Source organism: Magnolia sinica, chromosome 5, assembly GCF_029962835.1.
Source record: "Magnolia sinica isolate HGM2019 chromosome 5, MsV1, whole genome shotgun sequence".
Lineage (NCBI taxonomy): Eukaryota > Viridiplantae > Streptophyta > Magnoliopsida > Magnoliales > Magnoliaceae > Magnolia > Magnolia sinica.
This window is the reverse complement of record NC_080577.1, coordinates 84,494,762-84,638,940: the sequence shown is the minus strand read 5'-3', so window position 1 is coordinate 84,638,940 and position 144,179 is coordinate 84,494,762. Positions and strand designations below refer to the sequence as shown.

Genomic DNA, 144,179 nt, shown 5'->3' with positions numbered 1-144,179 from the left:
CATATGCCTGCATTACAGATAAAGGGGACCCGTCTAATATTTAGGAAGCTCTTGATGAGCTTTGTGCAGAAAAGTGGAAGGCGACAATAGACGATGAGATTGACTCTTTGTACAAGAATAACACATGGGAGCTGGTGGAACTTTCAGTAGGCCGAAAAGCAATCGGATGTAAGTGGATCTTTAAAAAGAAACAGGATAGCTACAAAGTAAGATTGGTAGCGAATGGTTACGCTCAGAGAGAAGGAATTAACTTCACAGAGATATTCGCATTAGTTGTAAAGCAAGTGTCTATCAAATTCGTGTTGGCACTAGTTGCTTAATACGATCTCGAGCTGAAACAGATAAACGTGAAGACTACATTCCTGCACGGAGAATTGGAAGAACAACTGTACATGAAGCAACTAGAGGGCTACAAAGTTAAAGGGGCTGAGAGCAATGTTTACAAGTTAATGAGGTCGTTGTATGGCTTAAAATAGTCACCTAAATGGTGGTATAAAAAGTTTAATTCTTTCATGTTGAGTCAAAAATTTAGTATGAGTGAATACAATCATTGTATCTATTACGAGACATTGAGTGATGACAAGTTCATCATCCTAGTATTGCTTGACATGTTGATCTCTAGTCATAACATGTCTGAAATCTATGTATTGAAGACTCAATTATCAGGGACATTCGAGATGAAATATTTGAGGGCTACAAAGAGGGTTCCTGACATAGATATTCATAGAGATATGAATAGGAGCAGGCTTTGGTTATCTCAAGCATAATACCTTAAGAAGGTATTGATGAAGTATAGGATGGACAATGCAAAGTCGATGAGCATTCTCCACGCAGCTTAATTTAAACTTTCCTCAGAATAATGTCCTAAATCAAATGAGGAAAAGCAAGATATGTCTCGTATGCCTTATTGGAATGTTGTGAGTAATTTAATGCACGTCATGGTCTGTACAAGACCAAAAATTTCACAAACAGTCAGTGTTATGAGCAGATACATGTCAAACCCTAGCAAGCAACATTGGGAAGCAGTGAAATGGCTACTTCAATACATTCGAGGTACACAGGACTATGTCTTAACTTTTAAAAAGACAGGAAAAAAGTTCATAGGGTATGTGGATTCAGACTACGCAGGTAGTGTAGATTACAGAAAGTCAACTTGATATTACTTATTTGTGCTAGCGGGCGGAGCAATCAGTTGGATGTTGAAGCTTCAGTCTGTAGTGACTCTTTCTACAACAGAAGCAAAGTATATGGCAGTGACATAAGCATTTAAGGAATGTGTTTGGCTGGGAGGCATGATAAATCAGTTGGGACTTCAGCAGGAGGCCGTGCTAGTTAATTGTGATAGTGAGAGCACTATCAATTTGGCTAAAAACTCTGTTTATCATTCCCGTACTAAACACATTGATGTTTGTCACTATTTTATCTGACAAGTGCTTGACGAAGGAGGCATAACTTTGGAGAAGAATCACACTAGCGTGAATCCGGTGGACGTGCTCACCAAGGTGGTTCCTATAGAGAAGTTCAAGTTTTGTGCAACTTCTCTGAGCTTGGAGAAGCCGTAAAAGGAGGACAAAGTGTGCACGAGAAGCGATACTGGAGCTATGGTGCACGGTAGAGATAAGAGAAAAGGACAGGAAGTTACATTTTGATGATTGAAGACATGGTCGAAATTGTTGTTTTTTGAAGTCTTAAATCATTCAGAAATAGGGACTGTCGATGTCATTGACAGAGCATTGGATGCCATCAAGCACCGTTTGATGCCATCAAACAGTGCTCGATCCCATTGAGAATTTTCAGATTTTCTCCAGTTGGTCGTTGGACTAACTAGATACTTTTTTGATGTCATCGAACCTGGATCAATGCAATCGAAGAAAATTGGATTTTCATGTCTTTTCTCTGGACTGATTGGGTATTATTTCGATGTCATCGAAGGATAAGTTTCGATGACATCAAAGTGTGTTCAATGACATCGAACGGATTCGTGCAGATTTTCACAGAATTGCGATTTTGCGGGGTTTTTTCCTATTTAAATTGCGAGTCTTCCAAAGGCTATATATTGGGGTGTAATCGGGATTGGGAGGTATTCAGAGCTTTTCTAATTTGTTATAGGGTTTCAAAGTAGCTTAGGTTGATTCGAGGTTGTTCAAATCGGGTAATCTCTTTACACTTGTAATTTTCTGCTTTCATAGTAATATTTGTCACTTTGTATCGTGGTTTTTTTCCTGCAAGGGTTTTTTCACGTTAAATTCGGAGTGTTTGCATTGTGCTTATTTGGTGTGATTGGATTACTTCACTCGGTTCATCTCTGTGTGCTTCCGCAATCCCCCAACAAAGCTTTTCACTCAAAAAGGGTCGGGGTTCTTTCCCCTCTCACATATCCAACATGCATAACCACTCCTTTGGTTTTCCTATGGCTTATTACCGCATTCATTTTTACCTTACATCACCTCTCTTCTCATACACTCCCTTACTTGGGTCTCTTTTTAATTAATCCTGCTTGGCATATGCTCCTTGTCTTGTCGTATTAATGAATCCTGGTATATTTAAAACTAAGGATCATTCTTGCCTTTTGGGCTTTTACTGTCAAGCAAAAAGCATCTCCTCGATCATAATCGATATCGAGCACATTGTCTCTACAATCATGATTGCAGTTGGGTAATAATCTTTAGAGCTCGATAATCCTAAAAAAATCCCTAAATCCCATAAAATAAAGACTGACGTCAATGCAAGCGGAGAAGGGTGCATAACCCCTTCCTTCATATATAGACCAACAACAGGAGTCATTCAAGTCAAGGAATCTTTAATTCCCTAATTCTCATTGATTCATGGTATCTTTCCCATCATAGATTATAAGTTTTTGAGCTAGTAGTGAATCCAAATCTTGAAAACAACTTGTATCTAATATGCACATAATAAGCCAACTGGCGGTGGCCCCGTAGGCATGTCAACAAATTTAGTGACATCATTGGGGAATGTGCTCAGCATTAGCTAGATGACTCAAAATATGGGATTTATGAATTATTTGAGATTTTTTATTTCAGTGCAGTAATGGCAACCTAATAGGACCATGCTCGCAACCTTACCAGCTCGGAGCCATTGGAGCTTGCGGCCGATGGTATCTCGACAATTCCTACGGTTGACATCGCCCAAAGTATCAAAAAATTGGAGGACCTAATGATATGATTCCTCCACGGTGAGGCCACATCCATAACCTAAAATGAGCAATTGTAATTGCCAAGTGCCCCATTTGATCAACCTCTACAGTCTCCCTCTTACCTTAACTCCAGTCTTGGACCTCCCTCTCAGCTCCATGCTAGGCATTCAATATCCTTTAGGGCCTGTTTGGCCAGCTGCATTAGGTGGGATTAAGGTGGATGGTATTGTAAAAGTTACAATAAATGCATGTGTAACGTATTGTCCCTAGATTTGGTGTATTCCATTTTTTCTAACACCATGTTTGGAATGTATACATTACAAGGTAAATCCCAGGATTTACTTTCAAATTACATTTGGATTGAGCCTCGATGAAGCAAAAATCCATCATCGATGGGATTAGTAATCCCATCTCACACTTTCCAACACAAGGCTCATTTTCCAAAGCCTGCAAAGTTAATTTTAATCCCATCTCACACTCCTTCCGAACATGCCACTCCAAATTTCAAGGTGGGATTAGTAATGCAATTCCATTTAATACAACTTAATACCATTGTCCAAACAGGCCCTTGACCAAGAGTCATGCAGTCATCCTTAACCCAAAATGAGCAAGTGTAATCGCAAGCACCCTAGTCAATCAACCTTTACAGTCTCTCTCCTACCTTAACTCCCATCTTTGACCTCTCTCCCATCCATGTGCCAAGCATTTAGCATCCCCTGACCAAGAGTCGGCCCATCTTTAACTTCCCTTCTATATCTACCATAAACATTTAGCAACCTCCCCTAACGGGAATTATAATCAGTTCTGACAACATCCCCTTAACAAGAGCCATAATTAGTTCCAACCTATCGCATTCGAGTGCCATGTCAAATAACCTCCCCCTAATGGGAATTACGATAAGTTCCAACAACCTCCCCCTAATAAGAGACATAACTTATTCCAACCTATCGTAGTTGGGTACCACGTCCAATAACCTCCACTTAACTAGAGTCACATCCAACTTCCCCCTAACAACAGTTATAAGGGTATGAACTTGGTCGACCATCAAGACAAAGAAATGACCCACATTACATCCCAAGGGGCAAGGCGTATTGGGTGCCCCACAAAACCAATGTGTGCCATGATCTACTACCCATGTTGATGTGATAGTGTCACGCTCGTAAAATTCAAAACCTGAGTTAGTGAGTACCATGATCCCGAGTTTTAGGGTATGAATTAAATTTATCACGCATTCATACATCCCAGTGACATTCAAATAATCATTCATCCACATTAGACCATAGTTAAACCATCCAAACCACAATGATCATGATTTAAACTTTAAAATGAACTTCATGAATTATGAAATCCTGGCCTATACTACTAAATTCCTCTCATCACTCTTTATACTTTAAGTTCGTTACAAGCTTTCAAATAGAATATAAATCATATATTTAAATCTAATGAAAGTAGCTATATAGGTATTCTTCATCTCCAAATCATCTCTCATTTGGAAAACCTATAAGAGCAATCAATTTGAGTGAGCTAGAATTCTAATGAAATCATATTTACCACAAATTTAAAACATACAATGGAAGCAAGTAAAACACGAGTTGGCGTAAATCAAGATGGAATACAAGGATGCCATGAATTCAAAAGAAATACAATACAGGTAAGAAAAATATATAATAAGATGCAATGTCATGATATAAGACTTATAGAATAAGTATGATATCATGATGCATTAGTCATCTAAGACATATAGTTAAGGGAACCCTGCTCAATAATCCCATCGATGTATGCAATGCAAGTGATCCTAAAGATAATCATTTAGGGAATCCCTACTCGATAATCCCATTAATGTATGAGATGCAAGTCATCCTAGAGATGTCCCTCTAGGGAACCCCCACTCAATAATCTCACCACAAATCATCCTTGTTATATAGGTCAAGGAAACCCCCACTTGATAATCTCACTGTAAATCATTCTTGGCATGTAGGTCAAAGGAACTCCCTCTCGATAATTCCACTATAAACCATCCTCGCCATATTGGTTAAGAGAATCCCTGCTCGAAAATTTCTCAACAAATCATCATTATCTTATAGGTAAAAGGAACCCCTGCTCAATAATCCCACCAAAACAAATCAATAAAATTAATTTAATGAATGCCATGATGAGGCAAGCAATTCAATCACCAAGCACTCCATGATTTCAATGCAAGTTAGTCAATCAGGTTCAAAGCACTCACAATCATGATGCATGTAGACTTAATTATGAGTTTCAGCACGAATCAATAATGTAACGAAGGATATTCATGATTTAAGAACAACACAAGATATAAGTGTGCAAGATAAATTAAAAAAATACATATAGCATCATAAATCAAGATTCAAGGAGATATACAAAAGGGCTAACATCAATGGACTATAAACATAAAACTATAACAAAACTTATAACTCTAAGGAGGCGAAGTCGAGGGGAAAGCCTTCGAGTAAAAGATGAAGAAAAGAGTTTATTCCCAACCCATAAAGAGTAAACCAAAAGAGCTACACCCAAAGCAAGTAACTTAAGACTTTGTAGTTTAAAACTAGGTAAACTACATAGAAGATGAATGATTTATTAAACTAGAGAATTTCCAATTGAAAGAATTGAAATGAAAGAATTCAAATTGAAGTGGGAGGATCACTCACTTGTCTAATGTTAGTGGTTTTCAACTCGTATCAGACATGAATTAGGCCCGAATCGAACTAACTCGATGAGTAGACTATGCTTGACCCGGTTGAAACTTGATTCTAACTGTTTCCTCTTGACTTGTTGAACTCTCAGCTTTTCCAATAAGGTTTTATGACTACTAGACTAGGATTGACACAACACTAGAACTAACTCAGCCTCATACTCAGGGAGTAAGTTGAGTCAACTCACAATGACTCACTTTCTCCTTCTCCTTCACTTTCTCTCTCTTTCTCTCTCAATCTCACATGGTATGTTGTGGTTTGTTTCTAGGGTTGGTAGGAGAATTTATAGAGCCTTCAACTCTTCTCTAATGTTTTCTAAAACTTTATTATGGATGCTAGATCCTAGGCAGATCGCACTCACACAGAGCTTGGATGTTGTTTAATCAGGTTAGAAAGGGTTATATTTGACTGACGTCACCACTAGCCAATTAATCTGATTCCATAGTCGCCTAAACCCTATAGAAACGTTAGGTAAAATGATCCCTTAATATACGACTGAAGATTCTAAGAGACCGTGGTTATAGATATGAAGGGGTTAGGCACCCACTTTTCCCATACAAATGTAGGATCTCTACTTCACAAGATCTCACGAACTATTAAGGATTAAGGTTAGTTCTTGCACACTAATGATGCACATGTGTGTGCAATTCTGTATTAGAAGCGGTGCCTATGATAAGTTGTAACCTTGGTTGGATTAATCCGCATCAACTCTCCTACTTGCCAAAGTGATAACCAACTAGTCCAAGTTTTTTTATGGACAAGATCCGATTAATTCGACAAGTCACTAAGCATATATTTGAATTGATTAGCTGTTGAATGTTATGTATTGTAAGTGCTTATATTTAAAGCACACTTATTGTTGTCAAATCTCATAGTTCCAGATGGATCACAAGTACACTCAAGTATTTTCTAACGACTCATTAAGATCACTTAAAGACAGGCTCAACATCTTAAGATCGGCTCAACATCTCAAGCGTTAAAAACTTTATATGGTTCAATACTAAAGCACTTTGTATATGTCAACCATCAGGTGGTATAACCTTAAAATGACTCTAGATTATGTGTTAAATCATGATCGTGAATATAATATACATAATGTAAAAACACTAAAGTTTGGCTAGCCTGACTCTGGGTTCGGCCATACTTGACCATTCGGCTAGGCCGAGTTTTGTTCAATCAAGTTTTCAGCAATGCAACTTTTCGAATTCCAGGCAAATTGGGCCAACCGAACCCTATATTTGGCCAGTCGAATTTTGGCTCGGGCCAATCAAAAATTTGATTTTCTTATCCCAAGGAATCTGAGAGTTGTTGGATCGTAATCTTTGAAATCCGGTTAGCCGAACCAAAAATTGGGTAGACCAAATTTCCAAATCCTTTAGCTATAAATAAAGGTCTTTTCTTATTCATTTCAACAATGAAAATTGGTGAATAACCTTCTCAAAATCAGAGAGAAATTTAGGGCCTCTTCAAAGCTAGTTGTGTGGTAACTCTAATTTTTGTTTACCATTTATATTCTCTTTCTTAAGTTAGTTTTTAAATAGTATTTAAGAGAGTTATTCACACTCTACTTGTGATTTAGAGAATTGAATTTGCAGCATTAGGGTTTTGTTTTATTAATAATACTTTAGATCCTTTTTTATTCTTTCGGGTTGAACATATACTGCTACATCAATTCTTTAAGAAAGAAGATTGTTGTATTCAAGCTTCGGTTCCATCTTCGAATTAGCATTTGAGATAAGTGTCATATATTTACTTTTATTTCATTTGGGTTTTTCTAAGATAGCCCAGAAATCTCAGCGGGTTGTTTTGTAGTGGGCTCGTGAAAATCACAAAGTGGGTTTTATTGTGATAGTCCATGAAAATCATAAGAACTGTATCAGGTTGTTAAGGTGATCCTGTGAAAACCTTAAAATAATGAAAGTCAAAATTATGAGGGTAGTAATTTTGGGAGTAGAGTAGGTGTAGGTTTAAGCATTGAACCACTATAACTCTATGTGCATTGGTTATGATTGATTGTCTCTTTATTGTGAATGCTTTATTTGTTTTGATTGTCTCTTGCAAGTTTGAAAGTGAAATAAGGTTATCCTGCCTAAATCTTTTAGGTGAAGGTTATCCTACGGACTATTTAGAATCAAGGTTTCAATACTCTGACCAATTGAGATTAATTGATCATTTATTCCGCATTATATCAAAATATTTGGTATTGTCCTATTCACCCCCTCTCTGGTACATCGATAGCTCGTCTTTTTAAGTGATATCAGTGCGAGGTTACTCTTTTTGGGATTTACCTCATAGAGCTAGATCCAAATCTATTAGGTGACAAATTTCGATAGTTTATCTATTTCTAGGCTACCTCCCTTTGATGGCTCAAACTATTCTTATTGGAAAGAAACAATGAAGATTTTCCTAAAATCTATTGATAAAACTGTGTGGCAACCACTGTAACACAATTGATATCTCTTATGATGGAAGTATTAGCCGAGAATGGAACCACGTCCATGAAAGAAACCGCTTCTAGCTTTTGGACAACCACTCAGAAAAATGAAAGTAGTCCAAATGTAAAAACCTTAAATGCAATAACATGTGCTCTATCACCAGATGGATTCAAAAGAATCATTTCTTGCGACATAGCTAAACAAGCATGAGATATTCTTGAAATGACACATGAACGAACTAATATCGTCAAAAAAATCTAAGATCCAAATCCTCACAACTAAATTTGAGAAAATTCGTTTAAAAGAAAGTGAGCCATTCATGGACTTGTTTCAAGAAGAAATGAAAGTATTTAATTTGAAGATTATCTTACTTAATAATAATAGAAAATAATAAAGAGAATAATCATCACAATAGATTTATTATTTTTAAATTCGTTTACATCCTCTTATCCCTTGATTCTAAGATAAAAATATAAAATACAAGTACAGCATGAGTTTGAATATCAATTTTGACAGCATTTCAGCTTGAAGTTTGTTTATCTCAGCAAGAGGAATATTGTGTGGATGAGAACATCTTGTATCTTCTTCATTAGTTCATCTAAAACATGATCTTGAATTGAAGAAACTTGATCATTTTGGCAGCGTTTGGACTCTTTTGAAATAATCCATGAACAACAGTATGTCGTTGCGCGGTCTCGCATAACAACATATTGTTGTGTAGTCTAGAGCAATGGGTAGAACCCTCTTTTTTTCATCTTCGAAGTACCTTCGTGGTCTTCGTCTTCTTCTCTAAGCTCTGATCTTTCTCGTTGTGTCCAAATTAGAGAGGGAGTGAGATATTTATAGGCTTCCACACATGCAAACACTTAATCTTCGTGCCATGGGGCCCACTTCACACAACATCTTAGACATCCAAGCTTTTGTGACCAAACTGATGTTACACACTCCCATGCAACCATCATTAGTGTTACGCGGCCCCGCGAAACTAACCTTCTTTGCGCGGGTACGCGCAACACAATATCTTCCAACATTTCTCCTGCATCTTGATTTTCCTTTTGATCATTATTTTTATATGTCAACAAATGCCCCCTTGATCCTTTGTTTATTCCCCTTCTTTGGAAAAAGAAATAGGATCAACCTCAAATTTTTCTACATGTTTTCCAGTTGTTGTGCAGAGCTGCGCAATAGGTCAACTGGTCCTAATTCTCTATAAATATTAGACTTTAATGTATATTCTTCTCATTTTCATTCTTCTACCCGAGTCTAGTTTGATAGAAGATTTCCCGCGTAATGGACTTTCATTGCGCGAAACCTCCGTGCAAACATTATTTGCCTGTGCAATACTTCTTCTCTCTGCATGTGCCCGGACAACAAACTTTCGTTGTGCACCTCCACACAACCAACCCTTTGTTCACATAATTTTTCTTTAAGTCTTGAGAGTTTCCTGACTTTTGGAATGTTGTAAGTCTTTTGAGACTTTTCTCCATTTCTTCAAGAACTCCTTTTCCCAAGTCTTTAATATCTATTCATTTTCTCAAAATGGCTTGCACCAAAAGGACATCGCTTGGTAGATCCTCCCACTTCCGAACCTTCTCATCCTGAATTACCGAATCCATCTTCTTTCCAAGTGCCTAAATCTTCTCCCTCTCCACAGCTGGAACAACCGAAGAAGTGATTCAAGACCACCAGTAAACATCCCGCCTATATCAAAGAACCGGTACTCCCAACTTTCAATTTTGCTGACTGCATCAATGCACTATCTTCTCCAATTCATAGAGCTATTGCAATGGGAGACATTGAAAGACCACCTCGCCATGGTCGGGACTTTGACTGGGAGGAGTGGTTAAAGTCGATGGCTCATCTCCAAATTGATAGCCAAAAACCACCTATAAGGGAAGATACTCCACCTCCTTTATTGTCGAAGAAAAGGCAACGCGGCAATAAAGCTGAGGAATTCCAAGAGAAGATAGGGGAGCACAGTAAGAAGAAACTCCAGAATTCCTAGGAGATGATCTGGCTTGAACAAGGCATCATGAAATTTAATAGTCCATTGAATCTTAACCGCCATCAATCCATCATCAACAGTGAACCCTCTGATCAGATGGACAGAGAGAGACTGAGGGTCACTACATATTGGGTGCTGAAAGAACCGGGCATCTTGGAAGCAACTTTGTCCAAGTTGACGTAAAGGATAGGTGATGTCCATCCAATGAAATTTCTCTTTCCCTCCCACAACCCTCGTATTTTATTTCTGACTCATTTTTATGAGACTGTTCAATAGTAATTCAAAGATCTCGAGTCTGTCTAAGGAAACGAAGAATTCAGGACCCGTGGCTTCCTCTCTCCTTGTGCTCACAATTCGAAATGGGCGAAAGCAATTCTGACGAAACATGTTACGACACTAATAAAGATCGGCTTATATAACGCAATAGAAGTCACATCAGAATATTTTTGCATGGACACCATGGTCCTCAAGGGTTTTCTTAACTATTGGTGTCCGGTCACTAATTCATTTCATCTTCTAGCTGACGAAGTACGTATCATGCTTTGGGACATTCATTAAATTGTCGGTCTTCCACTGACAAGAAAATTCTTTGACGAATATGTGCCTACGAATGAAGAGCTCGAATACTTTTCTTCTTTTGGTTAAGAGGCTTTTGTTTCAGAAAAAACCATCGAGCTTTTCAAAGAGATGTCTAAATTCCCAGATATTCACAAGATTTCCCCTCTTCGGTGGCTTTGTCATTTCTCGAGAGGACTTCGGTAATTTTAAACCTTAAATCAATCATTTCTTATTGTATATATACCTCTTACATTCTTATCATTTTCATCATATTTTCTGCAGATTTCGTAATTTTCAGTTCAAGGATTTAATAGGTTTGCATGAGAGAATGAGAGATCGCCCAGAATATAGTATTTACGATGAACTCGCAGCTTTCTTGGCCTACTGGCTGAGCATAGTTGTTCTCCCGAGTTCAAAGTGGGCCGACGCCAAACGACCAATAATATTTGTTGTTGTTGGAGCCATGACAGAGGGTGATAAGTATTCACTTGCTCCTCCTGTTCTGTGCTCCATTTACATGGCCCTTGGAGAAGTGGCGACCCACGTGAAGAGTCCTGCTATTGGGGCATCTTTCCACTTATGTCCCCTGGCACTATCTTACCGGATGGTTAGGTGTTTACTTCCCTTGGACCTTCGACGCACCAGAAAAAGTGTATGTTAATCCTCCCCGCCTTCCCCTATGGTTCTTTTAGAAGAGAGCGATGATCAAGAGGATGTATGACTAGGTAATTCATAAAATTTTGGCGACCACACCATCGACTTCTTCCAATTTTGTTTACCCAGACATATAAAAGATATTGATATGGTGGATACTAAGTCACTTACATCAGGAGAGTGGGCGTTCTATCTTTCAATTTGATCCTACAGTCTCTCACTCAAAGAGGGAACATAATTTTGGAGAGAACCCATTATCCGAGCCGATTTGCTCAACAATTTGGTTTCGATTAGACAATACTCGAAGATTATGGAGCTGTTACTAGAAGAATACGTAGCTATGGTGTAGGTCTATATAATTGGGCCATGGTATGGAAGCAACTATTGGGCGGTCGCGTCAAATCTACCTTCGTAATTCCTAGTTGCAATCATCTGGTTCATGCGTCATATGTTTGGACAAGATGGTGGACTCATCGGTTCCATTTAGTTTACCAATCTTTATCAATAGACCACCTGATATGGATCCCTCCTCTAAAACTCAAAGGATGAAAATTTGAATGAGGAGTCAGGTACATGGTTGAAAAGAATCGCGCTCCTTTCTCAGGTCAGCTTTGCAGAAAGATATCACTAGAAGAGTCAATCCGTGAAATAAAACCTACCAATACTTTAAATTGATGGATTGTTAATGAGACTACCATGGATTTTGAGAAAGTATCTCGAGAGTGCTCTGCTAGAGTTCCTGACGATGTTGCCAGAAAATCTTCTTCCCCTGCTCATAGAGTATAAGAGAATATAGAAGGTGATACTGTTCCCTTGACTTCATCACCTATTCCTCAGCCTGTTCGTCCAAGTCCATCTCCCCCAATGACTCAATCGCAGACATGTTCTCAAACTCCTCCACCTGGACGAAATGAAAAGACTACTTTTCTAGTTACCCTGGCTTCAGAAGTATAAAAGATAACTGATAATACAACTTCTCCTTGGAAATGAAAACAAATAATGGTTTATGAGTTGGAAGCACATATTTCTTCTTCAGAGGAAGAAGAGACAAAAGTAGGAGAAGAGATAGAGACATCATCGACTGACAGTAACTCCTCCATAGGAGATGATACTGAGGAGGGCGGAGCGAATATTAATGAAGGGGTTAATGAAGATAATGACATAGAGGAAGGTGAAGTTGATATTGGTGGGAATGATGACATTATTGTTGAGGGTATTTCAGTTGATAAGGAGCTTCAATCGACGATTCAATTAGATGTTCTGCCTGATGTTCAACCCAATATTCAATCTAATACCCAAGTCCCCTCGATAATTCCGGCAACAATTAAAGAAGAGGAAGAGCCTGTTGATTATGGAGAATACGGTTATTCATCAGGTGAGAAATTCTACATATCTTTTAGCTCCAATCGCTCTCCTCTCTTATAGGAAATATTTTTCGTTCCAGAAGTTAACACTTCTTTTACTTTAGGTATTCCTATCGTAACTTACAAATTAGATGAACTCTTAGGTGAGAATCTTCATGTGAAAACACAGCCCGATCTAGCGAGAACTTCTTTAACTCCTCCGGTTCATCTGAAGATCGTAGCTCATGAAATAAATTTTCCAACAGAACCGGCCAATGTGACCACTCCAGCCACTGTTGACTTGAGTACCGATGCAAGGGCTCCGTCTTTTGCTGACATGATGAAGACTATTCCTGGTCCTTCGTCTGCTGAAGAAGCACAACCTCTGGCTATACCTGTTCCTGCTACGGGTATACTTATTCTGGTGTATTTTTGTCTCATATGTATACATGTCTTTATAAATTTTATTTTGATCTGTATTTTCTTTCCTATCTACTTTTTAATTTTTTTAATTTTTATATAGTTGATCCTACTTTGAGTGGTTCTACAAGCTTAAATTCAATCGCCACTGTTTCAGATTTACTATCCTTGGAAAAGGTCCCCGCTTACACACTAGTCCTAATAAAAGGCGCCTTATCAGCGGCTGTGTGTATTTTCAAGGATTCTAATCAGTGGTCAGACTTAGACATTGTAGTAGAAGCTCTGGCTAATGTTGCGAGAATGGCAAAGATCAATATTACTCCGTTGCGTGATTCTTTGTTGCAGTTTTATAGTTCAGTAAATAATTTGAAATCTGTACAGAGTATATTCATTGCTCCAAAAATTTTAGATTGTGAGAAACAGTTAGCATCTTTCAAAGAAAAAATTTCTCACACTGTTATTGTTATTTCAGGCTATAGTAATTAACACCAATCTCTCCAAGAATGACTGAAGGCTTCAGGCGATAACAGGATAGCTATCCATGTTCAAATTGCTCTTTTGAAAGAATAAATTTCTCAACTTAAAGCCAGAGATCGGGAGGAGGAATTGAACATAAGTAAGATCAAGGAGGAAATGGAAGTTAATGCTCACTTTGTTGATCTTGAAAAATCTGAAATGATCAAGAATGAAGAAATCATTGCTTCTTTGGAGAAGGAATTAGCTAATGCCCCTGATCATGCTAAAATTATCCTTGAAGTTGAATCAACACATGCTGCAGCTCAAGTTCAATTAAAGGAAGATCTGCAGAGATATTTGATAGCATTGGGCATATAGGAAGATTCGTAGAATTTTATTCCTACTAAAATATGTAATCTTTTGACTTATAGAATTCAAAACACCATGAATGAATTTCACTACTTTTATTCAAAAATATGCTCTCTCTCTTTCTTTCTTTTATCGTAACATGACGAACATACTTTCATAAGCTTTAATTTATATTTAAGCACATGCTTGTATGATATTTGTTTTATCAATGTTCATAATAATACTTTGATAAAACATGCAATTTTCATCATATAGTAAAGCGATAACAATCTATTCTATTTGTTAGTATAGCTTACCTATATGATGTTCATTTTGATAGGCGGAACAAACTTTCAATTTCAGTTAGCTTCACATAGTTTAAGCTCTTAAGTAGTTGGAGCAAATCACAGTTTTTTAGACTCTTAAGTAGTTGGAGTCAGGGTCTTATGCAAATAGTCTCTGTAACTCTTTTAAATTCATTGAACCATTGCGGCCGAAGAGTAAAAACCGCGATCCATTAAAGGGGCCCAGTGAAGCTACCGGGGCAGTGAACTAAGTAGGTTTTATGCGCAGGGTTGGCTGCAGTAACTCTCTAGTGTTCACGAGGCTCATAAGGTTACTATGAGGCCTGTATCCTAAACCGTACTATTCCATAGGCTTCCCCGGTCCTCCTGGTCAAATTTTGACGACCCGCGATCTGTTACCGGTATTTGCACATGATCCTGAGTCATATCCTGCATTCCGGAGTTGGCTCGACCTAAGACTTGTATCCTTGCGATCGCACCGTCGCCGCGGTTCTGACGCCGCATCTCGTGCGCCGAGGCGATACCTAAGCCAAGAGATGTGGGCCTGCGTTCACTTTGAGAAAAATGCCGCGCATTTACAAAACTTAAGAGAACAGCACATCAATCCCATCAATCAAGTACACATCACCTCACATGTCAAGTACATGCCCCATCCCCAAGTAATCCCTAAAGTCAACTCTCTCTCTCTCTCTCTCTCTCCACCCATCACTCACTTCACCCATCACTCCACTCACCCAACCCCCCCCCCCCCTCTCTTTCTCAAACCCATCTCCCAAGCAAACAACCATCCAAGCTCTCCATGAGAAGAGCTTGGTGTGGCCCATCTTCCTACCCCCCCCCCCCCCCCCCCCCATCTCCCATCTCCACTATCCAATCTCCATCATCTTCCATCATAATGGTAGCCAAGGAGCTAAGGATCTCATGGAGCCAAGAAGAAGCAAGAACGGTGAGTGTTCATAGTACTTTTTCATTTGATTTAGGGCCCACATATGGTGGGACCCATCTTGATGTATGATTTGTATCAGAGAGGGGCCCATAGTGGCGGGATCCCTCTGCCACTCCCATCTCCGCCGTTCTCTTTTTCCTTCTCTCTTTCTCTCCTTTTTGATTATTTGATGGCCCACCTTGATGTATGATCCACGTTGTCCATTTTGTGGGCCACACTGCTGCCCAAGCGGGGCCCACCTGATTGCCATGGCTGGGGCCAATCCTAACTATCCATTCGGACTGGCCCGGACCTAAGGGAAACCATGAATATCAGTTGGATTCTAGTGGGGTGGCACACATGCGTGGGCCTCACCTATCCACGCTGTCCGTTCTCAGACAAACCTAGATGGAGGGATAATACAAACATCAGCTTGGTCTAGCTGATGGGCTACCCACGTGGGATCTGCACCATGATGTATGTTTTAGTCTGCACCGTCTAGCAGGCCTGAAAGGTGGGCCACCATGATGTATGTATTATATCAACACCGTCCATCAAAGACGGTGAGACCCACCTTGCTAATGTGCAGCACCCTCACCGTCCATCTGGACGTGGGGCCTACTTTGATGTGTGGTGTCCACACCGTCCAGCAAGGGCAGTGGGACCCACCAGGTATATTATTTCATTCAGTTGTCCATTGGCCAGGATGGTGGAACCCACCCTTATGCATTTGTTTTATACAACCGTCAACCCTTTTTGGTGCGTGTGGGGCCCACCCCACACGTGCTGCACGTGTGGGATGGGACCCACCTTTAAGTATTTGTTGCAGTTGTGCCACGACAGCAAGTTCTGTAGGTCTGATGACGAGGTATGTGGTATATCCCATACCGTCCATCCAATAGCAGGTCTGTGGGACCCACTCCACACGTGCTACACGTGTGGAGATGGGGCCCACATTGATGTATGCATTCTGTCATCCAAGCCATCCGTCCAGATTGGACGCTGGATGTTGAAGCCCCCCTCCCTCTTTCTCTCTCTCTCTATATATATATATATATTACAATATAATATTATACTATGGTGGGCCCCACGTGGGACCCACCTGATGGGAGCTGATTCGCTGGTGTACCTCACTCTAACTAGCTGTTGTATTGACGTCAGTGGGTCCCGGCTATCTATTGGAATGACGTCAGCAAGTTAGGTGGGCCTGATCATAGGCATGTGTTATATCCAACCGTTCATCTATGAGGGCCCCACGCGGCATGCAGCTGTTGCTGCTTTAACGTAAGCAAGTTTCATGGGTCCCGCATAATCTATGTACTTTATTTACGCCGTCTATCAGGTCGACCACACCACAAAAATCAGTGAAGATTGAACGTCCACCATTGAAATCCTTTTGGGTGTACAGAAGTTCTGGATCAATATGATATTTGTTTTTCTTCTTGACTCAGGTCTTTGTGACCTTATGATCTAATAGGATGGAAAATAAATGTGATGGTGGGCCCTGTGAAGTTTTAACTATAAAAATCATTATCTTCATTGCTAGTTGTGGTATGGTCCAGATGATCCTTCAATATGATGTATATGAGGCCCACCTTGATGTATTTGAGGCCCATGTGATGGGGCCCACCTATTGTGTATTTATGGCCCTTTTTGGCATAGCCCATTGAGTTGTATATCAGGCCTAATGTGATATTTTTGTAGCCCATATGATAAGGCCCATTGTGATATATTTCTGGCCCATTAATGCGGCCCACTTGATGTATATGAGGCACATTGGTGCGGCCCAATGTGAAGTATTAGCGGCCCGTGTATAAGGCCCATTGTGGTATATTTGAGGCCCAGATATGAGGCCCATTGTGATGTATATTCGGTCTGTATATTAAGCCCATTGGTGCGGCCCATGTAATGCGGCCCATTGAGATGTATTTGGGGCCCATGGATTCAGGCCCATTGAGATGTATTTGGGGCCCATGAGTTGTGGCCCATTGTGATGTACTCGAGGCCCATGGGTTGTGGCCCATTGTGATGTATTCGAGGCCCATGGGTTGTGGCCCATTGAGATGTACTTGGGGGCCCATGGGTTATGGCCCATTGTGATGTATTCGAGGCCCATGGGGTGTGGCCCGATGTGATGTATGAGAGGCCCATATGTGCGGCCCAATATGATATATTTTTGACCCATATGATAAGGCCCATTGTGATGTATTCCGACCCATATATCGTGGCCCATTGTGATATATTTAAGACCATGGGATTGGCCCATCGTGATGTATACGGCCTATGTAATGCGGCCCACTGTGATGTATATTAAGCCCATGTAATGTAGCCCAATTGATGTATATGTTGCCCGTGTATAAGGCCCATTGTGATGTATATGCAGCTCATAAGTGAGGCCCGATGTGATGTATTTATGGCTCATATGCTGAGGCCCATTGTGATGTATATGCGGCCCACGAGTGAGGCCCGATGTGATGTATTCATGGCCTATGTGTCGAGGCCCATTGTGATGTATATATAGTCCATGAGTGAGGCCTAGTGTGATGTATTTATGACCCATGTGCCGAGGCCCATTGTGATGTATATGCTTATAGTGATGTATATTAGGTCCTTGTGTGAGGCCATGGGCCCACGATACATTAGGCTCTATGTGGGCCACTCCTTGGGAGCAATGTTGGTTAAATGTCCACATTGATAAGCGATAATGGTTAAATATCCACATTGTGACCTTTCCTTAGGCCCTTTGTTAGGCCGATTATCGATTCTGATTTTCAAGGCCGATTGTATAGGCCGATTATCGAGGCCGATTATCGATGCCGATTATCAGGGGCCAGTTGTCGATATTGATTATGAGTATAGCATCATGATACATGCCCATACGCATCATCTGCATATTTGTTATGAGATGTGGTTGACTATTGCATATGTCATTGGGCAGGTTGTTTGAGACTCCCTGATAGGTGGAGATTGTCTCACAGAAGTGCATGATATGCGCAGGATTGATGCATGACTGGATTGTATGACTTATGCATCTTATATTGTGTGTTGTGACTACTGTACACCCTAACGACATCAGGGTCGTAGCCTCTACGGGCATATTGTGGATGGCCAGATGGGACACCGAAAATCTGTTACTAGCATTGGGGCACCATAGATGTCCCTGAGTGAAAATCTCTAAACTTCTGAGGCCAGGAGATGCCCCAACATTGAGACCGAGTAGATACATGAGTGCCCGAGTGCCGAATACCAGTAGGATGCGTCTTCCACTGTGTCGCGGTTGATTGGGAGTGGGTGTGCCCTTACCCGCCCGAGAGTAGTGGGCATAGCTAGGCTGACTTTAACCAACTCATGATTGGGTTTGCTATCGACGTGCCGGGTAGATATTGGCTGACTACTGGCCAGACGGATAGTGAGCTTTCTTGCACTTGCATGGTTGCGCGTTCAGTGGGTGACGATTGCATGTAGAGTGTACTAGACCCTGGTGATGATCCCAGAGAAGTACGGTACTGATATGTGGACTTATTGAGCAGGAGTTGGATATTCATTCATTCACTAGCCACTCGGGCTAGTAGTGCACAACTATTTGTTACGTATAGCTTCATAATGGCCAGGATTTCGGTTGGGGTGCGCTACCAATCTGAGATCAGGAGTTTACCACATTGAGTCTAATTATCCAAATTTAGGTATGGAACTAGTTTGGATAGAAGTCCCTTGTGGTGGACCCCGTAGCCTGCGGTACTATATACTATCATCCCAATTTTACACTCCAACTTGGTCATTTCATTTGCATCGCATATTACATTACATCCTCAACATATAGCATTTGGTTTATTGTGCTTCTGTATTGTGTAACTTGATTAAGGTTGACGGTATTTGTGGACTCAGTATCTGATATTTGGCTTCATATGTCTCCACATTGCATAGCTGATCTACATTGCTTCCTCAGTATATGATATTGACTTATTATGTTTTTTCATCACATAGCCTGGATAAGGCCGATGGTATTTATGGACTTACAAGCATGATTCCACATTACTCTGATATCGTATGATTCATGATCTTACCAGTATTTCGATATTGTATGATTATGGATTGTATTGAATACTTGGCACTTACCTTATGCTCACACTTACACCACCCTCTAAGCTTTCTATAAGTTTATGCATGATAGATGCGTGCAGGTGGTGTTAGGTTGCAGCAACGTTGAGCTTGGAGTATACAGCGGACTTCTGGATCTTTGATTTTCGATACATATGTATTTTCCTTTCAGCACTATATTCAAATGTTTACATTAGTGGATATATGATGATGATGTTACCTTTGTGATTTGGATAAATTTATGGTTATGCTTCTTATGAGATAAATATATGTTGAAAAATCCTCATTGTAGGATCCCAGGATCGGAATCTGGCGTATAGGCGCTGGAAGCCGAGAATGGGGTACTACGGAGGCTGTCGGCATTGGATTTGGCAATCGGGATCCCTGTGAGTCTAATTTTCGGGTTTGGGGTGTGACAGCTACCCTAAGGGTACCAAATCTAAGGCCGTCAGTCCATCGATGAGGGAGTAGCTCATTTAGAGGCCCATCCCCATGAGTTTCTACTGAAATCAAGCTAGGAATTTGGAGGGTTTTATGCATGGTTGGCCTATCTATGAACAAGCCAAAGATTGCACACTAAAGCTTGCTTTTTCTTCGTCTGCCACGTCGAAACCATTCACGGGAGGACATTTTCTCTCACCATCCCCCGTGGCACTGTCAGAAGCTGTACAGATGGCATTGGTCTCATGGGTGGTTGGCCGTATAGGCACACTCCGCTGCCCGCATGGATCTAAGTGTTCACAACCCCAAGTGTAAGGTCGCAATGTAGTAATAATCTCGGTAAGACTGAGGTTGAATCCATAGGGACTGAACTTGTACGTTTCTGAAATTAAGTATAACTAGAACTAGAAGAAGATGTGAATCTAAATCTGAATTAATTAAGAGAGTAATTGTGATTAAAGTGATTAAAACTAATAAATTTAAAGGTAGTAACTAGGATTTCCAAGGATCCACTTATAAAGATCAAGGAGCCCTCTTACTTGATTCAAATCACATGATTGGAATTGGAGTCCTATCCTATCCAATTGGAAGATATACAATTAAGATCAATCTGAACTTTCCTTGACCTAAATCTCAATGGAGGAGAATTGTGATAGTTAGAAGAGATTCCATCACCAAACCACGTCCATGGGACGATGGCTAACAACAGGATTTACCAATCCCACAATCTTAAAATCAAGAAAAGAAGATACTCCAGGCTATTGCAGATCCACTGTAATTTGAGTCACAATAAACCATTAAGAACTGAAAGTATTCCTTTAAAATCAAACTAGAATCAAAGAAGGTTCAATATAAATATAAATCAAAGTAAAAGAAACATCTCATCATGATACAAGCTTCACCTCTTAGCCCTATCTAAGAGGTTTAGCCAATCATAGACATGATTGAACTAAAATCTCTTAAGAAAAGCATAAAAACTACTAAGGAAAAGAAAGAAAAACTCTTGATGACGGTTTTATCAAAATGCTTCACTCCTTAAACCCTAGAAGATGCCTAGGAACATCCTAGGAACTCCTATTTATAGTTGAGCCACACCCTCTTGTGAACCGACCTTGAACATTCGCAAACCAACCTTGGAACTGCCTTAAATTTACGCAGTCTATGTGCTTTCTGCGTAACCTTAGACGAGTCGAGGAAAACCTTCGACTGGTCGAGGGTCTCCTTCGATTGGTCGAGGATGACGGGAATTTAGAGGATTTTGTTGCTGGAGTTCAAGTCGAGGATTCTTCAACTAGTCGAGCAGAAGCCTTAGACCGGCCGAAGGAGGGCTTAGACTAGTCAGGCAGATTTTTAGGGTTCCTTTTATTCACTTCAGGTCTTCAATTCTCTCCATTCCTCACTTGGTTTTCTTGAATATTTGGCATGTGAATTCTCTATTTTTTTATCTTTTAAAATTCAACCTTTGGCTTGGTAATTCTTGAGCGTTAAATCCATGCTTTGAGCATCCTTTTCAATCTAAGCTCTTAAATTCACCTTACAACACAAATGTGATTAAAATAGAACATTAAGCATTATCATGTTTATAAAACCAAGTAATAAATGGGGGATAATATGCAATATTTGACCCTCAATATAATCCCCAACCAGTATTTTGCTAGTCTCGAGCATAGTATGCAAAAAATGAACTTCAATACTCAATGTTCAAACCTTTTTCAAAAAACAAACTTTTGTGCAATCAAGGATGAATGAGTAGAATTAAGGTGAGAGAATGAGATTTTGAAAACCTAGAGCCGAATCATATAAGCAATCTATCAGATAGATTCTTTATCAATCAAATTAGAGTAAAAGTCTATATATCATGCTTTTTAATGGGCACAATGAAAATCAACTTACTTCTCATGAAAATACTATCTTTTCGTCATACTAGTCATGCTCATCACTTCAAAATTAGTTTGAACTCAAGTACTAATTCTGAACTTATCCCCTTCTCCTTCTTTTTCCAGGTTTTAATTTTATATCGATGGTCATTTGTATTCACTCAGTCTTTTTATCTTTTTAGATTTTTCTTCTTTTTCAAACTTTTTCAGTCTTTTCACCATACATAACCTTTTTGTCGATCTCCTGTTTTTTTAACTGATTTTTTTTCATCTTTTAAGGTAGATAAAATTCTCCAGACTTAATTCTTACCATTTATCAATGATTCATGTACTAACAATCAGAAATTCTAGCACAACTTATAGAAAGTAGAATGATCGTGTCTTGTGATTTAGATTAACATGATATTTGAACTTTCTCATAATCAATTACATGTGAGGACTTAGGTGATAGACTACTTAGTTGATCAAACTCCAACAATTCAAAATTCACTTTCTACCTTGTCATCATACTCAAAGCATTCTTAAGTACACAAACTTTCGTTTCCAAACAGATTTAACTTGAAACATTTAAAATTTTCAAAAAAATTTTCGTTCAAAACAAAGAAAACACTGATTAGTTTACTTAATCTCTCATTCCCAACCTAAAATCTACATTGTCTTCAATGTAAAAAAAATAAGTATGATTTGCAAAAGAGATAATGTAATTGAAGAAGAAGTGATGGAAAGATAGTACCTGATGATTGAATATTAAGGCTTTTTCCAAAGGATCTCAGCGTGAAGGTGGGTTAGCACAAGAATTAAACAACCAAAAAACAAACATCCTCAACCAACGGAAAGCAAACTATCCTAAAACAGCGGAAGCAAACTATTCTAATCGTAAATTCTATGAAAGCAATAAACCTAACTATACCTCCGTTAGACTATGAGGCCAATCCTGGTAAACAGGATCAGTTAGATGTATGGACATGTCCTCTGAATCGAATTTCTCAACAAATGGCTTTAACCGATGTCCATTCACTTTAAAAGCATTGTCATTGTTCGGATTCTCTATCTCAATGGCCCCATAAGGATAGACATTAGTAATAGTGAAAGGGCTAGTTCAATGAGATCGGAGCTTACCTGGAAAAAGATATAACCGAGAATTGTACAAAATGACTTTTTGACCATCCAAGAATGATTTCCAAAGGATGTCCTTATCATGGAATGCCTTCATTCTGTCCTTGTAAATTCTTGAGTTCTCGTATGCGTCATTCCGGATTTCTTCAAGTTCATTCAACTGTAGTTTGCGTAGCAAGCCAACGTCGTCCAAATCAAAGTTCAAATTCTTAATAGCCCAGTAGGATCTATGTTCTAACTCCACAGGTAAGTGGCAACCTTTCCCATAAATGAGTTTAAAGGGAGACATTCCAATAAGAGTTTTAAAGGCTGTACGATAAGCCCATAAAGCATCGGTCAAGCGAATTGACCAATCCCTACGGTTAAGGTTAACCTTTTTTTCCAAGATATGTTTAATTTCCCTATTGAAAATCTCAATTTGCCCACTTGTCTATGGGTAGTATGGAGTGCTCACCTTATGAGAGATGTCATATTTCTTTATTAAGTTTGCAAATGGCCTATTATAGAAATGCGAACCTCCATCACTAATGATGGCCCGAGGCATTCCGAATCAGGAAAGGATGTTCTCTTTTAAAAACTTAATGACCGTTTGATGGTCATTGTTCCGGCATAGGATCGCTTCAACCCACGTAGTGATAGTCTATTACTAGCAAAATGTATAAATTCTCAAAGGATTGGGGGAATGGTCCCATGAAGTTAATGCCCTAGCAATCAAATGCTTCAATGATCAGAATGGGGTTCATAGGCATCATATTTCAACGGGATAATGCTCCCAACTTTTGACAATGCTCATAAGTTTTGCAAAAATCATGAGTTTCCTTAAACATAGTGGACCAATAAAAGCCACACTGTAAAATTTTAGCCGTGGTCTTTTTAACAGAAAAGTGACCACCACAAGCCTGAGTGTGATTGAAGGAGATGACACTTTGGTGCTCATTGTCTGGCACACATCTCCTTAGAATCTAATCTGGGTAATATTTAAATAAATATATGGATCATCCCAGAAGAATTTGCATACCTTGGCAAAAATTTTTTTCTTATCTTGCAGTCCAATGTGTCGGCATGAAACCTGTGGCAAGATAATTGGCAATATCAGCAAATTAAAGTGAGTGAGAGACTTTAAACAATTGTTCGTCAAGGAACATATCGTTTATGGGTACCGTTTCAAGAGAATCAGGGAGGTCAAGTCTCGAAAGATGGTCAGCTACTACGTTTTCTACTCCCTTTTTATCTTTTATTTCCAAATCAAATTCCTGAAGTAGGAAGATCTATCTTATCAAGCGGGGCTTAGCATCATTCTTAGAAAGAAAGTACTTGAGTGTCACATAATCGGTATAAATGATGATCTTGGATCCAATCAAGTAAGATCTAAATTTGTCCAAAGTGAATACTATGGCCAAGAGTTCCTTTTCTGTAGTAGAGTAATTCACTTGGGCCATATTTAGAGTCTTACTTGCGTAATGAATAACGTATGGCTTCTTTTCTTTTCTCTAGCTTAACACTGCCCCAATAGCATAGTCAGACACATCACACATAAGTTCAAAAGGAATGCTCCAATCAAGTGGCTACATGATATGTGTGGTAGTCAACATGCTCTTGAGCTTAGGGAAAGCTTCTTGGCATTGCTCAGTCCACTCTTATAGAACTTCTTTTTGAAGTAGATTACACAAAGGACGAGAGAGGTGACTAAAGTCCTTTATGAATCTTCTGTAAAACCCAGTATGTCTTAAGAAGGATCACATGTCTTGTATACTTTTGGGTAGAGGTAGGGTAGAGATAAGATCAGTTTTAACTTTATCTACCTCAATTCTCTTGGAGGAGATGATGTCCAAGAACAATTCCCTTACGAACCATGAAATGACACTTCTCCCAATTTAGTACCAAATTCTTTTCCTCACATCGCTTCAACACACATTTTAGATTTTATAAACAAAATCTGAAGGATGGACCAAAGACAAAGAAGTCATCCATGAAGACCTCTAGATATTGCCCCACCATATCAGAAAAAATACTCATCATGGATCGCTAAAAAGTGGCGGAGGCATTACATAATCCGAATGGCATCCTTCGGTAAGAAAAGGTGCGAAAGGGACATGTGAATGTGGTCTTTTCCTGATCTTCAGGAGCTATCTCTATCTGGTTGTAGCCGAATACTCGTCAAGGAAGTAATAGTACGAGTGACCAACTAGCCTTTCTAAAATTTAATCAATGAAGGGCAAAGGAAAATGGTTTTTCCTTGTGATGGTATTCAATTTCCTATATTTAATGCACATTCTCCAACCAGTAGTAAGTCTAGTTGGCATGAGTTCATTGTTGGCATTGGCTACATGGTGATTCCGGACTTCTTAGGAACCACCTGAGTTGGACTCACTCATTGGCTATCCGATATAGAGTATATGATACCCATATATAATGGCTTAAGAACCTCGGCCTTAACTACTTCCTTCATGTTTGGATTTAATCTACATTGTGGTTGCCATGAGGTCTTAGCATTATCCTCTAGATAAATGCGGTGAGTACAAATTAAAGAGTCAATTCCCTTGAAGTCCGTAATCGACCATCAAGGGCCCCCTTATGCTCAATAAGAATAGAAATAAGCATACTCTCTTGTTCTTGCTCGAGGTGGGAAGAAATCACCACCAGGTATGTCTCGTCTTAACCTAAATTAACATATTTCAAATCGGAGGGTAAAGGTTTTAGGTCAAGCTTTGGTGCCTTAAGGTTAGACGATAGAGGCACTACATCAGTTTAGGATAATTCTTCAAATTGTGACCTTTACCGGTTGACTTCAAGTACCGGTATAGTATCCATCATGGTTCCCATCTCCCTAATCATATCATCTTCTAAATCATGGGAGTGGGTCAGGCACGTCTCTAGAGGGTCAGAGGATAAGGTCAAAAGTGTTCTATCTTCCATGAAAGAATCAATCAGGTTAATATCGTGGGAATCGTCATCATCCTCTAACTGTTTACCTGTATTGAAAAAGATATTTAACTCCAATGTCATATTTCAAAAAGACAAACTCATGACTCAATTCCTGCAATTAATGATTGCATTTGATGTGGCAAGGAATGGGTGACTAAGAATGACGAAAATTTGAGTGCTCATGTGTTACACCCCAAACTTGGAAACCGGGCTTACAAAATTCTCGATCACTGAATCCGGCACCGACATCCTCCGTAGTACCCCATTCTCGGCTCCCGACACTCATATACAAGGTTCCGATCCTGGAATCCTATAAGGAGGATTTTCAACATGAATTTAATTCGTAATAAGCATAAGAATAACCCTCAAACAATAACCAAGACACCATCACAAAATCCACTATAATAAAAAACTTTAAGGTACAATGCATATAAAGGAAAATACAATAACAAAATCGGAAGCTCCAGAAGCTCTGTAGCACGCTCTTGCTCCTGCTCAGCTATGGTCTAGCGTCACCTGTACACATCAATCGTGCATAAGCTTATAGAAAGCTTAGAGGGTGGTGAAAGTGTGTACGTAATATAAGTGTGCTCAAAATGCAATATCAGAGTAATGCAGAATATGCTGGCAGATCCATGAATACTATCAGTCATACCAAGGTTATGCGATGCAAGGCATGAATGCTATCCGCCATATTAAGGCCATGCGATGTAAGGCGTAATTGATGTCTGCCATACTAAGGTCATGCGATGCGAGATGCAACTCAAGCATACCAGTCCTCATTCGAATCCACATATCAATGCAGCTCATTACTAGAGCATCAAATGTCAGTACATTTTTTACTTTGAATAATCATCGGCGTTTAGTACACTTTAAATAACACTGCTCCTTTCCTAGGCGCGCAGTCCAAGTGAGCATAAGAAACCTCACTATCCCCCCGGTCAATAGCCTACCAATACCTATCTGGCACGTTGATAGCGGACCCATTAACGAGTTGGTCATACTTAGCCTAGCAATGCCCCATACCCTTGGGCAGGTAAGGTTTCCAACCCATCACGACATAGTGGGAGACGAGGCTTCCTTGTATTCGGCCCTCGTGCACTCATGTATCCACTCGGAATCGACGTTGGAGCATCTTTTGCTACCGTTAGGTTTAAAGATTTTCACCCAGGAACATCTATGGTGCCCCGATGCTAATAACAGTATTTTCGGTGTCTAATCCTGCTATCCACGATATGCCTGTGGAGGCTACGACCCTGATGTCGCTATGGCGTACAGTAATCACAACATACAATGCAAGATGCATGAGTCATACAATCCAATCATGCATCAATCCTGTGCATATTGTGCGCTCATGTGAGATAATCTCCGCCTATCAAGGAGTCTCATAGCAACCTGCCTAATGGCATATGCTATGATCAGTCACTCCTTATATCAAGTATACATATGATGCGTATGGGCATGAATCATCTTATTGAAGGCTTCGGCTAACCCATTTGCTGGGGAATAGTAGGGCGTTGAGAACGAATGCTCAATGCCAAATTTCTGGCACAATTTCTCCATACCCCTGTTCTTAATAGGAGTACCATTGTCAGTAATGATCATTTTTAGAATGTCATGATGATATATTATTACATGTCGGATGAAATTCATGACATCTCTTTCTTTGATATTTCGCAGTGCAATCACTTTGGTCCATTTGGAGAAATAATTTGTTACTGCTAGGATATATTATCGTCCTTTAGATGAAGGCAGATTTATAGGACCGATAACGTCTAGTCCCAGGTGGCGAATGGCCAGGAAGTTGCCGATTGATGCAGTTCTTCAGGGGTACATGTATGACATTGTCATGTACCTGACATTCATGACATCGTTTCGCATAATCGATCGCGTCTTTGAACATTGTAAGCCATTAATATCCCATTCGATGCACACGATGGAATAAATTCCGACCAGGCTAATGTGCCCCGCATTCTCGAAAATGGGCTTCTTGCAATACTTGATTCGCTTCTTCTATATTCAGACACCGTAATAGCATTTCATTATAGGATCTCTTGTATAGCACTTCACTGCATATGATGGATTTTTTCGATCTCTGTTTAATTTGTAGCTTCTTTGCTAGGTCTTCTAGAAGTATGTCATATTTGAGATAACTAACAGATGGCTGGCGCCAATCATCTATAGTGATCTCTAAACATGATATAGGAAGTGCTTCAGCAACTTCATCGATAACTTCAGACGATGGTAGGAACCTTCTTTCTTCAATCGTTACTTGAAGGGGACTTCGATCAGGACAGGAGAAAGCTGCGGCCAAGCTAGCTAAAGCGTTTACCCTTGCATTCTCGCATTGCGTTATATGCTTGATTTCAACATTATGGAATTGCTCCCACAATTGCTATGCTCGCCAACAGTATGGTAAGAGTTCTTGTTTCCTTATTTCGAACTCAGTCATTAGTTAATTTTTGACCAGCTTAGAGTCCCCGTATATCTGCAGCACTTTTATTTTCATCTCTTAAGCTATTTCCATCCCTATGATGAGAGCTTTATATTCGATTTCAATATTAGTATATGCAGTACCTAATGTGAAGGAGTATGACAGCATATCGCCCTGAGGACTGATGAATATCACTCCTGCACCTATTCCAGAAATTCAAGAGTCATTATTGAAGTACATTTGCCATGAGTTCGATGATTTAATCATCATTACCTGTTCATCTGAGAAATCATCATCAATTGTTTCGTTATCTACTATGGGATGAGCTGCCAAGAAGTCTGTTATTGCCTGTCCTTTCACTGCTTTTGCTGGCTCATAGGTGATTGTATATTCTGACAATAATAACATCTATTTAGCTAATCTTCCTGATAACATTGGCCTTCTTATTAGAAATTTTATGGGATCTGTGCGTGAAATCAGGATTATGTCATGAGAAAGACAGTAATATCTTAATTTTTGCACCACAAATATTAGCGCCAAGCATATTTTCTCAATCAACGAATAATTGCATTATGATCATATCAGGGTCCGACTCAGATAATAAAGCACAATTTCTTTTCCTTGTTTATTTATTTGTGCTAATAGAGCATGTCACACCGTAAACTCGAAAATCGGGCTCACAAAATTCCTGATTGCCGAATCCGACGCCGACAGCCTCCGTAGTGCCCCATTCTTGGCTCCTGGCACCCATATACCAAGTTCCAATCCTGGGATCCTACAAGGAAAAAATTTAACATGAATTTAATAAGCATAACCATAAGCATAACCCACAAACAACAACCAACAACATCATTATAAATCTACTAAGATAAAAAAAAACTTTGAGTACAATGCGTAAGGGAAATACAATATCGATATTCAAAAGCTCCATAAGTCGGCTGTACACTCCAAGCTCAATATTGTTGCGCTGTCCTAGCATCACCTGCACACATTAATCGTGCATAAGCAGATAGAAAGTTTAGAGGGTGATGAAAGTGTGTGCGCAATATAAGCGTACTCAGAATGCAATATCAGAGTAATGCAGAATATACCGGTAAGTCCATGAATGCAATCAGCCATACCAAGGTTATGTGATGCAAGACATGAATGTTATCGGCCACATCAAGGCCATGCAATATAAGGCATAAATACTATCGACCACATCAAGGCCATGCGATGCAAGGCATGAATAGTGTCGGCCATACCATGGCCATGCGATGCGAGATGCAACTCAAGCATACCAATCCTCATCTGAATCCACATATCAATGCAGTTCATCACTAGAGCATCAAATATTAGTATAGTTTTTACTTTAGATAATCACCGGGGTTTAGTATACTCCAAATGACACTGCCCCTTCCTCAGGAGCGTAGTCCAAGTGAGCGTAAGAAACCTCACTATCTGTTTGGCCAATAGCCTGCCAGTACCTATCCGGCACGTCGATAGCAGACCCATTTATGAGCTGGTCACAAATCTCTCATCTTAAGCTTCTATTTCATTGAGTTCTAAGCCATTTCCTTTAAGATTATAACTCTAATGAGAATTCCAACCTCAACATTAAGATGAGCTTGAACTCCTCCATTTTATAGAGATTGGACTTAAGTGTTCTTGGTAAATCCTTGTCCAACTCTTCTAGGAGACCCATCTAGTTGAATCCCCTAGGATAAACAACCAGCCATTGGTTGTAGGAGATTCAATTTAAGACCCGTATCTTAGCCCGTACTGTTTCGTAGGCTTCCGCGGTCCTCCCAGTCGAATTCTGGCGACCCGCGATCTGTTATCAACGTTTGTAAGCAAACATGAGTCATGTCCCATATATTAGGGTTGGCTCAACTCGAAACTTATACCCTTGCGACCGCACCGTCACCTCATATTACGCGCCAAGGCGATACCCGGGCCAGGAGATGTGGGCCCACGTTCAGTTCGAAGAAAAAATGTCGCGCGTTGCAAATTCCAAGGGAGCATCACATCAAATCCATCAATTAGATACACATCACACATTAATGTCAAGTACAACCACCTCTCCTCTAAGTCAACTCTTTCTTACAACAAGTACACACCCTTCACCCATCACCATCCCTCTCCCCATCACTCACATCACCTCCCTCTCTCTCTTACACCTCTCTCTCTCTCATCTCTCTCTCATTTTCAAAATCCACCTCTCCAAGTAACCCACGTCCATGGCTTCCAAGGGGAGAAGCTAGTGTGGCCTACCTTCCTAACTCTCATCTCCACCATCCATGATCCATCTCAACCGTTGAAGTTCGTCCATCGGGGTTTTAGAATGCATTGGCGGAAGAAGGAAGGGAAGATCTAACTGTGGGTGCTTCTTGCTCTCTCTTTCTCCTTCCTTTATTTTGTGGCCCACTCAATGAGTTATGTGATGTCCAACCGTCCATCAAAGGGACCCTATGGTCGTCCAAGCCATGTGGGCCCTACCTTCTGGGTGATGGGAAAACACAAATATCAAATTGACCTTAATCAAGTGGGCCACGTTTGCATGGACCCACCTTGATGAAATGGTTCATGCAAACCGTCCAGCGTCCTTGGACGCTAGACGTGTTTCCAGTGAAGTGAAGTGTGAACTAACGTTAGGGAGTACTAACCAGTTAAGCTTGGAGTGGGCTGCTCTTACAGGACCCACCTTGATGTATGTACTTAATCCAAGACGTCCATCCTTTTCCTCAGATCATTTCAGGCGTTGAGCCGAAAAATGAACTCAATCTAATTTCCTGGAGGGCTATAGCTTAGAAAGAGGGATTTCTACCGTTCAATTCACCTTGATGTTTCTACCCGCCAAAAATATATTGCATATTGGGCTCGTTTGGTCCGTTATGAGCCATAAAACCCAACCAATAGGTTAGATCTCCCGGATGCGGACCCCACCTATGAAAAACCACCCAAAAATAGAAAACAAAAAACAAAATAAAATTGCATCAGCAGACGCTGTTGTTGTCAATGCCTAGCAGCGTCCGCTGCTTGGCTTTGCACGGGCGCTGGTCAGTGGGCCCCACCTCAGGCCCCACCATAATGTGAGCTGAACATCAATACTGCGCATTTGATGGGCCTCCCTCCTAGCTATGGGCCACCCAAAAAATCAACCATATTTGGAACTCAGATGGCTCATATCACAAGAAATAGTAGGATTGAACGGCTACCATTGAAACTTCATTGGTCCATGAGTTTTGGATCATTATGAAATTTGTCTTTCCTCTTCATCCAGAGTCTGTGTGACCTTATCAACGTTGGATGGAAAATAAATGTTACGGTGGGCCACACGTGTGGGACCCACATGATTTATGCCAAAGATCAGCACCGTCTAGAAATTCCAACAGTCTAGACGGTGGCTTTTTTTAAGCTCCTGTATGATATATTATATTATATAAATATAATATAATATAATAATATATATATATATATTATATTAAATTATATGATATTATATTACATTATATAAATATAATATAATATTACATATATGCATATATATATACTATAAGATATATGGTGGTGGGCCCTACGTGGGACCCACCTGTACTCAAACCATCAGCAGCGGCTGATGCTGCATCTGCAGTGGGGCCCGTCTGCTATGGGGCCTACCACGATGTATGTATAAATCATGTCGTCCATCTATAGGACCCATCATGAGGTATGGGTTGCATCTAAGCCGTCCAACCATTTTGAAAGCTCATTTTAAGGCGAGAGAGAGAGAGAGAGAGAGAGAGAGAGAGAGAGAGAGAGAGAGAGAGAGACAAATCCAGTTGTCAGGTGGACCACACTACAGAAAACAGTGGAGTGAATGCCTACCATTGAAACCCCCTTTGGGTTACAAAAGCTTTGGGTCAATATGATATTTGTTTCTTCCCAGGCCCTTGTGACCATGGGAATAGTTTGGATGGAAATTAAATGTTGTGGTGGCTCTGTGTGGTTTAAACAAGTGCAAAGCATTACTCCACTGCCATTTATGGTATGGTCCAGATGATCTTTGGATATGATTCATTTTATTTATTTATTTATTCATTTATTTAATGCTCTGTAATGATCTTTATTGATGGATGATTGGCGCCGCCCATTCGATCGGCCAATTGATTCGGCCCATTCAAGTCCACCCATTTGATTCAACCCATTCGCCTAGGCCCATTCAACTCGGCCCATTCGACCTGGCCCAGTTGATTTAACCTATTGTTGTAGCCCATTTGATGTACATATGGCCCATGTGAATAGGCTCACCTTGATGCATTTTGTGGCCCATTTGTCAGGCCCACTTGATGTATTTTGTGGCCCATTTGTCAAGCCCACTTTGACGTATTTTGTGGCCCATTTGTTGGGCCCACTTTGATGTACTTTGTGACCCATCCGTCAAGCCCACTTTGATGTATGTTGTGGTCCATTCGAGGTGCCCACCTTGATATACTTATGACCCATCTGTGAGGCCTACCTTGATATATTTATGGGGCTCATTAGTACGGCCCAATGATGCGGCCCACTTGTTGTACATGAGGCCCATTGGTGCGGCCCATTAACACGGCCCAACTTGATATGATGAGGCCCATGTGTAGAGCCCACCTGCTTGAATATGAGGCCTATGGGCAAGGCCCATTGTGATATGTATTAGGCCCATTAGAGCGGCCCACTGATGCAGCCCAATCGAGTATATGAAGCCCATTAGTGCGGCCCATGGACACGGTCCACTTAATGTATATGAGGCCCACTGGTGCGGCCCATGTGATACGGCTAACTCGATATATATGAGGCCCATTGGTGCGGCCCGTGGATGCGATCCACTTGATGTATTTGATGGCCCATGGGTTGAGGCCCAATGTGATGTATATAGGGGCCATGAGTGAGGCCCAATGAGACATATGTGGGGCCTTTGTATAGGGCTAAATATGATATATATGAGGTCCATTGCGATGTGTGATTACTCCATAATGTATGTAATGATGATTATGGTGGGTCATGCCTTGGGAGCAGTGATGGTTTAATGTTCACATTGATGGGCAATGATGGTTAGATGTCCACATTGTGACCTTCCATTAGGCCTTGTTAGGCCCATTCTTACCGAATCTGATTGATGTGACCGATTTATCGATTCTGATTATCGATCGATCCTGATTGTCGTGGCCGACTGCCGATTCCAATTAACATGACCGATTTACCGATTCTGATTATCGACCGATCTGATTGTTGTGACCGATTTGCCGACTCTGATCATCGATTGATCCCGATTGTCGTGGCCGATTGCTGATTCCGATTGACGTGACCGATTTGTCGATTCTGATTATCGATCGATTCCGATTGTCGTGACTGATTACCAACTCCGATTGCCGTGACCGATTTGCCGATTCTAATTATCGATCTATCCGATTGTCGTGACCGATTTGTCGATTCTGATTATCGATCGATCCGATTGTCGTGACCGATTTATCGATTCTGATTATCGATCGATCTCAATTGTCATGGCCGATTGTCGTGGCCGATTGTCGATTTCGATTGACGTGACCGATTTGTCGACTCTGATTATCGATCAATCCCGATTGTTGTGGCCGATTGACGTGACCAATTTACCGATTCTGATTATCAATCGATCCCGATTGTCGAGGCCAAGTATGGAGGCCGACTCCGATTGTCGAGGCCGAGTCTGAGTGTCGTTTTCGATTGTTGAGGCCGATTTCAATTGTCGAGGCCGATTATCGAGACCTATATGGTATATATGCAACTCGTAGTTGAGGCCCATTGTGATGTATATTCAGCCCGTGTTTTAAGCCTAATGTGATGAATATGTGGTTTATGTGATGAGGCCTATTGTGATGCATTTGAGGGTCAGGCGATGGAGCCCATTGTGATGTATGTTAGACCTATGTGAAAGGTCCATCGTGATGTGTATTAAGCTCTTGAGCGAGGCCCATGGTGTTGTATATTTGGCCTTTGTGTGACGTCATAGGTCCACTGTATGTTAGGATCTATACAGGTCATTCTTCGGGGGCAATGTTGGTTAAATGTCCACATTGTCGAGGTCGGTTATTGATACCGATTATGAGTATGTGACAGCATAACATCATGATACATGCCCATACGCATCATCTGCATGTTTGTTATGAGATGTGGTTGATCATTGCATATGTCATTGAGCGCGTCGTTATGAGACTCCCTGATAGGCGGAGGTTATCTCACATGAGTGCACGGTATGCGCAGGATTGATGCATGACTGGATTGTATGACTCATGCATCTTGCATTATGATTACTGTACGCCCTAGCGACATCAGGGCCGTAGCCTCCACAGGCATATCGTGGATAGCCAGACGGGACATCGAAAATTTGTTCTAGCATCGGGCTGTCATAGATGGCCCTGGGTGAAAATCTCTAAACCCCTCTTGGTACCAGAGGATGCCCCAACGTCGAGACTGAGTGGATACATGAGCGCCCAAGTGCCGAATACTAGGAGGCTGTGTCTCCCACTGTGTTGTGGTCGGTTGAGAGGGGGTGTGGCTTTACCCGCCTGAGAGCAGGGGGCATTGCTAGGCTGAGTTTGACCAGCTCGTGAATAGGTCCGCTATTGACGTGTCAAATAGGTATTGGCAGACTATTGGTTAGGCGAATAGTAAGATTTCTTACGCTCACTTGAACTGTGCGGCTGAGAGAGCGGCAGTGCCATTTGGAGTGTACTAAACCCCGGTAATGATCCCAGAGATGAATTGTACTGATACATGAACTTATTGAGCAGGAGTTGCATACTCATTCATTCATTCATTCACTATCTACTCGGGCCGGTGGTGCGCGACTATTTGTAACGTGTACATTCGCAATGGCCAGGATTTCGGTTGAGGAGCGGACTAACTCGAGATCAGGAGTTTACCACGTTGAGACTGACTATCCAAATTAGGTATGAGACTAGTTTGGATAGAAGTCTCTTGTGATGAGCCCCATAGCCTGCGATACTACGTACTATCATCCCGATTTCACACTCTAGCATGGTCACTTCATTCGCACCGCATATTGCATTATATCTGCAGCATATGGCAATTTGGGTTATTGTGTTTCTGCATTTATATGGTGTAGGTACCGCTGACGCCATTTGTGTTACTCATCAGGAATGTATATTGCATTGCATCATCCGCATCTGATAGTTGGCGCTCTGAGTCCTCATTTGCATAGTTGATTCGTATTGCGTATTCTAATATTGTATGACTTATGAACTTGTCAGTATTTCCGCTTACTCTGTTATCTTATGATTTGTGATCTTGTCAGTATTTCTGTTTACTTTGATAATTCATGATCTTGTCAGTATTCCTGCTTACTCTGATAATCCATGATCTTGTCAGTATTTCTACTTATTCCGACATTGTACGATTTCTAGATTACCAGTATTTTCGGTATTGTATGACTATGGCATTGTATTGAATACTTGGCACTTACCTTGTGCACACACTTACACCACCCTCTAAGCTTTCTAAAAGCTTATGCACGATAGATGCGTGCAGGTGATGTTAGGTTGCAGCAGTGTTGAGCTTGGAGCGTACAGTGGTCTTCTGGAGCTTGATTTTCGATTTATGTATTTCCTTTTTAGCATTGTACTGAAATGATTATATTAGTGGATATGTGATGATGATGTTACCTTTGTGAATTGGGTAATCTTGTGGTTATGCTTATTATGAGTTAAATGTACAAAAAAAATCCTCCTTGTAGGATCCCAGAATCGGGATCTAGCATATGGACGCTAGGAATCGAGAATGGGGTACTACAGAGGATGTCGACATCGGATTCGGCGATCAGGATTCTTGTGAATCCAATTTTCGGGTCTGAGGTGTGACATTCAACCCACTCTTATCACCTTGGTCATCTTGAAGAACATCATATGCAAGGCGATTGATCATGGAGCAGAGGCCTTGACGAAGCATTGACAACATGATCGAGGGAGCATCGGGAAGCTGATTGAAGCACGGGAAAACAAAGATCAAGTGACCCAAGAGTAGCATCAAAAGTGACTCAATCCGATAAGTAAGTGTCAAGTGTAAGAGTCCGATTTGTATTCCTTCCTCATGTAAGTTAGAGTACAAGAGTTTGTGTCCTAAACTCACCCAGGTTCGGGATTATGACCTTGGCTTGTGTGACTTAAATTTAGGTTCGGGATTAGGACCTTGGCTTGTGTGGCTTAAATCTAGGTTCGGGATTAGGACCTTGGCTTGTGTGGCATAAATTTAGGTTTAAGATTATGACCTTGGCCTATGTGGCCCAAATTGTCAAGTTCGAGATTAGGACCTTTATCCTTTTATAGGATATAAACTTGGGTGCTTGTGTAGGACCCTTGCTCTTGTATAGGGCATAAATTTTAGAGTCTTTGTATAGGGCTGTAAAGGTTAGAGCCTAACTTGATTTAAAACCTCCGATAGTGAAATCTGGTACACTTATGAGTTGAGTGTGTCTGCTGGGAGTGGAGTAGGCACGTTGCTGAATCACTATATATGATCGTATTTTGGATTGCTATTTGGGCATTTATTTAATTATGCTTATGTGTCTTGAATGTTTAAATATGACGCATGATTAGATGAATATTTAGGATTTATAGGACTCACATCCCACACACTCATATACACTATCTTATATAGGCTAGTTACTTAACTTGTATATCTAGTATAACCTATGTGATTGGACCCTCTATTGGCTTGGAAGCCTTAGAGTTAGATTGTCTTGCGTAGTTTAATTGCAAATTAGTTTAAGTTAGATAATTAGGATTTTAAATTGGCATAATTTTTAATTGGTCCTAATCACCCCCCTCCCCTAGGACTTAGTTTACATTCTATAGCTTCGCCATATTCCACACTTAGATGCATTACGGCCCATCCGGCACAATTTCATTAATGTTTTCCTTGAACTTTGCCTTCATAATTTTAGGGCTCTACGGTAAGCCCAGGAGTGGCTTTATTTGAATATTGCATACTTGCTTATCCTAAAGACCTAGACGATTTGAGTACAGATATGGGTCGACAAGTCACTTTAATTGATCTGGCTTGTTAGATATCTCTGAAACCCATCGCAAGCTATAGTCTATCCGTTTTATACAGTTGTGTATGCAAGCGTTGGACTATAGGGTACTTTTGGTCGAAGCTAATACTAAAGTCGAAAGTAGTTCTATCCTGTTTAAGGTGGGGTACATATAGGGGTCCACCTTCAATGTTATTGTCCATCATGTAGTGCCATCTTTAACATCCACTGCCCCTCATGTGGATCACACCTTTGATATGAATCATTCATCTTGTGGGCTCGCTTTGGATGTAGGCTATTCATCATTAAGGGCCTACCTTTGATGTGGACAATCCATTATATGTGCTCACCTTGATGTGAGTCATCCATAATGTAGGGCCCACCTTTTATGTGGACCATCCATCATGTGAGCTCCACCTTTTATGTGGATTACAGACTCAAATTTTCAGTAGCCAGTGACTTCTAGATGGTGCTCGCGGCCCCCACCATGATGTATGTGTTTGATCTACGCCATCCATCCATTTTTTTTTTAGATCATTTAAGAGCATAAAGCCCAAAAACAAGGAAGATCCAAATCTCAAGTGGACCACACCATAAGAAATAGTGGTGATTGAACACACCATTAAAAACTTCTTAGGGACCACAAAAGTTTGGATGAGGGTGATATTTGTGTTTTCCCTTCATCTAGATCTTTTTTACCTAATCAATAGGTCGGATGGTAAATAAACTTTACAGTGGGTCCTAAGAAATTTTTAATGGTGGATGTTCAAGCACCACTATTTTCTTATGACGTACTAGGGGTGCACACGGGTCGGTTTGGTCCAGTTCTGGGGTGAAACTGGAACCGAACCGTTCCTAACAGTTCTTCAAATATTGGAACCGGAACCGGACCGTTAGCACTCTAGAACTGAACAGGAACTGGATCGTGAAAAACAGTTTGGTTCCACCGTTCTGGGCTTTTAAAAATCCAGCCCAATTAGATAATGTTCTGATTTTTTTTTTCCTTTTTGGGTTATTCAATTAGTTGGAGCTCTTGCCCTAATTTTCTTCACTGGGATGTGTTGAAAGCTGAATGAAAAACCTCCTAACAATTGTAGAACAAGGATCAAGCATTAGAAAGACAATGAGAAAAGGGAGCAGGTCATTGCCAGTGCAGTTGCTGCCAAACATGCATGATCCTAGAGACTCAATATGCAAGCCCCACCTGGTGGCCACAGATGCACAGGTCATGCATTGCAAGCTCTGGCACAAATATCAAGCTGGTTCACTCAATTCAGTGGTCCCCACGTTTGTGTTTAGTGACTATTGGTCAATTTTTCTAATCGTCCATTTGCTGTGTTAGATACCTAATGAGCAGATGGCTAGATTTCCCAGCCAAGGGATCTACATGGTGAGACACACCAGATGAGTGGCTTAGATTTCACACATATCAAACAACTATGGAGCTGTTTGCATTAGCCATGTAGGTAAGGTTGTAAGATTATAATTGCACAATCATCCTTGTCATTAAGTCAACATAGAAAGTTAATATTTTATTGCATATAGCAAAGCAAAACAAAGCACCATGTTTATCCTATTGATCAAACAATGAAAATCCTCACAACTATGATACTAGTAAAGAGGAGATCAATGACGCATTACAACTATCCAGCTCTATTTAATATTAGCATTGCTATGTAACTTATATTAGAAAGCAACTTGGCCTACCCATGACCAAATAAAAAGGATGGCATTAAAAGAAGAAGAATAAAGAATTCGATGCAATACAACGAAAATGAGCTGGAAGATCTATTTCAGGTAATAAAAGATGGCTCTCTACATGGCTGTCTCTGAGCTTCAATTTCAAAAGAAATAAGTTGATGCTATGGATTATCTTTCGACAGAAAGAAAGAAATGTTATGGATTATCTTTCTAATGTACCATAAAAAGAAGAAAAAAACTTTAAAGTAAAGGTTCGAATCGACGGTTCGGGTCACAGTTCGGATCAACGGTTCAGTTCGGTTCTACAGGGCCATAAATCGGAACTGATTTGTATCCAACGATTCTCAAACTTTTGGAACCGGAACCGGTCTTGTCTAGAACCGGACTAAACCGGACAGATCCAATGGTTCCGGTCCGGTTATACGGTTCTACCAGTTCGATGTGCACCCCTATGACGTATGCTACTTGAGATTTGGATTTATCTCATTTTTTGGATCATGCCCTGAAAAAATATAGAAAAATAGATGGACCATGTGGATAAAACACATACATCATGGTGGGCTTCATAGAGCACTATTTAGAAGCCAACTCACTACTGGGAGTAGGCAATCCACTTATGCGGACTGCACATTATGTAAGCCATCATTTGATACGGACCATTTATCACATGGAGAGAGGAATTAAAAACTTCTTTCTTATAACGTTTAGGTGTGCCCTGCTCATATCAAGGTGAGACGAGTCCTCACGGATGCAGGCACTCGCAAACCATGTACACCGGTAATTTCAGAAAAGCAGGAATTTAACTCATGTAGGTGCTTAGCCATTCGCCAAAACCCAAATCCTATGTGAGAGAAATAAAGAATTTACAAAGTAAATAAAGAAAATTAATGGGAATAAGTAACTTTCATCGCATAAGTTAGTTTAGCGGCTTACTAAACTAACCTAAGTAAAAAAAAATTAACTCATTTGCGCATGTGAGTTGAAAAAGTAACTTACCCGGTGGTATCCAAACGGGCCCTAAGTTCCGCGTATCATCCGTCCCAGTCTGCAGAGCATCAAAGTTTTCCTCTGAAGCTCGGGCGCCTTCTATCTTTCTCCGATTCGCCTGAGAGACATTTTATAGCAAGGGAAAGTGGAAATGCGGTTCGGCTGATAAGAGAGAGAGAGAGTTAACGGCGAGTCCTTCAACTAACAGCGTTAGAGAAGGTAATTAGCCGTTTCAGATGGGAAAGAGAAAGCTCGACAAAACCGCTTCTTCCGACCTCGTTTCTCCTAACCCAGGTTCTCTCTTCTTCTGCTTCTTCTTAGAGTATACTCTTATGTTAGTTTTGCACCATTTAAGAGAATGGTGGTGACTCATCTTCCTCACATGTGGCACTGATGTACAGCTATCCAGACCATCCACATTCTAGGTCGTAATGTGGATGGAACATGCATCGAAAATCACATTGATCAAGCAATCCTGACCATCCAATCAATGGCTGTCGAATGGATGGTTAAAAATAAAATAGTGACTGGTCCCAATTCGAATGGAAAATCTGAGATGGTTGATATTATCTTCCCCTTGCAATTTTTTGGTCATGCTCCATCCACAGTTGGGTCAGCGATTTGGACTGTCTGAATTGCTGCATGTTTGAAGAGTTACCCCCATTTTTTAAATGGTGAAAAACTACCGTTGGAGTCTAGCACCTTCTTCTATATGAGGTATGGCTAGACTTCATATTTCGCCATCACTTCTAAAATGGTCGTGAACTATCACATGGAGTTGAATCCACCAAAACGATGATGGATTCGAGTTCAATTGGGAAACTTGGACTATCCATCGATCGATCGAGACTGTCCACCTGAGAGAGAGAGAGAGAGAGAGAGAGAGAGAGAGAGAGAGAGAGAGAGAATCACCTGCTAATCTTCTTAGGTGAGAACTAGAGAGAATCACCTGCACATCTTCTTAGGTGAGAAATCTTGTGCGCCTTTGCACACGTGTCATGGGCACAAAATCCGAATGGTCCATGTGATGTGGCATCCAATGGAACCTCTAGGGCCAACTTTTAGCCTGATCCAAAACTCTGGTGGGCCATAGCAAAGGAAGAGGCAAATCAAGGGAGGAAAATGTTTCCCTTTGTTATGGCCCACCAGAGTTTTGGATCAGGCTAAAAGTTGGGCCTTAGGGGTTCCATTGGATGCCACATCACATGGACCATTCAGATTTTGTGCCCATGACATGTGTTCAAAGGTGCGCAAGTGATTATCTCTCTCTCTCTCTCTCTATATATATATATATATATATATTATTAAAGAGCTTTGAGTTTTAATGTAAGTTAAATAATGGTAAGAGTTGGTTTATATATGTTGTGGGTGTTAGTAGCAACCCATAGTAGGGTCCATGGGGCATGGCTGGCCACCCATATGTCCTTGCCTCTCTCTCATGTTATATGCACTGCGTCTTTGGCAATTGTGACTGTTGAGTGACAGGTTGGCTTTGCTTGAAGTAGTGGAATGGCCTTCATTAGCTGTTAGTAGGAAACCCGTATGGCTACGCTACTTTCGCACTATAATTCTTCAGTGCTTTTGTTGCGCGATTGGTGTGCTGCACCTGTGTGGCCAGGCGTTTGTCGTTCTTCATGTGGGCCACGTTTCTGTCATAGGACAGGCAAAACCATACCTTTGTCAATTGTGATTGTTGTGCTGTTCCTGTCGCTGGACAGGCGCATTGAGCCTTTATCAGTTGGATTGTTGAGCTGGTTCTCTTGCATGACAGACGGGCTTTGCCTGTGTGGCTTCTGCAATGTTGCATGACAATTTGACCGTGCTTCTGTCAAGCAACAGGTGGGATATGCATGTGTGGTTGTGCTTTTGTCCCATGATATGTGGGCCATGTTTCTGTTGTAGCACGGGTGGGTTGCACCTTCTGGATGCACCCTTGTCAATTGAGATTGTTGTGTTGGTTCTGTTGTAGGACACGTTTTCCTCTGTCAATCTCAACTGTTGAGCTGGTTCTATCGTGCAACAGGTTGGTTGTACCTGTATGGCTGCACTTTCAAATGACAAATCTATCGTAGTTTCATCCCACGGTAGGTGGGTTGCATCTGGGTGGCTGCATCTTTGTTGTCACTTGTGAAACATGTGGGTTGTGCCTCTATCAATGGCGACCATTGTTCTGTTTCTGTCACATGACAGGTGCCAAATGTGACTCTTGTGCTGCTCCTGTTGTGTGATAGGTGGTCTGTGCCTTTTTGGCTGCATCACTGTCACACTGATTCCACCATGCTTTTGTTACACTACTGGTGGACTGTGCCTGTGTCATTCGACTTGTGGGTCATGTTTCTGCCATAGGATTGATAGGCTGTGCATCTGTCAATTGCAACTGCTGTGTTATTCTGTTCTCATGATAGGATAGGTGGGTTGCGGTTCCTATGTCTCTGCCAATCATGACTGTTGAGCTGGTTCTGTCGTGCTATTGTCGCAAGACAATTCTGCTGTGCTTTTATCACGCAACAGGTCAGTTGTTGTGCCTATACGGCTACAGCTTTGTCAGCGACATTGCATGTGGGCCATGCTTATGTTGCAGGATAGGTGGGTAGCATATTCATGCTGTGCCTTTGTCAAATTGCGACAATTGCACCATTTCTATTGCAAGACATGGGCTGCCCTTCAGCCAATTACAACTGTTGAGCTGGTTCTATTGTGTGATTGGCAGGCTGCGGCTGTGTGGCTGCATCGCTGTTGCATAGCAATTTTGTCATTCTTTTTTTGCATGGTGGGTGGGATGTGCTTGTGTCGCTCTGCCTTTTGTTGCGCGGCAGGTGGGCAATATTTCTATGACAGGATCGGTGCCTGCACCTTTGTTAATTGCGACTATTGTGCTATTACTGTGGTAGCACAGGTGGTTATGCCTTCAGGCCATGTCTCTGTTAATCACCAACTGTTGAGTTGGCCTTGTTGTGGATAGGTGGGCTATGCCTCTGTCGCATGAAAATTCTGAGTGCTTTTGTTGCATGCCAGGTCAGTTATACCACTGCCCATGCCATTCTGCTATGCTTCTATCGTGCAAGAGGTGGGATGCGCCGCAGTTGTGTCACTGGTCATCTTCATCTTGGTTCTGATATTCTCACTTGCAGGGTTGTCAGAACTGTTTGTTGTACCCTGCGTTGTCTTCTAACAGCTGTTTATCGTGCCCCAATTGTCGCTCATAAGCTGTAATTGCATTATCAAAAAGTGAAGAATTCAATGGGAACGTTTTGATCATTGGAAGAGAATATTAGAATCTTATTGGACGAAGAGGATGTTTTATATGTTAGAGAGTGTTGAGAATGAGCCATATATGTGGAAAACTGTTGACATAGGAAAAATGTCCAAGTACCCTTCGTGCACTCCTTTTTCTAGCACACGCACCTCAAGAAAAGGGAACGATGAGACTAGCTTTACACAAGTGTAAAGTGGCCAGAATCCACCTAGCGCACCGACGTGGAGAGTGACTTTGCTGATAGATGGTGTGTGAAGGTCACCTCATGCAATCAGTCATTATCTAGTGCAAGTGCAGATTATGGGGTAGCATGAGAGGCATAGTTGTCTAGCGCTCTGCGTTCTGGTTTGATGGAAATCCACGACTCGTCCAATAAGCTTGTCACATGTGTCCAAAACCATCATTTGAGTGGCAAATATTTGCCTCTCTGCTCCTTTGGCAGTACATACCCGTTCTGGAGGGAATCCAAAACCCTGAAAGCTTATATTATTCCACTGGCATATGTGACCCATGGCAATGTTAATACCTAAAGTCCCAACTTTGACAATGTTGTTAGAAACTGTTCAACAAGGTAGTGTATGCCACAAGGCTACATGGCTGTCTGAAGCATGTGCCTTGCTAGATACATGATAGGCATCCTATGATAGTATCCCGACGCTCTGTTGGTTATGCAAGATCCCTAAATGCCAAAGGCTATTATGCTTGTGAAGCGCCAAAATATTCTGGGTTGATTGAGGATCCGGACATTCTGAAGACGAAAGACATAAATTAGGGTCTTCATGCATTATTTGCGTATGCTATTTTGTACCATGTAACGGGCTATTTTCCTACTTTTTGTTTTTTAATAAATGTGTTTACCTAGGGATTGTCATTAAGGGCTTCGGTTAGACCACGGCCTGGAATGCGTCTTGTTTCCAGAAGTAATAAAAACCTTTTGGCAAGGCATTTTTGGATGCGAACATTGTCTCATTGACATGATAATCCAAATGAATCGAAATTGCTACAAAAGAAAGCCATTTTTTGTAAACAACAACAACATCCCCATGACAGATCTTAACATTGCTAAAAATGTAGTATGATAATTGGAGGAAGCACAATTAAGGTGTTAAAAAATTGTTATATAACAACTGTTATGGAAAAAATGGGCTGTAACGGCTCCGTAACAGTCTATTACGAGACCAATACATGCTATAAAAAGGGCCGTAATGGCCTCTATCATAATGGTAATAGTGATTGTTCCGCCATCGTTACCGTTTTTGAATACCTTGAGCACAATAGAATAGCTTGGAACATCCTCCTTAGCAACATGCAAAAAATAATGATTACCATATTTGATGTGTATGGGATCGTGAAGGAGATGTAGGAGGCATTGATGGGAACATATGCCAAACTGTTGGACTTTGACATTAGAATTGTGCTGATGGAGTTTAATGTGTATAAGATGCTGGAGATCAAATTAGACAGATGGAGCAACTAATCAGGATTTTTTTTTTTTTTTTGTAATACCGGATGCATTTTGAAAGAAAACCAAATTTTGAAAGAAGGCCAAAGGATAATAGCCATGTTTAGATCTCTATTAGATTTTTGGTTTGGTTCTCAACAAAATCCTGTATAACATTGAATCTATCAGGAGACATGTAAGGATATGATGATCATTTAGAGAATGAGGTGGAGATGAATGCCATCGAGATTGGAGGTGGTATGACTATTGGCATAGAGAATTATTTGTAAATATTTCCTTTTGAAAAAAATTTAAGAGTCAAGTAGACCATATCCTCTGTGTAATCGACTGTGTTCCCATCCAAATTAGCTAGTCAGGCCTTGTCAAGCTACACAACTCACTTGATAAGATTGTTCCTGTTTTTTTGAGCAGCTAAGATGAGCGATTGGACCAAGAATTGCCCCGAGTGAAAATTAGGGCAACAAGGTATATAATGAAGGACATGAAAGGTTTTCCGGATTTTCGAACTATTCCGCTTAGGAGTCATAAGTTGTGCATAGGAAAAGATTGAATTATAAGACTACTGCGAGGTGGACTGCTAGGGTCACTAACCAGAATGGGCTTCCGACTTTTTGAGAGAACTGTCAAGAAAAGTGAGAACCATTCTCCAAGGCATCTTGATTGAGGTCGTGAGGAGAAGTCTTACAGATTTTTCATAGTGACATTAGTAAACTACTAATCATTCAAGCTCCTAGCAGGTTAGTTTTTTTTTCCTCCATACCCTTCATTGATGATTATTTGCAATGCAGCACCGCATAGGTATATCTCCCAAGATCTGGAGATCATTTTAAGAAGTTCATAACAGATGCGACGAGGATGGAGGTGATTTGTATTTTTGCATTGTGGTGGATGAAGGTATGTTGCCTTCTTAGCAAAAGGTATTGTTATCCTTGAAATTTCGTGGATTGGGCCATCACGATATATGAAGAGATCGGTTCAATGAAGAAAAATCATCTTGGAAATTAGTTCATCTGCCAATTGGTTGTAGAGCAATTGGTAACAAATGGGTATTCAAAATCAAATGAAAGGCAAGTGGATCAATTAATAAATACGGGATGTAGTTAATTAAAAGGGCTTCACCTAGGTGGAAGGTCCTTATCGTGAACATACCTTCTCACAATTGGTGAGATCTACATAATGGTTGCCTTCCTGGATGAGGACTTGGAGGAAGATATTTATATGGAGCAGCTCATGGGTATGTCAGGAATAATTGGATGAGCAAGGTTTGCAAGTTTTTAATGTAAATCAATGGGCTAAAGCAATCGTCAAGGTAGTGGTACATTAGTTTCCTCGGAGCCGTTACTTCTTTGGGCTTTTGCATATGTGAAGAAGACCACCATGTGTATATGAAGCGTTTTGGAGGATACTTTCCAATTCCATTGCTTTATCTTGATGACTTCTTATTGTGTGGGAATAATATGAAGATGTTGTCATTTTAGAAGAGATTAGTGTCAAATTTTCAGATGAAGAATCTTGGGGAGATAGATTCCATTTTGGAGGATAAGATCCTAAAACATCGTCTTAAAATGTTTTTGGGTTTGTGTCTGTCTCAGGTGTTGTGATGCCTGAGACAGATCCAAGAAGATCTTAGAGCATCTCATAATGCAAAATACTAAGCTAGTAGAAAGTCCCATATGTATCTCGCACTCTTTTATTGTCACTATTCACTGCACGCATGCTTGAGGCCATGTTCAGATTGGGAGTGAGGATTCTTGTCTTCCCAATGTTGTGGTTGGTTTGAGCGGGCATCGTGACTATGTTTTATGCCTCTTGATTCGGTTTGTTTTGGAGTTGCATTGCTCAATCTAAGTGTTAAAGTGCGTGTAATGTCTTATGTCTTGGTATCGCTCAGTGTTTTAAATAGCGGTAGCGTGTTGCGTAGCGTTCAACCCTCCGTAGCGTGTAGCGTAAGCTACACAATACTTCTATTTTTTAATTATATACACATATATATATTAAATAGTAAGAAAAAAACAAAATATATAAATGTCACATTCCTCAAAAACGCACACCCCAGTGGGCCCACCATAGAAAACAATGGAAATCCACCCCTTCACGCACCTCAGTGGGCCACACCATAGAAAACAATGCACATCCACCCCTTCACGCACCTCAGTGGGCCCCACGTGGGCCACACCATAGAAAACAATGCATATCCACCCCTTCCCGCACCTCAGTGGGCCCCACGTGGGCCACACCATAGAAAACAATGCACATTCACCCCTTCACGCACCTCAGTGGGCCCCACGTGCGCCACACCATAGAAAACAATACACATCCACCCCTTACACGCACCTCAGTGGGCCCCACGTGGGCCACACCATAGAAAATAATGCACATACACCCTTTTATGCACCTCAGTGGGCCCCACTTGGGCCATACAACGGAAAAAGAAATGAAAAAAATTATAAAGAACAAAAAAACGCACAGTAACCGGCATTTTAAAAGGGAAAAAATGAGAAAAAACTCAAAATACCAAGTTATTTTCATTGTACATCGAAAAAAATTCAAAAAAAAAGGAGCGTCCGTACCTATTTTTGTCTCAAGATGAGATTGAATTAATGAAATATGCAAAAGTTGAAGCTCCACAGCCAATCGCAACCGGAATAGGGGAAATCCGATTTCTTCGTCATTTGTTCTCTATTGTTGATGAAACTGCACCAAATGGAGCTTCTTGTAGTCTCCAACAATCGGCCAAAGAAGCCCCTTCGAAGGGCCTTTTGATCGCAAGATTGAAGAGGGGGGAGAGGAAGCAGCGTCGTTTGCGTCGGTTTAGGGCTGACAGTTGAATAGACAACTCGAAAAGGGCTTTTTTTAAAAACTTTCTACTGTGGTGTGAGTTCACCACCATTTTCGGCAGTGAAAAAAAAAAATAAATCACCATAGGTAGCGTGCGCTACCTGCGATACACGCTATGCGTCCGTAGCGTACGCTACGACCCCTGTAGCGTGCGCTACAGGGGATTTACGCTACTGTACACGCTACGTAGCGATTTTGGAGCGCTACGCTACGTAGCGTACGCTACCGCTACGCTACGCACGCTATTGAAAACACTGGTATCGCTACCTGTATCACGTCCTTGGGATACCGAAACATTTAAGCATTTCATGGGAAATAGTTGTCTAAGGGAAACATTAGGAAAATGATGGAAATTTTCGATGAAACTTCAATAGATGTTAAAAGAGAAATGATTACACATTTAGAACTCAAAACCTTGAGGATTTCCTCAAAGAGTTTACAACATGGGAGGCCTCCCTTTTATTAAGATCTTTTCAGGTGCTTATCTTGAACTTCTTGGGAGTACGAGTTTTGGAGGTTCCTCTTCTAACAAAGAAAAGAAGTTGGTTGGCTACTCAACACGATTGCTATATCAAAAGAAACAACTAAAGATGTCAAAAAATGAGCACGACAAAGGAATTGTTGTTAACCTCAAGCTCCAAAACTGACCGGGAAGACAATCACTCCCCTCATGATTGAACTCGACAAAGGAATTTGATCTGGTGGGGATTACGATTGGAACTATGCTTAGTAGGCTTGCCCAAAAAAGGGCGATTGTTCAAAAAACAATAAAAATAAAAGTTACCGAGCTTCAAAGAGGCTGTTGATTATGACTTGCTGGAGCACTTGACTTATATTCGAGCATGCATCTCCATTTATGATTTGTTTAGATTCTCTTCGGAAATTAGAAAAGCCGCCAAAGCGCTTATTTTTTTTTTTAAAATAAAAGCCTCACATTAACCAGGTGGAGGTAGAGTAAGAAAAATACAATGAATGTCTCACTATACGAGCGATAAAAGCCACCAATATCACTTTTTTCTAAGGAAGCCATGTTGCCTGGAGATTCAAAACACAAGTGGCTTCTTTAACTTATAGGTTACATCAAAGAGGCAAGATTTATCGGGGGTGTGAATTAACCTATGCTAGAAGAGAAATGTGATGCCATCACTAGCCTTGGCAGTCCTTGGGGTTCCTAAAAGTCGATTAAGCCCATTTTGAGGTAACTATTAAAGGTTATGATGCCAATTCCTAGAAAGCAGTTGTCAAAATTTTGATTAAAATGTCCAAGAAGGAACTTTACACACTGACTTTACCTGCTAAATAATCAATCTCGAGGCATCATACAACCTCTACCCTCTTGCTTGGAAGAGACTAGATTCACAACAACTTTCTGGTTCGTGGTCCCCTTGACACCACATCGGTGTTTCATGTATGTTGACGGAGCAAGGCAAGTACAACGGGTCTTTACAGATAAAACCATTTGGTCGGGGTTACCATACTAGTGCCCGATTGTGCAATGATGAACGGAAGAAGCTTTGTCAACTGTTAAGCAATGTTCGAAATATCGATATCGCATTATGTATCACACCCTTGGGATACGAACACATATCGGTTATCTCACGGGATATATCATTTGTATCAGGTAATTTATCACACATATTGGGAAACATGGGGAAAATGGTTGAATTTTTCAATGAAACTTCAGGGATTGTTAAAAGAGACCTTAATACACACTTTTAAATCATAACATCTCAAAAAAGAAGTGCGCATAATAGGCTTCCTTTGTATAGGGTCCTAAGCTATGCCTTGTTATGTGCCGTCTGATTGAACTAATGCAACTATATTCAGATTGAATGCATAACATTTGGAGTATATGTGATGATCATTTCATCAAACACTCCCAAATATTTCGAAATTAGTCTCAATTGACAACTAGTTGAAGGAAAATTTTGAAAAAAAAATATTTTAATATTTTTAATTAAAAATGATATTTATTTTCTGAAAATTGACAAGGACTTAACAAATCAGTAGATCATCCCTCATACATGCTTAATTTCATGTTTGAAGTGCAACATTGCAATCAATTTCGGAGAAATTGAGGAAATTTCAAAATTGCCCCAAAATTTCCCAAATCGGTCCACCTACACTCAAAATTTGAAATCAGAGTGTATGTGATAATCATTTCATCAAATACTCCTAAATGCTTCAAAATTAGTCTCAATTGGCAGCTAGTTGAAGGAAAATTTTGAAAAAAACATGGAGAACATGAAGAACCAATGGATATCAAAATCAAAGCTCCCAAATCTATGATTTTTCATACAAAACATGAAGAACCAATAGGTTTGTAACCTTTTGATACTGATTTAACATAATTTCAACAAAAAAAGGATCAGAAATTGAAAATGCTCACCAAATCGAACATGTATGATATATCAGCACTATCTGTGCATTTCGTATTGCATAGGTGGGATACAAGATATATCGTGAGATATATCGGCCAATATCGTCGATATTTACAACATTGCTGTCAAGTACCTAAGACCAAGTTGGGCTCGTAATAAAGTAAAGAAAAAAGTATGCTGTTATCACAAGACAAGATGAGCAGGCCATCCATATCAAGCCAAAGGCAAAAAGGAAGCAAAGCGTGGTCTCTAATAGCCGAATTCAAATATAAAAACAAAGGCGAAAAAGCACCATCAACGTCATTGCAAAGGGGCCTTCTCATGGAGATGAAATTGGCTACATGAGGAAGCCCACCCATTTAGTAAAACTATCATGCCAATGATCTTGCTTGTCCCTCAAAGCTCAAGCTAAATGTATGGGACCTTCATCGTACCTACCAAGGGAAGGAAGAGTTTGATTGTCTTCACTTGGGTTGCATAGACTAATCGGCCAACCCTCGAAGCCATAAGGAGTGAAGGAGACTGAACTTTGACAACTACGGGTTGACCTTCAAGAAACTGACATGTAAGAGATGGGTTATGATATTGAAAATCCTATTGGTCTAAAACTTGGTAAATGGGTTTTAATGCTTTTGGAGTCCTACATTGCTTCTTGCTAGAAACAAGCTTGGGGTGACACAAGATACCTAATCTCGTGCCCTTATTGCTTGGCTACCAACCAACTCCTCCCAAAATCGAACATCATCAGAAGACGAAGACTTGTTATCCTCAGATATTGCCAGCTAAAGCTTAAAAATCAGCCTTCCTGAATTCATGATGGTGTCAGTAAACTGTACTTTCATGCGAGGGGAGGAAACCAATGGTGATGGAAGTACAAAAGGCCATGAAGAAGTGTTTCTAGGGGTTACTCTGTTTCTAGGGGTTACTCTAGAAGTAGAAGTTGGCCCGACACTTCCCACAGAATGTAAGGGCAAGTACATGGATCAAGGTCATTCGGATGTAGGGAGTCCCATTCATTTATATGAGGATTCTTAAGCTTTTTGATTTATTCAATGTAAGACGACGAGATATAAACGGATTGAGGGAAATTTGCATATGATATTTCTAAGTGCAATGTTAACCTTAGAGGAAACCTAATAGTACATACTACTCCACGAGTTTTTTTTTTCTTTTCCTTAGGGGTTGTTTGGGAGCATGTAATTAGTGGTTATTGGTGTGAATCGGTGGTTATTGGTGTGAATCGGTGGTAATTGGTGCATTTGGGAGAGTGCATTTGATGTGAATTGGAATCCAATTTACATTAGGAGTCGTTGGGGAGCGTGCATTTGATATGCATTGGCAATTACCATGGAATCCATGTGAATTGGAATCATCAGTTGTGTTTGGCAGCTTGTAATCGGAATCCATTGGAATCTATGTGAATGTGTTTGACAGCCTGTATTTGGAATGCATTGGAGGAGGGAGTGAGAGAGAGAGAGGACTGTGACTTGCGAATTGGTAGTAATCGGAATCCATGTGAAATGGAATCACATGGTTTTGCTGTGATTTCAAAAAAGAGGCTTTTGGTATATTTGATGTGAATTGGATTCTAATTCACATCAAATACACTCTCCCAAATGTACCAATTACCACTGATTTATACCAATTACCATCGATTACATGCTCCCAAACGACCATTCAAATCACTAAAAGCTCCTTTTTTGAAATCATAACAAAACCATGTGATTTTATTTCACATGGATTTCAATTACCATCGATTTGCAAGTCACAATCTTCTCTATCACTTTCTCTCCACCAATGCATTCCAAATACAGGCTGTCAAACACATTTACATGGATTCCAGTGGATTCCGATTACAAGATGCCAAACACAACTAGTGATTCCAATTCACATGAATTCCATGGTAATTGCCAATGCATATGAAATACACGCTCCCAAACGAGGCCTTATGTTTTTCTCATGGAGCTATGAGGAAATGGTTGGGCTATATACCAAAATCTCCACTCACAAGTTAAACATCTATGAAGATGCTACATCAGTCAAGCAGAAGTTTCAACTGGTGGTGATGGATAAATTTTGGGTGAAGTCCAAAAGCTAAAGAAGGTAGGTTTCATTTGAGAAGAATAACATCAAGATTGGCTGGCCAATATCATCCTAGTCACGACGAAAAGTGGGCAAATTAGGGTTTACAGCGATTTCAGAAACTTCATCGATGCCTGCCCCAAAGTAGAATCCCCTATGCTGCTCTTTAAAATCATGATCGTCAACACCTTTGATATTAAAGATGCCTTTCATGGACGGATTCTCCCATGACTAAATCAGAACATATCTGAGAGACAAAAAGCATACATCTTTCTGCAACCCCCTTCGGCATTTATTGCTACTATGATGCCATTTGGGCTGAAATGCAGCAACAGCATATTAGAGGGCTACGCTCAGAATCTTTAAGGAAATGCTCAATAAGATGGTCAAATGTGAGGTCGATTACTTGGCTGTCAAAAACTGAAAAAGGGAGACCACCTGCAAGATCAACTTCAAGTATTCCTAAAGTTTCAAAAGTACAATATAAAGATGAAACCCTTTAAAGTGTTGCTCTGGTGTTTCATTCGGCAAGTTTCTCAACTTCTTTGTCTGAAAAGGTGAGATCGAATTGGATGCAAAAAAAACAAAAGCTATTAGTGAAATGAAGCCCCCAAGAAACCTAAGGCAATTGCACAGGCTAGAAGGATGCCTCACACATTGGATGATTAATCTTTAAACCCTCTGGGAAATCCCCACTGTTTACTTGGCTAATGTGAAAAGGAGTTGACTTCATGTGGGATCAAGCTTGTGAAGAGGCCTTCCAAAATATCAAAGCCTACCTCACAAAACTTGTCTGCCCTGACAATGCTCATTCACAATCCTTTATGCTCTATACTTGCACTCCGGAACACTCGGTGGAGGCATTGCTTGAAGAATGATGAATGAAAAGAGGTGGCTTTGTTTACTGAAGCTACACAAATGGGAGATTAACACCATTGCCCATTGTTCAAGAAAGAATATCCAACATTAATGTTCCCAGGGTAAACATTACGGCATTACTTTTTCTCCCATACTGTTTACCTGTCTCTTGGCATTGGGTAAACCCTTTGAAAATACCGGTGAACAAAGCAAGGTCCTTGAATGTTAGGCTAGCAAAATGGTTAATTCTGCTCACTCATTTTGACATTGTCTATGTTCCTCAGAAGCTAGTAAAACAACAAGCATTGGTAGAGTTCTTGCACATCACATGTTGCAACTAAATTCAGATTTAAGTGACTGCCCCTCATCGATGAACTAGTCTTCTATGGTGAATCTTTCCGGGAATGAAAGCAATGGTTCGATGGTGCTTCCTGAACTAGTAAGGGTGAAAAGGCCACCAGAGTTGGTCAAGGGCATATGATATCCCACTTGTTCACCTGAGCCATGTTCAGCCAATGTGTTCAAGTACCAAGCACTCATTATTGGCCTGAAATAGCCCACGAAGCAAGTATTTCATGCACTAAAGTGTCCATGGAGACTCAAAACATTTCGCCAACCAAATGAACTGCAGCTAAGAGTTGAAGAAGCCTGACCTTCTTCCATATCATGTAATGGCCCGATGACATATAAAGAGTTCTTAGCCATTAACATCAAGCATGTTCCTTGGAAGCAAAATTCTTGAGCTGGTGCTTTAGCAAGATTATTAGTGGTGATGATTCTCCCAGAAGGAGAAACCCAAAGGAAACAGTCAGCAGGAGCAGATGTGTGCCAAGGTTTCGTTATGACTCCAAGGACACTGCAGGAAATCATTTGACGAGATTCTGCTCTAATTTTTGTCAAAAGAAGAAGTAGATGAACGTCTTTGGGAGACCCATGAAGGTATATCTGGTGTGCGTCAACCTGCTCCAGAGTTACAAGACTGGATCCAGAGGATGGGATACTATTGGTCCACCATGATAACAGATGCCCTAGAGTGCCTGGCGCTGTAAAGCCTTCCAGTTCATGGTGATTTCATTTACCAAGCTCTTGAACCCTTCCATTTGAGGGTTGTTGTGGCTGTCCGAAACCTGGGGAATGGGCATTATCTGACCAATAAATCCCCCATTGTTTACTAGGAATAGGTTCATCATTACAACCACAAATTGCTTCTTGAGATGGTAAAAGCTATCTCCCTTGTGGAAGTCAAAGACCTTGGTTGTCCCCCACTTTCTAAAAGCAAATATCATATGTAGATTCGACATCCCTAAGAGGTTCATCCAAGAAAATGGACAGCAGTTCCGAGATCGCTGATTTTACAAATTCTAGTATGGGGTTTTAGATCCTTGTTTGAATATCCAAATTTTTTCTTCAGATTTAGGATGACAGACATGATCTAGCTAGGTCATCAAATGGGACGTGTCCTACTTGGATAATTCAAAGTAAGTTGAATGGACGTCTGGTTCTATCTTAGTTGGGGCCTTTTAAAATTTGATATAGTTTCTGATAAATTGTGTTTCATTAAGATAAGAAAGACCAAAGAGGTCACAAAAAATTGTCCAGTAGTTTTTACTCGACTCCTAAAGATGAATGAAGTCAACAAAAGTTGCTGAACTTACTACAATCCAAGAACCTAATTCTTTTAAAATTCCACAGATTTTCATGCAGCACATGCAGCCTTAATGCCGGAAACATCATATTGTTTGCCCAACTACAGACATGCAAGGTATTGTCCAGTACAGACTGATATCTTCCAATGCTGCCAATGCTAGCTAGTGAGCTGCTCATGTCCAGCCCATTACATGCTGTAGGGATTTGATATTGTTGATGATCATGTGTGGCCTGCTTACATTGGTGGACGATGATTAGGTGATGATGATGGGTCCACATATGTTCTCTCCTCTTCAATCTTTAGACTTTGTGTGTTATACTTACTATTGATATTAGTTGTGACATACCTTGGTTTGTATTCTCACTTAAGTGGAAGGGCGTATTTGTAATGTCCCATGTTATTAGCATAGCCCTAATATAATAAAGAGACAAGGTGGGGATGCCAGCTCTTTATGCTCACTGCCTCACTCCCTCTTTTCTTCCACATCTCTTTCTTCTCTTCCCTTGTTCCTTTCTTTCTACTGCATGAACATGATATCGGAGTGATAAGATCTTTTGTGGCATTGTTCTTCCTCATCTTTCATTCTCTTCTCCATATTTTCTCTCTTCCTGCTATGAGGTGAAACCCTAATCCATTTGGGGGCTGATTCACACAAATCCTTTCCTCACATTGTCAAACACCATATGGTGGGTTGCATATTTGTTCCTCGTGAATGTGTGTGAAGCCCACCTTTTCTTACACCAATCGAGATAGTTTAATGTGGGCTGTGGTACATCTATGGTAGGATTTGAAGATTAAGTTTTTTATGTGGAGATCTCATGTGCGAAGAGTTCATCATATTTAACATCGATGTGGATATTGGTGTATGTGCATGTTGGAAGTATCTGTCTAGTTTCGTATCCCTCTTATTTGTTGGTATTTCCAAGTTTTTTTTTTTCTTTTCCAATAGACAGGAGAAGTGATACTAAAAGCAATGTCTTGACTCCATTTGAGTCGTTTATGAATCCAAATCATCATAATCAAGCTTAATGGTGCAAACTATCTATGGTGGGCCACATCTGTGGGTCTTTTTCTTATAGAAGATGAAAGTTGAAGTAGTTGAGATCACTAAAACACCAAAACCTGATGAAAAGTCTGCCAATTATGAAGATTGGGTGCCGAGGATACCCAAGATCTTTGCTATGGAATAGTATGGATCCAACCATAAGTGCCAATGCTGTGTTCTTTAAAATGGCAAAAGAGGTTTGCTCAAGCGAGATATGTACATAGGTGAGAAAAACTTGACTAGGATATATGAGTTGTATAAGAGGATATTCGCTCTACAACAAGGAGAGAGAGTGTAGGAGAATATTATTCTACCTTACATGGTCTGTAGGAAGAATTGAACATATATCCAGTGTTTGAAATATCGGTATCGCGCAATGTATCGCACCCTTGGGATGCAAATACGTATCGGTTATCACACGGGATATATCGTTTGTATCACGTAATTTATCGCACTTTTTGGGAAACATGGAGAAACATTGGGAAAATGGTTGAATTTTTCAATGAAACTTCTCGGATTATTAAAAAAGACCTTAATACACACTTTTAAATCATAAAGTTTCAAAAAAGAAGTGTACATAATAGATTTCCTTTGTATAGGGTCCTAAGCTATGCGCTGTCCGATTGAACTAGGACAACTATATTCAGTATCAACCCCGTCCATCCGTTTTTCCATATCATTTCAGGACATTATCCAAAAAATAAAACAAATCCAATAATTAGGTAGACCATACCATAGGAAACAATGGTGATTGACCCTTAGTGCTCCACAAAAGTTTTGGATCGAGCTAATAATAGTTTTTTCTCTTCATTCAAACCATAAAATTATCTGGTAAAATGGATGGACGGAGTGGATAAAATACATGAATTATAGTGGGCCCACAAAGTTTACAAAGTACACTGCTCAGTAGGGGATCCACTTCCCACCACACTGGGGGTGGGGCGCTGATCGTACGCAGATTTCCTGCGAAGTTCCTTGGCTCGAAACCTAGGTGGGGCCCACTGTGATGTTTGTAAGAAATCCACCTCATCCATTCGTTTTTTGAGATCATTTTAGCACTCGAGAGCAAAAATGAGCAGGATCCAAGGCTAAAGTGGGCCGCACTAAAGGAAAAGGTGGGTAGGAAAATTCCGACCGTTGAAACCTCCCTGGGTCGACAGTGATGTTAACATGCCATCCATACCGTTCATAACGTTATTCCTACACGGATGAATTGAAAATACAAATATTAGTTTGATTCAAAACTTATGTGGCCCCACGAATATTTCAAGTGTGGATGTTCAATCCTCACATTTTTGGCATACTTGAGTATTAGATCCTACTCATTTTTTACTCCATGTCCTAAAATGATCTCACAAAACGGATGGACGGAGTGGATTCCTCACAAACATCATAGTAGGCCCCACTAAGGTTTCAAGCACAGGAACTTCCTACGGAAGGTTTTGGCAGGAAATACGTGTACGACGTTGAGTTGTACGAACATTTCAAAGTTACATGGCCCCATAATAATGTATTTATTATATCTACATTGTTCATGCATTTGGAGAGATCATTTTAGATCATGAACCCAAAAATGAGTCATATCCAAAGCTCAAGTAGACCACACCACAAATAGTAGTGGGGGACTGATTCTCACCATTAATACATTCGTAGGGCCCACCATAATGTTTATTTTCCATCCAATCTGTTAATTAGGTCACACAGACCTGGATGAAGAGGAAAAATAAATATCATATTGATCCAAAACTTCCATGACCCCCTTTGGTTTCAATGGTAGACGTTCAATCTACCACTGCTGTTTCCAGTGTGGTCCAGTTGATCTTTGGATCTGTCTTATTTTTCGGCTCAAGCCTTACGAAGAGCTCGCCAAATGGACGAATGGTATGGATATAACACATACCTCATGATGGGACCCACAGAACTTGGTGACGTCAACACAGTTTGCTCGGTGGTGTGCGGTACTCAATTTCTATAAAAAAGGCTTGAACGACCTTTATTTTTAAGCAGAGAGGGTTCCGGAAGTCGGAACTCTAAAATTTCTCCCAAATCTCATCGTATCGGCGAGGATGTCTCCGGATTTCTCTCCAAAATCGGAGATTTTATTTGCGGTAACCTAGGAACGACGCTTCAATTCGAATGGCCCACCAAATGGAAGCTTCCGATCATGGCGATCTCTTCTACAGGTACTGAAATCCACCCTCTAATTTTTTTTCCCGATTTTTTTAGATGATGACGTCAATGTCCGACAATAATGGAGAGGAAATCGCGCGATATCGTCGAAATATCGTGCGATATCGACGATATATTGGTCGATATCTGGATTTTGGGTTTTTTGGTATCTTCTGAGGGTTATCGCAAGTGTATCGTCTCGCAAGGGTGTGATAACGATAATATCGGCCGATAGTATCGATATTTCGAACACTGCATATATCAGCCATTGTCGGATGATTGTCAGGTTTATGATATAACAACGGGAGGAATTTCGTATCACCAAATTTCTCTTTGGTCTACGTCTTGAGTTTGAGCAGTACATTCTCAAATCCTTTGGGGTAGTCATACCATTGGTTATCGAGGCATTGCACACATTCATCATGCATCTAGTGTGGATACCATGAGTTTAGTTACGCACTTGTTTCTTCCTTTGGTAAAGAGATGGAGAACATGGATGATGTGGTTGCAGAGGTCAGTTTTGTAGTAGAGATTCAGATGTGACCGAGATACTTGAGGTGGTTGTGGTAGAAACTATGGTAGAGGTCGTCGAAATCGATAGTTTACTCATTGTGGGCTCCCTGGCCACACTGTTGCTAAATGTTAGGATCTTACTAGCAAACTGGTTTAGGTGAATTTATCTTGCATCTTGATGACAGTTTCAAGGGCCATGTACCTTGACCTATCTCTTCCATTCCGGGCTGAGTATAACAACGGGATATTTACATTGTTGAAGGGTGAGTATGCCAAACTATTAAAGATTGTGTGACCCCAACATCCTCCATTTCTAATCTTGTTAATTAGGTATGAGTATGACATGCCTTGTTCCAAACCTGTCCCTTGGCTTATTTACTCACAACTATTAGATCATATGACTGGTAAGTCTAGTATATCGTTTCAGTTACTTACATCCATCTCCACTTCATTTGTTAGCGAATGGTGCTTCAACCTGCATTTTTTTTAAAGGATGCAAGATATATTAATCAAACGGAAAATAGAACAAAATAGGGGCTTGAATGGGCAGAGCAGAAAATCAATAAAGGAAACAAAACTAAAACAAAGCAACAATAAGAGAAAAAACCTAAAAACTATGCAACTCCAGGCAAACAAAACAAAGCAACATAGACTCCAAGATGTGAGAAATGAGGGCTACTCCAGGAGGATGGAAATTAGCTGATTGCCTCCGAGTGAAAGACAGATGGACCAATCTCGAACATCCTTAACAGTGAGAGAAACACCTGCAGAAGGCGGGTTGGAGTTACGGAAGTAGCGCATGTTCCTTTCGTGCCAAATAGCCCAAAAAGTGGCCAGCCCAGCTAGCTTCCATAGGTTTGAAGAGTCTTTGTCGAGACTTGGGAAATGCCAGGCATGAAGGAAGGAGGGAATGCAGTTAGGAGCAACCCAGTTTACAGAGCACTTTGTGCAGATGATGTTCCAGATGGTCGATGAGAAGGGGCAGTGGATGAAGAGATGTGGAATAGTCCCTGCAGATTTGAGGCAAAGTGGACAGGCATTGGGAAGGATCAAACCACTCTTCTGAAGGTTGTCGGTAGTAAAGGTTCTTCCTCTAGCTAGTAACCAAGTGAAAGCCACCACTTTTGGAGGAGTCCTGTAGGTCCAAAAGAATGATGGGAAGGGCTGAGCATGCCGAATGGAGGAAGGAGAGATGGTTGTAGAAAGTCATGGAAGAGAAGTTCCCGGAAGAAGCGAGGGACCACGAGATGCTATCATCTTGAGTTGGTGAAGGTTAAATCCCTTGCAAGAGTTGGAAGAGAGAAAGTAAGTCTTCAGTTTCAGGATTAGATAGGTCTCTTCTCTGGACTCTAGAGATAGGAGCAGAGGCGAAGAAGCAATCAGCTCATGGATCAGAATATTGGTATCATCGGCTGATACGGCCGCATCATATCCATATCGGTTGGATACAATATGCGATACAGTACCATATCGGCTCGTTATGAAAAAATGGTATTGTATCAGGCTGTTTTGGGCCGTATCGGTACCGATATTTCATAAGCGTATCGATTTCAACCGATACAACTATTTTATTATTATTATTTTTTTGTTTTTTTTTGTTTTTGTTTGTCTCCTTTTAATTTCTTTGTGGAGAGGGATTGTTTTAAATGCATTTCTGACGAGATCATCTAAATCATATTTGAAGATCGAAACTTGTTTTTTGCATCAAATTGAAATATTGAAACTCTCGGGTTTGATTTTGCAAAAATTGAAAAAAACAATATATATATATATATATATATATATATATATATATATATATATATATATATATATTTGCTGTTTCGATCTACAATCGCATCGAAACAACAATATAAACTACTTCGATAAGATCTTGGTTGTTTTGATATGGAATTGGGGCGTTTTCTTTTTTACTTAAAAAAATAAAAATAAAATAAATTTATGCAAGGTTTTTTGGAAATTTTAGGAAAAAAATTTTCAAATAATTTTTTTTACCGATTTTTGTGATGATGCTTGAGGAGTATTATAAGACTATGAATCTACTGATTTGTTGAAGATTTGGGGGGTTTTTCTTATTATTATTATTATTATTTTGATTTATGCAGATATTTTAAAAAAATTTCAGAAATAATTTTAACTTAGTTATTTATTTATTCTTGTTATGATTCTTAAGGAGTATTAGAATATGGATCTACCGATTGTTGAAGATTTGGGGTTTTTTTTTTTTTTGTAATTTCTTTTTTATTTACACATGTATTTTCTAACAAATTCATAGAAAGTTATATATATATATATATATGGACTATGGATCTAATGATTTTACACATGCATTAATTAAAAAAAATATTTTCTACAATTTTCTATTTTCGAGTTAATTTTTAGACATTTTTAAAAAAATAATTTTAGAAAATTTATATTAATTGATAGATAATCATATCAACAATATATGATATCAGTTTCTGACATATATCAATATTTTATACAAAATAAATAAATAAATCAACACCACACCTTTTAGTAGGTTAACCTGTAAGGACAAACATTCTTACCAACGAATGGTCCAATACAACATTGAATACATGGTTAAAAAAAATCTTGAATATCTCTCTCTCTCTCTCTCTCTCTCTCTCTCTCTTCTAATATATTTTTGCATTTTTTTGCTTTTAAATTTTTTTGATTGATACAGGCCGATATGGCTTGATACGGCCCCAATAGCAATATGCGACGCCATATCGTATCGTTTTTTTGCCGGGACGATATGGCGACAGATACCGTCATTCGGAACCATAATTCAGCTACAAAAATAGAGATGTTGGAGGAGACATTGGCTAGATCGGGAAAGATGTCAGTTAAAGGCTATCTAAGATCCAACTGTCCAACCAAAATCTAATATTTGTACCATTGCCTAGGTTGAAAGAGAGGCCTTGAACAAATTGGTTCCTAAGACTAGAAATGGCTTTCCAGGAAGCCGAGGCCTTGTAGAGGGAGGAAAGCCTAGTGAACCAACCCCCATTCTCCACACCATTCTTGGTAGCAATAGCATCCTTCCACAATCTTCCTGCCTTAGTTTCGAATCGCCAGAGCCATTTACCCAAAAGAGAAGAGTTGATATGAATAACAACTCTAATTCCAGCCCCTACCTCAGTGTAAGGTTTACACACCTCAGACCGAATAAGGAGATGGAATTTGGGGTAGGGAGAGCTCCCATTCCAACGGAAGTCTCTCCTAATTTTCTTTATTTTTTGGATAACAAATTTAGGGCAGTGGAAGAGAGACAAGAAATAAGAGGGAAGATTGGAGAGGGAGAACTTGATGACAGTAAGGCACCCTCCCAAAGGGAGGTATTTGCTTTTCGAGGGGGGCAAACTTCCTATTCATTCTTTCAAGAACAACATCCCAAAGATGGATGGGAGGCTTTCCACTGTAGAGCGGTATGCAGAGATAATTGGAAGGGAAGGATCTAGGTTTGCATCCGAAAGTATTTGCAAGGTTGGCAAGAGAGTCATTAGAGATGTTAATGCCTAGCATCTCACTTTTAAAGAGGTTAACTTTGAGCCCATAAATGGTTTCAAAACATCTAATAAGTATGCGTAAGGCAAATCAACAGAATAGTGGAGTGTCATTTGCAAACTGAATGTGGGAGATGGGAGGGTGGAGAGAGGCAACAATAAAGCCCCTGAAATAACGCACTAAAGTTCCTTTGGCTAACATACGATCGAGGTCGTTAACAACTATAACAAATACAAAGGGGGAGAGCAGATCTCCTTGTCTTAGCCCACTAGAAGCTTGGAAGAAGACTTCAGGGGATCCATTGACAAGAACAGAGAAGGCAACTGAGGAGAGCCTAACAGAGATCCACCCTCTCCATTTCGTACCAAAGCCAAATCTCCCTAACATGTAATTGAGATAGTTCCAATATACGTGATCAAAAGTGTTTTCTGAGTCTAATTTGCAGACAATTCCACATTCCCCCGATTTATGACAAGAGTCGATGCATTCATGGGCAAGCAAAGCACAATCCAGAATCTGTTTGCTTGCAAGAAAGGTCCCCTGAGATTTAGATATGATTGAAGAGAGGACTAAACGGTTTACTTCCTTGTTGGAGGTCGAATGTTTTTTCATATAACTGATAAGTACGAGAGTCATTTTTATCGAATGAATACATCTTAATAGAGCATCTTGCACTTCCATAGCCTTATCCAAAATCATGACATTCGCACTTATAGGGGGGTCTATGCTATTTCATAACCAGGTAATAATTTGGACATTTTCCTAAATCCATTGGTCATAAGTATTGGAATCTTCACTAGGTTTCTCTATGGTTAGATATCTCAATTTTCCTTTGGCCATGAAAAGAACATGGATTGACTTAGACCACTGTAAATAATGTCCCATTTAACTTAATATAGGTAATTTGGATCCCTGAAAAATCATATGGGTTTTTAAATCCGTATTTCGGGTCACCTTTTATCTCTATAACAAATAAAATAGGAGTACCTCACAAACACAAATGCAAGTTGACCTATCACAATCGATGAGCACCACACTTGAACACTTAACACAATGCACACATCACCTTAGACAGAAGAATCAGTCCACACATCCCCATTACCAGCCAGCCACAAAGAAATATAATCACGAACATAACATCCAACACGAGAAAACAACTTATATGTTTGCAACGATCACACCTAAGGTGATATCATTCAAGAAGCCATTGTCTTTATTCCCCCACGCACGCATAGACCATTATAAAAGGATTGACATACCAAAGAAACAAAAAAAAAAAAAAAAAAACCCTAGGTTTCATAAGAAAATTTCAGCACAAGATAAGGGACACCAAGGGATAAAAGAAAAGAAGAAATAAGAAGATTTGGAGGAGGATCAGAAATGATGTAGATCTTATACCATATAAATTGGTGAAAAGAAAGATGGATAGAGAAGAAGAAAGAGAGAAAAGATAAGAGAATGCAAAGAGGCAAGAATGGGCTGAAGCCCCCTTTCTTTATATTATAGAAGTTTCATAATTATAAAAATGTCATTAATAGCAAAAGCAAAAATCCCCTCTATACCCTAGACCAAAATAACCAATCTAACTGGACCTATGTTTTTTTTTTTTGAAAGATGAAGGGATTCCATTAAAAGAAAGAAAGAAATAAAAAGAGAGGCTGCCGAGAAAGCAGACCTCAAATTACACTCCTAAAAAGAAGAAATCATGACCCGACGGACCCTTAACATTCGAAGCTCAATCGATGATAAGACGCTTGGCCAACGTCGCCATTGCCCAACCGAATTGGATAAATTTCTGAAGCATCTATTATTTCTTTCCCCCAAACTGACCACCAGACTGCAAGGACAGCCATCCTCCAGATGGTGGTTTTCGACTTACCAAAGTACATCCCGTGCCAACCTAGAAGGAAATGGTTTACCTCTCTCGGAAAACACCAAAATAAATTGAAGCTGATCAAAATCTCTGCCCAGATGGATTGGATGAACTGATAGTGAAGCAGAAGGTGATTTACAGACTCTTTTGAGCGCATACAACATAGACAGATATTGGGAAGGACCATACCTTTCTTCCTCAGGTTGTCTATAGTCAGAATTTTCTTTTTCCCTACCAGCCAACCAAACACTAGAATTTTCGGGGGGGCGTCGTATTTCCAAAATGAAAAATAAATTGTATTTTGGATCAGATTCCTTCTTGCGCAACTGGCTGTAGAGGGAGCGAACTAAAAAAAGGGACGACTTTTCTGGTTTCCAGTAAAATTTATCTTCGGAGGAAAGAGAGGGATTTGTAGAATAACGACATTCCAGGAGACCCGTGTAATCCGAAACCTCCCAATCTTCAAGACTTCTTCTGCAATACACATTCCAAACAATTTTCCCCCCGACTTCATAGAGAAAATCAGCAACATAAGCATATTTGGACGTGGCGATCCGATAGGAGAGGGGGAACTTGAGTTTAAGCTTTTGATCTCCAATCTAGATATCGTCCCAAAATCTGATTTTAGCATCGTTGCCGAGCAGGAAGCCAATGTTAGGGATAACTGGACCTATGTAGGCCCATATCATATTCATTAACAACAATAAAGATGGAATTAGATTATCAAGATTATTTAATGATGGCTGACCAAGCCCGTAACACCATTGATGAGGAGAAATGTCTGTTGGCAGCATAGTTCTAGCAGCTCCAACCACTCCTCTATTGAGATAATATAAATCGCCAACTTCATGTCGTCCACCAACCATCCTTCCCATCTTTAGATCCTGGAATTTACAATGAGAAGGATAAGAGATGAAACAGTTAAAGGACTTAGTCAATTTATTAATAGACAATAAACTCGAAGCTGGATGAGAGGAAAGAAGCTGGATGTACTATTACCTAACTCAAAAATGCGGGTTGAGCAATGGTTTTCTCCTCTCTTAGTAAGGGCAACAGGAATCGCTGGTTAGAGGCCGAAGGCCGTCTAAGGGAATTCAACAAGGTCAAAGGCCCACTCGATCGCGGTCCTGTCATTGCTAACAAAGAATCAGGAAAATGGCAAATGGAATTCCTCAGGCCGATTACTCAAGATAGCATGAATCAAAGAGGGAGAACTTTCCTCCATTTCAATGGAGAACACAAAGGAATCCTTAGTAAAGCTTTGGCCACTTGCGACGTGACTATCCTGGAGGAGAGAATGAAGGAAGATAGATGGACCATCGTTAATAGAAGGAAGCACAAGGAGTAACAAATATCCAATTTCAAAATTTATGGCATTCCCTACGCTCTTCGTCTCCAAAATCCTTGGCGATTGGGATGAATACATGTTGAATCGGGTCATCTGAAAAAAGGGGAGATCAAAGAAATCGTCTTACCATGAAGCAAGGGAAGAACCGCTCATCGAGGGTTCGCATTTATTAGAATGGGTAAGATAGAAGAATCCCTAGACGCGATCTCCTCTCTCCACAACACAGAGTTCAACGGCCAGCGAATCACGGTTCAGATGGCCCTTCATCCTCATAAGGGGAATTCATGTCCTTCCTCTCCATCCCCCCAACCAATTAGAAGCAGGAATAACCCCAATCAAATCATAGGAGGGTGTTCATTCAAAGATGTGATCCTGGGATTGTCAGAAGCCCCTTTTGCAGCCCCCTGTGAACCGTCCCTCCCAGCCCCCTCTTGGATAAGTACAACCTTCTCTGACCATGGTCTGATCATCTCGGTGGATCACTCCATAATCAAGGAGGCTCTTCCTGCATTAAACTATAGTCCAGTCATTTGTTCGGTGAATGGAGCCTCCCTCGCCGACATTCATCAATGGCTACTTTCTAGGCGCAGTCTGTCGGATAGATCATATGGACTAAAACCCCTTTCAAAGATGGATTTCCTCAACCTCCAACTGGGATCGGGCATAGATTTCATCCTTTCGGCTGGAGCCTCCTACTAGGACGCCCTTGTGTCCTCCATTTGCAAATGGGAGAACTTCTCCCCCTTTGGTTCCTCAGACACCTGGTTTCTTTTCTCAGGTGTTCCTATTGAGCTTTGGAACCATTATTTCTTTTTCTCCCTTGGTTCTTGTGTTGGAGAAGTTATCGACTTCGACCCAGCTACGGAATTGGGGTGGAAGTTGAGATCAGCCCGCATCAAGATCAGGAAAAGCAATTGGATCATAGCTCCTTCCTCAATAATGGTCTATTTAAGGTCTATTTCTCTCAAAAGCTCAATAGTTTCGGAACAATCAACTGTTTCTCTTACTGGCAAAAATGGCAGAAATCGCCCTTCGGTAACCTTGCTTAATGAAGGTGGATGGTTGCCTCCATTCTCCACTGGAGCACTAGAAGGCCCCTCACAACGTATTGACCACCTCTCCCTCACGCGCACCACCAACGAACACATTCGGGCTCCGATCTCAAACTTGGGCTTGATCTTCCGAACAGGACAGATGTCAGCTATCCCAAACTCAAATCTCTCTTTCCCAATGGTGATATCCCAGTTGCAGCAACCCCCCATATGGGATTCTCATGTGATCAACGACTCTTCAAGCCAACACGCTCTGCGGAATACCGTGTGTGAATCCCCCCATCAAGATGACTTTACAGATGGCAACATGAGGAACCCGATGCTGGGCTCGAGAAATCTTCCCGACTGTATTTTCGATCTCTGAATCAGGATGACATAAGCAATGTTGACATTTCTTCTCTCCCTCCTAATTTTCGGACGTGTTTGTCTTATGTTAGACTCAACTTAATCGCCTTCAAGTCCTTCTGCGCTCTTTACGGATGACTTGGACTCATCTCAGTCGTCCCCGCCGACGTCACACATTTCCTCAGTTATCATCTTGCCTCGTATGTCTGTTGAGGAGGGCCCCACCCTTTGTTGCTCTCCTGTTGCAACTCCACGCGTCTCCCCCCCAATACCGTCCTTGACCGAACATTCTTCCCCCTTTCGTAACCAAAACTCTCCCCTTTTCAAGAGATTTCTCTCCCAACCTAGTTCTTCTGGCCCTCCCTCTCCCCTATAATGCAAAATATTTGCTTCCCTCCTTAACCCTCCCAAGCAATGGGCCAAGGTTCCAATTCAAAACCCATCTTCCCCAACTCTTTTGTCATGGATGTTCCTCCTATTCAGATTATTTTAGGAACTTTGATATCCCCTTCAGGTCTTTAACTCATTAGCCCTATTGCCCCATGGGATTCAAAGTCTATCTTAGCCAAATGCAAGGATCCTATAAAGGTCAAAGAGGGGCTAATGGACTGGATCCTCAGTGGATTTATCTTTTGGAGAAAAGGAGGAAGACTACATCGCTGTCATGTGGTACATCGAAGATGGGGAGGCAAGCTAAAAGGTGCACCATATTGCCCAGGGGCATGAGAGCTCATTAGACTTGAATCTTCTGTAAACTATCATGGAGCTTCAAGTGCACGATCGGCCAAACCAGACCGAAAGGATAAGCTGGTTAAGCAATGAAGATAAATATCTTGGAATGTCAGGGGTCTAGGCAACAGTTCAAAGCATGCCCAAATCAAAGAATTTCTAAGAAAGTTAAAACCTAACATCATCACCTTCTAAGAAACAAAGCTCTCGGAGGTTAGTAAAGCTACCCTAAACTCCATTTGGAGCTCCTGTCACTAAGATTGCTTCTTTCTTGAGGCCAGAGGAACTCTAATCGCCCGAGATGCTTGTTCTTGGACTTTAGAAGTTTCCCTGAAAGGCTTGTTCTTTGCTTTTGTAGTTCTTAGAATCCCTCATTTGGTTTCAAATGGATTTTCTCCTTTGTTTATGGTCCATGTTTCTCTGCTACCAAACACCTTCTGTGGGAGAACCTCAGCTCCATCAGATCCAGATTGGATTTTCCCTGGTGTATTGGAGGAGATTTCAATATTACTTATTTCACATTTGAAAAATCTGATGACAATCATATATCCAAAAGCAAGAGGCTTTTTTTTTTTTAATTTTTAATTAATTAATTTTTTTAAAATTGGGGGGGGGGATAACCTCATTCCTCCTTTAGATGTTAAATTTACCTAGTTGAATGGTCAATCTCCCCTATCCACCTTTCGACAGGTTTTTTGTTTCCTTAAAAATGGATGGAGTTCTTTCCATTAGTCACCCAGTGTGGCCTCCCTCGCTCCATCTCCGATCACTATCCTATTCTTCTTGAATCGGTGGAGGAGAGTTAGGGCCCAAAGCCTTTCAAATTTGAACTATCCTGGTTACAATCGGAAGGATTCTTTGAGCTTTTCTCTTGGTGGAATTCTTTTCATGTCTTAGGCAGCTTGAGCTTCATCCCGAGTCGTAGGATGAAAATGTTTAAATTCAATCTAATTAAGTGGAGAAAGGACTCTCAGGGTGGATCTCGACATTGCTGCAACTAACTCCCACTCTGTGATTCATTCTTTTGATCTTCAGGAAGAAACGACCCCACTCTGACGAGGAGAAAGCCTTAAGGAAATCCTCAAAGCGAACTATGCAAGAATATCCCTTCAACAAAAGTCCAAATGGGCTCAACTCTTTAGAGCAAACTAGATGAAAGTTGGAGACAGAAACACCGCTTTCTTCCACGCTAGAGCGCGCTCTAACAAGATAAGTTCTATCACTGTCAATGGTTCTAATCTAGAGGACAAAATCCAGGTATCTAGCCACATTGTTTCTTTTTACTCTTCTTTGCTTTCTTCTGATCATTGGTTGAGACCCTTTTTGGATAACTTGGAGATTCCTCAACTCCATGTGGGCAGCTCTAAGGACCCTGAATTCGACCGCTGTTCTTAATTTATTTATATTTGAAATTAACTGATGGTTTCAGTCGCCGTTTCATCCAATTACAGTTCGAACAAAGTTATTTTTCTTTTCAAATTCTCTTTATACAATCTGCATTTTAGCTTCATATTCATTGCACATATTTGCCATCAATTTCTTTGTTATTCATATAGCGCACTCCAGTGGTTGATGTGGGGCCCATGCGATGCATGTATGGCATCCAACCCGTCCATCAAATGCGGTAGCTCATGTTACCCCTAGGTGACAAATTTAGGCCAATCCATAAGTTACATGGACACACCACAAGAAACAAGTTCAGAGGAGATGCCCACCCTTGATTTACGTGGGTGTCTAATCATGTTGTTCATATAGAGCCAGGCCATTTGGATACTTCATCTGGCATGAATGAAGGGTCAGACCAAAAATCAAGCCAGTTAGCAATCAGGTGAGCCGCGTTGAAAATCAAGGTGGATGTTCCCTCCTTTTTGTTCCCTATGTTGTGGCCCACCTTAGTTTTGGATCGATCTGATTTTTAGGACCTAGGTTTAACATACTATTCCAAACTCAAGAAGAATGTGGGAAGAGCTGAATGTGTATCAACCCCTGACTGCCGATTTGGAGAACTATGTTAGCAACACGAAGAGTTCCGACTTCCGAGTTGGCCAAGTTCTTATCTGGGTTGAAACGTGAGTATGAACAGTTTCTGCATAGATTTTGGGTAGCAAAGATGTACCATTTCTAAATGAGGTGCATGCACTCCTCCAACGTGTATCTTTGGGCTCTACAAGTGGAGCCAGTGACAACCCAAACTCTAGCATCATTCTTTGGCCAGGATTGCGGTTGTGGTCACCATGGAAGAGATGGTTGTGGTGACATGGAAGGTGGTCGTAGTAGAGGTTGCGGCACTAGGAAGTGCACGTATTGTGGGCTCTCCAATCATTTTGTTGAAAAATGCTGGGAACTCTATGGGAAGCGTGCATGGGCTAACCAAGTTTCTTACACTAGAGAGAGCAGTGGGCTTCCTCTGGCCAACTCTATATCTATTGCTTCACAGATATGTATGATTGTTGAGATGATTACTTTTGACTCAAGAAGAATATTCCAAGTTAATGAACAATCTATAGAATCAGTTTGTTCCTACTACTACAACCACTTCCACCCTTACAACTACTTTCGTGACCTTAGGTATGACTTGTTTAGGATACAAGTCTCAAACTCCATGGGTAATTGATTATGGAGTGTTCGACCTTATGACAGGTCAGTTCGGTGTGCTCCGTTTATTGATGGCTCATTAACATGCTCTTCTGTTACTCTAGCAAATAGTACCCAATCCAAGGTATATGGAATGGGTACAGTTCAGATAAGTCACTCTCTTTCATTATCCTTTGCTTTATTTGTTTCAAAATTTTCTTTGGCTTTCTGTCTGTTAACAAATGTGTCAACTATTTTGTTACATTCTATCCTTTACATTGTGTTTCTAACTCATAAAGACGAAGATGAAGATTGGTAGAAGATATGAGCATGATAGGTTGTATTATCTTAATTGTGACGTTGTGGGCGCAAGAATACAACTAGACAGCTCATCTTATCAGTGGCATTGTCGTCTCAGTCATCCATCAAGGAAGATTCTTAAGGGTGCCATTCCTTGTCGTCAATGTCATGTCTAGAGTGTGATGTGTGTGAGTTGAGTAAGCATCATTATGCTACTTTTTCACCACGTGTTGAGATGTTTCGGGTTCATTTCTCTTTAGTTTATTCAGATTTTTGGGGTTTAGTTAAAATATCTAATAGGCTTGGGTTTAAGTATTTTGTTATATTTGTTAATGATTATTCGGGAATGACATGACTTTATTTAATGAAAGATAGTCTGAATTATTTTATATTTTAAAGATTTTTCACACAGAAGTATAAAATCAATTTTATTCGAAAGTGTCTTTGTTCTGGTCTGATAATGTCAAGGAGTACATGCCCCAAGCTTCTATTTAGTTTTTTTCTTCCTGAAAAAAGAATCCTATATCAGACATCATGCACACACACCCCACAACGAGATGGGATTGCGGTATAGAAAAATTGTCACCTCCTTAAGGTAATTTGTGCTCTCTTAATTCATATGAATGTTCTTAAGAGCTTTTAGAGCGATGTAGCACTCACAACATGTTTTCTAATAAATCGGATGCTCTCATATGTTTTAAAGGGTCAATCACCTCATTAAGTTTTGTTTCTAGATACTTAGTTGTTCCCTCTGCCTACTAAAGTTTTTGGATGTATGTGTTTTAATCATCAGTTGGAGTTTCGCTATGATAAGTTTGATCCCCGAGCAGTTAAATGTATTTTTCTTGGACATTCTTGCACACAGAGGGGTTATTGTTGTTATAGTCCATCACTTCGAAAATAATGTATGTGCAGATGTTACTTATTTTTAGTCTACCCCCTTCTTCTTAAAAGACAACTAATCTTTTAATATGAAAACTATTCCCATACTTGTTGTGGTTAACGAAGACATCTAACCTCCATTAGCTTCTGTGCCTTCCATTCCCACTATGCCTCACCTAAAGGTCTTTTCACGATGAAAACGGACAAATTGTACAATTGATCATGATGTGCCGTCCAACATATCTTCTTCAGAAACTTGTGGTCTAGTGAGTTCTCCAAATACAGATGATATTTTCATTGTCCTAAGAAAAGCTAAGCGTGCATGTGGCAATCATTCCATCTTTAACTATGTTTCCTTTCATTGGTTATCTCCAAGTTTCTGCAAGTTTGCCATTCTTATTATCTTACTTTATTTTCAAGTCATTTGAGGAAACCTTGTTACAAAAGGGGTGGAAGTAGGCTATGGAGGAAGAGATGGATGCACTTCATCAGAATGACACTTGGGAACTTAGCACTCTTCTGACTAGTTAATGTGTTGTGCGTTGCAAATGGGTCTACACAATCAATTTCATCTTGATGATACAATTAAACAGTTGAAGGCTCACATAGTCGATAGAGGAGGAAGAGATGGATGCACTTCATCAGAATTGCACTTGGGAACTTAACACTCTTTTGATTGGTAAATGTGTTGTGCGTTGCACATGGGTCTACATAATCAAATTTCATCTTGATGATATGGTTGAACAGTTAAAGGCTCACATAGTCGCTAAAGGTTATACTCAAACACTTAGTGGTGATTGCAGTGAAACATTCTCTCTTGTGGCTAAGTTTAATTCTGTTCAGGTTATATACTGTTTGTAGCTATTAATCATGTTTGGCCCCTCTTCCAACTTGACGTAAAAAATGCCTTCCTTTATGGTGATCGTAGTACATAAGAAGTTTATATGGAGTAACCCCTGGAGTTGTTGCTCAAGAGTCTAACAAAGTGTGTAAATTGCAAAAGGCAATTTATGGATTAAAATATTCTCCACGTGCATCGTTTGACAAGATCAACAAGGTTGTATTAAACTATGGCTTTGTTTGAAGTCATGCTGGTCATTTTGTTTTCATATGAAAAGGTATTTCAAGTCTCATTGTGCTTGTAGTATGCGTGGATGATGTTGTTGTTAATGGAAGCGATAAGAATGGGATTGAAGAATGAAAGTAGTATTGCTTCAACAACATTTTCTCACAAAAGATCTAGGTTGTCTTCAATACTTCCTTGATATAGAGGTTGCTAGATCTAAAGGAGTAAATATGTCTCAAGGAAAATATGTTCTGGATTTATTCATGGAGACGAGTCTTCTTGGGACAAAGCCAATTGACTCTCCATTGTATCCTAATAACAAGCTTGTAAGTGATCAAGGAGATGCAGTGGAGGATTAAGGGAGGTACAAAAGATTGGTTGAAAAACTCAACTATTACCGACTAGACATATTCTATGTAGTGAGTGTGGTAAGTCAATTCATGAGTTTTCCAAGGGTACCTCATGTGGAAGCAATTATTCGAGTTTTGCGTTACCTTAAAGGAGCATCAGGTTAAGGAATTTTGTATAAATGGAATGGTTATCTTTGGGTTATAGTATATTCAAATGTAGATTTGAGCAAGTTTCTTAGTAAATAGACAATCAACTATTGGATATTATACATTTGTGGGAGGAAATTTAGTTACATGGAAGAGCAAGAAGACAAGTGTGGTGGTTTGATCGAGTGCCGAAGTAGAGTACAAAGCAATGGCTCATACCTCTTATGAGTTCATGTAGATCAAGAAATTGTTGTAAGAAATGGGACTTATAATGTGGCTACCTATGCAGGTTATTTTGTGGCAATTATGTTGCTTCACACATAACAAACGGTCTGGTCTATCACAAAAGAACTAAACACATCAAAGTCGACTGTTAATTCATACATAAGAAAGTTTCCAGTGGCGAAATCTTTACTCCATATGTTTGATCTTGGGACCAACTTGCGGATGTGTTCACTAAGGCTCCTTGTTCCACTGAGGCTACACATATATATTCCAAGCTAAACATAGATAATATCTATGCTCTAGCTTGAAGGAGAGTGTTAATGAATGTGATGTGGGCCTACATAGGCCCACTTAGATTGGTTATTTTGGTCTAGGACCGGAAGGGGATTTTTGATTTTGTTATTAATAGCATTTCTGTAATTATGGAACTTCCATAACATAGGCAATCCCTTCTTCTCTCTCAGTAGTCTCCTCGTCTCCCTCTTTCTTCTTTTTATTCCATCTCTCTTTCCACCAATTTACAGTCGTCAATCTCTAAGTTAGAGCGAAGCTTGTGAGTTAGGCAAGTATCACAGGGTCTCATTTCCACCTCGTGTGGAAAACAATGTTAGTTCATTTAGTCCATTCTGATGCATGTGATCTTATATGTGTCTCAAGTGCGTCTTATCATATTATGGCATGGGTATGTTTGATAAAGGATCACTCTAAAGTATTTTCTTGCTTTAAATGGTTTCATGTGGGATTCAGAAATCAGTTTGAGTTAACATTTGCATTTTATGCTTAGATGATGCTAAAGAATATATGTCACATGAATTCGAATCACATGTCTACTCATGGTATCATTCATCAAACTTCTTGTTCTTATACAACACAACAAAATGGTGTAGCAAACTTAAGAATCAACATTTGATTGAAGTTGCTCGAGCCTTGCTGTTTAAAATGAAGGTTCTTAAAACATTCTAGAGTGATGCAGTTTAACTGCTTGTCACTTAATAAATCGAATGTCTTTTTTTTTTTTTTTTTTCGGTTTTTGTTTTAAATGGAAAATCACTATTCTCCATTTGGTATAGTAATAGCCCTTTATTCTTTGTACCCCCTAGGGTATTTGATTGTGTATGCTTTGTACATTTGTGAGATCACTTTGTTGATTAGTTTGAACTAAAGGCTAATAAGTTTGCCTTTCTTGGGTACACTTTGTTGATTCGTTTTTTGTATTAGGGAAACAAATAAGGCGGGGGTGTTCGCCAACCCCAAGTTTAGGGTCACCGATAACTCAGTGAGAACACAACTAAGTTTAAAATTAATAATTCCAGTGGATGAAAAAGGATTAAAATGATAATTAAAAATAACTAAGGATCTAAGGATCCACTTCTAATCAATCACAATGTCCAGTTCATCGATTCAACTTCGATAACTCAACTAGAATCGAATAATGATTCATTCTGATCGTAAGATAAAATGGTTAAACCATTTACAAACATCCAAACACCGTATGAATTCAATTGAATGATTCTCTCATGAAACACTCAGACATCGACCGGAGGGAATTCAATCATCTATTGTGCCCGGAGTCTACAATAGATCAATGAATTTTATAGATTGATTCCTTATCTAATCAAGCTAAGCAAGTGTTAAATTAAAGTATCCGATGTAACCGGAGTTCACAATGGATCCAGAATAAACAAGTCAAAGGCTTATAAAATAAAATTCAAATTTAATTTAATTAAATAATCATCATGAAATCCAATGTATGAATCCAAACGAACCAGAACATTGAAACTAACTGGAAGCTTCACCCCTTAGCCTTAACTAAGAGATTAGTTAGAGATAAGTAACTCTAAAAATAGAAAACAAAAAAACAACTAAGAAAACCGAAGATCGGAGAAGAAGGAAAATGCAATCGGCGCTCTGCCCTTGATCTCCTCTTAGAACCCTAGGATGTTCATTGGATGTGTAAAGGACCCTTTTTTTTTAAATTTTTTTTTTATTTATAGAAAATCTGCCCACCGAGCTTGGAGTTACGCACTTGCGTAATTGATTTACGTAGTGCATGGTCGACCCTCAAATTCCACGGTCAATCATGAAGGTCTGTTCAACAATTTATAGCAAGTCAGGGTCGATCATGGAATTTCATGGTTGACCCTGGAATTTTAGGACTTTTTTATTTTTTTTATTTATTTTCAACCCTGCAGTTTAGGGATTTCATTTTCTTGGCCTTGAAATTTCAGGACTTCTTTTTCTTGGTTTCTTCACTTGTTTTCAAGCATCATTCAACTTCCCCTTGATCTCCTTTGGTCCACATGCTCGAATATATGCTTGATCATCATCCCTTGAGCTCTCAAATCTTCAATCACTCCACTCTTGATCACCTTTGGGCTTTAAATCCTCACCTTTAGCTCGAATGCATCTTGGATCTTCCATCCTTTCCTGTACATTGAAAACACATCTAATTAAACCGTTTTACCATGAATTTGCATAGGAAAGCATTGTAAAGTAGGGGATAAATATGTAATATTTAGCCCTCAACACAGGGACATTCACATTCGCATTCATAGACATTCTTGAGACACCGCCCCATCCACATAAAAGAGATAAGAGCATATAGTTGGAAGGCTTTTATTATTGTCTTGGGTTCTTATTACATTCCAAGCTGTGACATATCACAAGCTCTTAATTATAATACATAGAGTAACTGATGCAGGACAATTAATCACTTGCTTTAAAAGCTCGAACTAATAGAGGAGACAATTGGATGGTGTCTTCTTCAAAAGGAACAAGCACAAGAATTGGTGGTTAATCTTCTAAGTCAAGAGATTTACATTCTTTTGAGAAGAATGAAGTGGACTTGAAAAAGGTAATATCTGTGCATACAAATTGTCTTTAAAGATCGTAACATTTGTAATCCCCTTTTGTTCTAAAGTACCTTAGAAAAATGCATTTAATTGCTGTAGGATCTAATTTATCATGACCTGACTCCAATTGATGAGCAAAGCATACACATCTAAAAACCTTGGGAGGCAAAAAAAAGAAAAAAAGAAAATAGAATAGAATATTTGGAAATGAAACCTCTTGGGGCAATTTACTTATTAAAAAAGTTGAGGACATTTGATTTATCCAAAAACATGTTGCTAGAGTTACATCATTACAAAACTTTTGGGAACATTTATGTGAATCAATAAAGCACGTGTCACCTCAAGCAAGTGACGAATATTCTGTTTTGTGACAGTGTTTTGTTGCGGAGTGTGTGCATACGATGTTCGATGTAAGATAACCATTCTTAGAAAAGCACAAGCTAAAAGACTTGTCTGAACAAAATACAAATGCTTTGGAATTAAAGTGATTTTATGCTTCCATACAAAAGGTCTTAAAATAAAAAATAATTCAGATGTCTTTCATTAAATAAAGCCAAGTCATTCTTGAACAATTACTAACAAATGTACCAAAATACTTATACCCTGACCTACTGGAAACTCTAATCGGTCCCCAAACTTTTGACTGGGCTAAAGGAAAGTAATTAAGCTACACTTTTCACGCATGGTGGAAAAATGACTCAATGATGTGTACTCAACTTATGCACTTCACACTCTAAAATGACGTTGACTATAAGGAATAACACCTTTGAGAGTCTGCTAACTCAATGATGTGTACTCAACTCACACACTTCACACTCTAAAATGACATTGACTATAAGGAAAGATTAACACTCATGAGAGTTTTCAAGGATGGATGGCGTGGATGGTAGAGATCGCAGTGCCATTGGAAAGGAGAGCTGTTCTTTCGTGTTATTATGCCAACTACTTTACGGTCAAGATAGTACAACCCATCATGTTCATGTCCTCCACCAATATTCTTCTTTATGTTTTGATCTTGGAAAACACAGTGTGGAAAATAGAAGATGATAGAGAATTTAAGAGATTTGGTGAGTTTACTAACAAACATAAGGTTTAAAGGAAATTTATTGACATAAAGAATGAATGACAATGAAAGAGAAAAACTTGGATTAAGAATACCCATTCCACACACTTTGGACCGGGTACCTGTTACAATCCCAAGAGCGTAATAGCCTAACTTGACGCGTTGTATTAGTCCCGGGGCTTTTGGCATATTGGTTAGGTTCTTAAGAATTAGTATTAGAGGCAACACCATGTCCTGTGTTTGAGTCATGAAAGGGGCGAATTGTGGAAAGGGCAACTTAGACTAGTGTGAACTGTCACCACATGGAGAGAGGTACCTGGACAATCGAAGCGCAGTTGTCATGAATGGAGATGGTACTTGGATAATTGGAGTGCAATTGCCACGAGTGGAAAGGGCTACTTGGAAAAGAGGCTAGAGTGAGTGCCATCACAGAGTGGGCCATCATGGACGTCAGTTGTAGAGTGTGTGGAATGTTTCGATCCCAAGGGTTTAATAGCCTAACTTGACGCGTTCTGTCAATCTTGGGCTTTTGGTGTATTGGTTAGGTTCTTAATAGTACCGTCTGCCCAAATGATAGATGAACTCGTCAACATCGTATTGATGAAGGAAAAAAAGCACTGGACTCACCTTTCATATGGTTGAATGCCCCAAAGTCAATGACCCATGGATAAGAGGACTTGGGCCCAAAACATGTCATACCTAAGTTCACGAACGTGGTTGTAGGAGTGGGAATAGCAGCAGATACAACATGGTTCTTCAATAACTTGGAATATTCATCTTGTGTAAATGTAATTCTCTCTCCAGACATGTGTTGTTGTTTTTTAGATGTATAACTTGTAGAGTGAGGCCCAATACTCTCCAGTTTAAGATGTCTGATTAGCTCAGGCTAGCTTCCCATGGAGATCTCAACGCTTCTCAATGGAGTGATTTTTAAGCCCATAATTGGTGCGCTTCCTAGGCCCACAGCCTCTACCACAACCTCCTCCCGCTTCACACGACCACCTTGACAACCTACGCCAACTCAACCACCACCTTTGCCTCGTATAGTAAACGATGCCAAAGTAGAGCTATCATTGACTCCACTCGTAGAGCCAAGGGATACATGTTGGAGGTGAGCATACACTTCATTCATAGATGGCAGATGCTTGCTACCCGAGATTTGTCCATGTATTGCCTCATATTCTCACATGACCACCTTGATAACCTATGCCAACTCAACCACCACCTTTGCCTCATCCAGTAAATGATGCCAAAGTAGAGCTATCATTGACTCCACTCGTAGAACCAAGGGATACACATTGGAGGTGAGCATACACTTCATTTATAGATGGCACATCCTTGCTTTGGTTTCAACCCAGATAGAAACTTAGTGACACGAAACTCCTCATGTTGCTGATGTTGTGTTTCTAGATCACTAGTGAGAGGTCAATATGCATTTTGGCCCTCCCCCATTTCTTTAATTTTTTAAATAATATTCACCAAGAGTTTTATCTCCTTGTTGGAATGAGAAATCTCTTCAAACAACTGGTTCGTATGAGGGATGTTTTTGTTAGACGAATATGTATCTTGTAATGCATCTCAGACCTCCTTTATAGTATATAAAAAAAACATTACGTTAGCAATTATAGATGTTTCCATACTGTTTCAGAATCATGTCATAATCTGAGCATTCTCCTGGATCCACTGATGATACATGCTATAACTCTCATATGGCTTTTCCATTGTCAGATATTTCAATTTGCCTTCGGCAATTAAAAACACTTGAATAGATTTAGACTACTAGAGATATTTGTGCCATTTAATTTTATAGAGGTTATTTGGACCCTTAGAAAATCTGATGGATTTATAAATCCAGATTTTGGATTACTCTAAATTTCTATTAGAATAAGGGGTCAAGATGGATACCACATTGCTTACACGAATAAGAGTTGACCTTTCACGACAGGAGAACACCCCACTTAACACGATTTGCACATTGCACTTGACCAAAAAAAATCAGCTCGCACATCCACACATTCCAACTAAATACAAGAAGAAAAGGAAGTTTGTTAGATAGAAGAGCGGAATATGGATTGGATCATAAGTAAATATGCTTTGATAAATGTAGTAGATTAACATAGAAGAGAAGGAAGAAGAAGAATAAGAGGAGTAGAAAATATAGTGAAAGCTTCCCCCCCCCAAAAAAAAAAAAAAAAAAAAAAAAACCAAAAATACCCAAAGTACCCCTGAAAATCAAGAAATAAGAATAAACACATAAATATGACCAAAAACCAAACTGTACGGCCCACACTCATGTTCGCTAAAACATACCTAGATGCTATACATATTCATTTGAAAGGTGCAGCTAAGCTTGGGTAGGAGGCACATGCATGAGAATTAATGATCAGAGATTGACGGCTGAAGCCTGTCATTGAATACTTCATTCATTATGCATAGTGTCCTCAAACTTACCTGAGGTTTATTTATTGTTCTCAAAGTGCCAGAAATTTAGTCTCGAATTTTCTAGAGAAAGTCTGCATCCTCTTAGTTTGTTCTCTTCTGAGGTCATTAAGAAGTAGGAATTAATGCATTGGGTGCCTGCACTAACTGTATTCTAATAGATTTTTTTTTTTTTTCCCCGAGGCAGTGGCTCAAAATATTGCTCATGCTCATTTTCACTCTGCATTGCAGCATGCGAACAAACAATATCTAGGATAATAACCAGGAAAGTAGCTCGAGAGCTGGGCTTTGAGGTACCCTCTTTGCGTTGGTTTGATACCTTCCGTTGCCACAAGCAGTCAAAGAGGGGTGGAAAAACCAAGCCTACAAATTCCAAGAAAAAGAAGATGGACACCAACATGTTTGAGTCTTACTTGGAGTGAGTTCCATTTTGCAAGAATCTTCCATTGCTCGGCACGGATTCTCTTCTGTTAGGTGGCCTCTGAACTGAAAATTAGTCATCTGCTTTGTGTAGGCATTTGTGGAGGAATATCTCAGAGGATAAGAGGAGCTCCTGTACATATCTTGATTGCTTATGGTTTTCTTTGTATAAGAAAGGGTCAGATAAAACAAAGGTGCTGATGTGGATAAGGAGGAAAGACATTTTCTCAAGGACATATGTTTTTGTTCCCATTGTTTGTTGGTAGGATTTCTTTTGAAACAAATACATATAGTTTTCTTTCTTTCTTGGTTGGTGGCATTTGGTGGTCTGCTATATCACATGCAAATGTCACACCAACTCCATGGGAATATGTGGCACATGTGTAAATCCCAATGTGGGTTGGCCATACTAAAACATTACACCATTTGAATGATCCTAACTAATTTATCAGAGTAGGAAAAAGGTCAGTTAAAAAGTTGGCCAATGGTTGACATTCAATGTACAAAATCCTCTATTCGTGTTGGTTAGGATTGTATCACTATGTGATTATTGGGATTGAAACTATCCATGAAGGAACCTGTCCGATGAGCAGGTTGGATTTCTTACACGTGTGCCATGTGTTTCCATGGAATGTTGTGTAACATTTGCATCTGATATTAGTATTCCTTATGGTTTTTGAATGATAATTGGAAATGTTGACTCTGTAGGCACCATTGGAGCCTTTTAATTTTGTGTCATTTCGGAGGAGATATGCAATCGAAAACAAGAACACCATGCATGTTGCTGTTAGATTCACTTGAAATGGCGAATCCGAAGCGGCTTGAACCCTATATAAGAAAGTATGCTCTCGTTTCCTGTTCTCTTATTTTGTTATAGTTGCAAATGTCAATGACCGGCATGTTTAAGGCTTATATTGATTTTTCCCAAATCAAAATTGGCTTGGTGATTTTGGTGTCCATGAACATGGAAGCCCCCGTTATATTCTGTTTCTTGCCTTTTTTCTTCTCTGATCACGTGGCATAACAATGGAATTTCACGTTGTTATCTCATCTATGATTTGGATGCACTGCACTTAGTGCATCACATCCACCTTGGGAAATGGGAAAATGGAAGCATACCCTTATATCTTGGCATTTTCAGGTTTGTGTTGGACATTTATAGATCAGAAGGTAGAGAAGAGAGAGAAAAGTTGATCTCAAGGATCCCTCTTCTGGTGCCTAAGGTATCCATGGCTTCTTGATGGTTTTTGAGATTTGTAATCAGGCACTCTCATTTATGCCCCTCCGAACTCTTATCAGGTGCCCCAGCAGAGAAATGGCGAGGAGTGTGGTGTTTTTGTTCTTTACTTTATAAAATTATTTCTTCAGAGTGCTCCCGAAAATTTTAGCATTTTTGACGGCTACCCTTACTTTGTAAGTTTCTTATTATTGGAATCTGGTTTTTCTGTATATCTGCCAGAATTTTGGCAGACTTGTAGCTTCTGATTAACGCAACACCATTTTCTTGTTTCTGTTTTGTTTGTTGTTTTTTGTTTCGTTTTGGTTTTTTTTTTTTTTTGGCTTTTTGAGTTTCAGATGAAAGAAAACTGGTTTGATTTTAAAGGCCTTGAAAAGTTCCGCAGGCAAATCTATCCATGCGGCTGGTAGGTTTAGAATTCCTAAATAGGAGCTTCAATTAGTCAATATATTTGCAAGTTGACATGTCATGTCATGGACTCATCAATACATATGTATATGACGCATCTAGGCCCCAGATTGCATTTGTCCAAGTGGGACCCACTTGATCACATGTGACTTGTGGCTCGTTTATGCCAACCATGTATGGTTAGTAGCAGTTATTGTGGCCCCAGATGAAAGAAAACTGGTTTGATTTTAAAGCCTTGAAAAGTTCTGCAGGCAAATCTATCCGCTGGTAGGTTTAGAATTCCTAAATAGGAGCTTCAATTAGCCAATATATTTGCAAGTTGACATGTCATGTAATGGGCTCATCAATGCAGATGTATATGATGCATCTAGGCCCCAGATTGCATTTGTCCAAGTGGGACCCACTTGATCACATGTGACTTGTGGCTCGATTAGGGCAACCATGTATGGTTTGTAGCAGTTATTCCAAAAATACCCATGCATGTGGATATCTGCTAATAATACACAACTGTGCAACATTCCCAGCTAAATGGTGGGGCATACAGCTCCACACAGCCTATATGCAGGATTTTAGAAAGTTTTTTAATTGATTGGAGTCTTTTAGGTTGCTGTTTAGTTTCCTAATCAGTTATTATTATTATTATTATTTATTTCTCATGTCTTTCTTTTATCCATTTCTATTAAATTTTAGAGCCTAGCATAGGAGTCCAGATATTCTAGATGTTTTTGTAAATGGTTTATCAAAGACTCTAAAAGCCATACACATATGCAGTTTTTCATGGTTCATAGAATAAAGATTATTCTTCTCTTGAATGTGATGGGACTTCATCTCTGGTAGCATGATGCTCTCCTTAGTGGTTTGATGCCATTGAGCTGCATGGAACGATACACACAATTATCATTTTTGCTGTTTGTCTCGACTTCGCTTTGAGAAGAGGAACTACTGCATATTGGATTTGGTTCCAAATCTGGAAGCACATGTTCAGATCCAGATTTACTACTTCCATTCTATCAGTTTGTAATATTTATGGATCCAGATCTGGTACAGACTGACCCAGTTGTTTTTGTAAAATGGGTTGCGTTGGTATATTACATAGCAACTATAAAGAACTGTTGAAGTATTAATATTAGACAATTAGTGAAATTATGGACAGAATATAAGTGGCTCTATAACATGATATCTATTAGTCAATTTTGAAGTATATACTATTTCTCTACTCCTTTTTGTAATAGGTTGTCCCCTTTTTGTGTATTGCAGGTGAAAGAAGTATGTTTGATCAATGGAACTACCACAGCAGCCAAGTTTACCAATCTTATTTGCTCTTGACGGGGAGAATTTTCATTATTTCCTGGTTAGGATCATCTTGCCTTCTCTCTCATATATGCTTCTCTTCGTTTTTTCTTTTCTTTGTCGGATTTGACAATTCTGCATAGAAACTTCATAACTCTTCAAATATGTTGTAAAGCTGACTGCATGTGGGTGATTAATTTTCCTTAAAGATGAACTGTTTTTGATGCACCCATAAACTGCCCCAACCAAAACATGTGTACAAGGAGCACTATCATCATAGCATTGTCCTAGCTATTAGGGTTTGGCTGTAGGGACCCTGTTTCACATTTGTCCATCACTTCTCCGTCACCATCTTAAACACTCTTAGGTCTTCCTCTCACTTTCAATTCAAGCCTTTTTACCCTTATCAAAGATCCTTGCCTTATCGGGGCCTTCTCTAGCTTCTGTAGCACTTAACCGATTCATCTGCATTGGCTCTCCATCATTTTATCATCTATTGGGGCTACTCTAGGTTGCTAAGAAGTACAAATACATAATATATGGCTTGAATAGCACGGAGGAACCCCAAAATTTTGAACATAGAAATATGGTCATGGTAGAGAAGAAATTGTGGTGTCTAATTGCATTGAAAACCCCTAAAGGTCGAAAAGATTGTCCTTGCATAAAAGTTGTTGTTTATATTTTGGAGGTAGAATCACTTTAGGGCCTGTTTGGTTGGCTGTAATTACTGGTAAACTGTGGGAACACCGTAATAATGAGCATTACTCTCTGTTTGGCCAATAGCCGGATTTGCACCTCAAAAGACGGGAAAAGCAACTTTTGCTATGTGTTTCCAAACCAATGCTCTATGGACCCCACCATGATGTATGTGTTTTATCCATACCATTCATTCATTTTTTATTTTATTTTATTTACCAGATCATTATAGGGCATGCGCCAAAAAAAAGAGAGGCAAATCTAAAGCTCAGGTGGACCTGGTGCAGGGCAATTAACTACTTGCTCTAAAAGCTTGAATTGATAGAGCATGGAGAATCAATCCCTTTAACTCATAGCCTAGGCCCCACATCCCATGGGTTAGGACCTCGGCTGAACCCCCCTCTTGGGCCCCACTTCACATGGGTTTCGCTTCACACGAGTCACCCGCCTCACACGGGTGGGGCCCACCTCATATAAGCCACCCGCTTCACACGGGCCGCCCACCCCTTGCATCCCACAGGCCACCCCACTCGAGCCTGGTGTGTAAATGCCCCTGCATTAGGACAGCACCACAGAAAACAGTGGATACTAAATGCCCACCTTCGAAAACTTTTTGGGGGCTACAGAAGTTTGCGATCAGGCTTATGTTTGTTTTTACCCTTCATCCATGTCTATGTGACCTAATGAACAGATTGGATGTCAAATAAGCATCACGGTGGGCTCTACTTGGGTTTCAATGGTGGGCATCATATTCCCATTGCCTCCTATGGTATGGTTCACTTGCGCTTTGGATTTGCCTCATTTTTGGGCCCATGCCTTAAAACGATTTCGAAAATGAATAGACAACATGGATACAACACATACCCATAGAGTTTTGCCACCTAGAAACAGTAAGACACTGCAGAAACTGAGACCCATTTGAGAAGCCGTAAATTATAGCAGGAAATACCAAAGGAAGTAATTATTACCCATTTCCATATTCATGGGTAATTATAGTAAACCAAATGGGCCCTTGATCTAATTAACTATTTCAAAAATGCCCATCGGTTTCATGTTCTTGTTTTAGTGTTTGGCAGGCTTGGTGGATAAGTTGGAGAGGCACCAATATGAATTCCTTTCGTTAGACTGGAGGAAAGTCAAAATAGCATTTGAAAAGGCATGCAAGCCGATAACTTGAGGAGTTACGGGCAAGGGCATCAATGGATTGGGCCAGTCCATTAGGCTTTGGGTTTGGCACATCACGAGTTGAGCTTGGGCCTAGCTTTTCAGGTCCGCCAGGCTAGGCTGGGCTAGGACTTGGGGCTAGCTCATTGGTTTTCGGGTCAGGTTGGGCCAGGCCTGGTCCATGATAATGATAATGTATCATGGCCTATTACTTGCATACAAGTATACATGTAGAAATTGCTTAGCAGGATGGGCTCGGATTGGACAGTTTTGATTGGGTCAGGCTTGGGCCTTATATTTTTGGGTTGGCTTGAGTTGATTTTGACTCAACCAAGGTATGACTTATTGACAACCTGATGTAAGACATGAAATTTAAATATGATATGCAAGATTTCAGGCTTAGATCATACTAATTCAGAACAATCACATAATAATTCCACATCCCACACAAAAAGCTCAAACATTCAAGTAAAGGGGAATCTGCATAGGTCCAGGCCTACACAGGTTAGGACTGGATCAATAAAATTTTGGACCAAACGATGCTCAAAGGGAAATAGAATTCAGCCACACAAGTACAACAGTCCCTAATCCAAGGAATTCCCTAATTTCAATTCAAGGAACCCTAGGGTGAGAAAATGGGTAAATAAGTTAGGGATAATACAATCTAGGGTTAGGGTTATGAAAACAGGTATGAAAAATGGGAAAAATAAGGAGGAAACCTGAACCTAGGATAGTTCGCGCGTGCGGACAGCGGGATAGGGCCTGGCGTACATGCGCGGGAGCCTGACCGCACGTGCAAGCGTGGCCCGATTCCCCGAACTGACTCCTAGGGTCTGGTCAGCCAGGGGAGGACTCCAAAACCCTTGATTTTCAGCTTGATCTGAGATGCGGTCTGTGCGTGGTGCTCCACCGAGGTTTCAGCCCTCCTCTAGGGCCAGATTCTAGAAATCGGTTGTAGGGAGAAGAGCTGCTGTAAAAACTAGCGGATTCGAAGCGAGGATGATTGTAGAAGGGGGAAAATATGGATGATAGAGGGTAGGGGCGGATGAGGATAGATGTGGCTTCGTACCATGGTCGTTAGCCCTTCGAAAAGGGAGGGCTTCGCACCCACTTGAATTTTTCTACAACTCAGAAATTCAGAAAGTAGAAAAAAACTTGCAGGAATTTTTATTAAACTTCAATGAATCAAAAGAACTACAAGGGGTGCCTATTTATAAGAAAATTCTATACCCCAAAACTCGCGCCATGTGCGCAACCTATTACTTGGCGATGAAGTAAACCAAAATAAAACTAATTAAAGAAATCTAAAGCATTCATGATATTCTAAATAACATAAATAATTAAAATCTAAAATATGAAATTAATCCGACTAGTGGGCCCTGATCATGAGATCCCATGATGGACTTTACTTGATTATCGGGCCCCACTCTAATGAATCAAAACTCCGTCTTCTAACCAGGAGGCCATTCCTGGACGTCGTCATCGAGCCAGATTGACGGTGGGGCCCTCCCTCTCCTTCCGTACATGCGTAGGGGCGGCGTGTGCGCGCGTGATATCCCCATCACAACCCTATTAACTAGAATGCAAATATTGAAGTTTATGAACATAGCTTTGATGGTAAGTGGCTTGCCAACCATAAGCTTTTCAAACTGGAAATCAGATAATACTATGATACCTTGGTCAAGGAATCGATTGGCATGACTGTTCAAAAAATGAGTAAATGGCTATGACAATTCACATAGGAAGAAGACTACCTATTGAAGAAGGTAATTATTTCTATGTAAGGGGCTAACATACGCTTGGCGAACAATCTAGAAGGTTGGAAATCAGTTCATGGTTGAAAGTAGATAGGTGTGAGTCCAGAATTAGGCACTGGGAAGACATTTGGTTCCTAAGCCAGCAGCTTTCTGTCTTTCGCTCTTTATATGTTGGACTGGACAAAGTGAATTTCGGTTGATTGAGTCCCATAGTGTAGCAATTCAGTTGAAATTGAAATCCTCTGCGACCAAAATTTTTTATAGACTGAGAAATTGACACAACCAGTTAGCTCTTGACCACCTCAATGTACTTCTATTTAGGGTATTGATAGGCAAGTTCTCGGCCAAATCTTCTATGGACACTCATTGGTGTTGGTGGGACCTTTGTCCTTGCAACTCGAATGGGACAGTCTAGATGTTGGTTGCTGCTTTTTCCTAGATGATTTGTGTGTACAAGGATCTTGACCATCAACCATGTTCGCGACATGAAATTATCATAAGTGACCATTGCCTCTGCATGAGTAACATGGAATTTGTCAATCACTTGCATGTTCATTGTTCCTTTACTCTTGAGGTGTATTGGTACTGTCTCTGCGTGTTTGGGTAGAATGGTTGATGCCCAATTCTTTTCCTAATTTATTGGAGGCATGGAATTACGAATTTAGCTCTTATGAGGGGAGAAATCTTCAAAATTTGACCTCTTCGTTTGATGCTAGGGTTGATTTGGAAGGAGCACATTAGCGTTTTGCAAGAAGGCTAGTCACAATCATAGAGAGGGTTTGGGGGAGGGACATTGGCTTGCAAAGCGTTCGTGGTAGCAATGCAGGTCAAATTAAGAAGAGATGGAGGTCACCGATGATTGAATCTATGTTCGAAATATCGGTATCGCGCTATGTATCGCACCCTTGGGATACATATACGTATTAGTTATTGCACGGGATATATCGTTTGTATTGTGTAATTTATTGCACTTTTGGGGAAACATTGGGAAAATCGTTGAATTTTTCAATGAAACTTTAAAGATTATTAAAAAGGACTTAATACACACTTTTAAATTATAACATTTCAAACAAATGTACACATAATAGATTTCCTTTGTATAGGGTCCTAAGTTATGCGCTGTCTGATTGAACTAGTGTAACTATATTTAAATTGAATGCATAACATTTATAAATGTATAAAGACATGTATGAAAACACACACAATTCATTTAAAAGCAAAAGAAGAAGTAGAAATTGAGAAATATACATATAAATGATGTGGATGGCAAGTAAACATTACATTGGGGCCTTAGGAAGTTTTTAATGGTGGGCGTTCAATCACCACTATTTTCTTGTGGTGTGGTCCACTTGAGATTTGGATCCATCTCATATTTTGGCTCATGCCCTAAAATTACTGGAAATATAGATGGATGGTGTGGATAAAACACATACATCATGGTGGGTACCATAGAGTACCATCCACTACACAATAAGAAATTCAAGACAGACTTGCAATATACAGTGAGATAACAAAAACGGACAATCTCATGATTCCACTGATTCCTACCATCAAAAGCACATGGTTTTGTTTTGGATTATTTGATCAGTGCAATTTTGGCATGGTAGTCCATTAAAAGTGAAACAGTGGTGAATAGACACTTAAGATTGTTTATTGGACTGTCCAAGGTGGACCACACCACAAGAAAAAGTGCAAAATGACTATTAAGATATTTTTTTTAGGCCACAATTTTTGGATCAAGCTTATCTTTGTACATACCTTCATTCAGGTCTGTTTGACCTTATTAATGGATGGGATGGAAAATAAACATTACTGATCTTCTTAAAGTGGGCACATGGAAGTTAATGGTGGGCATTCAATCACACCACTGTTTCTTGTGGTGTGGTCCACTTGAGATTTGGATCTGCTTAATTTTTGGGACTACGTCCTAAAATGGGATGGAAAAATGGATGTACAATGTGGATATACAACGAGTTCATCAAGGTGGGCCCCACAACAAGGGTAACACCTAATCCACTCCCTAGAGAGTTTACTCGGTATGCAATTTGCTTCCCCAGATCGAGGAGCAGATTAGTAGTTACTCGGATGACAGCTTAGTGAGTGTTACTCTAACCGTGTGGGGCCCACCTTGATGTATTTTTTGTATATCCACGCCATCTATCTGTTTGCCCATCTCATTTTAGGGCGCGATCCCAAACCTTAAGAAGATCCAAATCCCAAGTGGACCATACCACTAGAAACAGTGATGAATAACCATTAAAAACTTTTTATGGATCAAGATGATCTTTGTATTTTCCCTCAATCTAGATCTTCTTGACATTATTAAGAGGTTGGATTTCAAATAAGCAATATGAAAACCTTACGATGGGCCCTTTGGAATTTTTAATGGCGAGACACTCAATCACCACACTTTCATGTGGTGTGGTCCACCTGAGATTTGGATATGCATAATTTTTGGAATCCCGTCCTAAAATGATCTGGAAAAATGGATGGATGGTGTGGATATGAGCCCACAGTAAGGGTAATACCTTGCCCGTCACACACCCAATCTGCTCCCGTAAGAAGCGTGTTGATTGGGTAAGGGTCATGCTCACCTGCGCACCTTTTTACATGCGCACTTGTGTGCACCTTTGCACACGTGTCCTGAGCACAAAATCTGAACAATCCATGTGATGCGACACCCCATGAAACCCTCAGGGCCTAACTTTCAGCCTAATCCAAAACTCTAGTGGGCCATAGCAAAGAGAGGAGAAATCAAGGGAGGAAACTATTTCCTTCTTCCATGGCCCACTAAAGTTTTGGATCAAGGTGAAAGTTGGTCCTTGGGGGTTTCATGGGGTGCCACATCACGTGGATGGTTTTGATTTTGTGGTCATATCATGTGAGATGAGTTCTTAAAAAGTTCTCACGAGTTCTCGTGAGAATTGGTGCACAGGTGAGATTGGTAATACTCCCACTAGAACGTAGCTAGAGATGGACAGACCTATTAGGGATTGTATGGGGTCCACCATATTATATATGTTTTATCCACACTATCCATCCATTTTGACAGGTCATTTTAGGGCATGATCCTAAAAAAAGAGGTAGATCGAGAGCTCAAGTGGACCACACAATATGAAACGATGGTGATTGGGTTATTTGCCATCCAAACTGTTCAAAACTTCCTAGGGCCCATCGTGATGTTTATTTGCCATCCAATTTGTTCATAAGGTCACATAGACCTGAATGAAGGTTAAAAATAAATATCAGTTGATCCAAAACTTGTGTCCTTGCCAAAGAGTTTTCAATGGTAAGCGTTCAATCTCCATTGCTTCCTATGGTGTGGTCCACTTTAGCCTTAAATATGTCTCGTTTTCGGACTCATGCCCTAAAATGATCTTCCAGAATGGATGGACGGATTGGATAAAACATATACATCAAGGTGGACCCCACAGAGACCATGATAGGACTATCCGCCATAAAAGGCTTCCAAAGCCATTTTCGAAATAGAAAAGGGTTTTGGTCCTTCCTGAACCCTAAAATCCCTAAACCAAACTCTAAAATCCAGGAGTAGGATTTTGTTGCCGAAATCTCCTTTGTAATTTAAATCTAGCATCTATTTGAAGAAAAAACAATAGGGAAATCGAGATTTTTTGGAACTTACGGTGCACCGCTGCCAATCGATCGAGTGGCCTACCAAATTCTACTTTTGATCACGCAATCTTTTTTTACAGGTTCTGACAATCCAAATTTTTTTCCCCCCAGTAATTATGCAACCCCAACATCCCCGTCTCTTTTATCGTCGTAATTATCATTGAATGGTTGTTGGCTACAATAGACCCGTGAGTCTGTGACAGAGTCTACAGTAAATTTGTGAGTTCGGGATAAAATCCGCCGATAAAACAAGATAGTACTTACAATATCTGTGATATCGTAAAAAAAAATCATGTGATATCATGCGAGATATTGCACGATACATAGAAATCTGTTTTTTTTTTAAAAAAAAAAAAAAAAATTTAAATTGAAAATAATTTCTGAGGGGTTTTCAACGAGTTTCGCGTCACCGGCCAGTGATAACGATAATATTGGCCGATAGTGATATTGCGAACACTGGATTAAATGGGCCATAACAAAACAATTTTCATCTCGACCCTCCAACGATGGGTATGTGGAAGAAGGGGTGGAGTTGTTGGAAGAAGAAAAATCATTGCAGGAGAATTATTCAATTGAGCATAAAGCTTGTTTGAGAGGAGATCAAATGGAAGCAACAGTAAAGGGCAAGTTGGCTCAAAGAAGGGGATAGAAACACAATGTTTCCATATGATGGCTAGTGCTCAGGCTAGAGCTAACAAAGTCAAGAGTGTGATGTGGGATAAGTCATCTTTTGACTAGTGAAGGGTTGGCTAGGCTACGGCTAGATAAGCTTCAGTTTGATAGCATCTTGAATGGGGAGGTGGATTTGCTAGAAAAAGCCATTTTTTGAAAAGGTAATAAAGGCACCGATGAAGGATTTAAGGAGGGACAAGGCTCTAGGTCCAGATTGTTTTTGTTCACCCTTCTTTTAGGAGTTTTCGGAGAAGGTAAAAGGTGACTTGGTGGGCTTCATAAATGAATTCCACAAGAGGTTATATTGCAAAAAAGTTGGGAGCAACTTTCATTACTTTCATTCCACAAAAGGAAGGGACATAATGTATTAGGGATTTCATTCTGATAAGCTTACCTGGTGGGAAGATAGTGGATAGTGCATTAATAGCTCATGAATGCATTGATGCTCGTCATAAGGGAAAAAAGGGATTATTTGCAAGCTTGATGTTAAAAAGGTCCATGATCATTTTGATTGGGGGTTTCTGGATTATATGTTGGATCGGCCTAGTTGCTGGCAAAAATGGAGAAATTGGATTCAAGCATGTGTGAAGCCACCTAAATACTTGATTTTAGTGAATGGATCCTCAAAAAGCTTTTTCTTGGCTACTAGAGGTTTGTGTCATGGGGACCTGCTCTATCCTATCTATTTGTGGTAGTGGTTGAAGGCCTAAGCAAAATGCTTGAAAAATGGTTAACAGTGGGGCTTATTGAAGGCTTTAGGGTGGATAAGTCAGACTTTGAAGTCAGTCATGTTTAGTATGCAGGCGATACGATTCTCTTTTGTGATGCGGATGGAAAGTGGACAATTTAAAGAAAATTATTTCGTGGTTCGAAGTTTTCTCAGGTTTAAAGGTAAATATTCACAAGAGTGAGCTATTGGGTGTCTGTATGTCTAAAGGAGGAAGCGAACAAGTTCGCAAGTGTGTTTAGTTGTTGTGTGGGCTCGTTTCGCTTTGTTTTATCTCGACTTGTTGCTGTGCATAGGGAAACTGGCCAAGCATTTGTGGGATGAAGTTACAGTGAGGCTCTAAGCTTTCAAGATGGAAAAGTAGGCATCTTTCTTTGTATAGAAGGTTGACATTGATGAAGGCGGCAATGTCTAATCGTCTGGTCTATTTTGCCTTTATTTAAATTTTCAAAGTCCGTGGTGCTTAAATTGGAGAGGCTTAGGAGCATGGTGTGCCGTAAAGGCCGTTGCGAGGACGTAAAGGCCGTTAAATAAAGGTAACGGTGGCAACCGTTACACGTTACGGGGTCGTAACGGTCGTAACAGCCGTTATGGAAAAAAATAACATGTAATTCCCGTCAACACGTTACAGCCCCTATAAAGGCCATAATAGCCCCGTAATGGTCTATTACGGGATATATACAGGTTTTTCGTACTTTTTAATCAATATTACAGGGCAGATATAGGTTTTTCAGGGGTTTTTTCAATAAATAAATAAAATAAAAAAGAGAGACCATAACAGCCGTTATGCCCGATATCGTAAAGGTAATGGTGGTGGTCGTTACGGCCACTGTTACCGTTACGGAACACCTTGCTTAGGAGAGAATTCTTATGGTAGGGGCAAGAAGAAAAGCATAAGTTTCATCTTATGAAGTGGGAAGAGGTGTGCAAGCCGTTGGATGAACTGGTATTGGGCTAAGAATCTTGGAGGTCATGAACTCTGATTGCTTGAAAAATGGCTTTAGAGGTTTACTTGGGAAGATGAAAATCTTTGGAGGGAGGTTATTTCAAAGAAATATGGAGTGCAGTTAGGAAGGTGGTGGACAAGGGACTCATCTCTGTATAGGGCCTCGTCGTCATGGAAGTCTGTGGTCAATTTGAGAGCAAAATTTTTGGAGGGGTGAGTTCTTTCTTGGGGGATGGTCAGAAAAGGTTTTGGGAAGATGTTTGGTTGAGTGAGAAAGTGTTGAGAGAATGATATCCAAGACTAGCTAGATTAGCTGTGGAGGCGAACATTCTAGTTGTGCGGTGCTTCTCCCTTGTCAGCTAGGGAGGTGATTTAGGCTCCTACGACTCCTACTTGTCGTAGGAGCCTATCAAGGAGTCACAAGAGTTTGTGAGACTTCTGGAGCAACTCCATAAGGGATGCTGTGGTGTGGGTGAAAGAGAAGTTTGGTTGGTTTTCAGTCAACTCTATGTACAGATTAATTGTTGGTCCTTCCTTTGAAGTGAAGGAGCGGTTCACTGCTCATGTGTGGCATTATGAGGCTCCTCCCAAGGTTGCTGGTCTCGCTTGGCTCGTGGGTTGGAACAATGCTCACAATTAATAACATTTGAAAGAGGTTAGTTGTGCTTCTGAATGTTCACATGATGTGTTTCAAGAATGAGGAGTTGGTCAATCATTTTCTCATACATTTGCTCATTTGACAACGAAGTTTGGGAAAGCTTCTTTGATTTATTTGGTGTGTTGTGGGTGATGCTAGGCTTAATTGGGATTCTGTTTCTAGCATGGCACGAGGGTGTAGTGGGAAAGGTTGAGAGGGCAGTTTGGAGGCTTTCATTGTTGGCTGGAATTTGGTTCATTTGGGGGTAGAGAAACCATTGTTGTTTTAGGAACTATAGCAAGAGGGCTGTGGAGATCTTTAGTAGGGCTAAATCTCATGTTATTGGATGGGCTTTAGCATCAAAAGTAGTGGGTGGTAGATCTTCTTTTCCTCTTTATTGGTCTTGACTTGTAATTCTTTTAACTTCAGCCTTTACTAATAAAATAATCACCTTTCAAAAAGGGGAAAAAATGGGTATGTGGAAGCTTAATTCTAATTAATTTGATAGAAGCTCACGAGTTAACCCCGTCCAGTTGGGAGGAGGGCATGATCTGTGACAAGGGGGAAAGAATCCTTGCCAGTCATATATGGGAGGCAGATCCGAACAGGCAGAAATTAAAGGAACTGGTTCAACTGCAAGCACCACACTTCATTACCAATTGTGACTTCAATCCTATTAGACTGGCATCGTTGGTGGAACTTTATTTAATTAATTAATTATTTTTTAAATAGGTAAGCGGGGCTTGAAACTGAGACCTCAATGTTGAAATATGCCCCGCCTGCCATTGAGTTATGGGCTAGAACCCATCATTAATAGAATGTTACGTTGGAGATTGACAGACTGGATTTTGAGGACACATTCCGCTAGAAGACAATGCCTTTGCTGATGTTTATGGCTAGCAAGGTATTCCGCTAAATCTGATCATGGTGGGTTGTTCGGGCATGTTTGCGAACAAGTAAAATAGCCACAGGAAGTGGCAAATATGTGAAAATGACATTTCTATGGACATGCCTGGAAAAGAGGAGTTATTTCCGATGTTGGGTGAACAAGTTTCATTTCCGTGGAAATGAGTTCTCATTTCCATTTCTGCGATAAAGATTTTCCAAGAGAAATCAAGAACAAAGATCAATGAAAGAGGCATTATATTGAAAGGCAGGAATCTTATGTACCCACCAGATGTTATCAGCATTCTCATTCAATGGACTAGCTTTTGTTAATGATTTGTATCAAATAAACACAGGCCCACTTGTACATTATTGGTTACAAAAATATGGGTCTAAACGTTGATCTGAACTGGGTATCATATGCGTCCCACCGATGTTTGGCTGTGACTCTCAAGTGGCACTTTGAGCCAATGATCGTTGACCATCAGATCAATGGTAAAAAAAAAATCGATTGTCCAAACTGCATTGTTTGGATTAGAAAGTTTTTGTGAGTTTTCGAAATTGTTCTGTTTTTCAGAATAATTTGACATTTTAGACCACCCACCCTTAAGTATAAAATTTCAATTGAGTAATGATGAGGCATGCCAATTGCATGCTGACTTGACATGAGTTCCCTTGTCATATGCTTATATTCCTTATGTTTGGGCCTTATCCCAATGATCAGCAATAGGCTGGACATTTGTAGCTAAGATTATCATATATTGGCCAATCCTAACAACAAAGCATGCGGAGGATATATTCTGAAATTAAAACCAACAGTATATATTTCACCATGCAGGTGATCCCCCATGATGGATGGTCCATAGCAATGACCAGACGTTTCCTAGTTGGCAGGGCCCATTTGTTATGATTTGGATAAATAGTGATGGACAAATGATGATTTTTTATTTTTATTTATTTATTTATTAATGTATGTTATGTTAGGAACAGGTGCAAACAGGTCTATATCCATTTCTTTTGGACCCACAAATGTGGGTCCCATGCTTGTTAATGTGTATGGTGAACACCCCATTTCTGCCATGATTTGGATAGCACCATCTTGGAAAACATGGACAATCATATTGTATCATTTTTTTGGATTCATATTTTGAATACAGAGATTTTCACAATTGTGTGTAGCAGCGTAAACAAATGTAGTAAAATGAACTTGCTCATGCACTTTGTAGCGGACACATCTCACATGTGGAACAAGATGCATGTGTGAGAGCCAGATCTTTTCATCAGCCCATCCTATGTTTATATATCATGACTCAGAAGGCTATGTGATCATCAGGTGGGCCACATATATGAAATGAATGAATACTTTAGATGATCTGGCCACCGCGATGTAGTCAATTCGATAAACGAATGGGTCTAAATATTGGAAAAAATCATTCTTCTTAGTGGGAATTGGCTGATGAATGGCTCTGATGTGGCACAAAGATGACTTGTTGCCTACAGTAAACAGGTGGTAGTCGGGCTGCTGCCATTGGCTGACGTGATTGGGCCCCTTGTCTTTGGCATCCGTCACTTGTGAGCCGATGAGACCACCTTTTTATGGAAGCCCGCAGGACTCTTAAAAAGTTTTTTTTTTTTTACTAAGATTATTCTCTCAAATAACTTATTAGTGGAAGAAGTTTTTAGTTTTTTTGGGTTGGAAGATAAGAAATTTTTTTATCAATCCTAGGAGACAATAAGCCTAAAAATTACAAAAAAAGCCAGGGGCTTAAGGACAAGCCAGCACCTGGAGCCATGGGAAAAAGAAAATAGCCCACACCTCTAGGAAAAGGACCAAGAGCATGAGCCCACAGCCCAAAAATTACAAAATGCCAGGGGCTTAAGGAAAAGCCTGCACGTCGAGCCACAGGAAAAAAAGAAGAAGAAAATAATAGCCCCCACATCTGTGGCAAAGGACTGGAGCAGGAGCCCACCATGAAGATCACCTGGTACAAACTTTAGTCGGGTCATCATCATGTGTGCCACACAATTGAAATAAATGGATGACCGTTAGTATAACTAATTGTAATGGTGTGAGGCAACCTAATAAGCGGGAATATGATTTTCATGGTGGGTCCCACTTTTGCAGTGGAAGGGAACACTGGGCTGTACTAAGTTGACATGCATCTGGTTGCAGGAGATGGAATTCTTCGGTAGAGATGGTCAGGTACTGCTGGTAGTACCATAGGCTTACCGAATGGTACATTTTTTAAGGCAACGTGCCAAGTCTGGAGGACATCCCATCCATGCAAAAGCTATGCCACGTGGTGAAGATCACCCTCAGCAAAAATCAGGCCTATCTACCAATCAGGTGAGTCAGACTCTCAAAATGAATGTGTGTACGGTCAAACGTACAATTGTGGACCCATGTTGATCGGCCTGATATTTTTTTTTTTTTTTTTTTAAATTAAATTTATCTGGATGATCTTTGTGATGAGTCTGGCTGTTTTGACGGTCCGGGTGACCTACATATTTGAAACGTTTGCAGATACTGGAAGATAAGCTTATAGTACTCCTCACTGTACCGGATCATTCTCAGTTTTAGAATTTTGTTTGAGTGAAAAGCTGGCTTCGCACTTGCAATCGAGTTCATTTTGCCTGTGGGGCGACTCAGGATCACCAGCATCCCATGTGTTGCTGTTATTTCTATCGGCCACGCTATTGCGCCCGAATTGACTGTGCAGCTCAATTCAAACCGAGCACCTACGACCCCACGTGCCAATGTAGGCACATACCGTGGCTTTTAATAAGATCGATTGTCTCTTCAGCCACTTGCACCGTGGCTTTTTAATACTATCGATTGTCTCTTCAACCACTTGCACAACATTGCTTAAAATATCAAGCGATAGTAGAGAGTAGTGTTCATTATCTGAAAATGAGTTACACTTCTGTCTTTAGCACTAAATGACTTTTTTCCTTTAGTATAAATAAAACAAAAAGAAAATTTATAGAAAATAACTATAGAACGCCTCTCTAAATGGAAAATCTCACTTAATACTCGAACTAAATCCAGCGTATGAATATAGACTTGGATTACAGCTAAAGTTAACAACTATAATTACTACTATGGTTTACATTAAGTTGGGTTCGCACTTACAATCAAGTTCGTTTTGCTTGTGGGCCGGCTCAGGATCACCAGCACGTGAGGTCCCATGTGTTGCTGTTATTTCAACCTGGGCCACGTGATTGATGCATGTGCGCCCCAATTGAATGTGCAGCTCAATTCAAACCAAGCACCTACTACCCCAAGTACCAATGTAGGCATATATCGTGAGTTTTGATCCCGAATTGAATGTGTAGCTCAATTCAAACCGAACACCTACGACCCAAGTGCCAATATAGGCACAACTCAATTCAAACCATACACCTACGACCCCAAGTGCCAATATAGGCACATACTGTGAGTTTTGATCCCGAATTGATTGTGCAGCTCAATTGAAACGGAACACCTACAACCCCAAGTGCCAATATAAGCACATACCGTGAGGAGTTTTAATAAGATCGATTGCCGCTTCAGCCACTTGTATAACATTGCTTAAGATGATCAAGCGATAGTCAGAGGGTGATGTTCATTCTCTAAAAATGAGTCACACCTTTGTCTTTCGTACTAAATGACCTTTTTTCTTTAGTATAAATAAAACAAAAAGAAAATTTATACAGTCAGTTGCGAAAAATAATTGCACAACGCCTCTTTGGATGAAGAACTTCACTTGATACTCAAACTGAATCCAACGCATGAGTATAAACTCGGATTACAGCTAAAGTTAACAACTATACTTACTGCTATAGTTTACATTAAGGAATATAGATGGCAAATAAAAGTAGAGGATTACACTACAGAATGTAAATGACTAATAAAGATAAGAATTACACTTAGGAATTTAAATGATGGATAATTGAAAAATATATTTTTAGTATGAAACGTCTTCTTCTACTGAATTCTCTTGCTATTTATAGCCTTAAACTGATCATCCAGATGTTTCTTACATCAGGTTGTTATAACTGTTTTAGCATTACATGACCTTCTAGAGACTTCATTCTAAACTTGCCACCTGTTTTAATAACCGCTCCAGGCTTCGTTATCGACTCGATTGCATTTCACTCAACCGCTTGGTCGCCCACTTGGATGACTCTTGGCCATTTGGTTTGTTTTTGAATTCATTTCAACTGCTCCTTATCTTGTCGTCCTCTCAGTTGTGATTCTATAAAAAACACTCCAAGCATCCTTAAAGATCTTTAGCATACTATATATTTTCGTTGTTATAACACGTTTCATTTCTAATTGGGTTTCTTAAGAACAGTTAGAAATGGGGAACAACATTCCCCCCCCCCCCCCCCTCTCCACATCGCTTTGGCTTTAGTAAAAAGGTGAATGCGATGTTAATTCATTGTTTGACATAAAAATGTGATTGCTCGGCTATGTAAAAACATCAATTTCGGCCATCTTACTCATACTCGTCCATCTTGATAAAAAAACATCAAAGTCGGTTGACTTGGCCGAAAAATTATAAATTCGGCCATCTAGGTTGAATTCAGCATTTTTGGTCAAAAAACGGCAAATTTAGTCATTTTGGTTGAATTTAGCCATCTTGATTGAGAAATGAAAAATTCGACCATCTTGGACAAATTCGTTCGCCTTGGTTTTTAAAAAAAAATGGTAAATTCGGTCGTCTTAGTTAAATTCGACTATCTTAATAGAAAAAACGACAAATTCGACCGTAACAATAGAGATTATTGGTCTAACAATAGAGATTATTGGTCAATTCAATCCGAATAGGGCTTATGGTTAACCGAGGTATTAATACGGTCGAGGACTTGACCTGCTACTTCCCAAAACATTTGAATAATTTGGTCATAATTGAAATGACGTGATTCAACCATTGGAGGTGGTTTAGGGCTTACCTGGTTTTGTCTTTTATGATATAGTGGATTGCCAATGAAGGGTTAGCCCCTAAGTATACCCTGGTTTCCCTCTTCAAGGATAAAATTCCTGACCTCCTACTCTAGTCTCTTAAACTTGGTAGATAGTGGAGCATTCCGTCCATCCTGAATCGGAACAGGAGGTGTGCTCCGTTGTAGGGGAGGTATCGATGGTGGTGAAACCATGTTATCGACAGAACTTCCTTCGGTATTATACTGCGTCGCAATAGGTGCTCTTCCGGTAATGATGGTCATCAATCGATGCATGACATTGGTCTGGTTAGTTATTCATATATTAACATTCTCAATCTGGATACAAAATTGCTCGGCTTAAGCGTGTACCAACTCTGTCTGAGCTCTCCTATATTCCTAAACATGTTGGATAATCAGTTGCACATCCTAAAGTCTGACCTTTATATCTTCAAGAGAAATGGTTCAAGAGGTCGATACTGCTTCCTAGTTGACAAAACTGAATATTGGATTAATGTTTAATTTCAATGATAAGGGGGCCGCTTGAATCGGCACGTCCTTGGTCAGAGGTGGTGCAATTAGTGTTGAGGGTTCAGCCCCAACAATTCGATTGCTTCTTTTATTCATATTTTCGATTGATCGATTGGTAATGTCGCATCAATAAATAAACTAGAGAAAGGGTCCCACTAGGCATGCCAAGAAATGTTGTTGCTATTTCAATCTTGGTCATGTGATTAGTGTGGGCGTACCAGAGTTAAATGTGTCGCTCAATTAAAACCGGATAGCTACAACCCCAAGCACTAGGATAAATAGATACATCGGAAATTGACCGTATATAACTGAGTTATAATAAGATTGGTCGCCTATTCAGCCACTTGCACATCGTTGCTTAAGATGATCATGCGATAGTCAAAGGGTAAGGTTTGTCCTCTGAAAATGGGTCACACCTCTGCGTTTCATATAAAATGATTTTTTCTCTTTAGTACAAACAAAAGAAAAAAGAAATTCTTACAGTCGACATCAGAGAACAACTGTAGAATACTTTTCTAAATGGATAACTTCACTTGATAATCGAACTAAACCCAACGTGTTAGCGTAGACTCAGATTATAACTAAAGTTAATAACTACATTGATTACTGTTATAGTTTACACTAAGGAATGTAAATGACATATAAAAGTAAAGGAGTACACTATGGAATATAAATGACTAATAAAGATAAGAATTACACTAAGGAATGTAAATGATAGATAATTGAAAGATATATTTAGTTTGGTTTGGTACGAGATTTCTTCTTCTGCTGAATTCCTTTGCCATTTATAGCATTAAACTGATAATTTAGATGATTTCCATGTTCTTGACGGTTGTTGTAACCATTTAAGCACTATATGACCTTTTTAACACTTTCTTTTAAACTTGTCACCTGTCCTAATAATTGCTCTAAGCTTCCTTACCGACTCAATCGTATTCCACTTGGCCACTTGGTCAATCTCCTATATGACTCTCAACCATTTGGTTTGCTTTTGAATTCCTTTCAACTGCTTCCTCTTTTATCATCTTATCAATTGTGATTTTATAGAAAACACTCTAAACATTCTTATAAATCTTTAGTATGCTGTATCTTTCTCTTACTACTACATTGCCTTTTATAATTGGGTTTCCCTTTGCAACCAACATTCAGTAGTCTAGTCTAATGATCAGACATGTCTATTCTCTGGGCAATATTATGAATGTCATGTGGTCCAATAATCACATCTAAAGGATGATCCTGATCTTGGTTTTATAGAGTTGAATGTGAGTCTTTGAAAATGTCCTTTTTTAATGGGAGCATTCGGCAAAATGCATCAACTGTTAGAATCAGCCACCCAGGGTAAATTTTTAACGTGGCATGTCAAGGGTAGCACCCAAGACATGAATGGTTCCAACCCACCACCTCTACATGTGGGCCCCACCACATGCGATCCCGGGGCGCAACACAAGCGAAAAGGACTACTATTACAACTGGAGTCCAGGGGTGCAAATTGGTCGGGTCGTCCTAATGGGTCAGTGGACCCCACCCTACAATTAATGAGTTTAGATCCAAATTTTAGAAACATGGGTCCGGGTCCCTCTCAAAATCAACGTGACCTACCCAGTCTGAAATGGCCCTGACCTGGGCCAACCCATGCTAAAGAAAAAGTAGTTAATTAAGGCCGTTGGTTTTTCTGAAAAAAAGAAAAGAAAATGTAGCTACTCATCCCTTACTCGTGATGATCAAGACTGTAAATGGTGGGCCCCATTGTTAGTAGAGAATATATACCAAAACTCTCCACTAATTTGAACTACCTTATCTGATTTTATCCATTGAATTTGGATTGCTGGCCATTTTGTTCTTTACTATCAAAATTGCTATTCACCATCAATTGGATGGTTCGAAACACGATTTGTATGAAAAATCTATTGTAATTTCTATACCCAATCTAGACCCAGCCCAAAGCGGACGCTTATGGTAGATGGTTGGATCTGGGTCCTCTACCCAGATCTGACCGATTAAAGAAATGGGTTTGCTATTTTTAAATATGGACCTGACCTGGGCCTGATACGAATTTTAATAATTGGGTCTGGGTTTAAAATCTTGACCTGATTCTCGAATGAATCAGGTCCTTGGCTCCTCTCACCCCATTCAAATTTTAATGAGTTGGGTCTGGTTCCAAAATTTGACCTGATTCTCAAACGGGTCGGTCCCGGTTCCCCCCCAAAGGAACCCATTTGCAGCTTGGATCCTTATTTTTTAAAAATGGGCTGTGGTTTGATAAACCGAACAGTTGTTTTGATGACACCCATAGCAATGGACCTTGCTCTGGAAATTTACAGTCTAATTCATTTGTGACAGAAAGGGTCGTTATGAATCTAGACCATCTCATTGACCTACTGATTACCCCGTACTACTAGAAAATTACTTGGATGAGTTGAATTGATGATTCAAACAATTTAATCAGTAACTGGCTTTTCAAAAAAATTAAAAATAAATAAAGAATGAAGAAATAAAGAAAGGATTTAAAAAAAATAAAAAATAAAATAAAATCTAATCAGTCGGCAACCAGACGGACGGTCAATGACCATTCATCTTGTCGGCACAAGAATAAGTTCGGATAGGTAGAAGAGAAGTCGATAATTCTAGAGGCCACTTACAAACTGGAAAAAATGGAAGCAGCTCTTTTATTGGATGATTCTAACCAGTGTCAGCTCTGAAGCAAGATTTAGAAATCATACTCAAAGAAGATGAAATTAAATGGAAGAAAAGTCATGGGCGATATGATTAAAAGAAAGGAACATGAATACGGGACGTGATTCAATTGTGAACTTCATAGGAAGCTAGGAAGTGCATGAGTCTTAACAACTTAGCATTTGATTGAATTCAAGAATCCGTGGGAGAGTGGATCAAAAGTAGATAGAAGATAAAATATAGGTAGTGATCAAAGCTTTGGAGAGGGGTAAGAGTGCAGACTCGAGAAATGGGAGCGCACTCTTTGGGATGTGGTTCTAGAAAGAATTCAAAGGAAGTCATTAGGGTGGAAGAGTGCGCTCCCATCTCTCAGGGCTTCTTCACAACGATAAAGGCGGCCTTGTCAAACATGTCACTCTATTTCATGACGCTTTTCAAATGCCAGGAAGTGTGATTGAAAGGATAGGAAAGATGCAAAGAGTCTTTCTTTTGGGGTAGGTTTGTGAACCTAAAGAGAATGCTAGTCTTTTATAATGTCATTTAAATTCTTCAACCTAGCTCTCCTAGCAAAGTGGTTATGGGGGTAGAAAATGATAATATATGGAATAAGGTGATCTCATCCAAATAAGGCGAGGAAAGAAGGAAATGGTCCACAACCTCATTTTCGCACCACAAATCATCGGGACTATAGAAAGCAATTATCAGGGTAGCTAACTCTTTTAGAGGCCATATTTCCCTAAAAATACTGATGATATCTATTTTAACTCATTTCACATTTCCAGTCAAACGAAAAGGGTTTCCTCCTTTTAGGGAATGTATTTTCTGAAATGCAATTCCAGTGAAACATTTCTCAGGCTAAATAAGAGGTTTCCTAATGACCATGGCCAGGAACATAACAAAAAACTCTAGTGGAAATGGTTGCATGTAATTAAGTCTCGATAGTTGAAAATACAGTAAAAAATTCGGTGAATAAATAGTTCATGTTTAATCCAGTTTGGACTTTAAAAAAGAGAGTGAAAAAGCATTCGTTTTTTTTTTTTTAACACACCCTGTCACACCCACACACACCACATGGGTACTGAACTGATGACATTAGTGTTGTAACCCACATTGTCTACCATTTAGCCATGAACAGGGACCCTAAAGAATATGTGTATATATATATATATATATATAAAAGGTATTTTATCAATGAGTGGCAACCACCCAGCTCAAATTTTAAAATTATCCTCAAAAGATTTTTTATTTTTTATTTTTGAATAAAACATTTTTATGGAACAAAAACTTGATTAATTCAGTTTTCTGCGAAAACATGTTCTTTTTTCTACCCATCTTTCAAAATATGTGGAGTTTTAAACATTTAATCAATTATGACTTTCTTTTTTCAAAAAATATGGAATTTAAGATGGAGTTTTGCTAAGAGCTCCTAATCCTTTAATTTACCAAAATTTTATGGTTAATTTGCAGAGCATGTGACTTACAATTATTAGATACGATGTAAGGTCTGCTTGATAAGAACTGAATATAATCTAAAACACAGTGCCTCAATTTGAAACTCAGCCCAATGTTTTAAATAGCATGTGACTTACAATTATCAGATAAGATGTAAGGTGTGCTTGATAAGAACTGAATATAATCTAAAACACAGTGCCTCAATTTGAAACTCGGGCCAATGTTTTAAATAGCGAATAGTAGTAGCATTCACCCATTTGAAGCATGAGGCATAAGCTACATAGCATGTAGCATAAGCTGCACGCTACTTCTAGATTTTTAATCAAGGTTGTGCTTGGTTGTACTAATTTCATGATATTTACCAAATAAAATTGATTGATAATGAGATTTAACAAAATGCCATGATATTTGGTGCAACCTAAAGTAATAGGAAAGGATAATAATTAAGTATAAAAGTAAAGAAAAAGCAATGAGACTGAGTTAATACTATTACCTATATTATTTTTACTAATAGCATTGAAAAGATTAACTAAGTTTTATTGAAAATAGAAAAATGCGACAAATCATTGAAAACAATAATCGATTTTAATATTGTGGTGAAAAATAACTTGTAATGTGAGCTACGTAGCATGTAACACAGTCTATATAGTGTGTAGCTTATACAAATTACCATGTAGTGTAGGCCTATATGCGACTTAATCTATTTTCATGAGCGACGAAGCGTTAGGGCTAAGCTACGCTACATAGCATACGCTACACGCTGCTTAGCATAGCAATTTAAAAAACTCAATTCATAGAGATTTCAAGTCGAGTCACCATGAAACTCGCTGACGAGCCAGACTCAGTTCTACACTGGTGGGATTTGTTGAGTTGACTCGCCCACTCAACCAACTTAAACTGAGTCACTCACTGATTGATGGCTCTTTAATAAGAAAATCAATGTTTGAGCAAGATTCCAACACACAATATGAAGTACAAGTGCAAATATCAATGCTAAGTAGCTATTTATTGAGCTTGTGAGTTTGGCCATTTTTTTTTCTACTTATACTAATTCCAAATCTTTATTATCAATTTAAAAACTTCTCAATTTAATTATAAATATTAAGTCGAATCTATGAGTAAGCCTGACCCAGTTGCATATGATCAAGTTGAGTTTTTGGGTTTATGAACTATGGAACTGAATATTATAAGAGATGTAAAAAGATCTAAAGCAGATTTTTGAAGACTTTGCGGTGCCCACCATGTTGTATATGTTTTATCCAAACCATCCATATGTTTTTCCATATCATTTTAGGGCTTGAGGCCAAAATTGAAGTATGTCCAAGCTCAAGTGGACCACACCACAGGAAACAGTGGTAATTGAATGACTACTGTTGAAATTTTTTTGCGGGCCACAAAAGTATTGATTCAAGCTGATATTTGTGTTTTCCATTTTTCCAGTCTCATGTAACCTTGTTAACAGGTTGGATGACAAATAAACATCAGTGTGGGCCGTAGAAAGGTTTCAACGGTTGAGTCATGATCCCCGTTATTTTATTTTGGTATGGTTCACTTGAGCTTCGGATATGCTTCAATTTTGGGCTCATGCCCTAAAATGTGCAAGAAAAACGGAACGATGGTATGTATAAATCACATATATCAAGATGGCCCCCATACGATCTTCACACCACGATAAAAGGTTTGTCCCGAGCGCCTCGATCGGCTTCTTGTCACGTTACGTCAATATAAATTTTTTAGCAAGGGAGCTGCAAGCTCGGGTGCACCTCACCATCATACATTTAAAAATCAACTCCGGCCATCATGTGAATGGCTTAAATTTAGGCCTAGAGCAGAAAAACCAGTCTCGACTGTGATTCCGGTGGATCACAAGATTAGAAACAATGAATGAATAACACTTACACTCTGAACTGATTCCCTTAAGGTGGCCCACCTATATCACGGATGGGCTTGAGTTTTAAGCCCGTGGCCTAATTTTAGTGTGGCATCTGTTGGTTTGAGTGGGTAACAAATAAACATTACAGTGGGCCTTATGACATTTTTAATGGTGAGCGGTTAATCACCATTGTTTCTTGTGGTGTGGTCCTAAAATTTAGATCTGGTTCATTTTTAGGGAAATACCTTAAAATGAGCTGGTAAAACTAATGGACAGAGTTGATATTTAACATATACATCAAAGTGGGCCTATGGTCATAGCCTACCCAAACTGGTAGTTTCAACGATGCATTGATGATGGAGACTTTTTGGCTAGGTTCTTTGAGAACGTACGACTTTATCCCTGGTAGGATCACCTATTTTCCTTGGAATGGCTCACTTAAATCACAGGTCAGGTTGATTTTTGGACCTTACGATTCAAATAAGGTGACTCACTTGGTAATCAGGGTGGTTTTAACTTAAACATCATTGGAAGGCCACTTCAGCCGACCACACATAAGGACCACAGATAATGCATGCAGATTTGTTTGGAGGAGACCAATATTACACACACACATAATACTGGTCTCCTACAAACTAGTCCGCGTGCATTATTTACGGTCTTTATGTATAGTGGACTGAAGTGGGCCTTACAATACTCTTTAAGTGAAATTCACCTGAATATCAGTATGAGTTGGGAAGTTATATGATGCTCTGGCTTAGTGAGAAACTTGATATGCTGTCACTCAAAAGCTTTACACATGGCACACAACAACTTAAATTAAACCGACTAAGTTGTGCAAACGTATTTGAACAATCATATCGTTTGATTCGTGGACACTTGTTTGTTAAAATCAGACCACTGGATGTTTTCAATCTTAACCATCTAAAAAAATATTCACCAATTTAATAGTTAAATAATCAAATAATTAAAAATTTTGGTCCGTGATGTATCTAACTGTAAACATTTAACTATATCTTAATTTCGTGCATGCAATATTTAATTGATTCCATGGGCCAGCATATCATCCATCACACTCCATCAGAGTACCAAAGTTCTCTTATATAGAAAACATGTCCTGATTTGGTTGATTCTGGTATCCTGGACTTCTATCAGCACTTTACACCAGCGGATTAGGTGTTACCCAGGTAACACTAGTAGGCGTTTCCTTAAATGTGGGCCCACCTTGATGTATGTGTTATATATCTATGCTATTCATAAGTTTTTGTAGCTCGTTTTAGGGTATGGTACCAAAATCGAAGTAGATCCAAATCTCTAGTGGACCACATCGAAGGAAACATACCCTCATTTTAGGGTATGGTACCAAAATTGAAGTAGATCATCCAAATCTTTAGAGGACCACACCACAGGAAATAATTGTCATTGAATGCCATCATGAAAAACTTCCTAGAGCCTACCATAGCATTTATTTGTTGATGAGGTCACACATGGACAAAGGAAAAACACAAATATCAGCTTGATCCCAAAACTTTTGTGGCCCCAAGAGACTTTTAGTGGTAAGAATTCAATCCTCACTGTGTGGTGGGAGACTTGGATCTACTTCATTTTTGTGACTATTTCCTAAAATGAGCTGGAAAAACTGATAGACAGTTTGAATATACAATACATACATCAAGGTGGGCCATGATTAGTTAGATTTTTATTCTGCCTTTGACATGCTCTATTAGTTAGATTTTTACATGTTCAATTTCAATTATTTTCTTTCTTTCTTCTATTTTTTTCTTTCTTTTTTCTTTTTATTTTTTATTATTGAATTTGATTTTTTTTTTTTTTTTTTGGGTAGGAATTGTGGCGAATTAATGTTCAATTTTAATTCTTTTCTTTCTTTCCTTATTTTTTTATTCTTGAATATTGATTTATTTATTATTATTATTATTATTTTTTTTTGAGTAGGAATTGTGATGAATCAATGTTCAATTTCAATTCTTTTCTCTCTCTTTCTCTCTCTTTTTTTTTTACTCTTGAATACTAATTTTATTTTGTTTTTTGAGTAGGAATTGTGGCGAATGATACGAACGCAGATGTTTCAGTTGATGAGTGCCATCATTATAAGGTACCAAATAGATATGGTTGTTTATCTAGTCATGCATTGACATGAATACACATATTTTGGCTTCATGCGCATACATGATACATCAATATGCCTACATATGTGTTTTTAGTTGAATTTTTAATGCAACAAATACATGTGTTTGCATAATCACATAGGCTTTAATCCATTACGGCTTAGATAATGATAATGATGATGGCCTTTTCAAATACTCACAATGTCCTATTTCATGAATTTTCAAAATTCTATTAAAAGTATAAATTTCAAAAATTGCAAAATATTTTTATTATACCCTAGCCAAGTGATAATTTAACATTCACATTTGTGTAAAATAAAACTTGGTATAATGATTTGTTTTAATGGGTGTTTACATGAAGATATTAACTTGATGGTAGATATGAACATGGATGCTTACGGGTTCTCCATTTCCTGGTCAAGGATTTTCCCAGGTTCTTAAACACAGAAAATCTCTCTCTCTCTCTCTCTCTCTCTCTCTCTCTCTCTCTCTCTCCCCCGGCAGATTTAATGAGGCCGGTAAGATTCAATTGGACTAGCCACACCAGTACATACTCAACCAGACCACTTTCAGATATGTTTTTTGTGATCCTATCTTTGAAAGTGGCACATGGCCTAATCAAATCTCCCAATCTCGCTCATAAACATATACACGTACATACATATATATATATATACATATATATATATACATACATATATATATATATATATATATATATATATATATATATATATATATATATATATATATATATATATATATCTTGTGGGACTTAATTTGTATGCGGAATAGGCCCACAGATCTGTCTGTGCATGGGACATGGCGATCAGGGGGGTCAGATAGCTTACCTAGCTGAGATGCCGCCATGGAAGCCGGATAAGAATACCAGAATACCTGTAGAGCTTAGGATCTTCCTCTCCTTCACACCCTTTCTGCAATTCACAAGATGGGACTCAAATTTCTGCTGTGGTGTACGATCAGGGACCCAGCTCTCTTATATAGAGTCTGTGGAGAGAGTTTGAAACCCATCACAACTCTCTCTCTCCCACGCTCCACATTGTAGCATCCTAGTTCAACTCAAATAGTTGTTTGCGTAAGACAGCTATAGCATTCCAGCCCTAATACGCAAAGCTGCGCAAATAGACTGCGCAATGCATCACCTGAAGTGGGGCTCACTGGTCTACTCAATCGTCTAGTCTAACTGAATGACAATCCAGACCGTTGATCAGTAAGGCCCACTAAATAGAGTTCTTACATTCTCTCACTTGGGCCTCATTGAGAAACGTCAATGATAGTCATATAGAATTATTTTGAAAATAAGTTTTGATCTTTTAAGAAAATATCCAAATAGTTAACCAATGAAATAGTTGGACAGTATGAGTAATGCTATTTAATCTGGTCCATCAAGACAGTCAAGATCGAAACGCGGTAGTCATCACAACATTTAATTTAGACAAAGTGAGTCTAAGCACGATCACAAATACTTTCAATCTTAACGACATAGATTATGAACTAGAAAATGTGGTATAAGGATTACACACTTTAGTGTAATGATATGTGCCTATTCTTAAGAGGTCCTGAAGCTTTTACATGTCTCCAACGAGACACAACTATAGTTCTACTTACTCAAAATTTGCGCATATATATAGAGAAGCAGAAATAAATCTTTATATCAAAATCATCCAAACAAACTGTATAAAACGAGATCTCTAAGTGTCTGTGAAAAATAAAATACGCTCAACCCCCACTAACTGAAAACATCTGTGGGATCAATGACTCCCATGGATGTTACATGCTCCTGAAATGGCGTGATAGGGAGCCCTTTAGTGAGCGGATTTGTAATCATCTGCTTAGTGCCGATGAATTCCACGGACACTTGATGATTCTGAACCCTTTTCTTTACAATAAAATACTTGATGTCAATATGTCTCGACCTTGACGAATGCTTGTTGTTACTAAAGAAGGAAATAACAGCCGAATTATCGCAAAATATTCTCAATGGTTTCGGGATATGCTGTAGTACCTGCAAACCTGAGAAGAAACTCTGTAACCATAGTGCCTGATTGGATGCCTCATGACAAGCAATAAATTTAGCTTCCATAGTGGATGAGGCTGTGGTAAATTGTTTCACGCTTTTCCACGACACAACTCCTCCCACCATCATGAAGATGTATCCTGAAGTAGACTTCTTAGTGTCATGCAGCCTGCGAAGTCTTCATCTGAATATCCGATCAACTCCAACTGATCAAATCTTCTGTATGTGAGTTCGAAGTCTTTCATTCTATGAAGATACCGTAATACTTTCTTCGCAGCTATCCAATGTTGCATTCCTGGATTAGATAGATATCTTCCCAACATTCCAGTGACAAAGGCAATATCCGGTCGCGTACAGACTTGAGCATACATGATGCTCCCTACTACTGATGTGTATGGAAATTCCTTCATTCGATTATTTTCTAAATCATTCTTTGGACACTGAAATAGACCAAATTTGTCGCCCTTCACAATGAGCAACTTTCCTGAAGAACAATTTTGCATGTCATACTTTTCGAGTACCCTAGTAATATAGGCCCTCTGTGACAGGCTGAGCAGTCCAAGTGTTCTGTTATGGCGAATCTCAATACCGATGACGTAAGAAGCTTCACCAAGGTCTTTTATTTCAAACCTTTGAGATAAGAATTTCTTGGTGTCGCTCAACATCTTGGTATCACTGGTAGCCAACAGAATGTCATCAACATACAAAATCATCATAACGAACTTACTCCCACTGGTTTTAATATAGATGCATTTATCTGGAGTGTTTTCTACAAAGCCATATGAGGAAATTACTTCATGAAACTTAAGGTACCACTGTCGCGATGCCTGTTTCAACCCATAGATGGACTTCTTAAGTTTGCAAACCAAATATTCTGACCCAGTAGCTACAAAACCTTCGAGCTGCAACATGTACACATTCTCATTTAGATCCCCATTGAGAAATGCAGTCTTTACATCCATCTGATGTAACTCTAAATCCATATAAGCTACAAGAGCCATTATGATCCTAAATGAGTCTTTCTTGGATACTAGTGAGAAAGCCTCCTTAAAGTCAATGCCTTCACGTTGGTTAAAACCCTTGGCAACAAGTCTGGCTTTATATTGTTCGACATTACCTTTGGAGTCCCGTTTGGTTTTAAATATCCATTTATAACCAATCGGCCTTATTCCAGTGGGTAATTCTATAAGATCTCATACTTTATTGTCCTGCATGGATTTCAACTCATCTTTCATGGCATCAAACCAACTAGAAGGATCAACACTTTGTTTGACTTATGTAAAGGATTTAGGATCCTTTTCCACCCCTATGTCAAAGTCGCGCTCGTGTAAGTATGCGATGTAATCGTCTCGATTTACAGGCCTTTTCTCTCTTTCAGATCTTCTTATTGGTTCAGCTTGTTGGGTCTGATCTTGATTTTCCTCATCAGTGGTTTGTATATGAGGTTCTACATGGTGCTCTGCAGTGACTGCAGAATCGACTGTATCATTAATGTCCACGTGATCTGGATTGACTATGACAGGAGTCACAGTCCTTTGTTCCTCAAATACAAAATTTCTTATGTTCGTGCTCCCACTGTTTTTAGTGTCCTCAATGAATCTAGCATTCCCAGTCTCAACAATCCTGACGGAGTGGGAAGGACAGTAAAATAGATAGCCTTTTGATCTTTCTGGGTATCTAATGAAGAAACAACTTACGGTTCTAGGATCAAGCTTATTTTCATGCGGATTATAAATTTTAGCCTCAGTAGGACAAACCCCAAACATGTAAATATCAGAGACTTGGTTTTCTCCTATTCCACAACTCAAAAGGAGTTTTGTTTACTGCTTTGTTGGGAACCCTGTTTAGTATATGAACTGCGGTTTTGATCTCATCACCCCACAGAGATTCTGGCAATGTTAAATTGTTGATCATGCTTCACACCATACCCATAAGGGTGCGATTGCATCTCTCAGCCACACCATTCTGTTCTGGAGTACCATGCATAGTATACTGAGCAACAATACCACAATCTTGCAGGTATCTAGCGAATGGTCCTGGATTGCGTCTTGATTCGTCATATTTGCCATAGTATTCACCACCACGGTCAGATCTGACAACTTTAATTTTCTTATCGAGTTGATTTTCAACCTCGGCCTTATAGATTTTAAAAGCATCCAGGGCATCTGATTTTTCACTGATAAGGTATAGGTACCCGAAGCGAGAATAGTCATCTATAAAGGTAATAAAATATTTGTGGCCACTCCATGAGGCCGTAGGGAATGGTCCATAGATATCTGTATGTATAACCTCTAATAGACCTACACTCCTGGTTGCACATTTCTTTTTCGTTCTAGTCTGTTTCCCTTTTTATGCAATCAATGCATACTTTATAATCAGAAAAGTCTAGAGAATGTAAAATTCCTTCTCGCATAAGCCTATCTAATCTCTTACAAGATATATGGCATAGCCACCTATGCCATAACATGGAGGAATTCTCATAGTCTAGTCTTAGCTTGGATCCCACTACATTTCCATGCAAGGAATTAATGTTATAGACGTGAGAGGCAATCAAGTCTAACTGGTATAAGTTATTTACTATAGAGCCGATTCCAACTGTAATTGAATTAAAGTAAATACTAAAACTTTCATTTCCAAAGTGAAATGAATATCCCAACTTATCCAAACAGAAAATTGAAACTAAATTGCGCCTTATAGACGGCACACAGAATGTATCTACTAAATTCAAAAAAGACCAGACTTCAACTTAAGCCTATAGACCCTATTGCCTCCACGTCAACCTTGACACCATTGCCTATGTATACCGAGCGCTTCGCATCAGTTGGTGGCCTGGCCTGTAGTAATTCCTGTATAAAAGTGCATATGTGAATAGTAGTTCCTGAATCTATCCACTAGGAATCCGCTAACACATCGGTCAAATTAGATTCAAAACAGACAAGAACAGAATGATTACCTTTCTTTATGAGCCAATCCTTAAAACCTTCGCAGTCTTTCTTTATATGACCCGCCTTTTTACAAAAGAAGCACGGTTTGCCTTTAACCCGTTTGCGTTTAGATCTATTTCCATATTGATTCTCATGGTTTTCAGATGGAGGACCAAAGAATCCATTATTAGAACCTTGTTTCCTTTTCCTTTTACCTTTATTCCCTTGCCCATGCCCATGACAGGAGGTCACCATATTAACATTTTGAACTTTAACCGTCTGCCTAATTCTGTCTTCTTCTTGGACACACTGAGTGATAAGTTCATCCAATGTCCACATGTCCTTCAGAGTGTTATAGTTTACCAGGAATGTACTGAATTAGGGAGGTAGGTTATTCATGATCAAAGGAACCAGTTGATCATCAGTGAGTACAAACCCTAGAGCACGGATCTTAGAAACAACCTCGATTTGCTCTATAATGTATTCACGAATGTTGCCTTTTCCATCGTAGGACGAGTGAGTCAATTTATTCAGAAGAATGCCCACCTCAGACTTATCAGATTTCTTGAACCTTTATTCCATTTCAGTCAGGAAAACTTTAGCCTTATCTGTTTCAGGCATGGCGCCTTTCATAGATTCAGAAATTGAATACTTAATGACTTTCAGACATGTATCATTTGACCTAAACCATGCAACCCATCAATTATATTCAGCTTCAGTGGCATTATCAGATGGTTCTGGCAGTTCTGGCATTATCAGGGCAAGATCTAATTGTAAACAACCCAGTACAACTTCAATGGTGTTTTTCCATTGAGCATAGTTAGACCCATTTAGGGCAGGGACTTGATGTGTATTAGTGGGAATTGAGACCGAAATATAAGAGATACATATATAGTCACATTAGTTCATTGTTTCACAAAACGATTTCGTGATTGTAAACAAAGAATATCAGGCAAATCAATTCAGTTGTTAAGAGAGGCATCAACTGAATCATCCAAGATGACGATGGGCCCAACCATCTCATCCTGGTGAGAATCTGTTACATCATCATCATTCCTCCTGTGGGCGGTAATAACAACATGTTAGTGATCCTCCTGAATATGAAGCTAAGTGATGTAAGTCATGTAAATCTGAGACACTCAACACCTATGGGTGAGATGAGTCTTTCAGCTTTACATTACCAGCACCATTTACTTCACCCGTTTACTTGACTGTCAAATGGTAATCATCTATATTTTCATTACCGTACGCATGAAAATGTGAACGTAACTCTATGCAATCCGCTTATCCCAATGTTACAAGTCTGTACTTGTAATATTTTTCATCGATTGAGATCACTATGGTGGCTAACACAACCGAAACCAAATATAGACTTTAAGATTGTTATTACAATCCTGCCTCTCTTTGTATTATATCTTAATCAGTCCGATGTGGCCCATAAGATGGTCGGTATTGATCATTGGAAAATATATGAACCTTAAAGTGAAACATGCGGATAGGTTTCATACGATATATTCCAATGGTCTATATCAACTCTTAAGGATGGGTGATAGGCCTATCATAGGGCCGAATCAGTACTCTAATTTGATCTGTTCATCATCAATAAGTATTTTACCTTTTAAACTCTATATGATAGTCGTGTAGCATGAAACAATACAAGTGACTGGATAGGTCTATATAGCAGAAGATTTTTGTTTTATATTATCAATCTAGTGAAAGAACCAGATAGAGTGCTTCATAGTGAATGATTAGAAGTGGGCCTACATATGACCTTAATTGACTTTGAATGGTCCAAAAAAAAAGGGCCTAGATCAAATACCAGGCCCAACCCAGGGTTTGGTATGAATCAAAAGGCCTAGATGGTGTGCAATGGGCCTACTGTCAGTGTCAAGCCCACAAGTTATAATCCCGTTCGCGGGTCTCGATGATGAATCTGAATACTCGTAATCGGGTCCGAAGACCCGATTTCATATAAGGTCGTTCTCGACCTAAAAACAACAGTGAAGCTGTTTTTTCTTCGACCGACTGGGTAGCAGAGAGAGAGAGAAAAATCTCCTCTGAGAGAATCAAAGTCGTAGTCACCTCCATCATCTATGACGCTGATCCGGAATGACTACCATGACATCTTCCTTGAATCTGTATGAGGAGTTCATCAACACGATGATGATGGTTGCGATTGGACGATGTGGCAATCATCAGGATTCATCGGTCATGAATGGAGTTGGTAGGTTGGATCCAGTTGAATCAAGGGTTATAGACAGCATCGGTGAGAAAATACAAGTATTCATGGCTGTCTTCTACAAACCGCTGGTAAGGGTATCGAAAGACCTCAACTCAGGGATTTCAGAATTCCTAATTGCTGGTTTTGGATGCTAAATCCCTAATCAGATTACTTGATTCAGGGATTTCAATATCCCTAATTACCTCCTGGATTTGGGGATTAGAATCTGAAATCCCTAATTAACTGTATTTGGGGATTTGAATCCAAAATCCCTAATTGACTAGATTTATGGATCTGGGTTCAGAAAATCCCTAATTAGAATCTGGAATAAGGGTTGGGGGATCTGAAATTCCCCATAGCTATTTTGGGAATTGAAATCCCTAATTTAGATTTGGGATTCGAAGTCCCTAATAAATGGATTTGGGAATTCCTAAATCCTTGATTTCTGATTTGTGGATTCAAATCTGAAATCCCTAATATGGATGGCTGGATTTGGGGTTTAGGACTGAAATCCCCAAATTAACTAGATTTGGGGATTCAAATTCGAAATCCCTGATTCTGGATATTCGAATTGAAATTCCCAATTTGAATAACTATTTTTTAGGGTTTTCGAAATTCAAATCCCTAATCTGAATATTTCTGGATTCAGTGATTCGAAAATCCCTAATCACAACTATTTCAGGAATTCGAAAATCCTTGATGTGATCAGATATAGCTGGATGATCATCCATACCTAGGCACAGATGGCTTTGATACCAACTGTGGGACTTAATCTGTATGCGAAATAGGCCCACGGATCTGTCTGTGCATGGGACATGACGATCAGGGGGTCGGATGTTCACTCCCCAAGTATAGGGTTGTGATGTAGTAATAACTCGATAAGACCGAGGTCGAATCCACAGGGACTGAAACTTGTACGTTTCCTGAAACTAGATAAAAATAGAACTAGCATAAGATGCAATCTAAATCAAATATAAATTGATGAATAATGGTGAGAGATTAATGTAAAACTTAAGGAATTCAGAGGAAGGAAACTAAGGATTCAGAGGATCCACTTGTAGAGATCAGAGAGATCTTATGCCTACTTCGAAAATCATGGAAATCAACTAGACTTCCTTTGATATAGTTTTCAAGAGATGAAAGGTATATGAATTAGAATGGATTCCATCACCAAACCATGCCCAGGAGACAAAGTAAGCAACAGAATTAAACTAATTACCAACCAACCAACAATGTATGAAGATCAGGAAGGGTACAAACATCCTACGATGCCCATGGAACAATGATGAACAACAGGGCTTCCTGACTTCATAAACATAAAAAGGGAAAAGAAATATTCAAAGCCATTGCAAATCCATTGTAATTTCAGTCACAACAGACCATTAAAGACTAAGAAAAATATTCCTTTAATAATCAACTAAATCAAATTCAGTTTATGAATTTTAAAGGCACAAAGTAGAATCTCCCATCTCGCTACAGGCTTCACCTCTTAGCCCTAGCTAAGAGGTTTAGCCACACATGAATGGGCTAAATCTTAAAAAATAAAAGAAATATAAAGAAAAAGAAGAAGAAAACTAGGCTGCTTCACTCTCTCTCTCCGTTCCAGCTTCTCCTCAGTTTTTTTCTTCTTTTCTTCCATTTTTTTTTCCCACACGCTGCCTCTGTCCACGTCCAGCAGCTAACTTCCTTCTTCCCTTTCCTTCACGTTTCCGCCTCCAGCCCCCGTTTCTCTCTTTCTCTCTTGCTTATATGGTGGTCTCAACCTTCCTCGGCTGGGAGTGCGTAAGACGATGCAGAATGGTTGCCACGAAATCGTTTCGCAACCAGTTTGCAGGTTTCGGGATTCCTTACGCAACATACCAAGCTGCAGCTAAACTTTTTGGATTGCTGATTCCTTCAGTCGAAATTTCGGCGACATAGCTAGGATCATGGCTGACCTGCGCTCCTACTAGACGGATCAGATCAACCATCTGATTAACAAGGGTGGACCACATCGTCCCGGATTTTTCGGATCGCGTGAACAGAGGCACGCACGTCCAAGCGCTGTACTGCTGGTGGGGCCCACTTCACTGCTGGTTCGAGGAATCCACGACGTCCACTGTATTCTACTCACAAAACCGTTCGGATATGGTCAGTTTTGGATCGACGCTGAAGCGGCCCACCTGATTTTCCATATCATCGTTCAACCTGCGTTTGAACGGTATTATCCTGTGTATGCAAGCACCAATTTGGAAAAGCCTCATGTGTACGGTCGGTTTGACCTTCTGAAACAAATGGACGGTCCAGATGAGACTCATCTGCAATGATGATGGCCCACCTGAAGTCACCCGCAACTCCCTGTTGCGAACAGAGAACGGTGATTTCCGTTTTCTTTTGAATAAGGTCGGTCAAAACCGACTTTGACCGCTCTTGTTGGTCCGGTGCACAGCGGGTGTACACTGCCTGTGCACATTCGCCTCTTGAAGTGGGGTCTACCTTGATGTTTGTGGGAAATCGGATCCACTCGTCCCTTTTCTCATCTCATTTAATGGATAGAGTCCAAGTTTGAAGCATATCTGAATATCAGGTGGGCCTCAGATCAGTAATTCATGGGCTGATCTAACCATTGGACCACTTTCAGAGGGATCCAATGGCTGAAATTTGACGTATACGGTTATTTTTTTGGTCCTCGAGCCATGAATAAAGTTTTGAGTCGAACAGATGATGGAAACCCAGTGATCTTGCATTCTGGACACTTTTCAGGCCACTTGAGCTTCAATTCCTCGATTTTCTTGGATCCCTGGCGTGCAAATCTGTCGATCTTGGTCTCATAGGGTCCGTCGCTTGCCTTGGTGACTTCGGACTGTTAAATCCATGCTTTTAGTACCCTTTTCCCAGTCCGGGTTCGTAAACACGCCCTGCAGCTTAAACACGATTTAAATCGGGCCGTTAAACAGTATTATGTTTGAAAACCGAGGTCATAATAGGGTCTGATATGCAATATTTGACCCTCAACACAACCCCCAACCAGCATCTTGCTAGTCCCGAGCAAGGTATGCGGAAAATAATTTGAGAATTACAAGACAATTTTTATAAACTCAAGAGATTTATGAAAAACAATTCAGATACTAGAATTCTACGATTAATAAATGTTGGCATTGCTTTCTCCTGAAATCAAGCTCACAGTAAACTTCATAATCAGGCTCAAATATTAATCCATTAATTAGACAATTCTAAACATTGAGTTCCATGAGTGTATAGTGTAATCTCGGCTTAACATTATTAAAATTCACTTCTCTATTTCAGGATATCATTGGTAACCACAAGAGAATTCATGATAACCAACACCTAAACCAAAGCTTGATTCATTCTTCCAGCTTTTGATGATTTTCACACTATGTCCACTTTTTAAAAGTACAGCCAAGGAGGAGAATCGAATCTACACCTATAGGGAGCAAACCTATGGTAAAGACCGGTCGCCAAAAAGTTTATGAATGTCAACCTTGGGGAATCAAACCTTCACCTGTAGGGAGCAAACCTATGGTGAAAACCATTCGCCCAATCTTTTCAATTTCTCAGGTTGGTTCCTTTCAAGCTTAGTGATCACCAAATTAATCCTTCAATATCGAATGAAACCTTAATGTGTAAGCGAGATGTGACATGTAAAATTATGATTCAATCAATGTTTAAAACTTCTAATCATGGATTAATAGTTTTAACTTAACTGTGAAATCTAACAATTAGTTGAATCCAAGAGTCATCAATTCCAACATCACTTATCTTGTAATTCTAAATCCAAGATGGCCATCAAAATCGCTTTGAATTCATACGAAATTCTAAAAAAATTTAAAAATTTTCACAATTTCTGCTCAAGACTAAGAAAATACTGATTAGGAGACCTAATCTCCCACCCCCAACCTAAAATCTACATTGTCCTCAATGTAAAAGAAATAAGCATGCAATGCACATGGGACAAAATAAGTAAATGAGAAGTAATGGGAAGATAATACCTGAACGAAAGAATCAAGAGGCTTTCCATAGATATTTACATAAAAGGGGGTCAGTACAAGAGAGAAACTAACAGGAGTAAAAATAAAAATAACAAAAATGAAATCCTACCTACACCACTTTCGCAGGTACTCTCGATTGCATTTAGCGTATGCAACAAGCCTTTAAACCCCTAGGTTGCCCTTAGTGGACGAGTTGTAGTCTCGTGAGGGTTTGCAGTAATGTTACCCACAAACATTGAACTAACTAATGATAAAAATGAAATGAAATGAAGAGCTGGGCTGCCTCCCAGGAGTGCTAAGTTTACCGTCTTCAGCCAGACAAATAAAGCAACTACCCTAGTCCTATGAAAGCGATAAACCTACTTATACCTCCATCAGACTAGGAGATCAATCCTGGTAAATATGAGCAGTCAGGGGCATGGACATGTCCTCTGAATCAAATTTCTCGACAAATGGTTTCAATCGATGTCCATTGACTTTAAACTCCTTGCCATTGTCGGGATCTCTAATTTCAACGGCCCCATGAGGAAAAACAGTAATAACAATGTAAGGGCCGGTCCAACGAGATCGAAGCTTACCCGGAAAGAGATGTAGAATTGTACAAAAGGACCTTCTGACCAGGCGTGAATGATTTTCGCAAAATGTGTTGGTCATGAAATGCTTTCATCTTGTCCTTGTAAATTCTCGAATTATCGTACGCATCATTCCGGATTTCCTCAAGTTCATTCAATTGAAGTTTGTATAGCGAGCCAGCGTTGTCCAGATTGAAATTAAGATTTTTGATCGCCCAGTATGCTTTATGTTCCAGCTCCACAGGCAAGTGACAAGCTTTCCCATAGACAAGTCTAAAGGGAGACATTCCAATAGGGGTTTTAAAGGCAGTACGGTATGCCCATAAGGCATCGGTCAATCGGATTGACCAATCCTTACGATTAGGGTTAACCGTTTTCTCCAAAATGTGTTTAATTTCCCTATTAGAAATCTCAGCTTGCCCACTTATCTGTGGGTGGTATGGGGTGCTCACCCTATGAGAGATACCGTATTTCTTCATTAAGCTCTCAAATGGTTTATTACAAAAGTGTGAGCCCCCGTCACTAATGATGGCTCGAGGCGTTTCGAATCAAGAAAGGATGTTTTCTTTTCGGAATTTAATGACCGTGTGATGGTCATTAGTTTGACACGAAATCGCTTCGACCCACTTAGTGACATAATCCACGGCGAGCAAAATATACAGATTTCCAAACGATTGGGGGAATGGTCCCATGAAATCGATGCCCCAGCAATCAAATGCTTCAATGATAAGGATGGGATTCAAAGGCATCATATTCCGACGGGACAATGCTCCCAATTTCTGACAACGCTCACAAGCTTTGCAAAACTCATGAGTGTCCCTAAACATAGTGGGCCAGTAAAAGCCACACTGCAGAATCTTGGCCGTGGTCTTTTTAGCAGAAAAGTGACCACCACAGCTTGAGAATGACAAAAGGATAATATTTCGTCTGGTACACATCTCCTTAGGATTTGGTCTGGGCAATATTTAAATAAATAAGGATCATCCCAGAAGAAGTTGCGCACCTCGGTGAAAAATTTCTTCTTATCTTGCGCAGTCCACTGTGTCGGTATGGCACCTGTAGCAAGATAATTAGCAATATCAGCGAACCAAGGTGAATGGGAGACTCTAAACAGTTGTTCATCAGGGAACATATCATTGATATGGGTCGCCTCAAGGGAATCAGATGTATTAAGGCGAGAAAGGTGATCGGCCACTACGTTCTCTACTCCCTTTTTATCTTTAATTTTCAAATCAAATTCTTGGAGTAGAAGGATCCATCGTATCAAACGGGACTTAGAATCATTCTTAGAAAGAAGATACTTAAGTGTCGCATGATCAGTGTAGATAATGATCTTGGATCCGATCAAGTAGGACCTAAATTTGTCCAAGGCGAACACTACAGCTAAGAGTTCCTTTTCCGTAGTCGAGTAGTTCACTTGGGCAGAATTTAAAGTTCTACTTGCGTAATGAATGACGTAGGGCCTCTTGTCTTTTCTCTAGCCTAGGACCGCCCCAAGAGCATAATCAGAAGCGTCGCACATAAGCTCAAAAGGAAGGCTCCAGTCGGGTGGTTGCATGATAGGTGCAGTGGTTAACGTGCCCTTAAGCTTGGTGAAAGCTTCCTGGCATTGCTCAGTCCACTCGTACGGAGCATCCTTTTAAAGAAGAGTAAATAAAGGACGAGAGAGGAGACTAAAGTCCTTTATGAATCGCCTGTAAAATCCTGCATGTCCTAAGAAGGATCGCACGTCTCTGATGTTCTTGGGTGGAGGTAGGTTAGAGATAAGATCGATTTTTGCCTTATCTACCTCGATTCCCTTGGACGAGATGATATACCCAAGGACAATTCCCTTCTGAACCATGAAATGACACTTCTCCCAATTAAGTACCAAGTTCTTTTCTTCACATCTTTTCAGCACACATTTAAGACTTTCCAAGCACTTGCTGAAAGATGGACCGTAAACAGAGAAATCATCCATGAAGACCTCTAGATATTGCCCCACCATATCAGAAAAGATACTAAGCATACATCGCTGAAAGGTGGCAGGGGCATTACATAGTCCGAATGGCATCCTTTGGTAGGCAAAGGTGCTGTAGGGACATGTAAATGTGGTCTTTTCCTGGTCTTCAGGGGCTATCTCTATCTGATTGTAGCCCGAATACCCGTCAAGGAAACTGTAATAGGAATGACCAGCTAACCTTTCCAGGATCTGATCAATGAATGGTAAAGGAAAGTGGTCTTTCCTCGTGACGGTATTTAACTTCCTGTAGTCAATGCACATTCTCCAACCAGTAGTGACTCTAGTTGGCACAAGTTCATTATTGGCATTGGCTACGATGGTGATTCCGGACTTCTTAGGGACCACTTGAGTTGGACTCACCCATTGACTATCGGATATATGGTATATGATACCCACGTCTAATAGTTTAAGAACCTCGGCCTTAACCACTTCCTTCATGTTTGGATTTAGTCTACGTTGTGGTTGGCGAGCGGTTTTTGCATTATCCTCAAGATATATGCGGTGAGTACAAATCGATGGATCGATTCCCTTGAGGTCCGCTATCGTCCATGTCACGCCCCGAACTCGGAAACCGGGCTCACAAAATTCCCGATCGCCGAATCCGGCGCCGACAGCCTCCGTAGAACCCCATTTTCGGATCCCGGCACCCATTCACCAGGTTCCGATCCTGGGATACTACAAGGAGGATTTCAAATCATCAGTCTGATTCATAATGAGCATAACACAAGCATAACCCACAACTAATAACCACAAGAACACCACCACAAAATCCACTATGATCAAAAACTTTTTAGTACAATGCGACAAAAGGGAAAAATACAATGTAACAAAAGAAGCAAACTCCAGAAGCTCAGCTGCACGCTCCAACTACAGCGAGACTATGGCTGCGACTGCGTCCTCACCCGCACGCATCAATCGTGCATAAGCTTATGGAAAGCTTAGAGGGTGGTGTAAGTGTGTGCGCAATATAAACGTACTCAAAATGCAAGGTCAGAGTGATGCGGAATCATGGTGAAGCACATGAATGCAATCAGCCGTACTAAGGCTATGCGGTGCAAGATATGAATGCTATCGGCCATAACACGGCCATGCGATGCAAGATGCAACTCAAGCATGCCAATCCTCAACATGTATCGGTACACATTCTGGATAATCACCGGGTTCAATACACTCCAAATGGCACTGCCGCTCTCTTAGCACAGCCCAAATGAGCGTAAGAAACCTCACTATCCGCCCGACCAATAGTCCGCCAATACCTATCCGCACGTCGATAGCGGACCCATTCACGAGCCGGTCAAACTCGGCCTAGTATTGCCCCTACCCTCGGGCGAGTAAGGCCACACTCCTTTCCAACCGACCACGACACGGTGGGAGACGCGGCCTCCGGTATTCGGCCCTCATGCGTTCGTATATCCACTCGGTCTCGACGTTGAGTCATCCTCCGTACCATCGGGTTTAGGGATTTTCACCCGGGGACATCTATGGTGCCCGTATGCTAGAATCAAATATTTAGGTCCCCAATCCTGCCATCCACGATGTATCTGGGGATAGCACTGATGTCGCTAGGGCATATAGTAACTATAATCACACAAATGCAAGTGCATGAGTCATATTATCAGTCATGCAACAGTCTGTATGTACCATGCACTTATATGGGGCAACTCCGCCTATCAGGGAGCCCATAAACAGTCTGCCCAAAGGCATATGCTATGATCGGTCACTCCTCACGTCAGGCATACATATGATGCGAATGATCATGAACCATGGATCTATACTAAACATGCATATAGGGATGGGCTCTGCGTATCACAGAAATGGGCCTAGACGGCCTGCAGAGTATAAGTATGAACCTATCAGTGGCCTTAAGGAGTGTGACAATGCGGACATTTAACCAACATTGTCCTTATAATGTGGACGTCAAACCAACATTGCTCCCAAGGCTTAGCCCGCCATAAAGCATCATTACACAAACCATAGGAAATCACACATTGCAATGGACTAATATACATCTCATTGGGCCTCGACCCATAGTTCTCAGATACATCAAATGGGCCATCTCATATAGGCCTTATATAAATCAAGTGGGCCGCATTAGTGGGCCTTATGTACATTGCAATGGGCCATAACCCATGAGCCTTTGAAAACATCACAATGGGTCTCGTAACATGGCCCTTATATATATCAGAGTGGGCCTCGACATCGGGCCACCAATACGTCGAATGGGCCTAACCTCATGGGCCTTATATATATATCAAGGTGGGCCTCCCCAACGGCCAGAAATATATCAATATGGCTCCACCACATGGGCCTAGGGCCCACCATAATATTTTTTTGAAATCCAACCTATTCATAAGGTCACTTGGACCTTGGGTAAGGCCCACTGAAATGTTCATTTGAAATCCAACTTATTCATAAGGTCACACGGGCCAGGGAGGAGGGGAAACAACAATTTTCAGCTTGATCTGAAAATTCTGTGGACCCAGAAAGGGTTTCAATGGTAGAGTTCAATTCACACTTTTTCTTGTGATGTGGGCCGCCCGAGCGCTGGATTGACCTGATTTTTGAGGGGGGGTCCATGTCAAATGGTGGCCCACCAAATGGACGGTGTGGATACAAAATATACATCATGGTGGGGCCCACGGATGGAGCCGTGGGTCCCTGCCTCGTGGCCGCCCGTCAATGCAGCAGCAGCAGCGCTGCTGCTGCTTTTAAATTTTTATTTTTATTTTTATTTTTTTGTTTTGGGGCCCACCGAGATGTGATTCACAATCCAGCCCATCCAATCAGTGAGTCCCACCTATCTGACCGTTCAGACCAAGTTTCAGATTCATCCAAATTTCGGACGGGTCCCACCAAGTGTTTTTATATGCTTAGGAATGTCTTCATATGATTTCAGATGGTGTGGCCCACCTGCGTTCCGTATAAGGCTGATTTTTGACGTGGACGCGTGGACTGAGGGTACTCATCAAACGCACGGTGTTGATTGTCGAAACACACCAAGATGGGGCCCACAGCTGGGCCGTGAGCCCCCAGCCCGTCCGCCCGTCGGTGGCCAGCGCAGGCAGCGCCTGCACGAGCGCTGGCAGCAGTAGCAGCAGCACTGCTGCTTCTTTATTTTTTTTGAAAAAAAGGGTTTTGTTGCGGTTTTTCCTAGGTGGGGCCCGCTTTAGTAAGATCCACTCCATCCATTGGTCTCTATGGCTTGATACCAACCCATAGAGTCTAATATTGACCTTTTTCAGATGTACAGGAGCATCAGGGAGCAAATCAAAGGTAGGGACACTGTTTCCTATGGTACGGCCCGCCAGAAAATGGGATCAACTTCATTTTTCGGCTCAACGCCTAAAATGAGTCGAGGAACAACATGGACGGCTCGGATCTTACATATACATCAAGGTGGGGCCTGCATGAGTGGCCCACCTCTCTCTTTTATTTATTATATATATATATATATATTTTTTTTAAGCGCTGTTTGTAACGTCCAGCGTCCAGGGACGCTGGACGATTTACAAATTCAAAACATTGTGGTGGGTCCCACGTAGACATGGCCCACCACTACTTATAATATATCTTATAGTATATATATAAAATACATATTATACTATATATGCTATATGTATATTATATAAAATATACACATATAAATATATACATATATATATATGTTGATGTATTGGACCCATCCAAACAGTGGGTGGTGTGGATCAGCACTTGTAATAGAGTGGGCTACACCGTCTGATGTAGATGGACGGAGTAGATATATTGGTGGGATCCACATCATTACAAAGAAAGAAAGAGAGAGATAGAGAAAGAGGTACACGGTGAGATAGAGGAACCCCGCCACTATGGGCCCTCTTGATAAAATCACATACATCCAAATGGGTCCCACCAACAAGTGGACCCTAAAGACCAAGATTTAATGGTGGATCACCCACCTTATCTTCCTTCTCCTAGCTCCCTTGGACTCCTTAGCTCCTTACCTTCACTTTTAATGGAGATTGATGAAGGATGAATGGTTGAGATTGGAGATGAGAGGGTGGGCCACACTTGAAGTTGAGAGGGAGTGTTGGATGAGTGAAATTTCTCATGGGATTTGGAAAATTTGCTAGAGAATGAGAGGGAGAGATAGAAATAATGGATGGAGGGATGGGTGGAGTGATGGTTGTAAGAAAGGAGTGATGAGAGGTATGGTTTAGTTTGAAATTGGTGGAGAAGAGGGATGGTTGAGGTTGAAAATGAGAAAAGAGGAATGGTGAGGTGGAAAGATGGTGGACTTTTGGAAAAAGAGGGAATGGGTGAGGTACTTTGAGGTATGGTTGCATTTATGGTTAATTAGTGGGACTAATTGTGTAGAGATTCCCTCGAAATCCGCAACGCGCGGTGTTTCTTCGGAATAAACGCTGATCGGCATCTTCTTACCTGGGTATCGGTTCGGTGCGCAAGTCACGGCGTTGGAACCGCGGCGACGACGCGATCACCAAGACATAAGTTTCGGATCGAGCCGACGTCTTTGCGGGACCTGACTTAGGATCGTGCGCAAATACCGAATACGGTGCGAAGGTTGCCGGAATTTGACCGGAAGGACCGCGAAAGCTAATGAAATGGTACGGATTAGGACACGGGTCTTACAGTCCATCCCAGGGCTCCTTTATGCTCAATGAGAGTAGATATGAGCATACTCTCCTGTTCTTTCTCCAGGTGGGCAGAGATCACCACCGGGTATGTCTCATCTTGACCTAAATAGGCATATTTTAAATCAGAGGGCAAAGGTTTTAGGTCAAGCTTCAGTGCCTTGAGGGTCATGTCATCATCAAAATTATGGGAGTGGGCCAGGCACGTCTCTAGATGGTCGGAGGATAAGGTTAGAGGTGTCGTATTTTCTACGAAAGAGTCAATCATGTTAATGTCGTGGAAATCGTCATCCTCCTCTAAGTTTCTGCCGTTATTGAAAAAGATATTTAACTCCAATGTCATATTCCCAAAAGACATAGTCATGACACCATTCCTGCAATTGATAATTGCATTTGAAGTGGCAAGGAATGGGCGGCTAAGAATGACGGGGATCTGAGTGCTTATGTTGTTGATGGGTTCGGTGTCCAGGATGATAAAATCTACAGGGTAGTAAAATCTATCAACTTGGACCAACACATCCTCGATTATCCCTCTTGGTACACGAACAGAGCGATCAGCAAGTTGTAGTGTGGTTAGGGTGAGTTTTAATTCACCCAAACCTAACTGTTTGTATACCGAGTAGGGAATCAGATTGACGCTCGCTCCTAAGTCAAGAAGTGCGTGATCAATTCGATGGTTCCCGATTACACATGATATGGTTGGGCGACCGGGATCTTTGAATTTCTGTGGCACGTCTTACTTTAGGATAACACTCACTTTCTCAGTCAAGAAAATTTTCTTTTGAATACTTTGCCGTCTTTTGGTCGTGCATAAGTCTTTCAGAAATTTGGCATATGAAGAAATCTGTTTCATGACATCAAGTAGAGGAATGTTGACTTTCACTTGTTTCAACACCTCTAGAATATCCTGAGAGTTAGAGAGAGGTTTTGGTGAAACCAACCGTTGGGGGAACGGGGCAACTGGCTTCTCTAGAAGTTTTGGTTCTAATTTTTGTGGGGCATCACTGAATCCATCATTGTTGTCCTCTTCTGGTTCTTGAGACTTTTCGGGCCTAACCGGAAGAGTTTTATCAATGATCTTTAGCATGCCCCATCTGATTTGAGGAGCTGGGATCATTAATCTCGTACTGTGGTTTAGGATTGGGGAGAGGTTGTGCAGGAAGCATCCCCTTTTCTATAACCGTCATACGAGAATTTATCTTTTGCATAAAATCTGTAATTCCCCGCATTGCTTGAGCCAACTCTTGTATGGAATTTTGAACCGGTTCCTCTTGAGGTTTCACTTGATTTGGATTTTGATTGAAGAAACCTGGAGGAGTAGCCGTTTGTCCATTCCTCCAACTAAAGTTTGGATGATTTTTCCAGCCAGGATTGTATGTATTGGAGTTAGGTCCAGTAAAAGGTCTTTGATAGTTGTTTACGGCATTAGCTTGTTCATTCAACACTCCTCGAAAGGCAGGTATTGTAGGACAATTTTCAGTTGTATGAATGTTGCAATCACAGATGCCGCAAACAATTTCATTAACTTTATCCTTCTTTCCCTCCATGGCCTCAACTTTCCTTATGAGCGTAGTCACTTTACACTTGAGATCATCCTCTTCTTTCAAGAGATATAATCCACCTTTCTCATTTAATTGAGTCGGCTTAGACGTAGTGTTTGATTTTGGGTAATAGTCCCAAGATTGTGTTTTTTCAGCCAGACTGTCGAGGTAGTCCCATACCTCGTCGACATCTTTATTAATGAACTCTCCATTACACATTGTCTCGACCATTTGGCGCATGGAAGATGTCAGTCCATCGTAGAAAAAATTTGTAATGCGCCACGTTTCAAATCCGTGCTGTGGGCATGAACTGACCAAATCTTTGAACCTTTCCCAACATTGGAAGAATGTTTCATCTTCCTTTTAGGCAAAGTTCATGATTGCTTTTCTTAGGGTAATCGTTTTATGATATGAGAAGAATTTTTTTTATGAATTCCCTCTGCATGTCGTTCCATGTGCCAATGGATCTAGGACGCAGTGAATGTAACCACGTCTTAGCTTTCTCTTTTAAGGAAAAAGGAAAGAGTTTTAGCCTAATTGTATCCTCAGATACATTAGGAAAACATAATGTAGCTATAATCTCATCGAACTCTTTCAAATGTAAAAATGGACTCTCTGATTCAAGTCCATGGAATTTGGGAAGGAGTTGGATAACTCCTGGCTTGATGTCCATTTGTCCTGTGTTTTCAGGGAAAATCATGCATGAGGGCATACTCACTCCCGCCGGTTGTAGATAATCTCGTAAAGTACGAGGCGGGGGTGCCTGATGCACCTCATTTCATCTTGGGTATCCTCCACCCTGGGTGGAAGTAGAGGAGGTTGGTCTTCAGCCATAACTTCAATTAACTCAGGGGATTTCGAGTGGTGTCTAGTCCTACGATGGATAGTCAACCCCTCAACCAATCCTCCTTCAGTCAAGAGACGTCGAGTGTTGTCACGGGCCCACTTGGGCATGAAACACTCACAGCCCTCAATTAAATTCAAAACCTAATCCTAAGAAACGGAAAGAAAATCTAGAAAGAAAGAGAGAGTTGGAAAGAAATTACCAAATTGGAGTCCCTAAGTTAAAAACCTGCAAAATAAAACAAAATAAGTTAGAGTCTAAAAAGAGAAGAACAATCCTTTAAAAGAAAAATAGAAGTGAACTAGCTTCTAAAAGAAGAGAGCCCTAAACTAGAAAGTAAATTAAAAAGAGAACTGAAAAATAGAAAGTAGAGAAGGAGCTTACCGAATTAGAAATTTCTATCTTAAAGGCCTACAAAATAGGAAGGTTAGTTTCTAAACTAAAATTCTACAATTAGAAAGTAACTAAAAAAAAAATAGAAAGTTAATTTCTAAAAAGGGAATCACTAACCAAGTTTCTAAAAACAAAAGAGGAAAATTTCTAAAAATAAACTATTTCCTACAAATAGGAAAATACTAAAATTAGAAAAATTTAAACCCTAACTTTAAAAGTGGAAAAAGTAGAGAAATTAGGAAGGAATTACCAATTTAGGAACTTATGTCAGGATCCTACAAAATATGGAAATAAGTTAGTTTCTAAAAATAAAATAAAATAAAAACCTTTAGCCTAAAGTTAGTAAAATCCTAATCCTAACCTAATTCTAAAACTAATTAATTTCAGAAAAACGTAACCGTCAGTCCCCGACAACGGCGCCAAAAACTTGTTCACTCCCCAAGTATAGGGTTGTGATGTAGTAATAACTCGGTAAGACCGAGGTCGAATCTACAGGGACTGAAACTTGTACGTTTCCTGAAACTAGATAGAAATAGAACTAGCCTAAGATACAATCTAAATCAAATATAAATTGATGAATAATGGTGAGAGATTAATGTAAAACTTAAGGAATTCAGAGGAAGGAAACTAGAGATTCAAAGGATCCACTTGTAGAGATTAGGGAGATCTTATGCCTGCTTCGAAAATCATGGAAATCAACTAGACTTCCTTTGATATAGTTTTCAAGAGATGAAAGGTATATGAATTAGAAAGGATTCCATCACCAAACCATGCCCAGGAGACAAAGTAAACAATAGAATTAAACTAATTACCAACCAACCAACAATGTATGAAGATCAGGAAGGGTACTGTCATCCTACGATGCCCATGGAACAATGATGAACAACAGGGCTTCCTGACTTCATAAACATAAAAAGGAGAAAGAAATATTCAAAGCCATTGCAAATCCATTGTAATTTCAGTCACAACAGACCATTAAAGACTAAGAAAAATATTCCTTTAATAATCAACTAAATCAAATTCAGTTTATGAATTTTAAAGGCACAAAGTAGAATCTCCCATCTCGTTACAGGCTTCACCTCTTAGCCCTAGCTGAGAGGTTTAGCCACACATGAATGGGCTAAATCTTAAAAAATAAAAGAAATATAAAGGAAAAGAAGAAGAAAACCAGGCTGCTTCACTCTCTCTCTCCGTTCCAGCTTCTCCTCAGTTTTTTTCTTCTTTTCTTCCATTTTTTTTTTCCACACGCTGCCTCTGTCCACGTCCAGCAGCTAACTTCCTTCTTCCCTTTCCTTCATGTTTCCGCCTCCAGCCCCCGTTTCTCTCTTTCTCTCTTGCTTATATGGTGGTCTCAACCTTCCTCGGCTGGGAGTGCGTAAGACGATGCAGAATGGTTGCCGCGAAATTGTTTCGCAACCAGTTTGCAGGTTTCGGGATTCCTTACGCAACATACCAAGCTGCAGCTGAACTTTTTGGATTGCTGATTCCTTCAGTCAAAATTTCGGTGAGATAGTTAGGATCATGGCTGACTTGCGCTCCTACTAGACGGATCAGATCAACCATCTGATCAACAGGGGTAGACCACATCGTCCCGGATTTTTCGGATCGCGTGAATAGAGGCACGCACGTCCAAGCGCTGTACTGCTGGTGGGGCCCACTTCACTGCTGGTTCGAGGAATCCACGACGTCCACTGTATTCTACTCACAAAACCGTTCGGATATGGTCGGTTTTGGATCGACGCTGAAGCGGCCCACCTGATTTTCCATATCACCGTTCAACCTGCGTTTGAACGGTATTATCCTGTGTATGCAAGCATCAATTTGGAAAAGCCTCATGTGTACGGTCGGTTTGACCTTCTGAAACAAATGGACGGTCCGGATGAGGCTTATCTGCGATGATGATGGCCCACCTGAAGTCACCCGCAACTCCTTGTTGCGAACAGAGAACGGTGATTTCTGTTTTCTTTTGAATAAGGTTAGTCAAAACCGACTTTAACCACTCTTGTTGGTCCGGTGCACAGCGGGTGTACACTGGCTGTGCACATTCGCCTCTTGAAGTGGGGTCTACCTTGATGTTTGTGGGAAATCGGATCCACTCGTCCCTTTTCTCATCTCATTTAATGGATAGAGTCCAAGTTTGAAGCATATCTGAATATCAGGTGGGCCTCAGATCAGTAATTCATGGGCTGATTTGACCATTAGACCACTTCCAGAGGGATCCAATGGCTGAAATTTGATGTATACGGTTATTTTTTTGGTCCTCGAGCCATGAATAAAGTTTTGAGCCGAACAGATGATGGAAACCTAGTAATCTTGCATTCTGGACACTTTTCAGGCCACTTGAGCTTCAATTCCTTGATTTTCTTGGATCCCTGGCGTGCAAATCTGTCGATCTTGGTCTCCTAGGGTCCATCACTTGCCTTGGTGACTTCGGACTATTAAATCCATGCTTTTAGTACCCTTTTTCCAGTCCAGGTTCGTAAACACGCCCTGCATCACTGGTAGGATTTGTGAGACTTTATCTATATGCGGAATAGGCCCACAGATCTATCTGTATAAGGGACATGAGGATCAAGGGTTCAGATAGCGAACCTAGCTGAGACGCCGCCATGGAAGCCGGATAAGAATACCAGAATACCTGTAGAGCTTAGGATTTCCTCTCCTTCACACCTTTTTGCAATTCACAAGATGAGACTCGAATTTCTGCTGTGGTATATGATCAGGGACCCAGCTCTCTTATATAGCGTCTGTGGAGAGAGAGTTTGAAACCCATCACAACTCTCTCTCTCCCACGCTCCACATTGTAGCATCCTAGTTCAACTCAAATAGCTATTTGCGTAAGACAGCTATAGCATTCCAGCCCTAGTACGCAAAGCTGCATAGATAGACTGCGCAATGCATTACCTGAAGTGGGGCCCACTATTCTACTTAATCATCCAGTCCAACTAAATGACAATTCAAACCGTTGATCAGTAAGGCCCACTAAATAGAGTTCTTACATATCTCTCGTAGAAATGATTGTTTCTCTTACACAGAAGGCAAGGGTCGTGTAAACGAGCAAGGGGTCAACTACTATAATACGTTGATTGATTATATGATTGAGAAAGGTATTTTTCTCTCTCCATCTTTTCCTATTTTTAAATATTTCATGTATAGTTCTCTTTATATTGCCCTCTCTCCTTGTACCTACATTACTGGTAGGATCTATTAATTTTTTGAGGGATCTTAGAATGACATAATTCATGTTTGGTGGGACCCATCAATTTTTTAGGGACCCTAAAATATGGTGCTACTACTTTTGGTGAAGTTTGTGATACTACTTTTGGTGTAATGCAAGAATTTCTCCTTACGCAAATCTTTACCATTATGACCTACCTTAGGTCCATGAGGAGAAATATAAAGGGTGGCTAAGCAGACAAGTTGTGTAAGTTTCTTATCCTATCACCCTCATCAACTTCTCAGTAAAGAGAGAAACATATAATGCCCAATTGGTGGATTGATCAAAGTTGTTGTTGTGCAACAGCGAAGATTTTGCAGATTATGCAGATTTTTGCTTTAAGACGTTCGGAGATAGAGTGAAGAATTGGTTTACATTCAATGAGCCACATGTCGTTGCCAATTAAGGATAATGGGAGCTTTGCTCCTGGGAGGTGTTCAACACCTCCCGAAAACTGCACATCTGGGAATTCGGCCACAGAGCCTTGTATTGTAGCCCATAACTTAATTCTTGCTCATGCACCTGCTGTGCATAAGTATCGTCACAAGTATTAGGCAAATGTCAATATAATATACATCTTATATCATAATATGTCCTACTCATAAGGGACTAATAAAAAAAATTATCGACGATATATAATCAGTATACACTACCTCATGAATAACCGATTAGTTAATTGTTTGATAGTTCTGATTTTTATGGTGTTGATATTTTAGGAATGCCAGAAGGAAAGATTTGAATTCTATTGGATTTTGTTTGGTACAAGCCTCTCACTAATAGCACTGATGACATTGCAGCAGCCCAAAGGGCAAGAGATTTTCACCTTAGTTGGTAAGTATTGTTTCCTAATATAGAAACTCACCATTAATCTTATGTGTCCCAAGATGAATGGCGATGAAAAAATATCCCAAACTAGAAGATTTTACCCCTCCACATTGGATATGGACCATTAACCTTCTATCTTTGGTCCACTGATTGAATAGTGGATATGTATCAAGTGGGATCCACTTCTTGGTGATCTAAACTGATGATTTTTGGGCCCAACATTGATGGCTATGAGGAAGTGCCCTATATTAATTAGATCCTAGACATGATCTTTTTGTACTTTTTGCTAAACTTCTTATTTTTAGGCCACTGATAGGATTCACTCATCATTGATTACTTGGGGAATGATTCATGCATTGTGTGGCACATCTGATTAATGGTTTAAAATATGTAGTGGGCCTCATAAAGTTAAGCCTTCTTTGCTAATCTTTTTTGGTGGGATATTGATGTAAAATCATAGGTTTTTGCATCCTATAATTTATGGTAGATATCCAAATAACATGCGCCAAATTGTGAAAGAGAGGCTTCCAAAATTAATGAGAAGTTAGGTGGAGAAGGTGAAAGGATCCATCAATTATGTGGGCATTGACCTATATACCTCATATTATATATATGATCCCCATAATGGAAAGCCGACCTATATTCATTATACTAGTGATTGGAACATCGGATGGGCATGTAATTCTCTTTTTCTCTAACTGGCAATTTTTGTTGGACATTTTAAGTTACATAGTAAATTGTTTAGCTTTTTTTTTTTCTTTTTTTTGAAATGTAGATGATCGTGACAGTGTGCCAATTGGACCAAGGGTAAGACCATATTAAATTAATAGTTTTTTTTTTTGTTAAAGTGGATTTACATTATCTTAGGCTATAGATCTTTTATTTTCTCAATATGCTAGTAATAAGTAGTGGCATTGGATGTGTTCCGATGTTGTATAGAAATTTCAATGTAATTCAACTCAAATTGCAAATTGATGGCTCTACTCATGCGAGTTAAGAGGAGATGGTGATATGTAGATGATCTCATTCTAACTAATTTGAGTAATTGCAATTCATTTCAATTGGGCATTCAAACGCTCCTTAAGGTTGTCTGATCACCATAGATTTCGATCTATGGCCCATTCATAGTTGTCTCCAATTGATGAATGGTACACATATGCCACATGTTTCCCAGTGGGTTGAATCTCTCTAAGTTCTTATTCTTTTAGTTGTACTAACTGAAGAATGAACCAATGCAGACACACTCATATTGGCTCTATATCGTTCCTTGGGGTATGTATAGTGTTATCACCTATGTGAAGGAAACATACAACAACCCGGTGATGATAATATCTGAAAATGGTAAGAAGTCATTTGAAAACTATAAATTTGGGGTCTAGATTAACACCAATTAGACTACTCATTTATTCTATCTCAATAGAGTCACTTAACTTGACTCAGCAACTAGCTTTCATACATATGCTTAATATTTTTTAATGGTTTGCCAGGAATGGACAATGCAACCAACCTTCCAATTCCACATAATGTACACGATTGGACCCGAATTGGTTATTATAGAGACTACATACTCAATATGAAGAAGGCGATGGATGATGGAGCGAATGTAATCAGTTACTTTACATGGCCATTGGTCGACAACTTCGAGTGGCGATCTGGCTACACATCGAGGTTCAGACTGCACTACATCGACTATAATGACAACCTGAAGTGGATTCCGAAGATGTCGGCACACTAGTTCCAACAGCTCCTCTACAGAAACCATAAGAATTAAGCATGGGAGTTGCTATTACGCCCTTTTTCTTTTCTTTTTTTTCTATGCATGCTCCCCTTTTTACTAGTTTTGGTGTATAATCACCAAAGTAGATGAAAGGGCTATGTTTATCAAAAAGATAGGGCAGAAATTTGACTTTCCTTCAATAGGATTAAGAGTTAATTAGATGGTGATGATCAGATGTTGATTTGGATAGTTGGTTGGTTTTTATTATTTTGGTAGTTATTAGATTGAATAGTATTCCTTATTAGAATGTTTATGCACATTTACTTATGTTTTTGTTATTTGAGAATTTCTACAATTTTGAATGCTCTGATTACGACAACTAGCAACTATAAGAGCTAATATGAACACCTTAAAAGTCAAACACTTATTACATTTACATCCATTATTTCATCAATCCATCACTTCTCTCTCCCCATCAGTCAAAGCAACATATGCCTCCCATCATACAACCCATGCCTTGCCATCCCACTCATTAGGGAGAGATTAAGAGAGAAAGAAAGAAAAGAAAGGATCCCTTGCTTCTTCTTTCCATTTCCATTTCCTTTATTTTCTTACTTTGATGTTGTTGTGTGGCCCACAAGTGAGCCACGCTGTTGGAGACTGTGTCCCGCATGCTATCACATCGTGGACTACCTTGTGTGGCCCATTGTGATGTTTATTTTTTATTTAACATGTCAATAGGTTTATGCAAATTTGGATTGTGGAAAACCTCTTAAAATTTGCTTGATCCTAAGTTCCTTGGCCCATCATGAGTTGCCCAATCCAATGGACGGAGTGGATTTCCTTAGTGGGCCCCACCACCCTTTAAAAACACAAGAGAGAGGGGGGTTTCTGGCAGCATTCACCTTCCTAAGGCTATTGTGTGGGCTCCACTCGTGGACCCCACCATGATGTGTATGTTGCATCCACGCTGTCCATTCGCTTTGCCAAATCATTGTGGCCGTTAAGCCCAAAAATGAAACTAATCCACATCTCAGGTGGTTTACACCGCAAGCTGGAAGGGGACTGGTGAGCCCAAGCGCCAGTAAGGTTTCCACTTGTGGGACCCATCGTGGTGTGTTTACTTGATCCACGTCGTCTATCTATGTCCCAACTCATGTTAGCCATAGAGCCTAAAAACTAGGCTGATCTAACCATCAGGTGGACCACACCATACGGTGAGGTGGGGAACACCCCCCTCACGTTAGCCATGCAATGTGGAAGGGGAGTCCCCCAATCGTAGACCCCGCCTTAATGTATATGTTTAATCCACGTCACCCACCTGTATCTCCAGTTCATGTTAGGATATGGGGCGAAATATGAAGCAGATCCTATTTTTAAGTGGCTCGTGCGAAGGGAAACAATTCACGGCTATTGAAACCTTCCGAGGCCCACCGTGAGATCCCTATTCATCCAAACCAATCCCAGTTAGAGCCTATTAAACTCCACTCGAGCTGGCCTACGCGGTGAACAGAGTAGATCATTCACACGGGGCCCACCTTAATAGTGTATCCCAACACAATATATATATATAATAAAAAAAGAATAATAAAGGAATAGAATGCCAGCTGTTACGTCCTAACATGCAGATGCTCAACGTGGGCGTGGAGTGGGGCCCACTTATTAGACCCCATGATGAATGTGACCTATCCACTCCATTTATCAGTTTTACCAGATAGTGTTAGGCCATGGGACCAAATATTAGGCCGATCTGAATATTAGGTGGACCGCACCGAGAGGATCAATGGGCAGGGGAGGCTGCCCCTTTTTCAGCCACCTTGATGTTTATGTGACTTCTATGCCGTTCATCCTTCTCTTCAGATCATGTTGGGCTAGGGGCCCAAAGTTCAGGCTGATTCGGATCTTAGGTGGACCGCACCACAGGGAACTATGGGGGTAGTAACCCCTTGGACTTGGAATCCCTTGGATATGGAATCCCTTGGACTTGGAATTTCCTTGGATTTGGGATTCCTTAGACTAGGGAATCCATGGATTCAGGATCCTTTGGATTTGGGGCTCTCTTAGACTTGGAATTCTTGGATATGTTCGGCACCCTAGATTTAAAATCTCTATAATTAAATGCGAAGTGTATTCGCAGGATTTGAAATTAATTATTAAATCAATTTTAAATCCCTAATTAGTGTGTGTATGTAATGTTGACACTGTGGCTGTAACAAATCCATTGAGGCATATACTTTGCCTGAAATGATGAAATCTCAAGACTCAAATGGGCCATAAACATAGGATCACATCCTAGTGTCTAACTAACAATTTATAACCATCGATTACATCAGAAATGTTCAAATAATGCATATCATCCTATTGATGCCAATGATAATCTGATTGTTTTGGGATTTCATCGGTGCACCATGTGCCCAAATAGATTGGTAGCCTAGTGGCACACATGTTGTACATATGTGTGTCTATTCTAGTCATTCTCAGTGGACCCCATCTTGTCATATGTATCTTATCCATGCCTTACATCCAGTTACTAGATTTATACATATAGGCTAGATGAGGAGCCAATGTTAGTCTAACGTGGGCCACACCACATAGACTTCTATATTTCTAGTAGGGCCTATTATTCGGCTCCCACTCTCTGTGTATGATGTGCCAGTTATGGCCAATTATATCATGATGTCTGATAATATGCTAATGTGCTTGCCTAATAGGATACACTGATAACATGCTTGGTGTAATGGATATCATGCCCAATTATATGCCCATACACGTCATTTGTATGCCTGTTATGGATGACGATTGTTCATAGCATATGCTTTTCTGCTTGAGACACTTAGGAGACTTTATATGAGATAGGGTCGTCCCGCATTATTCACACAGTACACGCATGTTTGATGTATATCATTGATAGTGTGATTCATGCATTGTGCACTATATGTGACACGTTACATCTACTCCCTAGCGACATCAGGGAGGTGGTCCCATAGCCTTGTTGTGACTGACAGATGACTTTATGGATACCGAAAACTATTGAGGTTAAAGGGCATCATAGGCATCCCTGGGTGAAAGTTCTTAAACCCTATGGTACCAGTAGGATGCTCTAATGTCTAGACCGAGTGTATTCATGAGCACACAATTATTGGATACATGTAAGCCGCGTCTCCCACTGTATCAGGGTTGTTTGGAAGAGAGTTTGACCTTACTCACCCGGGTGCAGAGGGTTATATATTAAGTTGAGTTTAACCAGCTGGGTTCGCTATTGATGGGCCGGGTGGTTTTTTATGTACCACTGACGAGGCAGATAGTGAGGTCTTTTGTACTCATTTGGTCTTACATGCAATGGGCGGAAGCTAGTGTTAAAAGTGTACTAGACCTCGATGATGATCCAATTAAGAACTATTCTGATATGTGGACTACTAGAGGATTGGCTTGTATATATCATCATTAGCATATGATATTTGGCCATGTAGGCTCTTGCATTACATAACCCAGGTATGGCTGATAGTATTTATGGACTTTCCGGTTTAGCCCTCCATAATTTCCACTTAATTTGGCATTTGTATGCTTAGCATATGCATTGCGCACATATGCATGCACTCTAAGCTTTGTAGTAAGCTTATGCATGTTCTTTATGTGTAGGTTATGCTAGGGCGTATTAGCAACATTGAGCATAGAGCATGAGCCTGTTCTTTTAAGTTCTTAATTATATCTTGTATTTCCCTTTTCAGCATTGTACTCAAAGATTATATTATTGGATATATGGTGTTGATGTTTCCTGACTTGGGTACACTTATGGTTATGCTCCTTTACAAAAAAAAAATCACCCTAAAAATTCTCCTATGAGATCTCAGGATTGGAGGTGCATGGGAGCTAGGAGCCAAGAATGGGGGTACTACGGAGATTGTCACCACTGGATTTGGAGCTCGGGAATTCTGTAAGCCCGTTCATCGAGTTTGGGACGTGATCATTGTTGGTATTAGAGCATCACTTGGGAATACATATGAATGACATCACATATTTGTTAATGGCCTTAGATTAGTTATCCTTTACTGTGTGATGATTGTGAACATAGAATGATTAGAATACCAATCTCGAAAATTTAGAAACCCACCCTTAGTTTCTATTGCAACTTAGTCTAAATTAGCATTCCCATTTGAAAACTTTGAAACTGTGAACGTAGCACCTTAAAATGGTGCCTTATATAAGGTTTGGTTGTTGAGAAATTTTGAGGACAAAATTTTTTTATTAGGAGGGTAAAGTTGTAAGGCCTGTAACCTTGTGAGATCGACCGTACACTTCTACTTTGGCACGGCATGTTCCTGGCAAACTAAATCGGCGAGTTTTAATTATGATCTTATTTTAGTATCGTTACCCTAAGACTTATACCCTAGTGACTATGCAGGCATTACAATTCCAACGCCACACGGAATGCCCCATTGTGACCCATATATTAGAAGTTGCAGTTTTGGCACAATATGAGATGGGTCGCGCAATGTACGCAAACCCCACTTATACAAATCCCAAGGCTGTCCAATCAATCAAGCCATCACTTCTCTCCCCATTAGTCAAAGCAACCCATGTCTTGCCCATGCCCAGCCATCCCTCTCTCCTTCTTTCTCTCCCCATTCTACCCCTTCATCTTCTTTTAATTCCCTCCCTGTCCTAAAAGTTCTACTACAAAATCTCCTAACTCTCTCTCATTTCTACCATTTGCTAGCATGAGAGTATAAAGCAATTTAGAGAGAATTAGGGAGAGATTAAGAGAAAAAGAGATAAAAGAAAGGAAGAATAGGGAGATGGGTTAAGAGAAAAGAGAGAGCTTGAGATAAAATTAGGAGAGATCAAGAGATTAGGAGGAAGAGAGAAGAGGAAAGTGAGATTAGAGGAGAGTAGGGGTGTAAAGGAGCTTGGTGGACCGTCCGATCGCCAATCCGAGTCTATCCAACCATTCATCCGTCATTGTGAGTGCATGGGAGGATTTTGATTCTCCATTTCTTTGTGATTTATCCATTTTTGGTGGGCCTACGTGGGATCCACTCGTGGGCCCCATGATGATGCGTATGTTGCATTCATGTCATCCATTCGCTTTGTCAAATCATTATGGTTGTTGAGCTAAAAAATAAAACTGATCCACATCTTAGGTGGGTCACACTACAAGTTACAAGGGGGCTGGTGAGCCCAAGCGTTAGTGACGCTGCTTGCATGGGAAGTTGGGGTGGGTTTCCACTCGTGGGGCCCACCATGATGTTTTTACTTGATCCACGCTGTCTATCTATGTCCCAGCTCATTTTAGTCATAGAGCCCAAAAACCAGGCTAATCTAACCATCAGGTGGACCACGTCACAGGCGACGATGGGGTGGGGCGGGGAAAACCCCCAACCCCCCCACCCCCCCTCACATCAACCATGCAACATGGGAGAGGAGTCCCCCACCTTGATATATATATATATATATATATATATATATATATATATAAAATCCATGCCGTCCTCCTGTATCTCTAGATCATTTTAGGCCATGGGTCAAAATATGAGGCAGATTTGATTTTTTAGTGGGTCGCGTGGAAGGAAACAATTCCCGATTATTGAAACCTTCCGGGGCCCACCATGGGATCCCTATTTGTCTAAACCTCCCATTTAGAGCCTATTGGACTCCACTTGAGCTGGCCTATGCGGTGAACGGAGTAAATCATCCACATGGGGCCCACCTTGATAGTGTATCACAACACAAAACTATATATATATATATATATATATATATATATATATATATATATATATATATATATATATATATATAAACAAAAGAAAGGAAAAGAACACTAGCAGCGGAAAGCGTTATTGCTAGTGTCTTACGGGGGGACGCCCAACATGGGCGTGGAGTGGGCCCACTCGTGGGACCCCCATAATGTATGTGACTTATCCACTCCATTCATTAATTTTACCAGATCATGTTAGGCTATGGGACCAAATATCAGGTTAATTCGAATATTAGGTGGACCGCACCGAGCGGATCAATGAGCAAGGGTGGTTGCCCCTTTTTTAGCCAATGGGGTCCCACCTTGATGTTTATGTGCCATCTATGTCATTCATCTTGCTCTTCAGACCATGCTGGGCCAGGGGCCCGAAGTTCAGGCCAATCCAGATCTTAAGTGGACCGCACCCAGGGAACTGTGGGGGTAGAAACCCCTTAGACTTGGGATTTCCTTGGATTTGGGATTCCTTGGACTTGGGAATCCCTGAATTCGGATCCCTTGGATTTTGGGCTCTCTTAGACTTGGGATTCCTGGATTTATGAAATCCTCGGCTATGTTTGGCACCCTAGATTAAAAATCCCTATAATTCTAAGTTAAATGCGATGTGTATTTGCAGGATTTGAAATTAATTATTAAATCAATTTAAAATCATAATTAGTGTGTGTATGTAATGTTGACACTATGGTTGTAACAAATTCATTGAGGCATATACTTTGCCTAAAATGATGTAATCCCAAGACTCAGATGGGCCATAAACATAGGATCACATCCTAGTGACTAAACAATGATTTATAATCGTCGATTACATTTGCAATGTTAAAATGGTTGTAGATAATCCGATTGATGCCGATGATAATCTGATTATTTTGGGATATAATCAGTGGGTCATATGCCCAAGTAGATTGGTAGCTAGTGCCACATATGTTGTACATGTGGGTGTCTGTTCAGGTTATTCTTAGTGGACCCCGTCTTGGCATATATATCTTATCCATGCCTTACATCCAGTTACTAGATTTTTACATATAGGTTACATGAGGAGCCAATGTTAATCTAACGTGGGCCACTCCACATAGACCTCTATATTCTAGTCGGACCTGCCGTTTGGTCCCCACTCTTGATGTGCCAATTAGGGCCGATTATATCATGATATGTCTGATAACATGCTAGCGTGTTTGACCTGATAGGACACACTAATAACATGCTTATTGTAATGGATAATCATGCCGAATTATATGCCCATACACATCATATGTATGCCTATTGTGGATGACAATTGTTCAAGCATATGCCCTTCGGCTTGAGACCCTTAGGGGACTCTGTATGAGATAGTGTCACCCCCATGATTCGCGTGGTACGCGTAGGCTTTAACGCATGTCCAAAATAGTGTAATTCATGCATTGTGCACTATTGTGATATGTTACATCTACTCCCTAGTGACACGAGGGAGGTGGTCTTATAGCCTTATTGTGACTAGTAGGTGATTTTATGGATACCGAAAACTATTAAGGTCGTAGGGTGTCACGAGCGTCCATGGGTGAAAGTCCCTAAACCCTATGGTATCAGTACGATACTCCAACTTTTAGACTGAGTGGATTCATAAGCATACGATGAATGGATACCAGTAGGCCGCGTCTTCCATTGTGTCGAAGTCAGTTAGAAGGGAGTTTGACCTTACCCTCTCTGGTGTAGAGGGTTATATGCTAGGTTGAGTTTGACCACCTCATGAAATGGGTTCGTTATTTACGGGTCAGGTAGTTTTTTTTTATGTATCACTAACGGACAAATAGTGAGGACTTTTTCACTCACTTGATTTTGCGTGCAATGGGGGACAGGTAGTGTTGGAAGTGCATTAGACCTCGGTGATGATCCAATTTAGAACTATTTTGATATGTGGACTAGTGGAGGATTGACATGTGCATTGCATCATTAGCATATGATATTTGGTCATGTAGGCCCTTGCATCGCATAGCCTGGGTATGGATGATAGCATTTATGGACTTACTGGTTTAACCCTCCATCATTTTCGCTTACTCTGGCATTGTATGCTTGGCACATGCATTGCACACACATGTGTTCGTCGGTTTCTTTTCCAACATGGGTGATTGTGGGCGTGACAGAATTTGGATTGCAGCTCCAATTCAAGTCAAACAACAATGACCCTGAGCGTCAAGGTAGGCAGACACAAAATATGACCGAGTCTTGAGAAGATCAGTCGCTTATTCATCCATTTTCTCAATGTGTAAATGGATCGGGCGATAGTCAAAGAGTGGGGTTCGTCCTTTGATGGTGGGTCACTCCTTCGCTTACCATATGAAAGGACTTTTCAGTATAGATTAAATGAAATTAGAAAGAAATCCTTACAGTCAGACGTTGAGGGATACTCCTCGGATGATCGAATGAAGTTCAATGTGCAGGCATAAACTCCAATTACAGCTAAAGTTATTAGCTACTGGATTAATGCTACATATTACACTATGGAATGTAAATGGCAAGTTTGGAAAGTAAATGATTATGCTAAGAAAAGTAATTTACTCAATAGGGAAAGTAAATGATTACACTAAAGAATGTAAATCAACAGGATAATTGCAAAGGTAATTGAAAGATAGATTTTGGTTTGATTAGTTTGGTATGAGACAAGTTTCTTGTTTGTCTTACTTTGCTATTTATAAGCCCTGATCCAGCAGCTCTAGATTCTTCCCACGTTCCGACAATTATTATAATTGTTTCTCCACTACCTAGTTCATGGATGCTTCTCACGTTCCTCCTTGGATTCTCTTTTAACCACCTACCCAGCGGTCGTGCGAATTTGGTCGTTAGCCACCTGTCACTTGGCTATTCGAATTTCATCGCACCAATGTCAACTGCTTGGGTGATGTTCGGTTGTGGCTAATATGTTGTGGCTCCACTTTCCTAAATGCGACCGTACATATCTACATCAAATTTGTAGTCGTAGCATGTGCATCCATATAGATTACATGTATTTGACCTTAATTGGCTAAAGATGGGAATCAACCAGATAGGGTACAAACATTTCCCCCTCTTCATTGTACTTTCGATGAAAGAGACAATGACGTTTGATGTTTCATTAATGTCGCCTTTAAATGCCCACATGTGTGACATAAAATGAACTACCTTTGACCGGTTGCTTTTCTATTAGTCGCGTCGAATCAAGGCGTCAAATGATTCTCGAACCAATACGTGTCTTTACTAGACTTTCTGCTATAATAATTGCGATTTTGCAATAAATGCCCTTTCCTATTTTGCTTTATATATTCGCCACTTCGAATCCGATTTCATCACGCTTCCGAATTGCTTTATCTTTGCAACCTCTTTCTTTGAAACAATGCTTCTCATCCTTCTGTAATGGCTGCTTCTTCGTCGTTCGCTCCCTCTTTCAATCAAAAAGATATAAAGGCAGTGATGGATCTATTCACCAAGGAGATTATTTTCAAATCTCCTTTGAGTGAAGAGGCTTTCTGTCTTGGTCCAACGTTTTCTTTAAAAGTTTCATCCAAAGAACTTCAACTCTGGATCCATTCTTCCTTGTCTGCCCGGGAGAAAACATTCTTATCAGATCTGGAGCTATCCATGATGCGGCCAATGCATTGAAAATACCAAGAATATGGCCGAAACCACTTTCAGGATGGGGAGATTGGTTCACTCGAGTGTCGTCCCAGTATGAAGATTAGTGGAGGGGGATTGGCATATATGAATGCATCATACTCTCTCTCTCTCTCTCTCTCTCTCTCTCTCTCTCTCTCTCTGAGTATGTGGTCAATACATCTCTTCTTCTTTCTCTATCATTGTTTTCGAGTACTTTAACTAATACCTTTATTTTTTATTGTATTTTGATGAGCATCACTGTCAACGATATCTGTCATCTGACCGAGATTTTGCCTTTTGAGATGACATACTATGCAGATGTTAAGACAAGGCAACGTAAAAATTTTCCAAAAAAGAATGCCAAGGGCTAACCAATTTTATGAAGGCTTATTGCAAATTCGAAGGTCCGGTCAAAGAGGATGAGCATGTCGCCTTCCTTCTTCTCTGGATTTGCCATTGTTGAGTGCCAAATATTGCATATTTTCCTTTATTTATACCTTGGTTATATGAATATGATAGCACTTAATCGATATATTTATGCATGTTTGTTTTGCGATGTGATTTTGAGAGCTTAAAGTAAAAAAGGATGCCAAAAGTATAGATTTGATGCTCAAGAATTGCCAAAGCAAAGATTGGATATTTGGAGACCAAGATTGAAGATTTCAAGAGTCCAAAATCTAAGAAAACCAAGTGAATAAGGAAGAAAATCAAATTTACAAAGTGCAGAAATTCAGAACTGCTGAACTTGACTTCTCGATGACATCGAACACACTTTGATGCCATCGAAGATAAGTGTTCGATGCCATCAAATTAAGGATCGATCATATCGAGATTTTAGTGAAAAATCAGGTTTGTTGCTAGACAATTAGGTGCAAAGTTCAATTCCATCGAAGGATAAGTTCGATGTCATCGAAGCCAGTTCGATATCA

General features: G+C 40.0%; 1 protein-coding gene, 1 non-coding gene and 1 pseudogene across 11 annotated transcripts; all 3 read left to right on the top strand.

The window, feature by feature from the left end:
- Nucleotides 1-39,954: 39,954 nt before the first annotated feature.
- On the top strand, nucleotides 39,955-95,956 carry LOC131246230 (probable ubiquitin-like-specific protease 2A). Of its 10 annotated transcripts, none has more exons than XM_058246147.1 (9): nucleotides 39,959-40,212; nucleotides 79,157-79,343; nucleotides 79,440-79,607; nucleotides 80,054-80,185; nucleotides 80,487-80,568; nucleotides 80,645-80,758; nucleotides 80,915-80,988; nucleotides 82,248-82,341; nucleotides 95,571-95,956. In XM_058246147.1, the coding sequence occupies exons 1-8, from the start codon at nucleotides 40,155-40,157 to the stop codon at nucleotides 82,249-82,251; spliced, it is 819 nt and encodes a 272-aa protein (XP_058102130.1). In that variant the 5' UTR covers nucleotides 39,959-40,154; the 3' UTR covers nucleotides 82,252-82,341; nucleotides 95,571-95,956. The 10 variants fall into 10 exon arrangements, with proteins under 10 accessions (XP_058102138.1, XP_058102137.1, XP_058102130.1 ...); XM_058246146.1 differs by lacking the exon at nucleotides 95,571-95,956 and adding an exon at nucleotides 94,236-94,563; XM_058246148.1 differs by lacking the exon at nucleotides 95,571-95,956 and adding an exon at nucleotides 94,236-94,563 and having other exon boundaries at nucleotides 39,964-40,212; nucleotides 80,921-80,988.
- Nucleotides 95,957-100,237: 4,281 nt separating this feature from the next.
- On the top strand, nucleotides 100,238-133,946 carry LOC131247084 (beta-glucosidase 44-like; annotated as a pseudogene).
- Nucleotides 127,186-127,292, top strand: LOC131247700 (small nucleolar RNA R71). The gene has a single exon (XR_009171972.1). It is a non-coding gene; the product is annotated as a small nucleolar RNA R71 (small nucleolar RNA).
- Nucleotides 133,947-144,179: the final 10,233 nt, after the last annotated feature.

Excerpts from the sequence above, each read along its gene's own strand:
- LOC131246230 (XM_058246147.1), top strand. The coding sequence starts at position 40,155 with ATGGGAAAGAGAAAGCTCGACAAAACCGCTTCTTCCGACCTCGTTTCT. Across the intron at positions 40,213-79,156 it reads CCTCGTTTCTCCTAACCCAG|CATGCGAACAAACAATATCT; the intron begins GTTCTCTCTTCT and ends TCTGCATTGCAG. Across the intron at positions 80,186-80,486 it reads CTTGAACCCTATATAAGAAA|GTTTGTGTTGGACATTTATA; the intron begins GTATGCTCTCGT and ends TGGCATTTTCAG.